The sequence below is a fragment of the Lepeophtheirus salmonis genome, chromosome 9, assembly GCF_016086655.4.
Source record: "Lepeophtheirus salmonis chromosome 9, UVic_Lsal_1.4, whole genome shotgun sequence".
In the NCBI taxonomy this organism is placed as follows: domain Eukaryota; kingdom Metazoa; phylum Arthropoda; class Copepoda; order Siphonostomatoida; family Caligidae; genus Lepeophtheirus; species Lepeophtheirus salmonis.
The window spans coordinates 21,810,365-21,954,543 of record NC_052139.2 but is presented as its reverse complement, the minus strand read 5'-3'; the positions used below and the strand labels follow the sequence as shown (position 1 = coordinate 21,954,543).

The 144,179-nt window shown below is 33.2% G+C and overlaps 11 protein-coding genes and 2 long non-coding RNA genes across 17 annotated transcripts; 8 read left to right on the top strand and 5 right to left on the bottom strand.

Moving 5' to 3' along the window:
- Positions 1–32,692: 32,692 nt before the first annotated feature.
- On the top strand, positions 32,693–35,465 carry LOC121124569 (uncharacterized). The gene is made up of 2 exons (XM_040719726.2): positions 32,693–34,882; positions 34,951–35,465. Exon 1 carries the CDS (start codon positions 32,785–32,787, stop codon positions 34,822–34,824), a length of 2,040 nt encoding a protein of 679 aa, XP_040575660.1. The 5' UTR covers positions 32,693–32,784; the 3' UTR covers positions 34,825–34,882; positions 34,951–35,465.
- A 5,510-nt stretch (positions 35,466–40,975) lies between these two features.
- On the bottom strand, positions 40,976–42,066 carry Jwa (PRA1 family protein Jwa). The gene is made up of 2 exons (XM_040719130.2): positions 41,595–42,066; positions 40,976–41,522 (listed from the first exon to the last, which is right to left on the bottom strand). Exons 1-2 carry the CDS (start codon positions 41,745–41,747, stop codon positions 41,151–41,153), a joined length of 525 nt encoding a protein of 174 aa, XP_040575064.1. The 5' UTR covers positions 41,748–42,066; the 3' UTR covers positions 40,976–41,150.
- A 321-nt stretch (positions 42,067–42,387) lies between these two features.
- APP-BP1 (Nedd8-activating enzyme E1 regulatory subunit APP-BP1) lies at positions 42,388–44,574 on the bottom strand. Its single transcript, XM_040719129.2, has 5 exons — positions 44,139–44,574; positions 43,813–44,072; positions 43,498–43,753; positions 43,059–43,426; positions 42,388–43,002 (listed from the first exon to the last, which is right to left on the bottom strand). The coding sequence occupies exons 1-5, from the start codon at positions 44,404–44,406 to the stop codon at positions 42,502–42,504; spliced, it is 1,653 nt and encodes a 550-aa protein (XP_040575063.1). The 5' UTR covers positions 44,407–44,574; the 3' UTR covers positions 42,388–42,501.
- Positions 44,575–47,092: 2,518 nt separating this feature from the next.
- LOC121123976 (uncharacterized) lies at positions 47,093–49,030 on the top strand. 2 transcript variants are annotated; one of them, XM_040719063.2, is made up of 2 exons: positions 47,093–47,211; positions 47,347–49,030. In XM_040719063.2, the coding sequence occupies exon 2, from the start codon at positions 47,456–47,458 to the stop codon at positions 48,473–48,475; it is 1,020 nt and encodes a 339-aa protein (XP_040574997.1). In that variant the 5' UTR covers positions 47,093–47,211; positions 47,347–47,455; the 3' UTR covers positions 48,476–49,030. The 2 variants fall into 2 exon arrangements, with proteins under 2 accessions (XP_040574997.1, XP_040574998.1); XM_040719064.2 differs by having other exon boundaries at positions 47,106–47,272.
- Positions 49,031–49,880: 850 nt separating this feature from the next.
- On the top strand, positions 49,881–51,263 carry Nagk (N-acetylglucosamine kinase). Its single transcript, XM_040719065.2, has 2 exons — positions 49,881–50,375; positions 50,431–51,263. Exons 1-2 carry the CDS (start codon positions 50,115–50,117, stop codon positions 51,157–51,159), a joined length of 990 nt encoding a protein of 329 aa, XP_040574999.1. The 5' UTR covers positions 49,881–50,114; the 3' UTR covers positions 51,160–51,263.
- A 22,833-nt stretch (positions 51,264–74,096) lies between these two features.
- Positions 74,097–96,287, top strand: LOC121124007 (cadherin-99C). 3 transcript variants are annotated; one of them, XM_040719094.2, is made up of 16 exons: positions 74,097–74,502; positions 86,577–86,688; positions 86,740–87,005; positions 87,061–87,183; positions 87,240–87,449; positions 87,502–88,176; positions 88,235–88,768; positions 88,829–88,900; positions 88,956–89,221; positions 89,302–89,497; positions 89,555–89,807; positions 90,126–90,355; positions 91,478–91,742; positions 92,802–93,292; positions 94,113–94,621; positions 95,778–96,287. In XM_040719094.2, exons 2-16 carry the CDS (start codon positions 86,619–86,621, stop codon positions 96,034–96,036), a joined length of 4,419 nt encoding a protein of 1,472 aa, XP_040575028.1. In that variant the 5' UTR covers positions 74,097–74,502; positions 86,577–86,618; the 3' UTR covers positions 96,037–96,287. The 3 variants fall into 3 exon arrangements, with proteins under 3 accessions (XP_040575028.1, XP_040575029.1, XP_071746982.1); XM_040719095.2 differs by having other exon boundaries at positions 74,108–74,228; XM_071890881.1 differs by having other exon boundaries at positions 74,108–74,502; positions 86,743–87,005.
- An 18,581-nt stretch (positions 96,288–114,868) lies between these two features.
- On the top strand, positions 114,869–117,216 carry LOC121124294 (uncharacterized). Its single transcript, XR_005866271.2, has 3 exons — positions 114,869–116,264; positions 116,349–116,462; positions 116,541–117,216. It is a non-coding gene; the product is annotated as an uncharacterized lncRNA (long non-coding RNA).
- A 1,250-nt stretch (positions 117,217–118,466) lies between these two features.
- On the bottom strand, positions 118,467–120,091 carry LOC121124340 (nucleoredoxin-like protein 2). Of its 2 annotated transcripts, none has more exons than XM_040719492.2 (3): positions 119,720–120,091; positions 119,203–119,380; positions 118,467–118,966 (listed from the first exon to the last, which is right to left on the bottom strand). In XM_040719492.2, the coding sequence occupies exons 2-3, from the start codon at positions 119,359–119,361 to the stop codon at positions 118,694–118,696; spliced, it is 432 nt and encodes a 143-aa protein (XP_040575426.1). In that variant the 5' UTR covers positions 119,362–119,380; positions 119,720–120,091; the 3' UTR covers positions 118,467–118,693. The 2 variants fall into 2 exon arrangements, with proteins under 2 accessions (XP_040575426.1, XP_040575425.1); XM_040719491.2 differs by lacking the exon at positions 119,720–120,091 and adding an exon at positions 119,500–119,644.
- Positions 120,092–122,619: 2,528 nt separating this feature from the next.
- On the top strand, positions 122,620–123,336 carry LOC139906301 (uncharacterized). Its single transcript, XR_011781721.1, has 3 exons — positions 122,620–122,753; positions 122,827–123,122; positions 123,202–123,336. It is a non-coding gene; the product is annotated as an uncharacterized lncRNA (long non-coding RNA).
- Positions 123,337–130,931: 7,595 nt separating this feature from the next.
- Positions 130,932–133,617, top strand: LOC121124010 (uncharacterized). The gene is made up of 6 exons (XM_040719098.2): positions 130,932–131,314; positions 131,591–131,629; positions 131,698–132,265; positions 132,327–132,715; positions 132,905–133,119; positions 133,176–133,617. Exons 1-6 carry the CDS (start codon positions 131,212–131,214, stop codon positions 133,443–133,445), a joined length of 1,584 nt encoding a protein of 527 aa, XP_040575032.1. The 5' UTR covers positions 130,932–131,211; the 3' UTR covers positions 133,446–133,617.
- LOC121124011 (uncharacterized) lies at positions 133,553–134,272 on the bottom strand. The gene is made up of 2 exons (XM_040719099.2): positions 134,134–134,272; positions 133,553–134,077 (listed from the first exon to the last, which is right to left on the bottom strand). The coding sequence occupies exons 1-2, from the start codon at positions 134,175–134,177 to the stop codon at positions 133,663–133,665; spliced, it is 459 nt and encodes a 152-aa protein (XP_040575033.1). The 5' UTR covers positions 134,178–134,272; the 3' UTR covers positions 133,553–133,662.
- LOC121124009 (pentatricopeptide repeat-containing protein 1, mitochondrial) lies at positions 134,185–136,777 on the bottom strand. Its single transcript, XM_071890846.1, has 4 exons — positions 135,996–136,777; positions 135,371–135,929; positions 134,798–135,310; positions 134,185–134,720 (listed from the first exon to the last, which is right to left on the bottom strand). The coding sequence occupies exons 1-4, from the start codon at positions 136,292–136,294 to the stop codon at positions 134,310–134,312; spliced, it is 1,782 nt and encodes a 593-aa protein (XP_071746947.1). The 5' UTR covers positions 136,295–136,777; the 3' UTR covers positions 134,185–134,309.
- Positions 136,778–139,136: 2,359 nt separating this feature from the next.
- LOC121123910 (probable E3 ubiquitin-protein ligase MGRN1) lies at positions 139,137–143,222 on the top strand. Its single transcript, XM_071890898.1, is given in 2 exon segments — positions 139,137–139,735; positions 139,898–143,222. Coding segments are annotated over 2 exon segments (1,758 nt in total). The 5' UTR covers positions 139,137–139,353; the 3' UTR covers positions 141,274–143,222.
- Positions 143,223–144,179: the final 957 nt, after the last annotated feature.

The following is a 144,179-nucleotide window of genomic DNA, read 5'->3' as shown; positions in this document are numbered from 1 at the left end:
TTCGGTTACCATTGGACTAGAAACCGTTCAGTAATTTTCTTCCCTTAAGAGGCCAAAATGGCTTTCATTTTGTCTGTCAGTATATTTCTTTTGTAAAAGTGGTATGACTTCACCCTCAGATCAGTGTTTATGGTCCTAGAGACTTACTTTTTGGTGAGAGAACATTAATCAGAGTCCCAGGCGATGCCTTCATGGACCGTTTTAGGCCTACGAGGAATCTGAGAGTCTGTTTTTTATCACACATAGACAGTTTGCTTTTCTCTTATATTCCCCCTCCTCCTTCCAGTGGTTGTAGACACAGTAGACTGTGCTCTTTGGATACACTTATATCTTCTTAATGTACGCGTGGAAGTATTCTTTGCAACCCACTTCGAAGAGGATGTTCCTCCAGGTCTCCTCCATCGTAAATACTGGTTTCAAATAAAAAGTTGTCCACTTACTCAAATCTAAACCTAAACTTCTCACTTTAAAATTAAGAATAATTAATGATTGCTTTAAGGGGGTGATTGAAGGCCTTTCACCCGTTGTGGCTATAATCCTCTGTTTTTGCGTCCTAGTGCTGGCTAACAGGGAATTTGAAGGCTTTGGTACTTGGATAACAGACATTGCCCGCCATCCCCTCAATATGGACCCAAAAGCTGCAGTTGAGGGGGTTGACATCAGGGTGCCAAAAGTGTGAAAAAAGATTTTGAAAGAACTCAAAGAGTCTTGCAAAACTATCCTTGCAAGAGACTTGTTGCCATCTGCGAGGCCAATTTTAAAAAAGCTTTAAAGACCAGTCTTTAGAAGTTGAAAGATTTAATGATCATTTTTTTATTCTACGCCTTAAATAACATTATTTACTGTGGTTTTCAGCCTGTGGGCATTCCAAGATGTTCATTTTGTTGCATAGTGTAATGGGAGAATGCCAGACTATTTTCTTTTCAAGTGGGTAAGTTTTAAGTTTCCACCGAGTAGATACTAATAAATATAAAAATTTCTATTTTTGGCTGATATGATCTGTCCCATTTGTAAATGGGGCAGATTGGCAGATTAATCACTACATATACAGGATCTTACACGACAATTGAAAAAAATTGACATCATTTACCGGGTAGTATATTAAAATCGGAACACTTACTAATTCAATAATCAATGAAGGTTGAAAGATTGAAATTAATTCATATTTCGATATATTAAAGCATAAATATTTATTAACAAAGCAAAACAAACTTGAGTTTTCTAGTTTACGTACAATTGGAGAAAATGATACTTTAACATGGTATACAAATTTCCATGCGCACACTCCTAGCAGTTGGGAGTCTTCAGGACCAACGTCAATGCCGTCAGTAAGTCCAAAACGTTGGAGAGAAATAAGGGTTCTGTCGTGAAGGCCAATTTGGACCCGTAGGAGTAAAGAAAACAGTCCAGGCCAATCCGCTCAAGTCCATAAGGGCATGTGCATGATATCTCTGGCTTTCACACAAAACTTCCAGAGAGCTATCCAAAAAGTGGTTGGAAAGAGCCTTGTTACGGGGGAGAGGCCACTTTTGAGACCAGCCATACAAAGAAACCTATCTCTTCCGTTGTAAGACTCTTTTGAAAGAGTCTATTGCATTCTATTGAACCTAAGCCATGATGCCAGCCCCCTTGACTACACCTTTTGGGTGCATGTGGAAGGGAAAGTTTGCAGTGTCCTTCATCCAAACACATAGGCCCTCAAAGGCACTCCCAGTCATCACAGGGTCGCCATAACAGATAACTACATCTGCAGCGGGTACCAGGCCTTCTACCTGGAAGCCATCATTGCTGCTAAGGGCGGCTAAATTAATGATTAAGAGAGCTGAGACTCCCGTTTAATTATCGTATTCATTTTGTTGATATTCAACAGTTAATTAATAAATTAATTATTTTGGAAGTTCAAAATCAAGCTGTTCAGATTTTAATAGACTACTCGGTAAATGTAAATCCTTATTAGATTTGGAGTAGAATTGAGAAATGATATTGAAGTAATTTCTACTTATATCTGTGCATAGGCGGAGTTGCATTTGTGGCTTCTTTCATCTGATCTAATACAACTTCCTCTTCTCCCTAATATTTTTCAAATAGTACCATGTTGTTGTTTTTTTCAGTTTCTTTTATATTTACATACCGTCAGAGCATATTTTATACACCTCTACTCATAACTCATCGTAAAGTTTGAGTTAATATACATTGTACATACAATAAAGGAGGACGAAGGAACACTGCAGTAGCCAAGCTATTAAGGGTTCTCTAAAGGGATAGAATAACAACGACCACAACAAGAATGAGGGTAGAATGATGTTATAATATATAAATTGTCATTAAGATGAGTCCTTGTTTTTTATGAGGATTTTTATAACTCTTTTTCCTATTTAGACATCCAATGTACTATTAAAAGTAGATGAATGCCGTTGTAACCCTTCTTCCTTCCTTCCTATCCATATTACATACATGGATAAACTAACCAAGTGCGTCCACGGGGGGAGGGCTGGAAGGGCCTTCCCTCCAAATGACGGAATTCTTGCTTTTTACTTGAAAATTTAATCACTGATTTTTTTATACAAAAAGGATTAGTTTTTCAATTCCCAAAGAATATAACTTCTTTTTTTTTTTACCTTTATTTCGACAGAAAATAATTTATAAAAAATATAAATTATCTAAAATTTTCTGGTGAAGATGCATTTATAAAAATAACATTTAACATATTAGTTGAAAATTTCTACGCCAGATTAAGGCCTTCAAATATAAAATATTCATATAACTAAATTAATTAAAAACATTAGCATCTAAAATCAATAAAATAGAAACATAAAATATTCATAGCAAATTTGCTTTCAAGCCAACAACTATTTCGTTTTTTTTTGTTTTGTTTTTTAAAGTTTGAGTATCTTCTGCAAAGTCCAAAAATGTGTTGATGCATTTGATGAATGATATCATACGCCCAGTCTCAAGTACCATCGATTGCCCTAGATATCTTTAACTAGAACGCTCCATATCTTGCCACCTCCGAAATTAAAATAGCAAGAATATTTCCGGAACCACGAGATCTCCTACAGTTAAATTCTAAGCTAGGAAACTCTTTACAATAATTTTCTGTGAATAACTATGGATTTTTTAAATTTTTTTTCCAAAATATTTAATTTTCTTTGAAAAGCTTTGGATTTTTTAAATTCTTGCCCAACAAATTTAATATTTGAAATTTAATTTTAGAATTCTGTTCCAAAAAAATGTAATATTTGAAATTTATTTTTGATTTTTTTCCCCCAAAATTTAACTTTCTCTTATAATTTTAGATTTTTATATTTTTTCCAAAAATATAATATTATAAATATTATGTGAGTAGCTATGGATTTTTAATTTGTTTTTAACTTTTTTCCAACAAATTTAATTTTAAAATTATTTTCCAAAAAATATAATCTTCAGTGAATAGCCATTTTTACTTCTTTTTTTTCAACATATTTAATTTTCTTTAAATAGCTATGGATTTGTGTAAATTTTTTGCTACCAAATTTAATATTCCTAATTTTATTTTTGAAATTTTTTTCTAAGAAATTTAATTTTCCATGATAGCTTTAGATTGTATATATTTTTTTCAAAAATGTAATATTCTGTGAGTACCTTTTTGTAAAAAAATCCCTAAATTATTTCAAATGTTTCATTAAATTTATTTACAAAAATTTATTATCAACTATAAAATTTTTGAAATTTGGAAATACGGTTCGAATTCATTATAATAAGAAACAACAATTATTTCTTATTAATTACTCAAATAATTACTCAAATAATCCCATAATTAATTACAAAGGACTTCCAGTTGAAGTTAAGGAAGACCTAAAATTATTTGTAGAAGATACTTTTATTCTATGTACAATATATGTATGAGGGCGAAATTTCCCATGGCAAAACTGCACGGGGTGTAACTTACGGTCACGATATAAGTTGATATCCAATTGTCCTTTCATTCTAAGTAAGAGTCGTTGTACAGAAATTTTGTTATTACATATCAAGAGTTCCGTCTACGATGATACTTGGATGCTTCCTCATTTATCTGGTAAGGATAAGTTAGCTCAATAGTTCTTGAGCAGCACACCTCAGACCATTTGCACTATTGTTAGATTTAACTAAGAAAAGAGATTTGTCATTGTCAAAAAAAAAAAGTAAAGGCAATTTTGTTTTTTACTAGAAAATTTAATAAGGGAATTATTTTTACAAAAAAGATTGATTTTCGATTATTTTTTTTTCCAATAAATTTTATTTTTTTATTTTTTTTTCAAATAAATTTAACTTTTCGTGAATATTGGATTTTAAAAAAATGTTATTTTTGGTGAAGGCTTTATATTTTTTTCCAAAAATGTAATATTTGAGAAAAAAAAAATCAAAAAGTGTCATTTTCTATTAATAGCTATGATTTTTTTAATTATTTTTTTAAATAATTTGAAAATTAAATTTTTTTCCAACGAATTTTATATTTAAATTTCTTTTTTAATAGCTATGGATTTTTTAGTTTTTTCCAAAAAAAAGTTACTATTTTAAATTTAATTTTAAATTTTTTAGAAAAAATTTAATTTTCTGTGAAAAGCTATACATTTTTTTCTCCCCCCAATGAAATTAATTTCAAACTTAATTTTTGAAAATTCCCTTAATAGGGAATGGGAATTGACTTTATTTTCCTCTGCTCCTAGTAGCTTGTAGGTCAGATAATATACATAATATCATGAATGCTAAATTACTCTCCTCTAAAACATTTAAGATAAGGCTTAAAATTAAAGATTGATCAATTTCTAATTATTTAATTTCAAAAATTGTGAAGAAATAATATGACAATGATAGTCAGGGAGTAAGTAAGAGATAAAAAGCAGTTGGTATGATTCACTTATTTGGCTAGCAACTAGATTATTTCTGGTCTTTTTCTTGTCTCTTTTTGGATGAAAGGCTGCATGATACAATGCATGATATATGAATGCAACTAATTATATATTAATATAAATAATAACTAAATAATAATGAAATTGATCAATCATATTTGAATGGAGCATATCATTGTTACACTTCGTCATTCATGAGCACACAAACTCATTGTTACACTTTATGCATAGATGTTCTCTCCTCAAGTACAATGATAACAGCCATAGAAAATGAAAGATACTTTACAGGCCATCAACAATAAAAATAACACTAAAATTTTTTTGGGGATTTATATATTAGTTTCTATAAAAATACATCGTCGTACAAAGACAGTTGTACACTTAATACGAAGATGTTCTCTCCTTAAGAATGAATAAATAATTATAACAGCATCAGAAAAAAAAAAAAAAAACATATAATACAATTTTTTAATTCAATCATAAGTTACATATTAAGTTGAAACTCAATCCAGCACCTCCCTTCTTTTTTTCCGTTTGGTCTTAAGTAATTTTTTCTAGACAGATTTGGACCAATTTTTCGGTACAGATCACAGTCATAGACAATAGACCCATTTTTTTGGTCTCATATCAGATATATATATATATCTGATATGAGAGACCAACTTTTTTTTTAGATCAACCGTCAATGATTTTTTCAAACAAATCTCAAAACACGATATGTTTTAAAATAATACTATATACATACATATAGGAGATTACAGGATAAAACTTCATCTAAGTTTTCTCTGTTTAAACTTTGTATGACGTCATTGTACTCTCCGACCAATCTAGAATTTCCAGACCAACCCCCAACATTAATATTAATTAAGGTTTTCATGTGACTTCAGCCATATACAGAGACGAAACAACAAAAATGTATAATTGTGGAAACCTTTTATTCATTAAAATTAAGGAAAATGGTGTGAACTTTAAGCTTTGCTTTTTAGTAAAGTTGACATCTTTGTAGTGAAAAACTACCGTTAATAATTAGAAAAGAAAAAAACGGTAGTCGAGTTTACTTTTTTTTATTATTATTATTTCATAGGCCGTTTGTGTGTTAACTTCACCCTCTAAAGCAGGGCTGTGCGTGGGAGTAGTTGTGTTTTCTTAGTGGTGTGGAGTCGCCGTTAAGTGACGGAAGATTTATACTGACTCCGACTGCAAATAATTTATGTAAATAAAATACTACTTATAATCTAAGGCTTACATACAGTGGGTGTAAAGTTATTTCCTAAATGGTTATAAATTATAGGTATAAAATATTTTTAGTTTATTAAACTTGACAATAATTTATAAGTTTACTTCACAAATTACAAACGTACTCTATAGTCCATACAATCACAACTCCTGGACATCTATAAAGTCTAAATTATTATGTTGGGTTGAGTATAGCCACTAACAAAGCTAGCTCATTACTTAGTTTTGTGAATAGTCAATGTTATCAGTGTAAAGTGTGTCGTTGCAGTAAGGGGATGTGTGTATTGTTATTCTTTGGTTACATACATGTACATAAATTATGTACTTGTGGCTTGTAATTCATTAATTGTCCATCATGTTATATACCTTACATTCCGAATACTTTCTCTATAGATTATAATGACTGTAAAATATATTATTAAAAATGGTGTAATGTAGTCAGAATCGGGCATTTTATTTACCAACTCCAGAGCCCTGCCCTAAAGTAAGCCTTATCAGTTATTTTCGGTGTAAATTAATTTAAAATACATAATAAAATTAATATATATGAAGTTGTATATAACCTATATCATGCAGCTGATATTAACAAGTGTTTTAATTCCGAAGTACCACATGTCTCGCTCCACATTCTCTTCAAGTTTCTTTTTTTTTCCTTACAACAATTTCAACTCTAGGTAACGAATGTTTTGACGTGATGTAAATTTTGGGGGTATAAACAAACAAGTTTTAATATATTCTAACCCTTTTTTTAATTTATATTAAGGAAAATAAAGCCCTATTAAAGATCAAAATAGGACCAATACATGAAAAGGACTAAAACCTTACTGTCTACAGGGTTCTGAAACAAAACGTGGACTGTTAATAAATGTTAATTATATAATTGAAAAAGAGAGGTTTTGTGATTTTCCCCTGCATATTCGAATTTTCTGTCCTTCCTGCATAAGTAAACAATAATAAACATTTCTCAAATCTAACATCATGAGTGAGCAAGAAGCGAGAAGGCAGAGGATCTCAAACCTTCTGTATGTAAAAATTAAAGTGGCAGAGATTGTGAAGTACTTCAAATATGAAAAAGGATGGAAAATACCTCTCAAGGAAAGGAGGAAGTGGGGGACACAGCTTGAAAAAGGATTCTGCGTTTCTGGGGCACCTGAAGAAGAAGATCAAGGAGAACCCTACAAAATTCATGCATCAGTTTCACAAGGACAAGGGGACAATCAGGAAGGCTGTGAAGTTGGAATTGGGATTTTCCTCTTACACAAGGACCCCACGTCAACTGTTGACGGACATTCTGAGGGAAAGGAGACTGCAGAGGTACAAAAAAGTTCGTGCGTGGATCAAAGCAAATGGATCCACGGTAAAAATTTCTCTGACGAGTATGTTCTCACCGTGGACCACGTCTACAACCGTTGGAACGACCCTTGGCTTGGGGGATCACCAGAGGAGGTCATTATTTGGTCTGTACAAAACATCCAGCCTAAACAATGGTCCTGGCGGTCGTGGTGACCGAAAGCAAGAATATGCCTCCCCTCTTTTTTAAGGGTAGGGAGAAAATCGGCCAGAACGCCTACTACGAGGTGCTGAAGTTCCCCATACTACCACGGCTCAAGGCTGCCTACCCAGACGACAACTATGTGTGGACCCAAGATAGTGCTCCCTTACACACATCGGCCAAATGCCATAAGATCTGCGCCGACAACATAGCTGTTTTTGGCACGAAGACGTGTGGTCATCATCTTCGTGCAAATTTGAAGCTTTTGGACTTTGCTGTGTGGGGCATTTTGGAGAGGGAGAATAACCAGACATTTCACCCGCACGTGGAATCCCTGAAGGCCGCCATTGTGAAAGAGTGGAACAATTTGTCCGAGAAGTTAATCATCAACTCCTGCAAGGCTTTACGCCGCCGTGCAGAGACTGCAATTGCTACTGAGGGCGACCATTTTGAGTAAACATGTTCAAAAAGGTCGTGTCTCAAATTTTTGTAAAAAAAAATTTCAAAATTATTTATCAAAAATAAAATTATTGATATTTTTCTAAAATCAGTCATTCAGTCCACCTTTTGCATCCGAACACTGTATAAAAGTTTTATTGCTCAATGTCCCTCTTTTACAAAGTATACTGAACCCTAAAGTGTATTAAAAATATGTTATTACATCGCTATGCAATCTTATTTCCATAGTATCTACATAAAAGTTAATTATTGAAACAATAAGATATTTATTTAATTTTTTCTTTTCTCAACCATAAAAGATCCAAAAATAATAAAAATTATACAATTCTAGACATTTTTAGTACATCCCTGGTGGTCCATTGAATTCTGAGTAATTAGTAATTCAATAATGAGTGAAGGTTGAGTGATTGAAATTAATATATATTTATATTCAAGATATTAAAGCATAAGCAATTGGTTACAAAACAAAACAAACCAGAGCTCTCTAGCTTAGGTACAAGTCGAGAAAATGACACTTGAACGTGATGGACGAATTTCTATTCGCGCACTCCAGGGAGTTGGGCATCTCCAGGACCCCCGTCCACGCTGTCAGCAAGTCCGATATGTTGGACTAAGGCGTATTAGATCAAAAAGGCTAAACTGGACCAGGATGAGTTAAAGAAAACAGCCAAGTCCAATCCATACGAGTACATGAGGAGCCATGCAAGAGATCTCGAGGTTTCACACCAGACTATTCAGAGAGCTAACACAAAGTGGTTGGAAAGAGCCTTGTGTGGGTGGAGAACATCAAGTATTATTCAATCCAGTTGTTATTTCTTTTATTTTTATTTTTTTCATTATTAAAACCATGTCATAGAGTTTTATCAAGATTTTTGTGAAATTTTTTAATTTATTATAGTAAAACATGAACTTTGATCCCCCTAAATGGTATCAATTAGGATGTATTTTATGACGTCCGTGGTAGCTCTCTATTGTTCGTAGTACCTGAACATTATGCACAATCTAATTTATCCAATCAGCAACGTTCAGAGTTCCTTGATTAAGAATAAAGAGGCAGAAACATCCATTGGTGACAACAAAGAATACTGAAATATATTTTTTTGTGTAGACGAAGTAAGTCCGTGCTAATTATACTAAAGAAGGTTGGTTCTATTTGAGTTGGAGTTCATTTTACTTCTACACAAACTTCATTAAAGACAATTTCTTTATTATTATTGAACAAGAGAATGTGATTTCCTTTTTGTATATTTAAGTTTATTTTATTTTTAAAACAAGTCTCTAATTTCATGCTTCAAATGTCATCATACTCTGTTATTATTGCTGAAAGTTTGGACCTCATAAAGAGAGAGAGAGAGAAAGACAGAAAGGGAGGATTGTGTAATTTTTGATCAATTTAATGTACAAAAAGGGTTCCTTACTTCCTTTTTTTTTTCTTGAATCCACCCTCCTTTTCCATGATGGAATTTGTCAATGACACAACAAATAGAAATAAGTCTGCTGATTATATTATTCTAAAGTTGTTGGTTACTCTCCTGTTATAATATGTACCGGGTGAGAACCTAAAAATGTTCTGACTCATACCATTCAAAATCCTGAGGTTATAAGTGACGGATTTTAAAAACTTCCGAGCTACATATATTGTCACATGTATGCACATTGGCAGCATGTAAAAAAAAAATTGAAAACCAACTTGGGAACCCTTAGGAGTTAAAGAATGTTTTGGAGGAGAACAGCTCATGACATTATATTAGACCAGCTAGAAACTGTTGTGACGAGGGGAGATATGGAAATAAAAAAGGACATGGGCCAGAATCACTCCAATGTCGATCCTCAATGATACTCTGACTCCAACAAGGACTTACAATTACAACCAGTGATGAAGATCGTATGTATTTTGATATTGTTTAAAAATAAACATGGCAACCCTTTGAAGAATGCTTTGGATAAGAGTAGTATAGCTGTCATGACGTTCCATTGGATAAGCTACGTGCAGCTGTGCCGAGGGAGGAGAGGTAGAAGTAAATACACTAGGGCATTGGCAAGAATTACTACGATGTCGATCCTCAATTATCCTCTGAATCTGACAGGGACTTAAGAAGAAGCCAAAAATCAACATGGTAAGCCTGATATTTAGAAGATTTTTTTAAAGGAGATCAACTGCAAGAAGATATGACGAGGGAAGAGAGTTAAAAGAAAATAAACAAGGACATTGGCAAGAATTGGTCCAATGATGATCCTCAATTATAATCTTAATCCAACTAAGACTTACAATTATTACTCCGCAACAAATCCTCAGTGTTACTTCACATGATTATGAGGATACCAATTGATGGAAGAGGATTGGAACTTGTATAGATGGATGGCGGTGAGAGGAAATCCATTAACCTTGCAGAAAACCTCAAGAATATAATTGGGAGAAATCAAAGTTCCTGCTACCCTCTAGCAAAGATGAGAATCCTCTTGATTATTCCTCTTCACCGCATGTTGAGATGAATGTATTAGGGGAATGTCATGTAAGAAGTGTGTAGTCAATGAAGCTAGCAGTCCAAGGGCTCAATCCCCCTCCCCTCGTAAAAGCTAGGGAAAGAGCGGTTAAGGGAAAAATAAATAATTCAATCAAAAGATAATAAGACTATGATCCTAACACCAACCTATAATATCGTGTTATTGTTGTGACGTAGTCGCCCTTATTCTTCTCTCTTCACCAGAAGGGAGACGGTCTGTTCAAACTGACTGCATGTCTGGAGGAACATGTAGCAGCTTCTATTTTAAGCTAATCAGAATTGAGAACTACTAAATCCTACCTTCCTTGCTTTGAGTGTCCACTCTTTGCCTAGAATCCTTTAGCTTTATCTAAAGAGACTAAAAAGGAAAGAGCAGACAAGACGGTAGAAATAAAAAGTAAAAAAAAACTAGTATATGAATTATGTTCAGGATTCACATAACCTCGATTAAATAAATATAGAATATAAGTACCCTTCGTAGATGATTAGGGTTATTTATTTTTGTTTTAAGATCACTTTTTAAAAAAATTAGAGTATAATTATGAGTCAGATAGTATGAATCATGGTTTTAATTCATAGTTTATGTTTCTTGTTTATTCGAATGAAAAATACATGACCTCGTCCGAAACGTCGACTTCTATTAAATTACATCAGATGAATCTTTGTCAAAAGACGTGAAAACAATTAACTGAGGAAGAGAAGTTCATAGCGCAAACACCAAAATTTAAGACAGATCAGAATTAGAGATTAGAAAAACATCCTTGATTGACATACATGACTCTTCGTTCCCTTACAGTCTCATAAGATAAATACACCAAGCATCTGTTGACAGTTACTCACCAAAGTTTCTGCCATTTTGGACGTGCAGTTGTTAGAAAACAGTTATTTGAGGGGTTGATGTGAGGGTTTTTTGTGGAAAATGATGAAATCGAGGTTCCAGCTATTATTAAATATTTGTTCATTGAAAGAGTACCCTTTAAATATATTCAAAAAATTGGCGATATACGTATATGGCTTGTTGTGTTAAAATTTGACACGCCTCGGAGGTATCGAGCCAAAAACAAAAAATATCTGTTAAACTATTATTTAGCAGAGATAAACGCCGAGTACTATTTGGACAGTTTATAGAGATGGGAGCAGTCCCTGGTATCGTTTGAGGGTAACAGGATTGAAAATAAAAATGGCCGGGATAGTTTTGTACCCAATAATATCTTTGTAACATATACATATATATTGTGAGAAATATATTAAGTATGGCAGAATAAAATACAAACTGTGCACATAATTTTTTAATTTCCACCCAGTAATACTTTTTGACATAAATACATAAAAATTTAAGAGCAGTAATAAATTAAAGCAAAAGGGGGAAGGACACCATTCAAAGAAGTAAATAGCTTTCATGTTGTATTTACAAATGAGGAAGAATAGGAACAATTGCAACAGTCCCTTTTTCTGAAACAGCTACAGCCATTAAGTTTACATCCAGATCGAATTTTCAATGGGGCATATTATACCACACTTATTTAGCAGATACCCAACACTAATAGATAAATTGAATCGTATTTCTTATCGATAAAACGATTTTATTATCAGGGCGTCAACAGGATTATATTTGAAGTAATAAATTTAAAGAAAAAAAAATTAAAAATCCACAGCTACTCTCGAAAATTAAAATTTTGGGGAAATTTTTTTGAAAATCTATAGTTATTCAGAAAATATTCAAAAGTTAAATATCAATTAACCAAATCTTATTACAAAGAAGTTAAATTTTTAGAAAAAAAATTCCAACATTAATTTTTGCGAAAAAAAATTCAAAAATCCATAGCTATTTACAAAAAAAAATATTTTTAATCAAATTTCAAATATTAAATATTTTGGAATTAAAACATTCAAAAAACAGAATTATTCATAAAAAATTAAATATTTGGAAAATAAAGTTTCAATTTTTAATTTTAGAAAAACAATTTCAAAAGTTACATTTCCAATATTAAATTTTTTGAAAAACAATTTCATAAATCCAGTTATTTTCGAAAAATTTCAAAATACCACTGCTATTCTCAAAAAATTAAATTTTTGATAAAGAATTTTAAATAATAAATTTTCTGGTAAAAAGCAAAAATATATTAATTTGGGCAGAGCTAAGACTCTTCAGCTCACCTCCTGCGGACCCCCCTGATTATAATTTTTGTTGGTAAAAAGCTTGAAATTGCAATTACTGTAGAACCACTATAATAATATACCGTGTGTAGATTGTTGCCTCCAACAGTTTTTTGGTGCCTCTTTTCTGGTTCCCTTAGGGTTATCCACACAAAGTCCATCGAATTTTTCAAGGGCAACGTGCTCCCCTGTGTCCAGGCAAATATTCCTGACGGCAACGTTGCTTTCAAAATCCCACACAGTTAAAATTAATCAGATCTTCTTTGCTAACAATATCGCTGTCTGGGATAAAAGAATATGGCCACCACCCAGTCTGGATGCCAATCCCCTCGACTTTTCTTTCTGGCAACACATGGAGGTGAGGGTATTTAGGATCCGTCATCCGAACGGAAGCCATCAAGGCCTTTGTCGACGGAGAGTGAGCTACAATGGATTTCATTCTCAAAACTTGCAACTCTTTTTGCAAGAAACTTGTCGCCATCTGTGAGGCAAATGGCGGGCATATAGAATAGATCAATTTGACATTGGCTATATTTCAGAAAAAGATGAATACAGATTTTTGTTACATGAATAATTAAAGAATGGCAGACTATTTTCCTTTTTCTTTCCAAGCGTGTAGGCTTCAAGTTTCCACCCAGTACATTAATTCAAATTAGATATTGTTAAAATGTGCTGAACAATTTTTCAATAATCATTATATAGTTGGAGAAATGAGTTGTCCAACTCTAACTAACAAATGATTTTGTACTTTTTCCCCTCGTTAGTTAGTGGAAGAAAAGTTACTTGAATTAATAAAGTTTACGTCATCAAAAAAGTAATAGTAACATATTACAGTGGGGTCCAGATAAATTGGAAAAATCTTTAAAGACGAACAAACTAGATACATTATTTTTTTATTATTTGAAAGCTACAAATGAAATCAATTATTCATAACTACCAGGGTTGCCCCTATGAAATGAAACTTTGGGTTATTGGTCACTAGGGTTTGCCAGTTAAACATTATAAACCGGTCCAAAAATATAAATGCTTCTTTCGACATGTGATTAGTTTCATTCAAACAAGCACTTTCTTCACTCGTAAACATGTCTAACTTTATGCTACAAACTACGATATGCGGAAATCATTGATTTTCGGTTACCAATTGAAGAAAAATACTTCTGAACCCCATTAAATGTTTGTAGAAACTACCATGGACATGTTTTAAGCAGATCAGAGTGCTTCAGGTGGTTTGAAAAATTCTATAGGGGGATTTTGACGTGAGGAATGAAGAGTGCGGCTGGCCAGCGAAAAAGTTTGTAGACGGCAAATTGTAAGCAATGCTTGATAAAGATTATAGCTAAACGCAAGAACAGCTTGCAGAACCATTGGGTGTTACCAAAAGAAGCCAAAAACGCCAAAATTTGAAGTCAGGCAACAAAAAGTAATTTTCCTTGATGAAAACGCACCACCGCATCTCTTCATAGCCACCCACCAGCTTGTTCAATTGTACAACTGGGACTCTTTTGCTCATGCAGCTTACTCGCCAGACCTGGCGCCTTCTGATTATCACTTTTTTGCATCGATGGGCCAGGCATTCAATGATTTACGCTTGGAGTCTTACGTTGAAACCAAAAAAGCGATCGATGGTTTGCAGCCAAAGACAAACAACTTCTTTGGAAAGGCATCAATAACTTGCGTATAAAAGATGGGAGAAATGTCTGGCTAGCGAAAGTGCATACATTGAAAATTAAATTTTAATCAATTTTTCCACAATAAACGTTCATTTAAAATTGAAAGAAAGTCTCATTTCACATGTGCATACCTGGTATATCCGTATTCTTGATAAGCTCGGCCCCATGGTGCAGGAAGGTTCATCAAGGCCGGGATATCTCGTGCAATTCTAGATATACCATTGTACATGTAATGGACATCTTCAAGGGCTCCATAGACGAATGATACTTGGGACGAGATATAGAATCAATAAAAACACTTTTTAATCATAAAAAAACTTTTATATTAGCTTTATTAATCCTATTTTTAATTTGGGACTGTTTTAAGGATAAAAAATGACACTTGAACAATAATAGCCCCAAACTATTATAACCCCAGATATATCATAATTCAGATGACTGAGATCAGTTTTGGATTCTCTGCTCATAGATACATTTAATTATTGTCCTCAATTTATTTGTACTAAATTCCCGCCCCGTAATTGTTCGCCTAACTAATAGGTACACAAAAACTAGCTAAAATCTCTGACCCCAAAATGGAGAGATGACTATGCAACAAGTTGAGAGTTAAACTATCCCTAGACAAAAAAAAATGTTCCCTTTTCCTCAAACTTCTCTAAAAAAAAGGAAGTTATTTTCTGACCATTCCTACAATAAACGGAAAGACGTTTCCTCCTCCAAGGCACAATAGGAGCAATTTCTCTTGCAATGGTTCGTCGGTGAATAATGAAAAAGTGGCTATCCTGAATCATTGTCGATTTATTGGATAAGTTCATTTCAAATTATTTTTTTTTTAAATCAGATTATGCAGAGACTAATTGTTCGCTATTTTACTTCAATTCTTGACTTGAACTCGTATCAAAAGTTTGAGTAGTACTAGTTTTAGGGGTGGGATTGGGGATACTGGCCTTGCCTTTTTTTATTTGATGAAACAAATTTGAGGCACTTTTCGAGAGTTGATTTTTTTTTTTTTTTTAAAGGAAGAAATATTATATTTCCTAAAAATAATATTTATTTGAAATAAAAAGAAAATTAATTCTGCCAAAAATATTAAGTAAATTTAAAACAAACTCGAATATATATTTTATTCCTTGATTAAAAAGAAAGGAGCCTGCATTATTAGAAAATTAATATCTTGCAGAGTTATAATTGTCAATTCTTGTTTGACTCAGAGTAATTCTGAGGCCCCTCTTCTGATAATGAACACTTTTTTCTTACCTTAACAAAAAAATCAAATTTTTAGGGAGAGACAAAGATTGAATGAACATTGTAACTAGAACAAAATATAATGCTAATGTGTGACAATAAATTATATCTTGTTGAAGCTTAAAATTCAAAGTGTTTAGATTTTAATAGACCACTCGGTAAACAAAACTTGTTTATTTTTGTTAAATCTTTGTTTTGTTCAAGTCGATAAGTTTTGTGTTGAGCAGGTCTGTATACTTTTTCCCCATCCTGACCAATTAAAGGAACATTAAGGAAAAAAAAAAGTTCATAAACATTCATAAATCAGAATGATACAGCTTTAATATACCAGATACACAGAACCAAATGTCACCATAGAATTACAAAGATACAAAAACAGATTAATTAATTAATCCTCTAGTTCTAATTAGTATAATAACCCTAGCAAATAAAGGATATAAAAATTAGTCAAGAGAGTTTTCCATATCCTAGGGAAGAATACCAGATGACACCTAATGACATTAAAATAAGAGAAATAAAGATTAACGGCATTTCATCAATCTCCCTGGGTCTGCCCTTTCCTTTTGACTTTTTTTTCTCCACCCTTTTGTCATTTGAGCACTGAGATACGAACCTTACAAATAACAAAAGGTTAGAAAGTCCTTCACTGAAGAGTATTCCTCAATATATGAATCATTACATAATCATACTCCCTTTATCTACCAAATAGATACAATTAAATACAGTGTGTCTATGCAAATCCTGAATAATAAATTGTTCCGACCTTAACTTTATCACGATTCTCAAAAAGAACCAGTAGTTACAAAAAAACAATAAGATTTTACCGAGTGGTCCATCGAAATCTGAATTAAATAATTAATGAAGGTGGTGAGATTGAAATTAATTCATGTTACAATATGTTAAAGAATTTACAATTATTTACATAAGCAATCAAAACTGAGCTCTCTAGCTTGTGTACAGGTCGAGAAAATGACACTTGAATATGATCGACCTATTTCCATTGGTTGAGTCCAAACAGTTGAGCGTCTCCAAGACAAACGTCTTTGCCGTCAGCAAGCTCTAAACATTGAAGAGGAAGAAGGGCTTTATCAATTAGGCCAAACTGGACCCACAGGAGTTTTTTAAAAAACGTCCCCAGCCAATCTACTGACGTCCATTAGGGACAATGCAATAGATCTCGGATTTTCACACAAGACTGTCCAGAAAGCAACCAAAAATGTCTTTGGAAAGAGCTTCGTTAGGATGAAGAGGCCAATTTTGACACCAACAATATATCTTCCGTTGAAAGACTCCTTTGAATGAGTCTATTGAGTTATATCGAACATAAAGCCAACGTTTGCAGCGTCTATCTACAAAGAACTGAGGCCCTCAAAGTCACTGTCTGCCAGCACTGAGACGCCACGACAGATGACTACATCCACAGAAGATGTCAGGTCTTCCGCTTGGAAGCCATCATTGCCATTAAGGACGGCTACATTAATGATTAAAAGAGATCAGACACGTGTACACTTATAGTATTAATTTTGGTGAAATTCTATTGTTTATCAATATATCTTGTTGAAGTTTAAAATTCAAAGTCTCCGATTTTTATGAACCACTCGGTAAGAGTGTTCCTGCGAATCATGAACGAATTTTTCACAACTCTACTTTATCACGAGGCTCAAAAAGTAAAATTTGTAAGACAATGAGACTTTAAATAAAGAACTGAATATCGCAGTAGCACGCCTTGGCTACTACGATGACCATGATCTTAGGACTTGCATGTATTCTCCACGTATTCCTCCGACTTGTAAAATCACTCCTTCTCCACGGCAGCCTTAAGGACATTCACATGAGAAGTGGCACATCCTTCTCTTCGATAGCCCCAAATCCCATAGGTGAGAGAGTTGCGATCTGGTGAGTACGGAGATCACAGTGAGCGAGGCCAGAAATTTGCCAAGTTATCTTCTCACCAATTCTATTTTCTTATTCTTGAAGGGATAAGTATATAGTAATTACTACTGCATGAGAGAAGGAGAGTAATATCAAGATTGGTTTTGGAGTTATATGTGTAAGTCCTTGTTGGACTTAAAGTGTAATTGATGATCCATCTCAGGATCCAGGGTGAGGATTCAAAAAAATACAATTAAAATAAAAGCCGTTTACACTTCTCCATATTTTATTTCTCCCATATTTATGGCAGAAATAATTGAAACAAAAATTGATTATTCTACCATTTTCTATATATTTTTTTCGATATGAAGCACAGCTGGCCTTGTGCAAGTCTGATTAGACAAGTTGTTCCACTCCTCCGTGATCACAGCCCTCTGGGTATCGGCATTCCGGTGAGAAGAATTGTTCGTTTTCCCTTAAAGAAACTCTAAACAGCGATGTCCAGGATTTGTGCGTGGGGTGAGGACAAATACCAGAAGTCTGTCAGTTAGAAAGTGCCCATACTCTCGCTTCAGAAATAATGCACCTTCTTGGACGTGTATGCCGGCAGCCGTCTTTGGTAAACACATAGTTTTCCCTGGGAAACGTGATCTTCAAACATAGCAAGACATGGTACCTGAGAACCTTGTGGTAGACGTCCTCGCTGACTTTTAGGTAGCATTGAAGATGTATGGAGGCATCTTGCTACTTAGGACGCCACGACACCGAGGAGCATGCCATGAGCTGGATTTAGGGTCCTGGAGGTCCCCTCGGCCTGACCTCTTGATTCAGCCAAGAAGCGATCATTCATCTTGTTCAGAACAGCTCCTTGGGATTGACTTATGTGCAGAGGAGAACTCTGTACACTTTTAGAACTGAGACTATACTGTCTCGAATGGGATTTTAATTTTTGATTCCTCACCCTGCAATTCCTTCCTATGTAAGATACAGAGTGGGATTTGTGTGTGCATTTTTTTATCATCTAGCTGCTCACAGCTAATTTAATTAAACGTCATGACAGTTAAGCTTTTCTCTTCTCGAACAATATTCAAATTGTCAGGGTTACCATGTTAATCTTACGTGTTCTTTATTTTGGCATACTCAGTTGACAAGTCATATATTTTTTAAACTATACTTATAGCTTTGATCAATACCACTTAACTTGTGGTACGAATCTTGACCTGCTGTTGTAAATGAACATCAAGCTCCAGAAGGAGAAAAAAAAATGACAGATATGTGGCTTAAGGCTTAACTTGACTCATGAAAATCGACACTCGTAACACTCATGTTTTCTTGAGTAGTTATCTAATATATTAATAAAAAAGGAAAGTTTCTCTGTAACACCAAATTACTCCTAGCAATCTCCGGTACAACGGCGAGTAACTATTAGAAGCATTCTTAAATTTACATTTACCTCAATTTAACCAATATTTTACTATAAACTATAACACTTCCTAGAAATGCTCGTCACTTTGGTTTAGGAAACAATTTATAACATAAATGAAAACCAGAGTAGTATTTAAGGATAGGTTGAGTTAGAGAGTTAACACACACTCATTTCTTTTTTCTAGATTTCATTTCCTCCCAAGATTTAATTTAATTTGATTTCTGTATGAGATGATTAGATTCCGTATTCAAATTTTTTTTAAATATTTTAAATAAGTTTTGTAGATTCGTTTTGTAGATATGTTTGGTTTTTGGTTTTTTTTTTCTGTGAAATAAGAGAAAAATAAGAGATTTGAGTGCAGGGGAGGAAAAGTTAATATTCTTAATTCTAGATACATACATATATACTCGTATACACCGAGTGTTTGAAAAGTCTAGGAACATTATTAAAATGAAAATATAAGATATTTTGTTGGTATTTTGGTTGTAAACTTTTTACTGTGATAATTTTAGAAGTAATGTCAGATTAAACACTCTTAAGAGGAAAATGGGAGCCAAAAGAAAGAGAGTGCCAAGACAGAGGAGATTATTTCTGAAGAAGTCAATAAAACAGTCGATAAATTAAGGCTATCGACCCTGAAACTCTCCAAAAATTATATAAAACCAAAAGAAAGTAACCCAAGTAATCCAAGAAGTCAAAACTGCAAAAAAAAGAATAACGATTTAAAGCAAGAGATACTCACGAAAGACTTTCCACTTGTGGAATTGAGACCATGGTGGACAAGTTACAATCTCTGCTATTCCATAAATAGTATGGGGCAAATGAGGAAAGTGGAGCCACAGGAATTTTTAAAAAGTTGTCAAGATTTAAAATTACAAAGTATATTATCATTTCACAAAAACTCCAGGCAATACAATTATGGGCATCGGGGCATATTTATATGAAATATACAAAAAAATTATTAGGTCATTCCCCTCCAAATGTCATCAAAGTCTCTCCAAATGGACAGTATCTCCGTCGGGGGATACATCTTTCAAAAAAATAAAAAAGGAAATATCTGCCTTGTCAAATGACTAACTTGGGTCCCAACATTGTCCATTGTCTACACTCACCTGTCACCTTCCAACTTTGAGAGGACAGAGAAGAAAAAGGAGAGATAAGAAGGACCTCTCATCCAAAAAATACTATAATCGCACTTCTACAAATCGAAACCCTTTGATTCTTGGAGATCATGTAAGGATCCAAAATACAAAGAAAAAAATGTGTGACACACGTGGAGTAATTATCAACACTAGGGAAGATGGAAGATCCTACTTTGTTGATGTTGAAGGAAAATAGAGTATGCGAAATAGACGCTCTCTAAAAACAGATCAACCGGAATGTCCTTAAAAACGAGATACATAATATAAGAATTGCATAATCATTTGTCTGTGTTGTATATTTATGTTTAGTGAAGTATATTGATATTAGTAATGTCAATATATTATGGTATTTGTCGTCTTGGGGGAGATTGACACTGCGGAATTGGCAATGGCGTTTTTCTTGGTCAGTTCAGTTATTTTCATTCTTGGATTGGTTTCAAAGGCCTAATGGGCAGCTACAAAAGTATGTGTGGTTTGTTGACCACTTTCACGTTTGTTTTCAATGATATCTCCAATTATAAGTCGCTTCCTGCGCCTTCAGTCGGTCAGTTAGCTGACTAATAGGATGTGCATTATTTTGGCATGATCAGTGCGGACTAGAACGGCAACTTCCTTTATTTTGGCTCCCATTTTCCACTTTCAAATATTTAAACTGACCACAGCCGCAGACCTCATATGTAGAACTATCCCACCAAAAAATTCGAACCGGGTGTGTACAAAAATGACTAGGGAAATAGTAGTGTGTATGTCCTTATTTATTCTATATAGTTCAGTCCAGCCTTAGGATTGTTCAGTTTGTGGGCGTTTGCAGGAGTAGGTCCTTGTTTAGGACCAAGAAATGCAGTCCAGTACCATTTGTCGGTTATTACATTCTAAGGTAAAATCAATCACTTGTATAATAAAATAAATTATATAACTAATTAGGAATGTTCGTATTATATAGTATTATAACGAAAAAGTTAATATTTTTTGCATGATATGTGCAATAATCTTAATACATATTTAATATATCTAATTTATTTTAATAAACATTCGATATTTTTATGAAAAGTTCCAAGGACCGACATTAAGGACCGTTCCTAAGACTGCCGAATGAATAAGTACAGACACATCACTACATAAGACTGATATGCAGGGCTTAACTGGACGGGCGGGGCTGGAGTCTTCAGTCTTTAATAAGAACGTACACCACACTATATTAAACTCCTTAAATGCTCATTTTAATAAAATCCCAAGACTTTTCGAACACACGGTATGTATATGTATACATATTTAGATAGCATTTTTTGATACATAAAAATTCAATTTCCTTTCAAAAACTGTATAATATTTTTTTTTGGTTTCTGACAATCTATATCTTTATATAAGTAGAAGTCTATATATATATATATATATATATATTATTAAACTTGAAAGTTAAAACATAATATTATTATTTGGAGGGGGAATGAATTCAAACGGTTAGATTTTATATATATGATCCGTCATCACAAATGCAATCTGGAATCAAGGTTAATAAAAATACAAGGTTATACCATAACCCCTGTACGACTGAGGTTTGACTTCCCCCACGCTTTTAATATTGACGTCATAGTAGATGAGTGGTGGCGTGTTTGGTCAAAATCTGTTTTCTTTCCCAGCAGGCTATAACCCGTCTTAAATGCTAGATGATACCCCCAAAGATTCATTTTATACCTCACCATGTAACTGAGGGCACGAATTGACAATTACACGTATAAAATAGCAGTCCACTTAACCCCCACATTTGCTGCTAGCATGTGGAATACAAATGGCTTCTGGTGTCTGGGTTCCTACTCGGGATTTGGTTTCTACAACCTTCTGTGATCCCAAATTCGTCAGGATCGACAGGAATTTCGTCTAAATAATGAGAATTTTATGCCTCGAAATAGACTCTATACAGAATCTGAATTCTTTGCCGCTTATTTACGCCTCGCACAAAGGAGCGGCAGATCTTTACTTCCATCTCGACTATATTGTCAAATTGACCAATTATGTGCTGGCTATGAGAAACGTGTTTAATACGGGAGAAGAAGTCGTCGTGGAAGGTAATTCCTTCTCTGCATTTCTTCATATGATAGTTGAACCTTGGCTCCAACTACATCAGTACCTCTACCAAAATATATTCCAATACGCTGTTAAAATTAAGGATGGATAACTTTTACAACCCAGCATCATTTTTCTTCAGGACAGAGATAAAATAAAGCCTCGACTGCACTAAAAAAAGTCTATGGATCAGAACAAGTTGTTGTTAAAGATCTGGTTTGGGATGATTCAAAATTTTTAAATGATATATCCCTTTGACTCAAAAGATAATATTTAAATTAGGCTAAAAAGGGATCCATGGTTTTTTGTATATGATTATAATAAGCCTGGAGAAAATGAAATTATTGTAGAGGATATGGAGATCCTTAATTTAGATTGGCATGAATTTGGGGATTTGCAGCAAAAGAATTTGGATTTGAAGGTGGAGGATAAGTACAATTCGGTAGGAATTCATACAATGGACATAACGTCTTTTTTAAATCTTCTAATGGAGCTTTATATCTCAAGCCAGTGTTCTATCAGAAGATGACAAAGGGAAATATTCATAGAGAAGGTCTTGTTTATCCCAAGGTGAATACTTCTCAATAAATAATTTTTTTATTACGAAATCATCTACAACTTAATTTTTTTTAAATATAATGTTAAGTGTGTTAGTATTACCTCATAAATATATTCTGTTTATTTTTCATTAATAAAAATTCGTTTTTTTGTTTTTTTTTACATTAAGAGTGGACAGTATAAGAGTATACATAATCAATGAATGGACTGGTAATGTCAGTATGTTAATATTAAATCATCTAACTAGAGAGTTTTACTATATTTGTTGAGTATTTGCCTATTGATATTACATTTCCAGTGTCTACATGAAAACCAAAAAAAGAAAAAGGGGTTCATTCTGTTTCCTTTCATAATTTTCAATGGCTATTTTTTCTTCTTTTAATTTCAATTTGAGTTTCCCAATTATTGATGAAATTTGACACACTAAATTTTGATCAAATCAGATGAATAAAATAAAAAAATGTAAATTTATCAAATATATTGTTCTGGAAGAGGTTTCAGACATCGATAGCCTTTTTCTTTTTAATCACCTCATTTACAGTTAGTACCAAGACAGCTTTCAAAATTTAATAATAATCTATTCTTTAGTTTCTGAGTTATTGAGCAAAGTGCAACGCTACTTTTGTCATTTCTAAAACAATGGAAATGGAAATTCAAATTGCTTATGCATCAACCTAAATCTCCAGATTTGGCTCCCATAAACTACTGGCTGTTTGCGGATATAAAAAATTGCTTGTCACTAAGAAATTTATCTCCAATAGAGAGGTTATCGCTAAAACTGAGAACTATTTTGAAGAAAAGATAAAACGTTTTCTAAAAGTGGCATCGAAATGTTAGAGCGGCACTACAATGATTCTTGATGGAGATTATATTGATGAATAAAGTAAGTTTTGAATGGAAAAATAATGATTTTCTTTGTTAAGCCCAGGACTTTTCATCCCATACTTCATTTCCATAAAAGTGTTATATATATACATATATGTGTGTATTTATTTTTAAAAAGAGCCCATTTGACACATTTCTATTCAATATACCGGGTAGTCCATCGAAATTCAATAATTAATTAAAATTGAGAGATAGAAATTAATTCATATATCGATTTATTAAAGCATAATCAATTAGTTATAAAACAAAAAAACCTTATCTCTTTAGATTACGTACAACTCGATAAAATGGCACTTGAACGTGATCGATGAATTTACATTTGTGCAGTCTAGGTAGTTGGCCATTTCCAGTAGGTATCACTGTGTACGCTGTAAGCAAGTCTGATATGTTGGAAAGGATGAAAGAATCTATCAAAAAGGCTGAACTAGAGCCGGAGGAGTTATAGAAAAAAACCACGGACAATCTCCTCAAGTCCATGAGTGGCCATGCAAAAGATATTGGGATTTCCCACCAAACTGTCCAGAGATCATTGAAAAAAAGTGGGTGGAAAAAGCCTTTTGAGGATGGATAGTCCACTTTTGACACCAGCAATAACCCATATATCCTTTGCAAGACTGTTTTGTGTTCTTTTAAACTATTTTTTGAAACTTTTAAACCACTTACACTCCTTAATCCAACCTCCTAAACAACAACTTTTGGTTTTATGTCGAGGGAGGACTGTAGTTTCCTTCATCCCAACACTGAGTCTCCCAATGACACTGTCAGCCAGCACTGGGAGGTCATTACAGAGGACTACCTCTGCAGAGGATGGCAGTCGTTCCGCCTCCACCTGGAAGCCATCATTGCCACTAAGGACGGCTACATTAATGATTAAGATAGCTGAGACACACATCTATTTATAGTATTAATTTTGTTGAAATTCTATTGTTAATTGATAAATTATGTCTTGATGAATTTGAAAATTCAATGTTTTTATATTTTAATGGAGCACTTGGTATTGATGAATAAAGCCAATTTTGAACGAAAAAAGCATGTTTTCTTTGTTAAGGCGGAGACAGTTCAGCGCATTTGTTATATTTCATTTCACTAAAAGAGTTGTATATATTTAAAAAAATATCACTTTGGACATATTTCTATTGAATATAAAGGTCAATTTGATTAGCTTAAAAGATATATATTTAGATGATTTATAGCGAGATCCCTTTGTCAGTTTCTCTGCACACAATAAAACACGACAATAAATATATAATTTATATTAAATATATTTTGAAAACAAAATAAAGGCCTTGTAGAAATACAAAATCCCTCTTTACATTTTTGAACCATCTGTCGAGCACACAATATCTGGCGTATATATATACATATATCTAAAATAATCTTTATTAAAATGGTTCAATTTGTTACAGGTAATTAATTGGTTGTTTGAATTAGAAAATTAAATGGATTTCATCATAGGTTGCTAGACCTATGGTCGGAGTGATTCCATTTTTTATTTATTACTCGTATTGAACTATTTATTCATTTTTTAAGTTATAAAAAATAGCTCCCCCCAATTAAGGAACTTTTAGAAAATAGAAAATATAATATTTGAAATTAAAAAAACAAAAATAATTTTTGAAATTTAAAAAAAAAATTAATGTTTGAAATTTAATTTAACTTTTCAAATTTTTTTCCAAATAAATATGTATTTTTGAAATATTTGATTTCTTTTATCCAAAAAAATTTAATTTTTCATATTTTTTTCCAAAGAATGTTCTTTATTTTCAAAAACAAACTCCTCCCTACAAAATGTAATTGAAGCCTGATTTAGCAAAAATGGTATTTTTTATATATTATTCAAGTATTGCAATTGGTATTGGGAATTTTAGCGTTCAGTTAAAATAGTACTTACAAAAATTCAAGAAATCAAAGTTTCTATATATTTCTACTTTTTAAATATGATTTAAATGGCTGATAAAGCAAAGAAGAACGCTTGGAATGCCTATTTTGTTGCAATGACACAGGAGGGGGATGAGGAGGCCCTACTTTCAACTTAAGCCCAGATACCATAGTAGAGAGGATTCATGTCGGGTGGAGGAGGGAGGCCACGAACCATTTTCCCTGAAATAGGAAAAATTCTCCTCGAGTAATTGTTCTATGGTCCTGGCATACTGCCCCGCAGGAGGCCATGATGGAACATATAGTTTCCTTCTGAATAGATGGATTTCACCCATCGAAAAACCACCTCCTTGAGGTAATCCTAGCGTAGGCGAGGAAGCAGTCGTTTCTGGAGTTACCCGACTAGTCCACGTTTCAGTTGTTCTTGTCTTGTTGGTGTCCTGGGCGAAAATCAAATCAGCTATACTTCGCCTTTTTGCCTCAATCTTGACAATAAATGAACTAATTTTGGACAATTATGGCTTATTGAAAACTAATATTCACTGAATTATTGTCTTAAAAAATCTTGAAAAACTTGTTCCCAAATGAAGCCCCTCTCACAAGATCAAAAGTGGAAGTTGCAATACGCTTTCGTACAATGTATATATGTAGATCAAGGATCAAAATATTTCAAAATTCCATAGCTATTTACAAATTTAGATTTTTGTGGCAAAAATATTATCTGATCACGAAAAATTTCAAAAATCCATGGCTGTTCAAAGAAATTTAAATTTTTTGGGAAAAAATTGCAAAATCTAAAGCCATTTACAAGAAATTAAATGTTTTGAAATTAAACAAGATTTTAAATAATATTTTTTTACCAAACGAAATTACAAATATTAAAAAAATTCAAAAATCCATAACTTTACAGAGAAAATGAATTTTTTTTGGAAAAAAAATTTCAAACATGAAATTTCATATATTTAATTTTTTTAACAAAATTTCAAAATTCCAATGCTATTAAGATTAAAAACTTTAAAAATTACATTTTTTTTTTATCAGCATAATTTGCCCCAATGACGAAAAAAATTCTAGTAAATTGAAAAAATTCCTTAATTTGGAGACTACATCCCACCCCATGCAGACGCTGCTGATGGTACAACCTTATGGTTGGAACGTGTAATGGAACGGAAATAATAGCTGAAGGGAACGCTTTCTGGCCTGATAATATTTATTCTGATGTAAAACCAAAAGTTAAGAGATCTTAGAAATACATACATATTATGATTGAAAGAGGTAGAAGTCAGTTGTTGCATTAGCGTAAGTGGCTCTGCATGAATATAATGGGCTCATAAGGTGTAAAGATTATGTATTAAAAACTTATAAGGTATATACTTACGTACATATATAAAACAAACAGATGACAGATGAAAGGAAAGTTAGTTAGTCAGTTGTGATAAGAGAAAATGAAAAAATAAGAGGGAAACAAAGAGATAAAAGATTTTCATAAATTGCAGGGGGAAGGCTGTGAAGAGGTTGTATAGGTTTATAAATAAATGTCCTCACAAAACCTCTTGTTTAAACTTTATTCTTGAAAAATTGAAAATAATATAATGTGTTCCACAACTATTTCTGAAATCAGGGACTTATTGAGTTAAGTGATAGGCTAATTGTCAGTGGTGTACCTATATGGGTCTATCAGTTCTATTGGATATCTTGGATTTGCTTCTTGAACAGCAAGAATCAATAAACTCGAGCCCACATTTGAACCGAGGCTGGGTAATATAGCTCATTGTTCATGATTAACTGTTAATTGTTTTTATTTGATGTCATTGAGGAGGACTGTAAAATTCAATTTAACAAATAGTTTTTAAGGCAGTAAGAGAGGCTATTGGGACTTACTATGCTAAATTTTTAACTGCACAAACCTTCACTTCACTTGAGGGTCAAGGAAAATGCATCTAAGTATTGGACTAAGAAAAGTAGGTGTCCTCGCCAAGGTTTAAAGAGTAGTCCGAATCTGAGGGTGGAGAAGATATGAAAGAGCTTGGGGAAATAGAATAAAAAAATAAGAAGAAAATTTATATTCATCAATCAGAACCGATAGAACCATTCAACCTTAAAAGAGTTTAACCTTGTTAATCATATTATAGCTCTGAAATGACCCTGTAATAAATTGTTGATTTTGGTAGCAAGGATTTTTAGAAGTATATGAAAACAACACATAGTTAAATAAATCCACGATAAGAAGACATTTTTAGGATTTGAGACAGGAATGTTTAATGACTGAAATGTTATATATGAGGTCACTACGGTTGGCAAACGTGACAACGTCATAACTTCAAAAAGTTACATTCTCTTAAAATGCCATGAAATCCTGTGGATTAAGTTTAATGATCCAATGAATTAATCATATCATGAACGTGAAGATGTATTTAATTATATATTTTTATATACTTGGTATCAAATTATTTTTTATTTTACAAAAAGTAGGATATCGTAGGGAGCAACTCAAGGTCCTTATTTCCTTGCACTCATTATCCAAAGTTAATTTCATATATACTGGGTTGTCCATTGAAATCTGAACACTTATTAATTAAATGAAGTTCCAGGGATTGAAGTTAATTCATATTTCGATATATGAAAGCACAAGCAATTAGTTAGAAAACTAAATAAATCTGAGCTCTCTAGTTTCAGTACAACCAAAAAAAATGACACTAGAACGTAATCGACAAATTTCCATGCATTCCAAGCAGCTGAGCGTCCCTAGGACGTCTACGCCGTCAGCAAGTCCGAAATGTATGAGAGGGAGAAGCACTATATCAAAAAGGCCAAACTGGACCCAGGGGAGTTTTTAAAAAAAACACCCCAGGCCAATCCCTGGAAGTCCATGAGGTCCCATGCAAGAGATGTGGGGGGCACACACCAGACTGTCCAGAAATCTATCAAAAAAGTAAGTGGAAAGAGCCTTGTGAGAGTAGAGAGGCCCCTCTTGATACCAGTAATGAAGGAACCCCCATCTCCTTCGTTCCAAGACTCTTTTGAACACTTATTTGACACTTTTGCCCCCCCCCCCACAACCTTGATGAAAAGCCCCTTGACTACACCTTTTGGATGCAGTGTCTGTCATTCAAATAACGAGGCCCTCAAAGACACTGTCAGCCAGCACTGGGACTCCATGACAGAGGACTACATCAGTAGTGTGTGCCAGGCCATCTGTCACTATCTGGAAGCCATTATTGCCACTAAGAGTGGCTACATTAATGATTAGGAGATGAGACACACATCTATTTATAGTATTAATATTGTGCAAATTCTATAGTGAATTAATCAATTATATCTTGTCAAAGTTTCAAATTTAAAATCTTCCGATTTTAATGGACCACTCGGTAGTTAGTAGCTAAGTCTTTCAGCTGGTGTAATGACCGTAAAAGACCGATAAGGGCCGGTCCTAAAACGGGCAAATTTAGACAGAACTTAAGTCTTTTTTTGATCTATCCATTTTCGTATTAAAGGATATGTTCGATAAAACTTCTTTTTTTGTTACTAGGTATTTAATTAAAGTTATGATTTTTATAAATTACATAATTATTCGTAACTCTATTAGTTTTTTACTCTACAGCTTTTTTTTTGTGTTTTTAAATAAAATATAAATACAATTCACTAAAAATTGGGAGTTGATTAATTTAAAAACTTAAAAAACATAATTATCAGGGGCGTTTACAGGGAATGGGCTAAAACAGGGAACAGGGAAAAAAGTTATTTTGTTTTTGAAAGAAACTTTTGGGTCAAAATGAAAAAATATCTCTTTACAAAGATTTCCTTTCTTATAGACAGTTTGTTCGGACAAATTATACAGCAGAGCCTTACATTTAATACTTGAAAAAAATTTTCAACAGTTTTGGCTTTTGGAAAAAAAAAAATATATATAGAAAACTAAATTTTTCAATTTTTTTTTCCAAAAAAATAATTTCTTTCTCTATTTTTGACATTTTTCTTCAAAAAATTCAATTTTTTTTTTGGATAGCTATAGATTTTGAAACTTTGTTCCAATAAATTTATTATTTAAAATCTATTTTGTGAATGGCTATGTATTTTGGGAAAACATTTTAATTTTTGGATTTTTTTCCAAAATTCCAAAAAATAGTTTCCACCCTAAAAAAATATGTATATATAATTTTGGGAACACACTTTATTATATACTTATTATGTTTACAACAGATTAATTAGAAAAATTGTACATAGTTAAAAAATTTAAGAAACTACATAATTTAAAGATTGATGACATTTTGATACTCATCAAATAAAAAATGTTCTATTTTCTATTTGTTTTAAACTCTTTATATTGTATTGTATTTTAACCTAATACCTTGTCTATTTGTAGTTTTTATTGGAGGTGAGAGAGGGTCCCTTGAATGTAAGTCCAAGTAGAGTTATGCCCCTCAACACAAAATGAAGCTAAAAGGATTTTTCTCAAAATTGAGTCTAAAATACATTTGTATTCTTTGACGAATCTATTAACAAATTATTCTTATTTCCCTTTCAATGTGAATTAAATTGCACTTTAAGTAGCCAAATTTAACATTCATAATAAATTAATGAGAAATTGATAGAGTTTTATTTAAAATGCCATATCGGGGCCAATATAAAGGTTAAAACTAAATCTAAATTTCTTTAGCATCTTAACTCATGCCAAAAATTTGAACAAAAAGACTACATTTGACTCAAATATTTCTATGATATGTTAGGATGCATTAAACACCCCTTGATTTTTAATATTTTTTTTTCGATTTTGTTATCAAATTTGAGACAGTTGTTCTCACATCTTTCAAAGCTAATACCTTAAACACAATCATAGCAAATGTATTGTACTAAAGAAATCATTACAAGGAAATGCCTTAACTCTGCAAAATTGTTTCTTCGTTATAATACACCTAAACAGGACTCACTATATAAGGCTGGAGCAATGTACAAAGTCTGGTGGATGTAAAAAAATTCCTTTACTACCTAAAGGAACTCTAACACCCAGCATCAACAAATACAGCTTAAAGAATTTATTATTTAACCTTCTATGATGAGTGACTTCCTTCACAGTCTGCATCAACTGCTCCATGGTCTGATACATATTTTTACAAAACTCTTATTAATTATACACATGTCAATTTCCAAAAATTGCTTTGTATGTTTTTGATAGGCACCTGGGAAATGTCACGTCAGAAGCGGTGGTTATGACTCTGTTCAGTGAGAGAGTTTCGAAAGAAGAGCATCAAAGACTTACAGATGCTTTACTAGGCATAAAGCTAGACCACTATGGCTCAAAATATGGGAGGCCTCATTTGAAAACATGACAGAGAAGATCATTCTAGCAGACCTCGCAAATGAGGATTCCTGGCTCTCGTTCGTAAACCATTCATTTTATAGCTATTTAGCCAGATAAAAAAATACTTTCAACCAAGGTTAATAGAAATACAAGGTTAGACCATCATGTAATCAGGCTTGCTAGAATTTCCAATCCGACTGTACCGACTGCCGGACAAGACAAGCATATTTTGACAAAACACGCAACCACTTATAGTCTATGTCGTCATTATGGCTAGACTTTTCAATTTAATGTATCGTACCAAATGCTAGGCAAGAAAAACAGATTTTGGCAAAACACGCAACCACACATCTACTATGATGTCAATATTAAAAGTGGGTGGAAGTCAAACATCAGTCGTAAGCGCGTTATTGTATAACCTATAAATTTCCATTAACTTTGCTTTGAACAATTTTTTTTATATTCTGTTATAAAAAAAGTATAGTTGACTTTGACAAAAAAAATTGACCTTAAATATGATAAACATAGTCTCCTCGGATTTTAAAAAACATTTTATCAAAATAAGATAAAATCAATGACTCACTTTTAAAAAAAAAAGATTCATTATTGGTCACATAGGATAAAGAGTTGCAAAGTTGTGAATATGTACTAAAAATGTTTTTCGTATACTATTGTGCTTGGGCAGTTCAGTCTTGAATTATCGTGCGTCAAGTATGGAAGTCTCAAAGGAAGGAATGTGAAATATTTTATATTTATATTGCCAGAAAGGGAAAAACGCGTCATTTCTGAAGAAAATTGAGACTGGCGATGAAAAATTGATAACTTACGTCAATGTCAGGCGACAGAGATCGTGGTCAAAAGCCAACAAAGTAGCCAAGACAATAGGCAAACAAGGATTGACAGCCAAGAACGTATTGTGTGCTTAGTTTAGTGCAAGGATGTCCATACCGTTGACTGCAGGCCACATTGTGCCCCGTTTATAGTTTAAGTGCGGCCCACTACTCATTCTATCTTCAAGTGGTATTTTTATTAGTAATTTTGTCACAATATCATACAAACGCTTAGAATTCGATGATAAATATTTCCCAAACTGTAGGTATTTTTGAAAAATTATCGCTTTAGGTAAAGAAATTAGTGATGAAACAGATAAAAAAATTTGAGCAATTTGAGCAAAAATTTTATTTTTTCAAAGTCAGTCATATTGTTACTGCAAAAGTTTTGGTTATATGGTGTTATAATGGACTTGTTGATGTTGTAGGCAGTCCGGATAGAGATGCCAATGGCCACTACAGCCTTTTTTATACTCACACCGGTGCAGAAAAGATTGAACACGGATTGTCTTTTTTGCCGTTTCCCTCACATTTTTACACGTTGAGCATGAGATAAGAACAAAAACTTGTTTATTTTTGTTTCAGCTATCGTTTGGATTTGTGTAATGAAATCTCTTAATAAAAAATAGTCGGGATAAAATCATAATTAAATACTACGTCTAGTTTTAGGTCCCCACTCTATTGATAATAATTATCTGTACAAGAAAATGAGATACATCCAGACTCATTAGGGAGAAAATAATTCTAGCTTGCTAATATATTGACGAACCAAAGATCCTTAGAAGGAACGTCGAAGTGCCGAGTTTTTTTTCACATAAAAACATCTAAAAAAAATTATATCAACACTAACTTGAAGTCAAGCTCATTCAATACATTTTTTATATATGTAGATCTATGACTTTTTTTTACAATATAATAATACATTGAATATAAAGTTAACAACTCTTTGATCCCATTTCCATTCTGTCATGTAATGGTAATTAGTATCACTCTATCACTCTCTAGAGGGCACGAAAAGAAAGATGAAGCGCTAAAGTAAAAAAAAAAAAAAAAAAGAAGAGATTTCTTCACTTTTTTTACATAAAAAAAAACCTTCCTTTAAATCCATAAAATGATTATCATCAGTATGTAATGAATCCTAATGATCATTGTTCCGTTGTGATTTCTTCCACTAATAATAAATAATTCATCATAGCATAATGAAGACATCGTGTTTAAGTCTCTGTTTTTTACTCCTTATTATGTTCCACATATGTTTAACCCTCAATCCTAAGTGCCCACATTGTCGAATGAGACGTAATCGAATGACCATAGCCCGACCTAACGAAGGAACGTCCCGAGAGCACGTGCGTCCTTTTGCAAAATCTTTACATCGAAGAAAGAAAAGACTCAATCCCTATCGACGTCAAAGGATTACACCCAAAGAAGATGAAGAAGATGGATACGTCATCACAGCTGTGATTTTGGATGAAGAGGATAAAGAAGTAAAACACAAGGAGTTTGGCGATAGAAACAATGGTGGCTATGACGTTGAGGAAGATGGAGACTATGAAAAGTCCTCATACTTAACAGCTAAAATTGCAGATAAATTCAAAAATGTAGCAAATCATTTTGAGAATTGGTCAAATAATTTTGAACCCGCAAAGACATCCTCTATACGGGCACAAATGAGTGAGGACGTTGAGTGTCCAATTGTTCAAGGAACTCCCTCATGCCGTCAGTATGATGGACAAGATGAGTGTGCTGCGACAAATACAAGGGATCCCTCCTGTCCCAAAGGGATTTGTTGTTTTAATGGATGTTCCCATGTATGTTTTTCCAAATCCATTTTGAGACCACGAAAAACGTATGATCGAGTACCAGGAGGAGAGTTGAACAGAGTCTCCTCGACCGGTGGCTCATGTCCAAAGCCCAAAAGCTTCCAAGAATGTAATATATATGAGCGATCCGAATGTTGGAGTCCAGGTGTGCCGGACATAGATTGTCCTGGTAGTGCACCCTGTTGCTTCGACGGATGTCGTAATATTTGCATGGGAGGTTCTAAAATGGATGATACTCGACCCCCTTCAAGTAGTTCGGGTAATAATTTCCCAGAATTTCCTAATTTTTACTCATTTACAAGCACTGGAGGATCTCCTGAAAAATCTTCACTTAACTTTAATGGACAGCCCCAAATCCATGCACCAAAATCCACAATTCAGATTTATCCTGTTTCGTTTATGCCACATGACAGTGCATCTCAAGGTTCTTATGACTCGTCTCCACAAGATCTTCCACTGCCTCCTTCCTCGTATCCCATTTACGAAAATGACGAACAAGAAATCGATGAGGATGATAGCTATGATATAGCGTTGAACGAAGAAACTCACGAGGACGAGAGAAATATTCCACCTCGTAGAGTAGTGCATCGGCTCTCAGACTACTATGAAAACTCCGGGCCCTCTTTTACAGATCAGGAGTATATCGATGATAATGATCATCGTGAGCCTGAAGTCTTGGAAGAAGATGATGGTATAGAAGATGATCGAATTAAGCCTGTCAAGAATTTTATTCGCTTCAATAAGGGATCTCAAAAACCCGTCATTTACATAAGCAACACCTTTCATATCCCTTCAGGAGTAAATGTTGGAGAGGATCAAGTCCCTGAGGGCATTCACATAGAGGACTTTGATCCTACCCGCACTACAACGGACGAACGATTGTATTACTTATCGAACCAGGAATCAGATCGAAGAATGCATCGCTACAACGGCGTGCTCACCCCAACAGATCAGAAACCTAATTATCATCGTAGAAGTGGTCTCCGTGGCTACAATCAATGTCCAAAAATAGAGGCACGTCCCTCCTGTTCTATTGAGCAAACCCCTCGCCCAAAAAAATGCTTCCGTCCCAATCAATACGACCTGGAATACTGTGATTCAAATGAACTCTGTTGCTTTGATGGATGTAATTACTCCTGCATTCCAAATCCATCGTATTGTAACAAACAAGCTGGGCTAAGAAGGATATCCATTGAGCAGTGCTCCACCACTAAAGAGATGGGAGGTCGTTGTAGCGTAGATGGAACGTGTAGTGGTGAGCCAGGGAAGGCCTGTTGTTTTGATGGCTGTCGGGATATTTGCGTTGAGAATGAGGCAGGGCATCGAAGTAATAATGAACCAAACAACGAATTCGTTTCCGAATTACTCTCTTCTCCCGATTTGATCAAATCCAGTTTGGAAAACTACTTTTTAGGATAAAGAAGAAATAGATAAATCGATTCCCGCTATTTATTTAAATGATTAAGCGTGTAAATAGGTTATACAAACAAATTCAGCAAAAAAGGATTTTATTATTATTTTTATCTATGTATCTATCTATTTCAGAAACGATAACATTATCCTTGGAAGGCTTGAAAGAATACATAAATAAATAAATACATAGAAAATAATACTGGCTTGACAATAAACAAAGAAAGTTAATTGTCATGACTCTGTTTGTACTTTGGTGCGTCATCATTGTCATTAAACAACAAATTGACAATATTTTGCAAGGGACAAATCACAGAAGCCATGATCTATTCATCAAGTTTTTTTTTTTTTTTTTTTTTGTATTGTAAGTTGTTCCCAAATTATAAAAACATTTAATCCTTATATACATCCCTTTCAACTATTATAAATCCTTGAACCCCTCTCTTGTTTGACATGTTTGTTCATAATGTCAGCATCAATTTTGAACCTTATAGGTTTGTATACATATTATTATAGATTAACGACTGACATTTAGATCAATTTGAAGAGAGAAAAAAAAAACTATTTTGAAATTACTTTCACAATAACTACTTAATTATATGTCATTATTTATCATCAAAGTGTAATAAAATAAAATTAATTCTACGTCATAGTGTAACTTATTTGGTGGTACAGAGTGAGCCGTTAGCACAAATACAAGCAAAAATGATTATTTTTCCAGCATTCAGTACGATACATTAAATTAACGACATAGACTATGAGTGGTTGCGTGTTTTGTCAAAATATGCTTGTTTTGCCCGTCAGTCGGTACAATACATCAGATTGGAAATTTTAGCAAGGCCCATTACATGATAGTCTAACCTTGTATTTCTATTAACCTTGAGTGGGAGTTGCACTGATGAAATATTAATAAAATTTATAGCATTACAATTACTCCGCCTGACCTAGAAATCTCTTCTTTGAAGTCCATATACATAGGGTATATTTCTTTCTCTAAGAACAACCGGTTACGAACCTTCGTACAGAGAGTTCTCCAGGACACGTTGTCCAATTGCCCATAATTTTTTATAGTTATCATAATATAAAAATCCTCTTTTAAAAAAATAAAATATTTAATGTCACAATTTTTGAGAATAAAAATTATTTCCTTCGTTTAAAAAAAATGGTTATTCATTCAAAATTTAGTCACTTTGGAAAAATTTAAAATAAAACATTTTTTGTCAAATAATTTATTAAATTTTGCATTTATACAAAATAAAACGTTTCTGTCAAGAAGAATTGACCGTGAGTGAGGCCATTAGCACAAATAAATGTGCTTGCTTTTCTTCTTTATTTAGAATGTGACCATCAACACAAAAGCGAGCTAGTTTTTTTTTTTTTTTAAATAGGTGTGTATTAAATTTGTATTCTTTGTCGAATGTTCATCAATTTCGATCTACAATATTCTTATTTACCATTTGGAGGCGCTTCCAAATGTACTTAAAATTAACCAGTGCAGTAAAATAATGAAAATATAGATTTATTTTGTATATTTGAAAGGGGTCATATCAGGTTATAAACTCTCGCTTAAATTCTGGAGTCTCGTAACTCATCCCTCAAATTTGAATAATAAGTCTATAATTAACTCAAGTATGTCTATGAAATATTGGACTGGTGGTTGGATATATAAATAGGTATCTACTTCTTTCCTGATTACTGTTCAATATTGTTTTTATGTTGACGCTTCATATATTTAAATTTAATTTCTTGACATCAGAACTAAGATAAGACCAAGACTGTGAAGTATCAGGACTAGTGTCGGGTTTAAGTCTGAAAAACCTAAACCTCTCTCAGACCGTTATGATTTTTAGTTGACCGACCTCATTCGGTCCAAATTTGCTCTTGACCAATTCTTAATATGACACTAACACAAAAATGCCCAATGTGTTTTATTGAGGTTTATCGATTCACTCGTCCAACTTGATATGTCATGCCTATTTTATAATTTATTCTTTCTGAGAAATACACAAAGTCAAAACTTATTCCATACTTATGCTCAGCTCTGTTTCTTAAAGGACAGGAATACAAGTTCTTGTTGACCCCTCGTCAAATATACATATATATTAGCCATTTTAATATTTCATCATAGACAAATGTACAAATGTATAATGCTTTTAATAAAATATTACCAGATAATATTATAATACAGTATCGAATGTAATACTATAAAGGATTTTAATATTATGAATTATAATATATATAATAAATATTATATTATTAATGTAACATAAGGTAGAAATAACAGTTGGTATGATTGACTTATTTGGCTAACTATCATATGATTTCGGTCCTTTTTTCTGTTTCTTTTCGGAGGAAAGGTTGAGTGCTACCATAAAGGTAACTACGTGTAACATGGTGTTAACTCGCTAACACAAAAATACTCTATGTATTTTGTTGTCAGCTGTCGATTCCCTCTTCTCTCTTAATACGTCATGGCTATTTTATAATTTATTATTCTTGAAAAATACACAAATTAATATGTAATTCTATACTTTTAACTTCTTGTTGATCCCTAGTCGTTTATAAAATGTATCAAATGGTTTTCTTTATGATATCACGCAACCTTTCTCCCAAAAGAAACAGAAAACATGCACAAAATCATCCGGTAGTTAGGCAAATAAGTAGATCATACCAACGCTATTTAACTCTTAAATACTCGCCAACTATCACTGTCGTATTATTTCTTCACCATTTTTAAAATAAATTACATTTTGTTAAAATCTACATAGTACTTTATTCGATACTGTATTGTAACATTGCTTAGTAATATTTGACTAAAAGAGTAGTTATTATATTAATTCTATGAAGAAATAGCCAAAATTTCTTCATTTAAATAATAAAATGGCCAATATATGTATTATATAAATAACAAGGGATCAACAAGAAATTGTATTCCTGTTCTTTTGGAAACGGAGCATAACACATGACGTTTCAAGGGAGAAGAGGGAATCGATAGCTGACAACAAAATCCATAGGGTATTATTGGGTTAGCGAGATAACGCCGTGCTTCTCTATTGCCCTTTTGCAAGGGGAGGGCTGGAGGGGCTGCATCGCCCTCCTCCCAATCAAGGAATGTTTGTTTTTTCATTGAAAAATGTTGGTGAGGATGAAAAAATTTAATGCAAAAATAGGGGTAACATTTTTTTGGGGGATATTTATTTTCTTAAAAAAAGGTCATTCGCCCAAATTATACAGCAGAGCAAAAAAATAAATATTTGAACTTTTTTGTGAATAGCTATGGACTTTTGAAATTTATTCCCAAAAAATATTAAATTTTTTGGGAATTTTATTTTTCAAAAAATTAAATTTGTTTGTGACTTTTGAAAGTTTTTTCCAAAAAAAATGAATTGTTTGCGAAAAATTATGGATTTATGAATTTTTTGTGAAAAAATTATATATAATCCTGTAGACGCCCCTCTAATAACCCCATTAAATTGTTCATTACTTAATATAGTCCCATTTATTTTGGAGTAAAATGAATTATTAAAAAATCCTTTTAGAATATCTGCAATTTCTTCATAATACTAAAAAAGGGATGATGAATTACATTCAAATTCAACAAAAAGAATGTCGCAAAGGACTAAAGAGTGGTTATACTTTGAATAAATAGAAAATATTATGATGAAAAGCCCTTTTCTAATCAACATGGCTTTATTTACTCGTAATGTGATGCATTTTATATCCAATGGCGGCCACAGGGCACTACGGCCTGAAGGGGCTGTAGTCCTCTCCAAATTAAAGAATTTTTACTTTTTACAAGAAATTTTAAAATTATTTTTTTTTCCAAAAAATATTTTTGTGTGAATAACTTTCAATTTTTTTGTTTTATAATTTAATTTTTTTTTTTCAAATTTTTTTTTGGGGGGATTTTTTGTTTTTTATCATCTAAAGTAGTAAACAAACCTCTGTTGAGTCTTGGCTTATAAAGGGCTTCTTAAAAATCTTCAAAAACTTGGGCTTGGCTTGTTAAATGAATTATGTTTCTCTCAAAAACAATATTAACATATAGGGATTTTTTATTATTTGATGAGCCAGGTAATACTTTAGCTCGTTTCTCAACCTTGTCAAAGTCGCACTTTTTCTCTTTTAATGAGTTGAACTCAACGCCGGCGAGATTTAATTCATTCTATAGAGTGTTCCCTGTACATTATAGACTTAAAGAAGGGATCCATGTAAAGAACAAACCAGGTATGGGGATTAGAAAACGAAAAACTGTAGATCCGAGGGCATTCTTTTTTTCCTTTTTTTTTGTTCATTAGTGGTGGATGTGTCTGTCTGTCAGTCAAATGGTGGATACCGTTCTGAATTTAATTTAATGAATTAAAAAGAAAAATTATCATTTCTATAAACTTTTAAAGGATATATTAATATAAATGAAAAAACATCCAAAATATTTTTTAATACGAAAAATATATTAACAAGACTGTGAGATCCACTTGGTCACATGGCATATTTATGTACCATGGCCATGAAAGTACATTCGGGCGAAGGACTAGAAATTCATAAAAATATTATAAATATAGAAAAATCTATATACAGTGTGCGGCAGCTAATCATGCAGTAGGATTTAAACTTGTTTAGAGATCGTACCTCTTATTTTAAACTATTCTAAGTTACATGAGCTAATTCTATAATCCAATTAGAACACTTAAAAAAAAACATATTGAGAGCGACGATGGAGGTTCAACGAAAAGGATATCCAACTTTCTCGACGCCCATATCAAGGTGGCAGAATTTGAAAGGATCGTCGTTTGCTCGGAGAGGCTCTTCATCAAGGTGAAGAAGCGACCTGTCCCTCAAACAGAGATTGTATTTGTAGTGGTGTCAACAAAATTCGTTCTCCCGCCTTTCTGGACTCGATGAAAGAGAAGATAGACAGGAGCCGATGAAGAACATGAGAAAGATGGCCAATTTTTGAAATTTACCAAAAGAAATTTTATTTCCAAAAAAAAAAATTCTTTAAATCCTAAAAATTGAATATTTGAAATATTATTTTTGATTTTTTTTTTATCGAAAAACCAAGCCCCTGCAAATTAAAACCCTGCGGACGCCCTTGAAGGGATTCTGGTCAAAGGGCTTTTGAACTCCGTCAAACCCGAGACTTGAACCCTCTTGGACTATAGGGTGTGGGGCGCCATTGAGAGGAAGTCGTGTACGACCTCTCAACCCAATATGGAGTCCCTGAAGGAGTGGGAGGAAACGAACGAGTACTTCGTGAGGAAGACGTGGTTGATCTTCTTCCCCAGGATCGTAGACATGCTGATGGCCAATGGAGGCCATTTTGAGAAATGATATAGCTAATAACATCCCAATAAACTAATAAAAAATTTAAATTATCTGCCCCTTTTATTTCAAAAATCTGGGCGAAATTGTACACAAAATCAATTACTTCACGATTCGCTGCCGCACACTGTAATATTCTCCCTAAACATATTTCTTACATGAATTTGAGACTAATAAAAGAGTCCCAGCATTAATATAACGAAATATGAATTAATTTCAATCACTTAACCTTCATTAATTATTTAGTTACTAAGTGTTCAGATTTCAATGGACCACCCGGTAAGGTGGATTTCTAGAACCAGTTTGTAGAATAACTTTAAGAAATAGCTCAGAATTCACGAGCAAATTACAGTGATTAGAGCTATAATTAATATGTGTAAATATAAATATTCAACCGTAAATAAATTTTAGTATTTATTGTCTAATTATAACTAAAACCAATGTTTCATTAGTATGGCCAGGGGGATGATCTCTTCAACTCATTTAGGCAAACACCCACAAACTTTTAAGAACCTTTCCTCTATAGGAACAATGATTTAGAAGTGTTTTGCTAAATGGATTTTTATCCAACTTATCAAGGATGAAAGCTTGTCGATAAATAATAAGCTTTGAGCATGAAAATTATTTGATTTATAAGGTAATGAACGATCTCCTGACCTCTCTTATTGTATAGGATAGTGATGAATCATTTATACAATATGTGAATTAAATATAAGTAACAATTGACACGTGGTAAACCGGATGCCCAGCCAGCCAACCTCAAAACTGTACCTTACTTTCATCCATATAATCCTTAAAAAAAGAATGTCAATCAAAATATTAATAATAAAATTTGAACTAGATATACTTAATATTTATTTTACTTTTATTATATTTAAGCCTTAAAATTTGAAAAATGAGATTAACTTAAGAACTGACCCTATTTTGATTACCAATACACTGATACTCAATCTGGAAAAATATAATTAAAGACTAAAAAGCTTTTTAACAAGAGAAAGGGAACTTGTTCCATTTCATGAAAAGATAAATTCATGAGTGAATCCTATTTGTTTTAAAATGAAGCTCATTGGATTCTTTTTCTTAACACCCAGGACTTCTTTGAGATTTTCTGCTTTATTCTTGATGTTCCTCTTTCTCATGGAAGAATGTATGATGACAGCTGCAAAGGGGACACCCAAACTGAGTGCAAACCAAAGAACCTCTCGGAAATAGATGACGCCTATAAAGACAAATCCAACAGACATGATAATTTTACTGTTCGTGGGCGTCGCTTTGAGAGCAAGGGCTCCGATAACACCAATGAGAATAACAGTGATGATGATGGCATGTGGATTCGAGAGAAAGAATGAGAGAAATACAACGGCCATGAGACAAAAGTAATTTGTCTGCAAATAAAGACAAAATTAATATAATATATTAGGATATTAATAAATCCATAATAAATTTATAATACATACTTGATAATAAATCAAATTACTCAACACGCGATTTGCAAGTCTCTCTGAGTTGTTCCAATCCGGGGATTGAAATCGATTGGATGAGCTAAAGTCATCAAAGGAACGAAGAGGACTTGGTTCACCCAACTCCTCACGAAATTTCTCCATATTCATAATTAATATCACACTAAACTATGGAACGATCCCTAACAAGTGATGATATCAGTGATTACTGATATCAGCTAGAGGCGTTTAACTTTTATATTATTAAAATATCAATGTGATGAGCTGTAAATATACAAGATATTTTGGACAAAAGAATGAAAAAGTAGCTGTTAATATTCCTCTTTCTCTTAGCTAATAGCTTATTTTATATTTGCGCAATCCCTCTGCAAGGATTACACAGAGACTTATATTATTTGTACCTCCTCTACGGATTCAGAGAGTGGATTTATATATTAATAATTATATGCGTATGGGCCTTACAATAATATGAACAAAATATCTTTTATTTTGTACAGATTATTATTACTTTTGACTTGATAATATAGAACATAACTATTCGTTTCACAGACTTCACAGGCAATCCTAAATATTGCTTTCTTCACACACTTTTGCATAAAAACTTCTGTCATAATTATAAATATATAGCATCACGCCCTGATTACTGATTCCCTTCATGAATATTTATGATATAATATTATATATTCATGATAAGTTTTTTTTCTTTATAATAATAATATATGGATCACATCAAATTATATCACATAACAAGCATATCGGAGAAGAAATAAAAAGAGTCGATAGAAAAACGTACAAATGCCTAAAAAATTTATTCATAGGAAGTTGTAGTTGTACATAGTATATTAATATTCCAAGAACGACTTCATTATAATCCAATAGTAACTAATTTCTGACTTTTCTAACCCTAAATATGAGCCGTTAGTGATTCTGACTTCATGGCATTATACAAGAATAGATTATTAATTGGAACATATTGCCTGGTTAGGAGTTTGATAACTTCTTGCGCCGCACACCCACCAATGAAAGCAGCCATTACATGGGGCTCTGAGGCTCCATAGCGAGTGATTTCATGGATATATTCGTCTTTAACCACCCCTCCCAAAAGCCCACTTAGACCATAGTCGCTTAGAACTTTGGATACACAATTCTTTAACTTTGATATGTCACTCTCTAATAGGTATTCAATGGATCCTGGATAGGAGGAGAACTCTGTATAGAATTTATCCACTCCTCTCAAAATGAAATAGTAAACAAGGTCTGACTCGGAGTTATTTTCCAAAATAGTTTTAAGCTCAGAGGATTCATATTTGTCGTATTCATCCGATATGGAGCAATTACTACGAATAACTCGAAGATCAAAGGAATTCCTACAAAAAAGGCGAACCGTCGTCTCACTAATGCTGTCCTGCGGTTAATAATAAAATAAGAGTAAAGTAAAGAAGACTAAAATAAATCATTTACACTTTGTCTCCCGACAGACTCCAAATGTTCCTGAACAAACTTATAGACAAGGTTTGCATCCGCTTTGGCCTTTTCCTTATAGATATTTTGAAGAGTAACGTAGCGCTCAGTATCTGAGAACATATCAGGAATTATTCCACGCACAGGAAGACGCCCATTATCAGGTAATTGAACAAAGTCCCGGATAGAGCGACAAATAATCCAAAAGTCAGTGGAGTCTGATGTTAGTTTGTCACAGCATTCATTCTTAAACATTCCAATTACATGAGATGATAATTGATTATTGTGAAGAGCTGTATTTGTGGCTTTAAGGGCCTCATCAAAATTTTCTTCGTGCTCAGGGATTCCTTCGTCATTGGTTAGTCGCACTAAAAGAGTAAATTAATAATAGCATTCATTAGCTGCAATGAGCAAGAAATATAGGAGTTAGTCCACTTACATTGGTTCAGTATACCCTTAACAACATTCCTTTCCTTGTAGTTATGTGGAAGTTTGTTCGTATTTTGATTTTGCATCCAAATTTGAAGGGCTTTAAAGAGTATCACAACGTAAGGAGTATGAGCATGCTCCTTTTTATTCATTTTGGACAAATCTTGGGAGTCAAAAAATTCTTTTAGTGCCGGAAAAGGCATATCAAGACATAGATCTTCGATGATATTGTCTGGATGGGCCTCCACTATTGTGTGTTCTTTTATCTATATATTAAAAAAAAACAATTCTTTATGAGCATTAATTATTCTCATGTTCAGTTTACTTGAAGTCGTATATAAGAGATAAAACCATAGGTTCTGACAGTAATGAGAGGGATCCCTTCGATCCAAAGCATTTTCGAGATGGTTTTGAGTGTATCTTCCCTGACTTCACAGGCTATAACAATGTTAAAGCCAAGGAAAAAGTTAGGCTCTGCTCTAAGGATTTGCTCTGGACAGTCATCCACGCAGTCCCCTCTTACTTCAGGATTCAGCTCTAGTAAAAGGCGAGCCGCGACTTCTCCTCGATTCTGGTCTAAATCACCTAATAATTAATTAAGTAAATGTCATGGATTTAAATTAGGTTATTATTATCTGGGTCTGGAATTACTTTCTTCAAGGAAAAAGTTGTTTCCCAGGTCCTCCCCAGAGACCTTTTTGTCATCCACAATTGTGAAAGCTCCAACACCGGGAAGGACAAGGGATTTTAGGATTTCCGTTCCAGTGGCATTAGCATGAAGAAGACAAACGTGAGATTTTTCTAATAGTATTTGACCATGATCTCCCCAGAGTCGAAGTTGACGATCATAACGACGTGCTTTCTCACTTTGAGCTGGAGAACAGGGAGGACAACCTCCAGGAGAAGGAGTGGATGTCATTTTTGGAGGAGAGGCGGGATAAGTTCTTCCAGACACTCTTGTCTGATGATGTCATATACGTGAAATGACGTCAATTATCCGGGCATAATAAGAAATATCGTGACGTAATATATTACTACTATTGCATCAATTAGTTCTTCTAATATCTGGAGTGAACAAATCTCATTCACTCAACCTCATGTAGGGGGAAGTGTTTTTTTTAGAGTTAAAAACATGTTTGAACTGAAATAAAAAAGTTTCAAAATTTCTAGGCATGTCAATTACAACAAAATAGAGAAAAATAAAGCTAGATTGAACAGTTTGTGAAAGTTAGGAATCATCTTTACGTCAAAGGATGTGCAATAGCTATAACATAATTAAATCTTTAATAAAATTTCTCTATTTCAAAAATGTTGACTGAGTGGAAGATATATTAATTGTAGCACGTGACTTTGAATAGATTCTCTGACGTAGATGAAATAACAAGGGAGTAATCTTGTACAAACTCAATTTATCTTTGCCATTTGATTTTTAACCATAAAAAATATACTTGCCCAAAATGAGCTTGAGTGACTGATCCGTGTTTCACTCCAGATATAATTACGAATGATTGGTTTGATGTACAACCCTGTTCAATAGGGTCAATACAATACCTCTATTCAATCATTTTGAAACAGCTCACAGGATCTAAAATTCTTACAAGTTTCAACACTTTTGTAGTCACCAATCTTTCAATAGAGACTAAAGATGTTTAGGAAGCAATAAATTAAATTTATTGAAGTAATATTATTATTTGACATAAAATAGTTTAATTAATTTCAATGCTCATTTTTCTGTCGATGAGAATAATTTACATAACTAAAAATGATTTTGTTAACTTTCTCGATGAATGAGTTCTCCAAAAATAGGTCTATAAATATTTTAAAAAATTTATTTATTGTGCCAAAGATGATATTGATAGCATCCAATGTTAAAAAATGTTTGATGCTGTCTTGTCATTGATATCAAAGCGGAGTCGTATTAGTCTTCCATTTCATCCAAAATACATTTATCTGCTCTTCTATAATAAGGGCAGATTTATATGAGAACTTGTCATTCAATTGCTTGAAAATATATATTTTTTTTTTTAAGTAAGGTAACTCGTTACTAAAAATCTGAATTTCTGCTTTGAAACTAAGCCACATTTAAAACAAAAGTGAAGCTGGATTGAAGACATCATTCTTTATTGGCGATGTTACAGAATCCTTGGTAAGACTGTCTCTATAGCTTTGTCAATTTTTTTTGGCACAGGGATCCTGATTAGGTTAAATTTCATTGTTGTCTACGAATTGTTCTTCAGGAACAAATTGTCTGGGTACTATAGTACTCCCTGCATTAGATATTATGCAATTATATTAATAGCTACCCTCGCGATTTACCTCAAGAAGAGGAACTTGACCTCTCTTGTAAGTACGTTCAAAAAGTTGTAAATCTGCTTCTGTCGTTGTTTTTCTGTGAGAAGTTTTCAACATAGTTGGAACAAAGATACTTATAGATAGAGTATCTTGCTAGGAATATAACCTAGCTGGATGAAACTGATTATTAAGGGATTCTTTTGATATGAGATTTAATTGAAATACAAGAAGAGCCACTAGGAGACTTCTATCCAATAATTTTGCAAAAACTCACATAATCTCAAATTGGCTTGCTAATACCAAGAGGCCAGGAAGTGGAAAATTCAAATACCTCTGTCAATTTGTAATTTACGGGTGATCCCCGCATAACGCGGTTTCAACACCACGGATTTCACATAATGCAGTGTTTGGAATTATTCTGACTCCCTGTATAGTGCGGTATATTCCACTCCAGCACTCATATCGTTTTTTATACTTTGCTTATATATTCATATAATTTTACATATAGGGGAGAGGAGGGGTAGTATCCTGTCAGTATTTGATTTAATCTCTATATTCAAAACTAGCAATTACAAAGGCTGCTGAATATATACTGGTTAAGTTCCGATTGTTTTTCATTCATAATTATATCGTTTCAAATTCTGTAAGGTTTTGCCGCGATAATAGCGCCTCAAATACGCTGAAAGGACGTGCCCCACGTAAAACAGTGCTTGGCCGGCCATAGGTATTAATTATAATAGCTGGATAAGAAAGCTAAAAATGGCTAACCTCAATTGATCGAATCCTATTAGCTATATATATTCAGACATGACCGGAGTCCTAAATTAAAAAAAAAAACGATTTAAGGTTTTGATCCTACTAACTGCAGTATATTCCTAAATAAATATTAGTACTCAATTTCCTGCGAAATAAGCCTCAATCTGGAATCTTATAGAAAGAGTCATTTTTTAAGTTCTTTTAACCTGGTCATAAATTAAAGGACTTCTTTCCTTGTTTAATATACCTACCTTGATCTTGCCCTGAGCATTAGAGAGAAATGGTGACGTCAGAGCCTTTTTCACATATATTTAAATTGTTTATCCAAGGCTTTCTTTCTTTTGAAAGAATCGTTCGTAATGTATCGGCTTTGAGCTTTTCCATGGAGAAGGACCTGGACTTGAGTGAGGATGTCTGTCTATCACAGAAAAGAGGGAGAAAATGGAAGTCTGCCATTGGCAGGCTTGGCTTGCTTTCCTTATTATGGAAGAAGAAGGTAGAAAAGGGGTGAACAAATAAAGCTGCTGCTTCTTGATGCTGAAAAAGGAAAAAAGAGGGGGGTAAAGGAATTTTTTTTTTTTTGTAGCTAGAGCTTGTATGTGTAGTTGTACTAAGGACGAAAAGAAAGAAAGAAGAAGACGTGCGCTTGGATTGGAAAAATATATAATAAAAAAAAGTAAAAAATAAGTTAGATAAAGTTTCAAAAAAAGTAAAAAAAAAAAAAAAAAAAAGCGTCGGTAAAAAAAAGTCTATTTACTTTTTTTTTTAATTTTGTTAAAAAGTACGATAATCCATCCTTGGTGTTTTTTAGAGGAGGCTGTTGTTGAGGGAATGGTTTGGGATCCTATGGCGGATGCGGGGAAGCTGTCGTTGACACCGAGTGTGTATGATTTTGGCTTAAATCTCTTCCAGGATGAATAATGAGCCATGAGGGATCAGTGACAAAAGCCAAAGCAGAGTCATCATCATCGTCCGAAGAAGAGGAAGAGATTCTTGGTTCCGAAGCCCTAAAAAAGAAGGGTAAGAAGAGTCGTAACCCCAAGATCTACTCCTGCCCGACCTGTTGCCGATCCTTCACGACCAAAGGGAATCTCGAGTTCCACGTGAACTCCATTCACTTGCGTATCACCGCCTACGAATGCAACATTTGTTCCAAGGTCTTTGCTCAGGCCGGAAACCTTAAGACACATTTGGAAAACGTTCACGCCAAAGTCCGTCGATTCCCTTGCCTCTTCTGCTCCAAGGCATTCAGTCAAAAAACAGCCCTTCAAAACCATCACTTCAACGTCCACATTCAAATGCATCAACAGCAATCCCAACAGCAACCCCAGCAGCAGCGGCTTGCCCAACAACATTCTCAGCAACAGACCTTTCACCCCCCTGCACAAATAGAAATAGTCCAAAACCCACTCCTCATGGATCCCAACGCCATTCAACACCTTGTGCAAGCATCCAATATAGGAGGCATAATCGGAGGAGGAAAGCCCAAAAGAAAAAACTTTATTCCTCTTCAAACCATCTCCGAAACAGATCTTCTGAGGCAGGGGGTTCAAGTCATTCAAGCGCCACAGCATGTAACTGTTACAGCATTGGATGGCACTCCGGGAGGAACCCCTCTGGACCTCGGCGTCTACCATCAACCCCTACAATCTCAATCAATGGCTTCCAAAGGCTCTAAGAAAAAGAAACATGCTTGTACGCTTTGTGACAAGGCATTTGCCCAAATCATCAATCTGAGAACCCATGTTGCCACGGTTCACGAAGGGAAAAAAAATTATCCTTGTCCCGAGTGCGATAAAAACTTTACACAAAAGGGCAATCTCAAGGCTCATATCACAACCATACATCAAAAAATGAAAAATTTCCAGTGTGTCTACTGTCATAAACTCTTTTCTCAAAAAGGAAATATGAAGACCCATATAAAAAACACGCATTCGTAAAGCCTCTACGAAAAGAGACAATGCTCAAGGAGCATAGACAATTATGACTCAAACAACAAAGAAACAAACTAATGAATATGAAATAATGATTATTTTAATGACTTTTCACCAATTCTATCTCTGAGACTATCTATATCCCTGTAATTCCCTTTTCTTTTTCTCTTAGTCCTCTCTGAGAGAGTCTTGTGTTCTGTATGTATTATACTCTCGCCTCCTCTATCTCACTCTCAGGGATTACAAAATGTGTTTTTTTTCCCCATTTATTATAACAATTATAACAGACTGTTTGATATATAGTGTTTTCTCTGTAAATACGTCGATTTGATTTTTTTTTTCTATCAATATTTTTTTCTTCTACTAATGACTTAATTACTATTAGGAAAAACAAAACAAAAAACATTGTTCAAATGTCATTATAATCAAAACCATGTATTACCCAATTGTAATTTGTGCATTCAAATTTTGCAAACTATGATACTACTTATTGAAAGGAAAGAGTAATGAGATAGACTTTGTATTTTCTCATTGATATGAAATTATACATATTTACTTGTAGTTGCTATATTCGAGTCTACATTATTTAATACGGATTTTTCTCCATGAATGTTGCTGTTAGATGTAAACCCCTTATTAATCATGTTCGTAGTTGTTCTCCTTTGAATCAAGGGATCCCTATCGTGAGAGACATTTTCTATCTATTACACTCCTTTAATGATAACTCTCACCATCTACATTATTTATATGGGACTTTATTCCGTGGATATTGTCGTGAGAGGTGAACTCCTAATTAGTCATATTTGTTAGTTGTCTTACTTTAAATCAAGGGACTTTTCTCCATGCACGTTGTCGTGAGAGTTAAATTCCTTATTCATATTTGTTAATTTTCTTCCTTAAAGGATATTTATTGTGATGGGCATTTTTAATTATATTTTTAAGTTACCTTTCATTGAATCTAGGGATCTATGTCGTGAGGGACATATTCTGTCATGATTTATCTCATTGAAACCAAAGTCCTAATATTTAACCTATTAAAAGATTTAAACAAGCGATGATGAAAAAACTAGTTTCCTCACAATCTCACATGTGGCAAATGATTCCTTGTGTAACATGATAATGATATTGCTACATTCGTTTTTGTTTAAATGAAATACTACTTTCTCTCAACGACCATGAGCTGATCCATAATCAGTGGCTCCATCTTTCTCTGAAAAAAAAGTAATATTAAATAAAAGGTCCATTTTTTTATAATTACAGACGATTTCTTTACAATTTATCTTTTTTCAGGGCTCTTAAAGTAATGCTGAGTGCGGTGAATAGGAGTTGTCATTGAGCGTGATTTTTTGTTACTTAGCTCTACATATTATGAACACCACTTTTGACTTGTAGATGGAACTATGTGTACTTTTGTCCTTTTCTACTTTATCCGTCAGTTGTCAGTTGTACAAATAGTGTTATTTAAAAACTCTACGATTACTGTTAGAAATTAAAGAGTCCACCAGTCGCGGATGAAACTGCGTTAAGAGTGATTGTGTCTTCTAACCAATAATTATATACTATTGATAAATAATAATTAATTAATTATTGTTTATAAGAAAAGGGAGTGTACTTCAATTTTTAAATCATTTTTACTGGGATAAACATGTACTATGGGGGCGTTGAAGGCGGTGGAACCAAGACATCTATCTCTATATACAATTCTGAAGGTAAAGAAATTAAACGTGTACTCGATGGTCCAAGTACAAATTTCTTTCTTCTTGGGAAAGAAGAAGCCGTCAGTCGATTAGTAGCAGTAATTAAAGAATGTTACGCTAAAGCGGGGCTCCCTGAGGATACGACCTTAGAATCCCTTGGCCTTTGTCTCTCTGGAGGAGAAAACGAAAAAACGAATAATGTGATAAAGGTAGATTATACATTTTTGTTGATATCTTTATAAGTGTTCTTTTTTTATCCAATAGGAAATGATAAAAAGCCATGGAGTAGCTAAATCCGTGATTGTTAAAAGTGATACAATCGGCCCCTTGGCAACAATAGGTAATGAAGGTGTTGTTCTCATTGCTGGAACAGGAAGTAATTGTCTTACAGCATCTGGAGCACGCTGTGGGGGTTGGGGAAGCTTTATAGGAGACGAAGGAGGTGCACATTGGATTGCTCAATTAGCAACAAGATGGATTTTTCATTCTGAAGATAATTTTAGACACAAGATAGAGCCCTTCTCTAAAGAAGAGCTTCGCCCTCTCAAAGAAGTCATCATGAATTATTTTAAAATAGACGAACTGTCAGACATTTTGACGTATTGCTATGACACATACTCTAAAAGCCATTATGCCGGTGTTACAAAAAGGATCGCCGAGTTGGCGCAGGACACCTCTGATCCTGTTACTAAAAAATTATTTTCTGAGGCGGGTTCCTCCTTGGCATATCATGTATTAGCAGTTGAAGATCATGTTGAAAAGAATTTGAATATACTTTGTATTGGATCTCTTTGGTTATCCTGGGATCTTTTAAAAGAAGGATTCGTTGGAACTTTTTCAAGGCATTCAAGGAACATTAAAAGTATTAAACTCCTTCGGTTGGTGGAGCCCAGTACTCTTGGAGCAGCGTATCTTGGTGCATTAGAGATTGGAATTAAGCTTCCCATCGATTTCAAAAAGAATTATGATGTATTTTTTGAAACAGAGTTGTGAATTAATTATTCTTTTTAAATGACCTAATTACATATTTTTTTAACACCATTAATGATTATCTATTCGATTTAATATAAATATAGCTCTTGATGATAATAAATGTACTTTAGGGGAGCATAATTGTTGTTGATTTAAATTAAGTTTTTACTTATTTTAAAGTGGCATCGGTTCCATATTTATTCTTCAATTATTATTTATTCATCACTAGATAATATTGCAATAAATGAATGAATAAATTTAGAAATAGCGTCATACGTTATTTGTAAAGGACAGATATATGAAGAAATATCTTGCGTAAGCTAAACGATAAAATTCCATACTCCTAATAAAAACCTTTATCAGGGATTAACTCATTCAATATCTCTCAAAGTCAGCTTGAATAAAATGATTAACTTAAATCATTTTTGTCCCTGGGAGTATGTTATCAATTATTAACTTATGCTCAATCGTCTTATATATACTTATTTATTGAATTATGTCTGCCGAATGTATATGATGTGACTTTGAATAAAAATCATCTTGAGATATGTAATCAAAATGTATTTTGCTAAAAAGTAAACAAAAATTTACATAACAATAATTAAACCAGATACACTGACAAAAATTAAAAAGCCCATTGAAACTATTCTCTTCTCAATATTTAAAATATGTTACGTTTTCACGCAACGTTTCTCATTTATCGTTACCAAACCTAGGATACTTCATAGTCTACTTAACTCTCTGCCTCGAGCGATATTGTCTTCATTGGGACGACTGTAAATACAGTGTTTTATATACACAAAAAAAATTTATAGCTCAAAGCTCGTCATTAACTTGAAAAAAGAAAACTATAGGCCTTAATAAGCAGTGATGTAAATAGTGTGTATCTTTTAGGTGGCCTGTTTTTTTTAGAATTATTAATCTGAATAATAAATTTTCTTTTCCTTAGGAGTCGTCATTTATATTTAATTCTTGAGTAGTGAACTTTATTTTTAAAATTGATTCAATAATATTAAAAACCTTATGGATCATTCGTGTGTACTCATAAAAGATAAAGAGTAACCTTGAGTATATGTTGAGGAGTTATATCTGTAAGTCCTTGTTGGACTCAGAGTAGAATTGAGGATCGACATCTTGCCAATGTCGTTGTTTATTTCCTTATCCCCCTCGTCACACCTGACTGTAGCTGATCTAATGAAAGTTCATGACAGCTAAGCTGCTCTCGTCCAAAACATTCTTTAAAGGTGTTTGGGGTACATGTTCATTTACGGTTTCTTTTTTTAACATGCCCAAAATACACACAAATTTCATCACTATTAATAAGTATTACTTTTTTGGCTATTTGGGCAGGAATTCACGCCAAAGTTCGATAAATAATACTATTTTATAAGGGAGAGTGAAGATACTCGTTACATATTACACTGCCAATAACTTTAAAATGTGAAGTTATCTAACCACACTGTTCTTATACAATTGAACGTCTTCCTATGATTATCAAATCAACATAAACTCCGAGTTGCCGAATGCTTACAGTTATAGAGAATTTCGACGTTAACATTTTTGACACAAAAAGTAAATATTTTAGGTTACTGTTTTTTTGAGATATATTTCTATTATAAAACATTAGATTTAAATTTCATTTTATTAAATGTCATAGTTTAGCATGTTGTTGAATTAATTAAGTTGCTTGCAATATATTATTAGTTTCAATATTCAGTTCACATCATTTATTCTGATTCTGATTGCAAGACTATGGAGGAGACTTGTTACACACCATTTTTATTATATACTCGTACTATATATGATAGGGAGATCAGTAAGAGAGTGGGTAGGGTTGTACACGATACTCCAAAATAGTTTTACCATGCTCGGGTGGCCGATGGAGGGTTGGGGCTGAAAGAGCATATCTTATCCAGCCGGGCCCTAGCAAATGGAAGAGCTCGGGCGCTACGGGATAGCAAGGACAAAACTATCGTAGAGGTCTGCAGATTTAATAGACCTATGTTGGAGTTAAAGAAGGTCCAGATAGGGGGGGGGGTATCATGATCCTACAGTGACCAGGCCCCCGAGTTGTACAGTGAGGTAAAAAGGGCCTAGAGTCAAGTCAGTAAGGACATCAAAACTTCTCTTTCTTGCTGACATGGCATATGAATGTTTCAGACAAAGAATTTATTCTTGCTGTGCAAATAATGGCCGGGGTCCGTCAGCACTAAGAAAAGCAGTCCAGATTCAGGACACTGGAAGAGGGCAATAAATGCAACGTATGCCCCGAAAAAATAAAAAACCTGTCTCATATCCTCCAAACCTATCCAAAATTAAAAAATACGCGGACAGAAAGACACAATCTGATTCAAAGAATGATTGTGAGCTCCCTGGCCCAGAAGGGAATAAAAGCCTGGAAGGTAACGTTCTGACACATGAGGGATTGTGCTTGATCCGACCATTATATTCGATGCGTGTGAACTTGGGGATCGAGAAAAAGAGATAAGTACGGGACGGCGAGTCTATAAAATCAATAATTGTGCATCTTGAACTCGGTGCCAAGTATGAACACAATGATATAATTATAATACCTGTAGAAATTAATTGGAGAGGAGTAAGGTCTAAGCAGTCCTATACTGAGCTAAATAAAGCTCTGGCCATTCCTACAATGTTCATTAAATGGATCCAACTAAAAGTTCTAACAACCTCGCATGCTCTATACAGAATGGATCGTAATATGATGTAGAGGCTAGTGTTTTAGAATAACTGATTTACGTACATCTAGTTCCTCCCCATTTCCCCCCAATTCACAAGCGGGTAAAGAAGGGGATTAGGTGAACAAGTAACTAATATTTCAAATTAGGTTATTAAAGTTACAAAATATTTCCTCCTTTTTTTCTATTTTATTTCTATATGTTAATTCTATAGCTAGGGCAAGAGCCAATTATCTATATATATTTTAACACAAACTTGCTGTACCCAAATGAAGGCTTTTATTTCATTTTAGCCTCCTTATGACCAAATCAGTGTGAATTCGTATTATCGGTCATAGGAGCGCACCAACTCACATGTTTTTATTTTTCTTCAACTAGATAAGTAGTATTTAGCCTAAAAACATTAAGTGTTATATTCTTTTTCAGCCAGTAACCCACTCCCCAATTCATAGCGCGGGTAAAGTGAGTGAATGGTTAAGTTTAATTCATTCATTAAAAAAAATACTTGCTTCAAATTCTATATTTACTAACTCAATATCTTTAACCTCTAATTAAAGTTTGAAATTTTACGTTTTCAAACATTATACAAGGGTTTTAATCGGATGGCCATCTGACGCGGAATAACATGATGGACAAGTCGGAGCCAATGTCGTTTTAAACTATTATTTTCAATATTAAACTACTCTAAAAATTCTTTCTGACTATGCCTTTGATATATTTTACTTTAATGTACATTGTTTTTTTTTGGTTTTTTTTACATATATAAATGTCTCAGCTTTTTAAATTTTCCTACATGAATGTAAATATTTGTACTAGAACAAAATATACAGAGGGAGGCAGAGAGCAAATAACTATGGGGAACATGGTCCATAATGGATCTCTATTTAGGGAACCAAAAAATTATTAAAAGACCAAGATAAGTCCCTATTCCGAAAAGGACAAAAAAATCCAAAACAGAAACCCCCTTAGCAGGCGAGGGGCGGTCCATTCCCAACAGAACAGTGGGTCGTGTTTATGCAAGTTTCCAGTCTCTGCCTTCCTTTCTTAAATATAAATATATTATATTTAGTTATGTTTTTTTTTTGTAATTTCATGATATACTTAAATTATCAATTATAATAATTAGCAAAAAAAAAATATTTATTTCATTTTATTATTAACTATGCTTTATTTCTGTAAATGTTTTATTTGTTTATCTTATATATGTAATTATAAGTATTTACTTTATGCTGACAAACTGTAAAATAAATGCTTGAATACAACAAATGGCAGTTTTTACGTGTTTCTTCCTGTTGTAACATGTCTAATCCCACCCTGTTCTATATCTCAGCCTACCCCTGTATCATGGCTCCTCCTGGTGTATCAAGTATCCTACTTTTGGTTAGTTTCGAAAATACCAATAAATGGCTATTAATTATTACAGTACTTCAAAAATACTATGGAATTATTTGTCTTAGGTAACTACCAACGTCATGTTGCCCAGGCGTTCAATTATCTTTTAAATTGCGAAACTTATGTCAGTTTAAAAAAATAAATGATTTTTTGTTACATGTATCCTCACTCTCCCCTAATATTAAATGTGTCCGTATATAAATCTGGGAAATGATTTTAAAAATTATAACCTATACCAAGGTTCAGGTTCAGTAGTTCTATCGGCCCCGGTTCTTTCATTTCAACCGGTTTCAGTTCAGCTTTATCGCCTCAGTTTGGTAACAGGTACTTAAAGCAAGGGTCGTCTCAAGGAAATTGGGGTCCAGGGAATGATATTAGATGCAAACAGGGCCGCAGCTACATTATACTAAGAGTGTGTAGGGCTCCAAGTTCTAGTAGGGGCCCTGAAAGCTGAGATTGCTTAAGATAATGGTTTTCAAAGTGGGGGCATTGAGGGGAGGCTAGGGAGGAAGACGGAAAAATGAGGATTGCTTTCGGTCAATACATACATAGTACACATGTTTGATATGGGGCCTTGGAACAGTAAAGTTTGGGAAACCATGGCTTAAGAAATATTATATCATAGGGCCTCGACTAACTAAGTAGCGGATATGTATCCTTCCCTCTTTTATTTACATCGTCTAGTGTCTAAAACAACTTTCCCTGGTCCATAAGAAGCCCTTAGCTATTTGGAAATTAGATACAACTGTAAGACCATGGTGAGTTACATAAAAAAACATTGCCAAACCCTGCAAAAAGAACCGAGACCGATAAGCACTATATTGCGGTCTCGGTTCGACTTTGTCGGTTTTGGTTATAGCGGTTCAAGAACCTGCACCGCTAGACTGATAAGGGTACAACCTTGCCTATAACTTTATAAGGTATATGTGGGAATTAAATTTATACAGTTTTATGAAAAAAGCATGTTGGTATAAGCTGGTAGTATATAAAATTTAATCTACGTATAGATATTTTTACATAGAATAAGTATATCATCCACAAATGATTCCATGAGATATACTTGTGTAATCCATATAATATGTATAATTTATAGATAATTTTGTAAACAGATGTACATTTTAATGATAAATTTACATCTGTAAATCTTTAAGTTTTATATTAAGAACCCTATTTTTTAAAATAATTTCTCAGATTTATATTTAGTTAAGTAAAAAGTTCTGGGCGTTTTTCGCTAGATGTCTTTAGTAAGCTATATCTCACGATTAATTTATTCTTTATATAAAATAAAGAATTAAAGTATGCTTAGAGGTTAAGATTCTAATTTAATACAAATTCATTTAAAGTGTTGTGGTTGGGACAAACCAGTTGTGTGTTACAGCTTTACAAAATGGAAGTAAAAAAAGAGAAAGTTCAATACATTCTTCAGTAGCACTAGGATCAAGTTGAAAAGGCTGAGCAGGCGTCCAAAAAAATCGGTTCTATTTATGGACCCAATACAGTATCGAATGCAATAGAAAAACGACGGTTTCAAAGATTCTGTTCTGGTACAATGAACGTCAAAAATGTCGATAAAATATTGGAAATCGCTTTAATTTAATTTGATTGTGAAGTTTCTTATGAAATGACGTCATTATTCATCATTGGCATTGGTCTATTCTCGCCATTATCTGTATAATGTATAATATAAAGTATACAGCGTACATATGAAGGAACATGTCATGTAGAACAACTAACTAATTACTAACACGTAGAAGTTCCTCGAAGAAGGGAAATGCCTCTGCTGTGACCGGTGCTGAGACCCATGACAATGTGTCCGCTCATTAAATTGAGAATTCTAGTAAGCCCAATTACATGATGGTCTAACCTAAAGCATTAAACCATCTAACATAAAATACTCTAGGGAATGAGAATTTAAGGGTAAAATAAACAATTCAATCGAAAGACAAGGAAGACCTTTAATATCGTGTTATTGTTGTGAGATATACGCCTTTATTCTTTTCTTTTCACTACGAAGGAGACAGTCTGTTCAAACTGGCTGTGTGTCTGGAGGAACATGCAGCAGCTTCTAATTTTAAGCTAAATCCTACCTCCCTTACCTAGAGTCCTTTAGTCTAACCTTGTATTTCTATTCACCTAAATATAACAAATGTGCTGAAAAGTCCGGGGCTCAACAAAGAAAACGCGTTTTATCTTGTTCAAAAGTGGTTTTATTCATCAATATCATTTCCATCAAGAGCAATACAATCATTGTAGTGCCGCTTTTGTTTTTCAAACGCTCTAATAACGCTATCTATAATATTCAACATATAATATATTTCCCCTATCAAGGTTGTCTATGAATATTAAGCCATGTATATTAAAAATAATGAGGCCATATATTTTCTAGCTCATTGTGATTTCTTAGGAGGCTTGGATGATGGTCACCAGTAGCTGTCTACTCTGATGAAGATAATTTTGATTGCAGAATGAAGTGATGGCTCTATGTTTCATAAATTATTGAATAAAGACGCAAGAATTTAGGTTTGTTATGTTTCAAGATGGATAAACACTGATTAAAATCAGAATCAAGTTTTGTTGAAAAGTGAGCAAATGGGGTGTAAAATTTGAAATTTTTTTTATTGAACTTATGCAATATAAAAGCAACAAGTTTTTTTATTTCTTTAAGATGTCAGCAAACTCAAGTTAATTATCTTTCACATCATTCAAAAATAAAATTGGGGATTTTTTTTTATATTTTCTGTCGTAACCACCTCATTTGGACACCCTTTGCGTTCTGCATCATTGGTCTCTCTACGACTTCACTCCTAGTTAGGGTCAAAATCTGAGCAACTGGAATTTTAAGCTTCATCAAAATCGGCATCAGGGTTGAACGAGTGCCAGAAGTGTAAAAAAAGAGTTAAAAATAACACAAAAGACTCATTCAAAAGAGTCTTTAACGGAGGAGATGGGTTTCTTTCTGTTGCTCGTGTCAAAAAGCGTCTCTCCACCCCCACAAAGTTATTTCTCACACTTTTTTGATAACTCTCTTTACAGTCTTGAGTGATGTAGGGTCTGAAGTGATGTATGGGCCCGCACTGACTTGAGGAGATTAGCCTGGGCTGTTTGCTTTAACTCCTCCGGGTCCAGTTTGGACTTTTTGAGAGATCCCTTCTTCCTCTCCAACGTTTTAAACTTTTTGATGACTGAGACAGTGAACCTGGAGACTCCCAATTGCTTGGAGTGTGCAATGGAAGTTTCTCGATCCCGTTCAAGTGTCATGTTCTGGACTTGTACGTAAGCATGAGAGCTCAGTTTTTTTAAAACTACAATTGTTAATGCTTTAATAAAACGAAATATGAACTAATTTTAATCACTCAACCTTGATTAATTTTTGAAATAGTGAATGTTCAGATTTGAATCGACAACCCGCTATACCAAAAAGGGTGGCTTACGATTCATAACCATATTCATATAACATTCGTTCTAATGGACTCCTTCTAATGATGGATAGTAATCTGAGAATATTTCAAATTCTAGTAAATAGAAACAAACGATGAGAAAATATCCAATGTCACGATGAACATGCATCCCCTGTAACTAACTATTATAATCATGAAGAATTTACCTTGACTTCTAGGCACATAAATTATATGTAATCATTATCCTTTTCATTTGTAGGTCAAAACTATGAATGAATTTAAATAACAAGGTTTTTTTGGTCCCATTTCTCAAAATTATTATTTATTTATTCACATCATAATATACATGTAAATTGTAATGGATCCATTAATTCTATCAAGGTTAACCTCGCCTTGGTCTGCCTAGAAGGACTATGTCAAGATCTGCCCTTCTCAGGATTTCACCTATCAAAATTTGTATAATAGAAATAAGTAAATAAGAAAAGTTGGTACAGTCTATCTACTTTAGAAATACATATTCAATAAACCCTAATTGCAATACATGGTAGTTTCTATAAATGAACAAAGAATGTATATTTGATAACAACATATAAGACACTTTGTATCATAAAATGAGATTTGAGTAATAATAATGAAGAAAAACATCGAAATACTTGCGCGTAACAGGCGGTACTTAAAGATAATATTTATTTATTGGCGGCAAGTTTGGAGCTCTAATATTATAATACTATGAAGCTAAATAGAGAAACTTTTTGAGAATATTCTTGCAAAATATATGTTTGATCTATGATTTCATAAAATAAAGATACTCATTTTTTCCCGGAATTTTATAGATTTTTACATCAAGACGCGTCCATGAAGGAATATTTTTTTTTAAGACGTTTGATGATTATTTTCTAGTTTAGAGGGGAAAAAATGCAAAATAAAAGATATCCAACAATACCCAATTCCTAATTTTTGTCACGACGGTACACCCTACTGTATATATGTACATTATATATATAGATTATTTTAGTAATTGGGGTCGTTTCCTGATTGATTGTTCTAAAATGAATCGCTATATTTGCAAGGTTGTTAAACACTGTACCAGAGGGACACTTATGTATTAATGATAATATCACTCATAGAAGTATGATTAATAATAGTGATGGGACGATTTAAAAAAAAATCTCGATTCAGGATTATATATATTTTTTTAATATTATTTTAAACGAACATGTTTTTGATTTATGATTATATTCATTTTTAAATTGATTACAAAAGTATTCATTTTCAAACTTTCTAAATCGATTAGTCATTGACTTAACTATGACTTAATGTACCTTTAAAGTAAATTAAGCAGGTTTTTTTTTACTGTTATACATTTTATTAAGTATATAAAAAGTAAGATAGCCGGACCAAATAGTGGCAAGTTTTTTTAATTGATAAAAAAACTTGTTGTCTGTCAAACACCTGATTTAAAAATTAAAATATAAATAAATATGAAGCTAATTGGCAGACTCTTTTGAATGATTCTTTTCAACTCTGTTTGGACAGTTCTGCCTCAGATTTTAATGGACCACTTGTGTAGGCAAGAATTACTACGAATCTTTCAGTTATAACTCCCAACAAATCCTCGGTCTTACTCTCTGTCTTTAACACATTAATGATTACTTTATACATATATTCAGTAGGTAACGTCGAGTTATATATATCAAAATTAATTAAATCTTTGTTTATAATGGGTGCTAAAAACCATGAATGAATATGACGTGCATTTGCTGTGTGTAGCCAATCGAACACTTTGTTAATTAAAATATCTAACACAACGAGATTTGAGTTGTTATTATCTTTATTGAATCTCATACCGGACCTTCAAAATTAAACAAAAAGAAAGCCCAGAATCCGTTGGCCAGTTTATCTACACAACTCAGATCGCTGCCTTTATTGTATGAATATCACACCCTTTCCTCCAAAAAGAAACTTAAAAAAGCTCAAAATTAGTTGGTAATTATCACATCATCCCAAATATAGAATCATTATTAAGCTTTGTTTTAGTATTACAGAAGACTAGTTGTAATAACTGGCATTGCTCGGAGAAATTAGGTATCGGCTAAAAGACAAATTTTACTCCCGAAAAAATCCTTAGTGTTAATCTCCCTTTTTCATGAGCATAAATGAGCAATATCCCACGTTACTCCTCAATATTTATATCCATTCACATGACTTATACTGTCCTTAATAATAAAAGAATGATAATATGAGTTTGAGAAATAAAATGAATATCCTGCGATGACTAAAGAGTACTTTAGAGCACTCACTAATAAAAAAATCCTTTTTACATACCAGTGGTTATATTTAATTCAAATCTTACCATATGCTAAAAACGCACATCAAAGATGATTCCAAAATATATATTAAAGTACTCAGTGACATATCAAACATGTCCTTCCGGAGTGTTAAAAACAGAATATATCTTAGAATGCCCGAGGGAATCTTAGTAATTTGAAAAATGAATTAAGGAGAGTAGCTTTGCTGTCATGGCTTTTTATTAGATCAGCTGCAAGCTGCAGGGAGATGAAATAAATTTACACAAATCCACACATTCCGTATCAAGCAATGATTTAGGGGAAATTACTCCTATATTGATCCTCTATTCTACCCGGAGTCCAACAAGGACTTACACTTATAACTCCATAGGAAATCTTTAATGTCAATCTCTGACTTTCATGACCACACGCGCTGGTTATTACATGCTATGTAGATGTTCTGTTGTCAAGAATTTAATAATAATCGTAACAGCTTTGGAAATTAAAATATCCTGTTCAAATTGAAATTGTACACTATTTCATATATTTATGCTTGTAGTTGTGAAAGATATGACTTACCGGTATGTAAAAATAAATACGTCGAAAATTAAAGGGGTCACCCTAGCCATTTGAAGAATGTCTTGGAAGGAGAGCAGCTTAGCTTCATGGCGTTTCATTATGGAGATATGTATAAGAGCACTCTGATAAGGTGGGAGTGAGACATATGGTATTAGTCAGAGAAGGTATGCTCTTCTCAACTTTTCAACTGTGTCAACCATGTTTGCAGCCGGCAAAGCTTATGACGTCCTCGGAATTTTAAAGGTGAATATTTACTAAGGTAATATCCATAATTTCGTCTAATCTTAATCATAATAATTGAAGTGTACCTCCTTCATTTCCCTGGATGCCTGATCTCCAAAATATTTGGAATCCCACTTTTATTGGAAGGTTCAGCATCAGGCATAAGAATGGAATGGATGGAATCTTATTCTCTCTGGGGATGTCTAACCTAGCTGAGCAATCGTTAGGGTGGAATGTCTAGGAATCATAGCTCTATTCTTCTAATGCGGGTAGACGTCTGTCACTATCGTCCAGAGTGAATTCTTTATGTGGCTGCAACTTGGGGGTATTCTGCCTCTCTAACCTGCTTCTGACTTAAACACTACCTTTTATATCACCGAGTGAAGCCATCCTCTCTTGTAGGAAATCCTTGCTCTCCATCTACGGATATAGTCGCCATTGGGTTATGGAGGACGAATCGAATTCTTCTCTCCCTCTCTCTCTTCGGGAGAAGTTGTCACTGCTTCACGGAGAGTGCATTGAGTCCTTTCTCTTCGGATGGAATTACCTTCGTGTCAATATGAACGGATGGCATTCTCTCTTTCTTCCCTGGGGAATCCGTAATTATGTGTTGGAGGATGGATGGCAATCTCTTAATTAATTATTTTTAAATCATTCACCTCGGTTGACTTAGGGGTGATGCTGTGTGCTCCCAATCCTGATTTATTAAGAACTTTAACATAATAATAGCTTAAAAGTATACGTTAGAAATCATCAATATGGAATCTTTAATTCATATAGGAATACATTTTATGACAGTTTGTTATTATATGCATATTTATTAACTATATTTATGATGATTTTGTTACAAAGATATTCTTAAATACAAGGTTGTGCCCGGTTCAGGTTCAGCGGTTCTATCTGTCCAGGTCTTATTTTTTTCATTTCAACGGTTTCGGTCTCAGTTCAGCTTCATCGGTATCGGTTTAGGTCTTGTGTTTCGGTTTTTTTATATACATGCTCAGTTTGGTAACAGGAACTAAAAACAAAGGGTGTCGCTAGAAAATTCGGGCCCAAGAAATAAGATTAGATACAAACAGAGTGCCCCAAGTTCCAGTAGGGGCCCCGAGAACTAAAGTTGCTTGAGACAATGTTTTTCAAAGTGGGCCGTGAGGGGAGGCTAGGGAGGGAGGGCTCAAGGAGAAGGAGAATTGAGATTTCAGTCAACACATACATAGTACACATGTTTTGTATAAGGGGGCCTCAGCTAAAAAGGTATTATTATAGGGTGGGGGGGGTTGGCAAACTAAAGTTTGGGAAACTCTGGCTTAAGGAATATTATAGATATCATATTTTAGGCTTAGTAGCGGACCTGGATCTATAATTTACCCCACCCCATCCCTCTTTTATTTGCACAGTCTGGTGCCTAAAACCACCTTTTCAGATCTATAAGAACCCCTTAGCATTTTGGAACTCAGATACAACTGTAAGACCATGGTGACATAAAAAAACCTTGGTAAAGGCTGCATTTGCACAAAAAAATCTCAGAAAATAGACTTATAGATTAAAGTTAATTCATTTTTTATAATATATATTGTATATAGGAAAAAAAGCACAAAACCGAGACCGATAAGAAATATATTGCGGTCTGGGTTCGACTTTGTCGGTCCCGGTTCTAGTGGTTCAAAAACCCGGATACACTTGAATGGCTAAAACCGCTAGACCGATGAGGACACAACTTGCTTAAATTTTATGAAACGATTTCTTAAACTTTCTAATAATTTCCTTGTTTTTCAACATCAATATTAATATTTACTGCTTTGATTGTAATAAATATTCTTACACCTGTATATTTTTTATTACCTCTTGGGGGAAATCTGGACCCAAACTTTGTAAACTCATAGTTTCAATAACCTGAGGTTGATGCCATATTTCTGACCCTTGAATACTTCAAAGATTGCCCCGAATTTTTTTATTTGATTAAAAAAGGAATCTGCTGAATTTATAGATCCTTCACTGGATAAGGCTGATATACAAGGAGTTATGTATAAGTCACAGAAAAGATCAAATAGCAAATAGCCAGTGCACAAAACAATTGTTTGGTAGTATTCATTGAAAAAAATACATAAAGACATCGAAAAAGATTAAACTATAGTTCTTATAATAATGGTTAAAGCTATTTTCTTTTAATTACTAATATAATGCCACAATTCCAGTGAGTTCACTTGAAAATATAGATCAGCTGCTCCTTTTAATAACCAATTAAAAATAGTTCCTAAGAGACTCTTCTATATAACTTGGTATTACTGAATTGAGACTTTTGTTAATATCAATAGGATTTTGGAGAGAGAAAATAAATAACTTCTAGAAGGAGGAACCCTGTATACATTAAAAATGACATTATTGCAAGGAAAATATCAGAATTATATTTAAATTAATATATATTTATTTTAATATGCAATTTACACCAAAAATAGGAGAGAATTCTTCCTTTAGAAGGAGATGTTAACACCTCACGATTTTTTTTTCTGCTGTGTCGCTGAAGTTATCAAATGAGATGGATATCATTATACATAATTACATTTCATTAAATGTAGCTTTCAAATAATAATAAAACAATATGGTATTATGTTAACAATATGGTATGGAATGTATTTGCAAGCAAAGGGTGGGAGTATATAATAACTACGTCATTAAGGACGTCCGCTTTATTATCTTTTTGGAGGGAGGAGGAGCAAGACGGCTGAACTTTTGGGCAATTTTGAGAGAATGTTTAAATTTTTTTATAAATAACAAATTTGACAAAGGAAAGAGAACAAATAGACAATTTTTTTTTAGAAAAAACAATAAACTTTTTTTTTTTAATTTATAAATTGGAGAAGAGACTCAATTTGAGCAAAAAACAAGACTTTTTTGCTATAGTTTTAAAATTAGTTTTTTTGAAGGTATATACAACTTGAACAAATTACTTTTTTTAAAAGACAAATAGTATTTTTTTTTTTTTTCCAAAATTATGACATGTATAATTTTTCAGACAAGGCGAATATTTTTTTATTAAGATAACTATAATAACTCTACAAAAGTGTTTGCCAATGACCCCTATGTTCCGGGGCAACTACTTTGATTATATTAAAATATCAATGTTTATCATTGGCATAAAGTAGCAGTATTCAATGCATGTGTTATGTCTTTTTTATTCATAAAGCCATTTAATGGGCTATTATCAAGGTTTATTGTAAATTTGGGATGGGCTGGAGGGGTTGTAGCCCCAATTTTTCTTGTCATTTGGGCAAATTATACAGCAGAGCAAAAAATTTAATTTGTCAATTTTTTGTGAGTAGCTGTTGATTTTTGAAATAAAAAAAATAAAAAATATTATCTGAAATTTAATTTCTAAAATTATTTTCAAAAAAATTAATTTGCTTCAAGTAACTATGTTTTTTGGTATTTTTTTTCCAAAAATTATGTAATTTTTTGTGGGATAGCTGTTGATTTTTAGTTTAGAAAAAAATTGAAATATAATTTTTCAATTATTATTTCAAAAAATTAATCTTTTGTAAGTAGCTATGGATTTTTAAAATTTGTTCCCCAAAAAATATTTAATTTTTCTGAGCACCTGTTGATTTTTGAAAAAATTTAATATTTGAAATCTAATTTTTCAACTATTTTTTCAAAAAATGTAATTTTCTGTCAGTAACGATCGATTTATGAGTTTTTTTTCAAAAAAATTCATAAATATAATGCTGCAGACGCCCCTTGGATGGCGTATCCTTCAATTACGAAGCAATTTATGTTCTCAGTGAAAACGGTCTATACCCTCCTTGAACAAGAAGGAGAAAACTATATTCACTAATCGGATGAATAAACTTTCTTCTAGATATCACATATAATGTTCCTATGTAGACATATTTATTATTAGAAATAATAAAACAATAAAAATACTGGGAGCCAGAGGTGGTGGTCACATTCTATGTATTTTAGAAATTTAAATATCCTATTATTATATCCAATAATACTGAGAAAGGAAAGTAAATCCTCTAATGTCGTCACTATGGATCCAATAATCATTATTATACGAAGTATGTAACCACAACAGAAATGATTGACTATTATGCATAGTTTATATAACATATATTTGTTATTTTACACGTAATGAAATGACATTTCTATCAAATGAAATGATACACAATGATCTCAATTTAAGATTTTAACTTTCAACAACATATAATTGATTAATTACCAATATAATTTCAAAAAAATTAATGATAGAAATAGATGTGTGTCTGAGCTCACTTAATCATTAGGTAATGTACCCAACCTTATTAGCAATGATGGATTTTAGGCTTCGGTGGAAGGCCTTGGAAACGCTGTAGATCTAGTACTCTGTTATGACGTCCCAGTTGGCTATGAGGGCTTCGTTGTTTGGATGACAGACACTGCAGGCCGTCCTCTCTACATGAACACAATATATAACTAAGTTTGTTGTCTTAATTTCATATAACAAGTCTCATAAAGTTCGCGAATAGAAATTCGTCGATCACGTTAAAGTGTCATTTTCTCGACTTCTACGTAAGCTGGAGAGACTTCAAATTTATTTTGTTTTGTAACTAATTGTTTATGATTTAATTTATCGGAATAAGAATTAATTTCTGTCACTCAACCTTCATTAATTATTAAATTAGCAAGTGGTTAGATTTCAATGAACCCTTCGGTATCTATCTATCATACAACCGATTTTCTCCCCTATTTGGATGTATTAGTTGTAAAAAAATGATTTATGCTGATGGTTTAATTCGAATTAGCTCTTATTGACCTGCTGTGAACAAATATTAAAAAAGTATTAAGTAACGGCGATCAGTGTAGACGACTGATTTCTATATTACTATAAGACCCACTAAATGGTTGTTTTTCTCTTGGAGTAATGATAGATTTAGTCATGTTTGTCAATCCATGAGTCCTTGCTATCATGAATAATTCATCACGTCTAATGATGATTAATATTGGAGAAGTTATTCACACTTTTTCTGTTCGAGTGGTTGTCCTTTTTTTTAATAATTACTATACTAATTTTACTAACTATTTTGTCTCTCGTTAGAACTCATTACATAGAAAAGTTTTGATGGTGTTCTATCATTATTTATACATATATTAAGGCAAAATACCCTCGAGGCAAAATAGCTTTAGGGCAAAATGTGGAACTGTTTAAGAAAAAATATTTTATGGCAAAAGTAGGTAATGCTCAACTATTCATCTATAGAATCGGTTTAGAATGAATTTCAAATGTGATTCTTTCAGACTGCACTTTTTTAGAGAGCCCAATTAGTTGTTTCCATTTAAAATCACAATGGTCTCAGACTGATCTAAGATTTTCAAACCGAAACCCAACAAAAGAAATATATATCAAACCAGAAACGGAAACACATGCTCTTTTGGAAACTAACAATCTTTGTCAATTATGACATCTTAAATAATTTACACCGTCTCTAGGAACAACCTCTACGCCATCAACAAGACCAAAACGTTGTAGAGGTTTGTCAAAAAGACCAACCTATACTCGGAGCTAAATAAAATGGACCAGACAAATCCTCTCAAGTCCACGAGGGCCCATGAAATGGATCTCTGGATTTCACGCCAGACTGTCTAGAAATTATCAAAAAAGTAGTTGGAAAGAGCCTTGTGAGGGTGACGAGAAAAAAGTCAATCTCCTCCGTTGCAAACTCCTTTTAAATTACTTTTAAATAAGTCCTTTGAGTTCTTTTAATACATTTTGGGCCAACCTACAAACCTGATACTAACCCTTTTACTACAACTTTTGGATGTATGTCGAGGGAAATGCCTACAATGTTCTTCATCCAAACACCGAGGCCCTCAAAGCTACTGTCTGCCACCACTGGGGCGCCATGACATATTACTACATCTGCAATGGGTGCCAGGCCTTCCTCCCTCACCTGGAAGCCATCATAGTTACTAAGGTTGGCTACATTAATGATTAAGGGAGCTCAGACACATCTATTTATAGCTTTAGTTTAGTGGAAATTATATTATTAAATTATATATCTTATTTAAGTAAAATTCAAAGTTTTAAGATTTTAATGGACCCCCTGGTATGTGTATTGAATTTATACTTTTTGGAAGTATATTTTCCATATCTTCAAGATCATTAAAGCATAACAAAATTCTCATACCATTGCCAAAAAAAAAAAAAAAAAAAAATTCTAATGTATTCTCCTTCGAGTTTGTGAAGCATAAACTCACTTAATACCTAATATTCTGAATACACATTTTTTTTTTTAAATAACCACAGTTATGTAGAAAATAATTCTCCACCAGAAATTTAGAAACCGACCATTCTGTTCAAATTCACTGAATAACCATTGCAGTTTATTTTTTATTTGATGTAGGACAGTTATAATGCGTGACCATTATAATAGCTAATTCATGGAAACAGCTGAAGAGAGAATAGATTTTATTTTTATGTAGTAACCATGTTTAGACATGGAAAGTGACACCCCTGATCGGAAGAACGACCAGAGAATAAAATAACTAAGAAGATAAATAAGTTGGACAATCAAAAAAAGACCCCCCAGAGATATCGTCGCCCAGAATGTCTTTCAACTTAGGAAGATCAAAACCAAAGTTAAAATTTCTCGTACAAGATTTTTTAGTTTACCTATTCCATTTTACTTCCCTCTTGAAGGCTTAACCACTTCACACACTAAGAGAAAAATCCGTGATAGCTCCTTAACTTTATCCGACTCCCCTGTCCTGCTTGTCAGAAATCGTTTTCTTCGCTTGGTTGCTGAACCAGCGAAGGAGGTTCTGATGAACTCCAGATTACTTTTTCAAAATCCCCTCACGCCCTCAAGAGAAAAATGGCTCTGCTATCACATGACAACATCATCTATTTTCACTAATAAATCCGTGGGGGATAAAGAGAAGAGGACTTTTGCAGTTCAGCAAATCTCGAGGCATTTATTTCACGATTGCTTAAGAGCTTCCAATATTGTAGTTGCTACAAGAAGCGTATGGGGCTGCAATCTGATTGGATGAGTGGCTCGTAATGTATTCTCCCAGTCACAAAAACTACTTTGAATGAGAAGTTGTTATAATTAAAGTTTTACTACTATTTTACGCGGTCAGGTTTTGCAATTTCATGGGGCTAGATTAACTCAACCGAGTCAAACTCTATTTTAGATGGTTTTTGGGGAGGATGGCTCTAGCTGAGTTAATATAAACCTTCGTGTCCGACCAGAGAGATTCGAGATAACTCTTCTTTGTTACTACTGAATTAAGTAAATGATAAAGATTCCCGCGGTGTGACGTCAACAGAGAGTTGATTGATACGACGTCATATTAATATTTATTATTTGTAATGAACGATATATTGGAGAAGAAAAAAAGGCTCCAGGAACGAAAAAAACTTTGAATTTTAAAATTCTACAAGATATAATGGAATAATTAAAAATAGAACTTGTGTCTGACTATTTAAACATTAAATTAACCACCCTTAACGGCAATGGAGATTGACAGGCAGCGACTGAAGGCTAAAGTCCTGGCACCTGCTGTGGATGTAGTCTTCAATCATGGCCTCCCAGTCTGGCTAATAGTGGCTTTGAGGGTCTCGGTGTTTGGATGACTGACACTGTAGACCTTACCCTCGATATACACCCAAAATGTGTGGTCGAGAGGGTTGGCATCTGGGCTTAAGGGGCCAAAATGTAAGAAAAAGTTGAAAAGAACTCAAAAGACTATTTGAAAAGAGTTTTGCAACGGAGGAGATGGTTTTTTTATTGCTATTGTCAAAAGTGGCCTCTCTATCCTCACAAGTATCTTTCCACCCACTTTTTTTATTTATCTGTGGACAGTCTGGTATTAAACCCCGATATCTCTTGCATTGACTCTCATTAGCTTAGGCTGTTTTCTTTAACTCCTCCGGGTAGTGTTTGAGTTTGAAACAGAACTCAGAAGTCGAGAATAGTATTTATGAGTCAAGTTCGAGTCATCAGTTCCGGGTCAATTATACCAGACACGAGTCCGTACTCTAGCATTGGTTTAGACATATTTAAGTCCAACAAGGACTAGGATTTATGACTCCATCAAATTCTAGTGTTACTTACTCTCTGTTTTTCATAGGCAGACTCAATAGTTATTACTCTATACATAGATGTTCTGTCTTCGAGAATTAAATAAATTGAAAAAAACCTGTTCATGTCGTTCCCATTTTCCAGGACATATTTTAACACATCGTTTCTAAGAGTCCCGAGGAAGACTAAGTAAAACTCAATGTTTTAGCAAAATTCAACTTTATTCATTAACAAGTCTCCTTCAAGTATGATACATTTTTTTAATAAAATGTTTCATCCATCGTCACATATCGACGCGAGAACTCCGATTTATTGCAGCGAAACAACTTCAAAAAACGCTTCAAGTCCTCCATATGTTGTAGTTTTTGGTCGAATGTGAGCAAACCGCGCACCCACTTTGAGAATACCTTTTTATTCACAATTTTTCATGCAAAACTGTCATTTGATATCTTTAGGATGTCAGCTATCTCGTGCACCTTCATTTTATGATAGTACAAAACCATTTTGTGAACTCTTTCTCTGATTCTCGGAACAACTGCAGAATTTGGAGTACCAAAGAGTTTAGCATCATCTATTGTTCAGAACACTGACTAAGAGAAAATAAATATCGACTATTGACAACAAAATACAACCTATATTTTTGTCTTACATTCCTCCTATCATTTATGTTATTATAATTAATTGGGCAAAAGGGCTGTTTATTTAATAAGCTTGTTTACAAAACGTCTAGCGGCAAAATAATAAAGCTCCCCGAAAGATAATATTATTTAATATTCTTTTTTTATAAATTCAAAACCTTATTTGGGAAACAAGAAAAATATATTAAAAATGTTAGCCCGTTTTTATTTATTTATGTTGCTGTCCAAACTATATACAAGTCGTTAACTTTTTTCGTGTCACGCAGCCTTTTATCTAAAAAGAAACCGATATAAAGGTCTAAAATCAGTCATTAGTTAGCCAATTATTACCAACTATGAAATTATTCTTCATTTTTCACACCCTAATATTTTTTTAAGATGCCAACCCCATTTTCACATCATCACTCTATATATTTTATCTCTGTGTCAAAGTTTTCAATCATGATGTAATTTTGTACGTCATTAAAATGCACTAAACCTAAGACACGACGTGTTGAAATTTTAGCAGAATTTCAAAAAATAATGACTAAACCTTAACATATTAATTAGAAAATTTACATTAATTAACAGTCTACATTTTGTTAGTTGGATCTATGTTTTTTTTTTTCAAATACTGGTTGGTCTATTAACATATGAACACTTACTTATTCAATAATTAATTAAGGTTATGAAGACTACTGGGTAGTTAATTCTGTTTTGCAGCCAAATTTAAAGGATCTACACAGTAAGTTGAATGGTATTTAACAATTTACTTTATTTATGTTGATTATATATTCCAAGGCATGAACTACATTCCCGACGTTAATTATTATGTACATAATTACCTATATCGTCCATGAATTGCATTTGCAACTGTAAAAAATATGTACAGTCTTATTTTCTCTTTTTCGTAATCCTTTAATAATGCCCTAGGACACAAAATGAAATCCTTTACTGCAAAAGAAACGATGAACATATCCTATATTTTTTTTAGAAATTCATTTTTTTCAATACTGCACATAAAAATAATGTGGCACAGACGACATCTATTTGTAATAAACTCATCTATATTGATGAAACAAAGCTTATCTGAATACAGGAACAGGTTGCGACTTTTAATTAACAACCAACAACGACTCCTTTAAATAGGATTTTAATAGGAAACTAACCGTTCAATTTTAATAGAAACTAATGAGAAATGAAAACTGAATCAATTATTATTATTCAATATAATAGCTTTTGGCTCGAATCGACTTTGGAAACGAAAGCAGGTCTTGATGATAGTCTCCTTTGGGATATTCCAGAATTTATCCCGGAGTCAGGACATCAGCTTAGATTTTATGTTGCAACAGGATTTGTTGGTTTGTTGCTCAAATGTGCCCCTCACAAAGAGGTCCATGGGGTTGAGGTCAAGTGAGCTTGGAGGGCAAACACTGGGTCCTACAAACTAAAAAAAAATCTGACAACCAGATTCCTTGCAGTAAACATATCCCAACTCTGACTCCACGACTCTCCTGCCCTGATACTAACAACGGATTTTGTACATATTTTCTGTTTATTATTGTGTAAAAATTACGATATGCAAAAAAAGGAAGGCTGTGAATGACACTCAAATGGTGTTTCTATCTCTCTCAACTTCAACTGTTCAAAGACCTACTCACACTCACCTTACTGCCCTCCAGTTGAAACTATATGTATATTATTTAGATAGTGCACATGCAACCAACGTTAATTTTTTCCAGATGTGGCATCGAGAAGTTGAGCAATCGAGTTCCAAATCAATTTCCTCCATCAAAAGTATTTGAAAACGAATTAATCAGTTCTCCAAAATAAAGTTTTTATTCTAAAGACTAAACAATTTGTAGAGAAGTGGAAAAAAAACAACAATTGTGACAAAGCAAAACAAATACTTTTATGGATGCGAATAATTTGTCAAATCTGGGATAGAAAAATACTTATTTTAATTACATATATGGAATCTGAAAATAGTTTGACATCAGCCCCTGTCTAGTTCGGATCAGGCAATCAAATTTTAGAGTTTTACTGTGTATTGCATAATTGATACAGATCAACTTTCTGCAATTATGCAAACGTAATTGCAGTATAATTTCTCAATGCATTTAACAATAAATAGACTTATATTTTGACATACTCGATTAAATATCTCTCATTATGATTCTGGAGAAGGACAACAAAAAATAAATTCAATTCCATCAAAAAACCTGTCATTGATTCATTTAATATTGTTTTTGCAAATGGCTTAATGATCAAGAATATAATTTGTATCACTTGGCAACAGGCTCAAATTCCATTCTACATTTAGAGACCCCTCCATCTAAAATACCATACTTTTTTTAAATGACATGCCTTTGTCCTATTTGTTATATTTCGATTTCTAGCCCTAATAACTTATTGTAACTAATTATCTAAAGAAACTGTAAGAAAAAAAAAATCATAGTCAACCGAGAAATAAGAGCGGCATAATCAAAAACATCCAGCAACGCAGAGCTGCACCATGTGGGTGGAAAATCACCATCAGAGATGTTTTAGGTGCTTGGCTGTAACTGCTCTACTGTGTACCGAGTGACCGTGAGAGACACACCAGAAGCTTTCATAAGGTCCAGGTCAATACAAAAGAAGTCAAAAGAATGAGGCAGTTAAAGGCACCATTAAATGTAGTGCCAGTTAATAATGGTCGTGAATTTGACAGCAGTTATACCGTTATGCGCAATTTGGTGAAGCAAGACTTAAGCCTTAATGTCTCCAAGAGAACCCCTCGTCAAGGTTTGAAGCCTTTGGATCAAGTAAAATGTGTGATCATTGCGAAGCTTAAAAAGTAACACTCTTGGCCTCCTCACAGCCCCACCTGTTCCCTCCCTGGACTCTAAAACGTAGGAGAGGAAGAAGGGATCTGTTAAAAAGACTAAACTGGACCCTTTGAGCTACAGAAAATAGCCCAGGCCAATCTCCTCAAGTCCATGAAGGTCCATGCGAAAGATCTCTGAATTTCTTACTAATATTTCAAGAGAGCTATGAAAAAGTGAATGGAAAGAACCTTGTAAGGATGTAGAGGCCACTTTTGACACCAGCAATGAAAGAACCCCGTCTCCTCTGTTACCAAACCCATTTGAATGAGTCTTTTGAACTATTTTTTGACACTACGTGCCCCTGTAGCCCTGATACCAACCCCTTCGACTACACCTTTATGGTGCATGTCGAGGGGAAGACTGGCATTGTCCTTCATCCAAACACTGAGGCCCTTAAATCCACTGTCAGATGGCACTTGGACGTCATGGCAGAACACTAGGTCTGCAACGTGTGTCAGGCCTTCCACCACCTTCTGGAAGCCATCATTAAGGATTAAGAGAGTTCAGAGACAAACCTATTTGAATTATTAAGGTTGTTGAAATTCAATTGTTAATTAATAAATTATATCTTGCTGAAGTTTAAAATTCAAAGTGTTCAGATTTTAATGGAGCCCTTGGTGAAAAGGTTGTTCATTGACGTAGGGTTAAGAACAGTGCAAATGACTGTGCAATATCCCCATCCTTAATTCATTATAACTATTCAACACATTTTGTGGTTGCAACTTGTACAAAATCGCAACTTGTACACAACATATATAATATATTGAACTAAGTTACAGGCAAACAAAAAAAAAAAAAACATGCCTGGAATTTTTTCGATAGACCTACACAAATTCATTATATCTTTGTACACATGGATCTCGGGGTAGTGTTTTGAACCACTACATGTAATAATACCTATCATCTGCTCCTGCTAAAAAGGAAGGAAAAGACCGTTCACGCTCACGAACGATGATGGTATTTGGAAGGTGACGAAACTCAAAAGCATATTAAGATCTGGTTCTTTGGAGTAGAGTAGTATTTTCATTATTAGTGGATATATTAAATCATACATAAAGGTGATATCATACCGAGTAAGAACTAAGGAAATGGGCCCGTACGCAGATGGGAACTAGTTCAACATTAGCTAGAATTTTATTTATAACTAATACATCGTTATAACCACATCAGTCCCTTAACAAGTGCCTTTATCAGTGTGTGTGTGTGTGTCATCCATATGGAGTGTATTATTTATTATCTCAGGTAAGACATCAGCATTTTTTTAAAGAAACGAAAACGAAAATCCACATGGCATAATAAAAATTTAATGAGGAAGGAAGATAGAAATAAAATAAACTTTCACCTTGTTGTAGTCAAAGGACCCGTCCTTCCGATTCCGAGGACTCAACCAGGTAGTAGAGAAGGCAGTCAGGGCTGTTGGGACAAGGGGGATATCATTCAGAAAAAAGGGATATTAATCATGAGAAAATATGTACCAATTTCTGAGTAAATACGGGAAAATAATGTCATGTTCTTTGTTTAATAAATGTTCATTTTTAAAGAAACATGTGTTTTATAAAATATATGTGCTGCGTAGGCATTAAAACAATCTTGAACCAAAATCAAGAAAAAGAGAAAATCCCAATGTATTTTTTTACTTCATATAGTCAACATATGTAGAGCAACATAATTTGCTAAAACATATTCAAGTCAATTAGAATCTTATATTTAAACTACAGGGATACCCAAGAATTTTAGATATATTTTAAAACCATTGTTTGATTTAAAAGACTTATATTGAATCCAATATGGCCGCCCATTTTTGATAAAATCTATCAATTTTTTCATTGTGAGGATCCTTTTTGGGTACTTTAAGTGCAATTTGCTGCAGACCTAAAGCGTTAATAGCAATTCTAATTCGTTGAAAAAATTTACAAATATTCGTCGATGAATGCAATTGTAATCCACACTAAATTTTGAAGAAAAAGATCATTCTAACTTGCATTTGTGTTGATGGGACATATATGTATAAGTATATTTTTATTTCATTCAGAACATATAAGACAATTAACGGCTTATTATTCTAATTTGTGGGATGAATTAAGATGCCCAAGAACTTTAGCTATATTTTAAAACCTTTGTTTAATTTAAGAAACTTATATTGGCTCCGAAATGACCCTTTTGAACTATAAAATATGCGAATTTCCAATTCTTTTATTGTTACGATCAACTTTGACCACTTTAAGTGCAATTTGTTGTAACACAATTAAAGGGTTACTAAGAATAATTTGAAGATGTAAATTGACGAATATTTATTGAAGAATGCAAATGTTATTCACACTCAATTTTGAAAATATATATATATATATATTCTCGCTTGTTTTAGTATTGACGGGTCATGTATATATATGTATATAAAATATTATTTGAAAATACGTCATGCCTTTTATAATATAAAAAAATAGTCATTGAGCCAAAATTTTCAAAACACATTTCATAAGTTTCCCAAAGAAAACATCCTTGAGACAAGCCTGGAGGCCGTACAAGGTGGTCCATTGAAATCTGAATATTTACTCATTCAATAATGAATGAAGGTTGAGTAAGTGAAACTAGTTCAAATTCATATCCATTAAAGCACTCGCAATTAGTTACAAAACAAACCTGAGATCACAGCTTACATATAAGTCGAGAAAATGACATTTCAACGTGATCAACAAATTCAAGCACTCCAAGCAGTTGGGTGTCTCCACGACAACTGTCTACACCGTCAGCAAGTCCAAAACATGGGAGAGGAAGAAGGGCTCTGACAAAAAGGCCAAATTGGACCTGCGGGAGTTACAGAAAATAGCCCAGGCCAATATCCTCTAGTCCATGAAGGCCCATGCAAAAGGTCTCTGGATTTCTTACTAGTATGTCAAAAGAGCTATGGAAAAATTGCGTGGAAAGAGCCTTGTGAGGGTGAAGAGGTAACTTTTGACAACAGAAATGAAAGAAACCCATTTTCTCCATTGCAAGTCTTTCTTGAATGAGTCTTTTGAACTATTTTTTGACACTTTTGCCCCCTCTACAGACCTGATGCCCCCCCTTCCCCCGTCTACACCTTCTAGGTGCATGTCGAGGTGAAGAACTGCAGTGTCCGACATCCAAACACTGAGGCCCTTCATGCCACTATCAACGTGTATTGGGACGCCATGACAGAACACTGCATTCACAGTTGAAATTATATGATTAATTATATCTTGATGATGTTTAAAATTCAAAGTGTTCAGATTTTAATGGACCACCCGGTATAACAGATTGGGAAGGGTGGGGTAGGTCATGTTGCTCACAAAATATGGCAAATCACGAGGTAGTTGATCCATATAAGATATGTGTGTTTTGAGTGAGTAAAAATATAATGTCTAATTTATAACAAGCTAAATATTTCATAGCCATGTTATTTCTGTCAATTATATTTTATAAATTTGTGTTCAAACTTCTGGGAAAAGTGTAGATACCCAAGAATGTTAACTATAGTTTAGAATCTTCATTTGGTTTTATGAGATCCCAATATTATGACCTCTTTCAAATAATTTGTTCATCGTGGGACGTTGAATTTGTATCTACTTTTAGTGATATTTTCGACGGCTACAGAATAGTTCATTAATAGAAATTGAATATAATTCGTCAAGGAGTACAACTGACACGAGCAAACTAAAAAATTTGTATTAACCGCAAGGGGTGTGACTCACTGTCGCTTTGGCTAATACAAGTATGGATTGCTTAAGGGCCCTAGTATCAACAAGGAGTTGGCTTCCATGTACCCGAACTTTGTTCGCAGGAGGCTATTCGCCGATGTACTTTTTAGCTATTAATAACTTATAAGATATATAGTTAATAGTTATTCTTATATTAATATTACTTATTAATATAAGAATATTTCATATTTACAAATTGCAGTATTGCTATATTTATAAATTGTAAGTTAGTTATTATTATAATTAATACATCTACCATCGTCTTGTGAATCAAATGAAAGGACTTTTGTCAACAGGTCACTCAACTTCGTCTGAAGACTTTTTCTAGCTGTTAACTAGTATTGTTTGGCCTGATAATCATAATTATTATTCAAGGAGGTATATTATTTATCCGCAATGTGGCGCTACTCACTGGTGATGTGTTTACAAACGAATATAAGTAAACTAAGCACATGCCCTATTGTGATAAAAATCCTTCTAGCTTGCTTTTGTGTTAATGACCTTCATATTATATGTAAAACACATGGGCTGAAAAATAACGGGGCTTCCCAGATAGATGACACTTTTTTAAAAATTTAGCTCATTTTCAGTTAAAACGAACCTTCAAAAGACAGCTGTCAAAATTTCATGACAATTTGTTCTTTAGTATGTGGTAATTCTGCTAATTTTGTTCTTTCTGAAACAATGAAACAAAAATAATTTCTTATTTTAATTTTAAACTGCTTCTTGATGGAAAAAAATACAATTCAACCTAAGCAATGGCTTGAGAAGTATTATGGGACTCCGCTCCCTAAATCAAATAATAAAACGATAATTTAAAAAAATAATTATGAAACGTGTTTTCTTTGTTAAGCCGGGAATATTCAAATCATATTTTGCGTATAGTACCGGATAGAAATTTGAAACTTACACACTTGGAAAGAAAAAAGAAAATAGTCTGTCATTCTTTAATTCTACGTTTAACAAAAATCTTCATTCATCTTTTTCTAATACATAGCCAATGTCAAATTAATTTATTCTATTCGGCCACTATTGTCTCACAGATATTGACAAACCTCTTGCGAACGAAGTTGGGGTCAATGGCAGTCCACTCCTCATTGAAAGAGAATGTAGTGGCTTTAACGTTCGAGAGACATATGCTGCTGCCCCTCCTCTCAATGTGTGGCCAAAACGAAAAGTCGAGGGGATTGACGTCCCGGATCACCACATTATCTTGTCCCAGAAAGAGAAGTTGTTAGCTAATAAGATCTAAATAATTTTCTCAATGTGAGCGGGACCCCATCTTACTGAAAGACAACGTTCCCGCGGGAAATTTCCCTTGGCCCAGGTTGGTCTTGAAAACGTCGATGCCGTGAGCCTATATCCCTCCAGGAACTAGAGCAAGGGCGTTCTTTAGAGCATCCACATTAAAAATGTTGTTTTTTTCTTGACCGGAGCTTCCTCTCTATGGTCTCGTTGTAGTAAATCCTTTTTTTTTAACATTTTACATGGTCTTATGTGGTATACCTGTTAGCCTAGTCACCTCTGTTAGTGTGTGATCCGCACGAAAAAGAGTTGATGCCTTTGAATCTCGCTGCGATGACATTTCTCGTCCGATTTAAAAAATTCAAAAACCAGCAGGTGCTTGAGTTACATGGCTACCTATATAATTACAGACAGCCATAATTTCCTCACACAGAACCTTTCAAATCAGTGTAATACAATTGTGTAAGTTGTATGTTTCTACATGGTATCTAAGGGTGCAAAAGTCTAAACCTTTAAGGTTATCATCGACTTACCGTTTGGCTGAAAAATTTTATTGAGACTAATAGTTTTTTGTTGAGATATTTTTCTCAAATTTGGTTTTGTAGTTACAAAGGTGCACCAATATCAAAGCAATATTGAAAAAAAAAATAAGAAGAAAATCCAAATTTAAGCTTTTCTACTTCATATAACCATACATCCCAAAATTTCATAGACATATTTGAGTCAATTACAAGTTTATTATTCAAATTTGTGAGATGAGTTAAGATACTCAAGAATTGTTGGGATACTTTAGAACCTTTATTTGATTTAAGAGACTTACATTGTCCCCAATAGGGCCCCTATCAGCCATAAAACTATCAATTTATTATTCTTTAATTGTGACAATCAATTTTAGTTACTTTAATTGCAATGAATACGAATAATTTGTTGATAGAAATTGACAGATATTTGTAGAAAAACATGTATGTAACTCCGTTTCAATTTTGAGACAAATCATTATATCTTGTTTTTGTGTTGATGGGACACACACATAAAGTAATACCTAATTCATTAAAAAGCAAAGTAGTCTGTCAAAAATATTATAAAGTCTCAATTTATTTATTTCTAACTTTGCAAATTTGATTTTTGGAAAACTTTTGCAACCGTTTCTGATAAAAGAACAGCTATAACTCTTGACAGATTGCATTCAAATTCAATTTGTACAAATAGTACGAACTGATATCATCTTTAAATACATTAAATGAGTAACCAACAGATTTATATATGAGCTGTTAAATTTTGGGCTATATAAGTCAAACCAACTCTCAGTAATTAAGGTAAAAGTGAATAGTGCTGTAACTATCCATGGTCTTATCTGATTTAAGAGACTTAATTTGTTGTTAGCAGAATAATCCCTCCATAAAATTATATTGAGTTATGTATATCAATTTATTCCAAAGCTATGGTCAATTACGATCTTTCATCTACATCTTTTATTGTGACCAAAGTTAATAGAAATACAAAGTTATACTATAACGCGTGTACGACTGATGTTGTTTGACTTCCACCACGCTTTTATTAGTGACGTCATTATTAGATGAGTTGTTGAGTGTTTTGTCAGAATATGTTTTCCTTGACCAGCAGTTGGTACGATACATACAATTGAAAATTATAGCAAGCCCGATTACATGATGTTCTATCATTATATTTCTATTAATCTTGACTGATACCATAGATAATATTCGTACCAATTTTGATCAAAATCGATTCATAACTTTTCTGTAACCCTGGTGACTAATAATCATCCAGGCGCAAAAAAAACTTTGTTAGAAGAGTTAAAAAGGAACAAAATTTAGTGTTATCCATAAATAGGCCTATATTTCTCGATGGCGTTGATATTGTAATAGTTAACGTCAACTGTTATTTACCTATTTTATGCGGTTCATATATACACTTGAAAATCTAGAACACAAAAACAAAAGAGACTAAAATGGGGACCTGATAGAGCTCAAAACCACCACAGTAAATCTGATTTAGATGCATCTCAATTTGTTTCAAAATTATGGTACTCCATCCAAGTTATGTCAAAATCGAGTTATTACTTTTTCCAAAATCCTGGCGACTAACAAAACAAACTAATTAATAGGAAAATTATTACCTCATTTAACTTCGCTGCAAAGATAAAAATATAAAAAAAAACTTTCAAGTACAAAATATCTATCAATTTTTGTCATTTTTTTTATTGTGGCTATAAATTTTGAATACTTTAATTGCAATTAGCTACAAACTCAAAGGGTGAAAAATAATAGTTTGTTAATCATTATGAATGATAGTAATTATTATATACGGCGTGCACAGGACTATGGGTTTTTGTTTTTTTTAGGGGGAGGGGAGGGGGAAGGCTTGGTTTTTAAAAAAAATCTCAAAAAATCTCAAAAATCCATAGTTATTCAGAAAAAATTTCAAAAATTAATTGTTTTGGATTTTTTTCCAAAATCTACAGCTGTTCACAAAAAAATTATTGAAAAAAAAAAATAGCTTGTTTTCGTGTTGATGGGCCACATATATACTTCATAACTATAGACTCCTGAAGATATGTACATATGTAGGACCTATCTACCTATGTTAAATATATGCATAGTAAATGGAAAAAATACCTACAGCTATTGACGGTACTAGACCAAGGAAGATTTCCCTTTTTTTGTTTTTCACTCTCATTTACTTCCTTAAAAAAAGAATAAGAAGAAGAATAAGGAATAGTTAATGAAAAAATACCTTTTGAGAAGGATTTACATATTCCCTGTATATGCTGTGTACGTACAAGTTTTGACTCGTATAAGGAAGTTGTACAAGTTGCAACAACAAAAAAATGAGATGAATAGCGCCATTTTAAATAAATCATTTAAAATGACGTTGTGATAAGAATAATAGAATAACTGAAATGGGGGAAGAAAACTGGCGTTTTTTAATATTATTTATTCCCCAAGTAGGAAATATATTTTGATGATCTAATAAAAAGTCAAGTGAGCCTATTTGGCTTTCAAAATTTAGTTCAATTTTACATCTAACTCCAAAGTTGTCAAGTAGGGATCCGGCAGTCAAATTCTGGGGTTTTACTGCGTTCTTCATATTTGGCACTTGGGAGTAATCATGATGGTGAAACTTTCTGCAAACCTAATTGCAGAATAATTTCCCAATGCATTTAACAATAAATAAAGTTATATTTTGACATACTCGATTAAATGTCTCACATCATGATACTGGAGAAGGCCAACAAAAAATAAATTGAATTGCATCACAAAGGATATCATTGATTAATGTTAAGTTGTTGCTACAAATGCCTTAATGATTGGGATATTAATATGTATATTGTATCTAATGTGGCCCACTTGACGATAGGCTCAAATTCTATACTACAAATACTAGTATATATATATAGAAACAGATAACCTTGAGAGTCCTGGGCTTAACAAATAAAACACGTTTGCTTTGCCTTTGACGTATACGAAAATGGATTGAACATTTGTGTCTGCCTATTGAAGTAGAGAAGGTTTGTTGCAGAGTAATAATAATGAGTCCTTGTTGAACTCAGAGTAGAGTTGAGGATCGACATCGATGTAATACTTGCCTATGACTTTATTTGTTTCCTTCTCTCCTTTCCCTCGTCACAACAACTGCTTGTAGCTGATCCAATGAAACGGCAAGACAGCTAATCTACTCTCCTCCAAATATTCTTCAAATATAAACATTATAGTTTATCATTAAATCCCTAAACTAAAAGGACATGATTACTATAAACACGGTGAATAGATAATGTACTTTATTAAATGGACTTTCTCTCAAATATGTCCATGGATATTAAACAAACATTAAAATAATCCTAAAAATTCACATTAAAATATTAATAATGAAAAAAGAGAATCAAAACGTATAGTTTCAATGACAATAAAATAAGACAATTATTGATTGAACTTTTGAGGCGCACAACTTTTTAAACTATCAATGGATGCGTACCAGGCATCCCAGAAACTTCTTATTGTTATTCGAACTTGAAGGGTACTAGTGAATAAGACCCCCCACGTATTCCTTCGATAGACCATTCACATTAAGGATTTTGATAGTGAATGCTGAATACCTTGCAGCGATCCCAATAAAAATAGCTCTCAGTTCTTCCTCTCTGACTGGTTCGCCTTCAATTAATATTCCAGCTATTCTACTTTTTTCAGCTCAACAGAGTAAACTCCAAGGGGCGTGTCTTTGTTAGAGCTTTTGGCGACATTTGATGTGCCCCCGAATAATTGCACAGGTGATACGAACATATCCCATAGTCCAGATATATTAAGAAAAATATATTCCTTCATAGTTCAAAGAGCGTGGCAGTCAGTCAAAGCATGTATTACTGGTTGAAATAATTTGCTACAATCTTTGCAAGGAGGTTTAAAACTTTTTAAAGCTTGTTGCATATTTCTTCCGCCTCTTCCTTAAAATTTGATTCGAACAATACTCTCAAGTGCCTTGGAATGGGAATTATATGAAATTCTGGGATTTTATGAGTGGGGAAAAAAAAATTACCACAGTTGAATATTGTGTTGTGGCCTAAATCGGGAATCGAAACAATATTATTTGATCAAGACAACCATTCCAATTTTCTGGCTTCTACAAGGTTTTTAAAATAATACTTCCTATTGCAACTTTGTCTCACCACGTCAATGGTGGAGGAAAATGAAAAAGACTTTTCCAAAAAAATCCTTTGAAAAACTATCCAGATGATTATTTATGAAGTATGTTCCAAGCATACGCCAAGTGTAACACACGGACTTGATGAGATAGTGGATCCCCACCCAACGTTTGGATGTCACATAAGATCAATTAAAACTTTTTGGAATATTTTATGGATCATTATGGTGAGTAGGGATTGTCCTCCGCCGATGAAAGATTTGGATGTTTTGATTGAATTTAAAGAAAATCTATTAAACAATCAGTTGAACCAGCTAGATTCCATTCCGTTTGCTTTTTCGGGCACACAGGGAATAGTTGTTGCTTTGTAAATTGTATTAAGAATTATTAAGAAGTTACTCATATCGATTCTCCTCGGAAGGTTAAATTTTCCCAAAGAGGAGAATGGTGAATTAATACATTTATCCAGAAACGTCTAGTTCGAAAAAAAAGGGCACCGTTTTTGTCCCATCCAATCCCAAAAATTTCAATTGCACCCCTAACAGCAGAATCTGCAATTTGAGAATATTTATCAGGATTCCATTTATCAATAGGAAGAATCCTGATTTTTTTATTGTTGATTTTTAAAGCGGATCTCCTTTCATATTTTTGAAGTAGCCCATTATAATTTCAATCCGTTTAATTAATTTTCTTTCCGAATTAGCCTCTAACATTAATGTGACATCATTGGCGTACATATCAATTATATGCTTTGACTTTCCAAAATCTACTCCAAGCCACGTGAATTTCTTTAAAATAAAACTCGAAAGATTGTTTAGCGCAACAACAAATAGTAAGGGAGATGAAGGACAGCCTTGCCGACAACTCTTTTTCAAGGCTATAGGGGCACTCTTTCTTTATCGCCCATAGATATAACTGATGTTCCTTTGAAGAGAAAAGCTCTGACAAGATTGAAGTACGTTTAGAAAGGAGATTTTTTTTATTGCTTTCATGACATGACCATGTGGAATTGAATCAAAAGCTTCGCTGAAGTCAAAAGCAATTAGAGCTCCAAAAGTTTCCCTTTTCTGTACAATCTCAATGGCAGAATGTACACTCCTTGAAATGTCAGAAATCTTTATTCACTTGAGGAAGCCTTTTTGATCTCTTCCTATTTAGGAATTTAAAATTGATTCAATTTTAGCTGCGAGAACACTAGAAATAATTCCGGAGCTCTCATTAAGAACTGTAATCGGTCTCTAATTATTAATGTGTGTCGCCACATCTTTCTTAGGAATGAGAGCAATCCGGGATTTGGTAAAGTTTTCCATAGATTTCCATGGGTTTTCCCAGTTGGACTTAGTAGGGAACTATTTCATACACATATTGGCTAAAAATCCTTCCACCCATACCATCTTCTCAGCTATCTCTGAGGGACGAAATAGCTTTGAAGTATCTTTTGTAATCCTTCGTAAAAATAGAAAATCATTTTCTAAAAAATCTTCCAACTCCTTTTGGAACATTGTAGTTTTCCTCTTTTTCTAAAAATATATTGTAAGGTGGTTGATCTGACCCTTTAAAAAAATTAATTGGAGGTCTTTTTTGGATTAAAAGAAGGATCATAATGATGAATTAAACGTTTTTGTAGTATTTCAATAAAATGTTGTCCTACACTGCCCATCCGGGTACTCTAAACCTTTTTTTAGTATCGATTATGCTCTATATTTTTGTCCATCATTTTATGATCTAATTTAGGATGAGGGCGTTAGCTTGTCTTTATTATCTTCTTGAATATAGAAGAGGAAACAAGTGCCAAATCGATCCTTGAGGGTTTTTTCCCACTTCTCCAGGACATAATGTTTTCTACACTTTGAATTCTGATAACATTATGAAACTGTAGCTCCATCATAAGTATAGACAGAACTTGAAGATTTGGGTAGTGAGTGAGACTTTGAAGATATGACTAAACGTGAACTTTCTTTAAAGTTACTGAGACCAAACCTTGTTTCTCTCCAAGGTTTTAAATATAGGAGCCTGTAGAATTAAACTCAGGTAAGGTTGTGCCCGGTTCAAGTTCAGCGGTTTCGGTTCTTTCATATAGAAGGTTTCAGCCTCGGTCTCAGTTCCTTTATTTCAAAGGGTTGGTCTCGGTTTATCTATAAAACGTTTCGGTCTCGATCTCAGTTCTTTCATTTCAAAGTTTTGGTCTCGGTTCATCTTTATCTGTCTCGGTTCATCTTTATATGTCTCGGTTCATCTTTATCTGTCTCGGTTCTTTTTTATACAGAGAATAGTTTAGTAACAGGTACTTACAAGAAGGTGCGTAACTAGCAAAATAGGGCCAAAGAAATGATATTAGATACAAACAGGGCTGCAACTACCTTATACGCAGAGTGCGGAGTGCTGGAAATTTCATCAGGGATCCCGAGAATTAAGTTGCTTAAGACAATGGTTTTGGAAAAAGTGGATGGCGTGAGAGAAGGCTAGAGGGGGGGGGCACAAAAAGACGTCAAATTTGTTTTCAGTCTACGCATACATGGTACACATGTTTCCTATAAAGGGGTTATAGTCACGCGTTTAATAGAATATCACTAAGAAATATTATAATAGAACATCATATAAAAAATTTAATATTAACATTATGGAGAGATAATATGACACACTAATAGTCTTGTGCTACTTAAGAGAAAAATAGAACTTGGTATGGTTGACTTATTTGGCTAACTACCAGATGATTTCGGGCCTTTTCTCTGTTTCTTTCCGAAGAAATGTTGTGTTACACAATAAAGGTAACGACGTGTTTCATTTATATAAAATTATGCAAGTGGAATATTAAAAGGTTATAAATATACAAAAAAAAATACAACTTTGAGCTTTGATACAAACAAGAACTGGGAACGATTAGCAATATATTGCTATCTCGGTTCGCCTTTGTTGCTTCCGGTTCTAACTTTTCAATAATCGGAGCAGCTAGACCGGTAATAGCACAAACTTGAACATAAATTATTCTATACTATGATCTTCATGTGAAAAATTTTGGAAAATTTTTTTGTGAAATTTTTTTCGAAAAAGGAGATTATGGTTATTTTCTGTTGGACTAATATTGGAGTTATGCTCTTTCCTCGTATTAAGTTTGTTCCTCAATCCATGAGTCTTATGTAATATGAAGAATCCATCATGTCTAATGATAATTAATAAGGGAGTAGTGATTGGTTCGAACGGAAGAAGAACCAACTTTCAAGCACTTTTGGAGCTAAGTCATGTTCTTACCTAGATCACATGCTGACATAGTGTCTGCATGAAACAACTTGTGTGAGGGACGCTTTAAAATTTCACTCCGTGCATTCTAGAATGGACAAACCATATGGACTTTTGAAATTTTATTCCCCTCATTTTTTTGGTTCGCCATTTTAAATTATACTAATCTTTCTTTTTTTTTTTTTTTTTTCTTAAAACTGTAAATAAATAAGTATGCATACGTATCGGTGGAGTCGGGAGGATTAAGCCGATAACGATTCCGAAGTATCAGTATATCCCTAATATTTTCACAATTAAATGAATGATATTGAGAAAATAAAAGTTATTCACATCAGTACTCAAATTTTCGATATCTTAACATCAGTACTCCAATGTTCGATATTTTAACATCAATACTCAAATGTTCGATATTTTTACATCCCTAACTCAAACTCCTTCTCTTTTTCTTATCTTTATATCCAGGATACTTTGTGATAGTATGTGACCCATTCATATGATCTGACCATGAACAAAAAATACCAAATATTGGGCCGTCTCTTAAGTATTTGTCTAGTGACATTCGGAGCCTCAGCAGGTATCTTAATATTAACCTTTTTGTATATAACGTATTAATCTCATATTTCAGAAGAAGTGGTGACGTCGTTATTAGAGCCTTGTCAGACTCTTGGCGGAGACTCCCATCTCATCATAGCCATCAATGAATCATTAGGGAATGATTTCTCACAAATCCCTGAGCCAAAAGAATTGAGTCTACAAGGTCAAGTTGGATCTGATATAAATTTAGAGATAAGTGAGGATGTTTCTGGTCTCTTTGCCCTGGAAGGTAAAGACATTCGGCTCAAAAGACCTCTGGATAGAGATGAGAATGATTTGTCATCTCTTTCATTAAAGGTTAGTTGGTTGAGTCTAGCATAATGGGTGGTTCCTTGATATTTGATTATTATAGATTACTTGTATTTCATTGGTTGATGGAAAGCGTCGAACTATTCCACTGGTTGTCCGCGTTCTGGATCTCAATGATAATGCTCCCAAGTTAAAAGGCACTCCCTACATGACTGAAATCCCGGAAGTAATATTTATTTTGATGATTTTGCAAACATAAGCTTATAATGAGCATTTTTTTAGAATACTCCAGTGGGATCTGTTATATTTTCCAATCTTTCCTCTATGGATATTGATGCCAATATCAATGGGCAAGTCGAGTATACTCTAGCTAATAACGAAGAGAGCAAAGCTTATTTTTTAATTGAGTCTCCTTATCAAGGTATAATCACTCTTGCTAAACCCTTGGACTATGAAACATATCAAAGACATTTCTTGGAAATCCTTGCTTCAGTGAGTATGATGATAAACCTTATAGCCCTATACCTAAAAATGCCTTTTTTAGGATCGAGCAGAAAATCCAAAGGACCGACTCTCTGCCACAACGACACTTACGATAAAAGTCACAGATAGTGACGATCAACCTCCCATTTTTAGTCAACCAGAGGGATATTTTGCTGAGGTCATAAGTAATTATCCAGTCTCTAATCTTCATATAGCTCCGGAAAAGATCCATGCTCAAGATCAGGACACTCTTCGGACAACGGTTTTTTATTCCTTCGTTGATGGAGAACCAAAAGAATACGACTCCTATTTTTCAATTGATCCAGAGACAGGGGTCATTACTCAAAAGGAAGTTATTGACCGGAAGTTGTATCAAGTCTTTGACATTCGTGTTCGTGCCTCTGAGTCAACAGGTTTATACTATAGTGATGCTCCTTTGACCATTAGAATAGTGGCAGAGGATAAAAGTCCTCCCTCTATTACTTCGTCTTCGTCCATTGGATATGTAGAAGAAGGGGTCGAAATTGGAACTTATGTAACGGACTCTAATGGTGAGAGGATCTATTTCAATGTGACAGATAGTGATATCAATGATCAAGAGGAATCCCTATCTCTAGATCTCTATGACATAGAGATGACGACAGATTTCTTTAAAGTGGACGGTGATGGTTACCTAATAGTAAAGGAGGGGAATATGGATCGGGATCCTCCGTTTCAACCTATGATCAACTTCCAAGTAATGAAGATCAAAAAGGATCTTTAAAAGCATCATTTATAATATATCATATTTGCAGATTTTTGTTCGAGAGAGATTTGAACCCTTTAAATCCTCTGATCCGCTCCAATTAAAAGTTCATCTCCGTGATATCAATGATAATCCTCCTATTTTCTCACCTATTAGTGACGTTTCTCTCATAGCCGGCTCTGATAGACGCTTTGTGGCACAAATAAATGCCACAGATAAAGACTCGGACAAATATATTGTCTATAAACTCATCAGCGTCTCAAATAATGGAAGATCAAAGTTCCGTTTAGATCCATACACAGGGGTTTTGGAAGTCACGTCTCCTTTAAGTGAGGGAGAAGCTTATTCACTTTCCATCGAAGCAAAGGACAATGGCGGACTCTCAAGTCTTGCTGTCCTTCGCATCAATGTTCGTCCCAGACCTAATGTACATAACCCAAGTTTTGAGCGTTATTTATATGATGTAAAAGTAAAAGAGAGTGCACCAAAGTTCACCTCAGTGATTGAGGCCAAGGCCAAGGATCCGGAAAATAGTCCTTTAACCTATGAGATAATTGGAGGGAATGACTTGCAACATTTTACTGTAAGTATTGATAGAATATACTTTTGACATTGAAAACTATTTATGTTTATCATTTACTAGATCCAGGAGTCTACTGGAATTATTCGTGTTATGAAACCCTTGGACCGTGAAAATATCACAAATTATAATATGGTAAGATGTTTTGTTTGGAATCATTTGATGTATTTATTAAAGTTTGTTGTTCTAGACATTGAAGGCTACAGATCTTGGCGGTAAATTCGGGCTGTCTAGCTTACAAATCACCGTGCTTGATGAAAACGATAATGACCCCAAATTTCTGGACCTTCCATATTCCTTCAGAGTCTCAGAAGGGGCTTATAAAAAACTAATTGGTAAAGTCACAGCGACAGACGTAGATAAAGGACAGAATGGGAACGTCAGTTATTACTTAGCTCAAAATATGGATTCATTTTCAATCGGAGAAAAAAGTGGAATGATTTTTACGGCCAAAAGGTGAGTGATTAGTTTGTAAAGATCACTTATTCACAAACATATATCCATACCAAATATATCTACATACATATATTCAATAGTCTGGATTTTGAAAATCAATCTGTTCATTACTTGGTGGTTGGAGCTAAAGATGGGGGTTATCCAGCACGCTCTGTGTCTACAACTGCCACAGTTTTGGTTCAAGATATATCTGATGAAGTTCCATACTTTGACTTACCCTATCAAAACATAACAGTCCCTGAAAATGAACCCGAAATTCATATTGCCCTAATTGAGGTAAGGACTTTATCCTGAAATATTTATATTATTTTTACTGACCTTGAGAATGTATAGGCCATTGATCCCGACACAGAACCGAGTGTAACTTATCGTATTATCAGTGGAGATCGAAATAAATTTAATATTGATCCCAAGACCGGAAATCTTTCTGCTCCAGCAGGCTTTGACTACGAAAAAGGAGATTTTTATAAGCTTACAATTGGCACAGAAGAAGGTCTTGTTGCAGGAAGGTTTGATGGAGATGCAATCACGACAATTGAAGTGTATATTCAGGATAGGAACGACATTCCGCCTCACTTTGATGAAGGTACTTTTCAAGGTTAATAAAAATACAAAGTTATACCAGAACGCTTTTCCTATTGATGTTTGACTTCCCTCACGTTTTTTAATATTGACATCAAAGATACTTTTACTGTTAGTCATATAATTTCGAGTATTATATGCTGTTAATATACGTTAGTTATACCCTATGACGTCTAAATCTATCTGTCTTGCCCAGCAGTCGGTAGAGTATTTAAGATTGGAAAATCATGCAATCCTGATTAAATAATGGTCTAGCCTTGTATTTTTAGTATTTAAACAATGGAAAGGAAACAAATTAGTACTTTTGATATTCGTTTTATAGTTCCATATGGACAGACCCTTTCAATACGCGATGATGTTTTACTTAATGAGAAAATTGGAGGAGTACGTGCATCCGATGTCTCAGGATCCTCTCCCGTTGATACCATTGGATTTAGATTATCGCATAAAGGCAGCTCTACGAATGCAGGACTATACTTCAATGTCGATGAGGAGAACGGAGATATTTTTGTTATTGGGGATCTAAAGCAAGACACAAGTTCGGAATATCAGGTATGAATATATGCAATTACTCTGAAATAGGGTGACCTAACATCTACCCCCTCCGGATATTTCCTCTTTGTATACCCTATGTATGTCAAGTGACTTTTTCTAAATTATTGAATTGTCGAATATATTAGTTTTATCTAGATTCAGAGTGATGCAACATAACATCCTCCTTCCAAAAAGCAACAAAACATATTTTATGAATTTAAAAAAATTATATTTTTGTCTCATAATACTAATAATTATAGCTTCAAGTTACACGGTTTGCACGATTTTTTTGTGTTATTCCTTTAAAATTATCAAGTTGAATCGAGACACAAGATTTTTATACAAATAAGTATTGTAGATTAGAAATATATTTTTCAACAATATATAAATAGCATTGCTCTAATTTGCCTTTCGTTATGATTTTTTCGTTTCTAACATTTCGGTTCCCTCTAAAGGTCTCCTTATTCTATTTTACTAGAAATTGAATTTTGTCCCCCACCCCTAAATAAATAAATTTTTGATTTTCACTAGAAATTGAATATTTAAAAAAAATTAATTTTATTTTAAAAAAAAAAAAAAATTACAAAAAATTTAATTTTTTATTAATTTCGATTTTTGAAATTTTTCTCCAAAAAGTTTTATGTGTAGTTTTGAGTTGTTTTTATTCAAGAATTTATTTTTTTGCGAATAGCTGTGGATTTTTAAAACTTTTTTCCAAATAAATTTAATGTTTTAAATTTAATTTTTTTAGTAACTTTCCAAAAAAATAATTTATGAATAGCTGTGGATTTTTGAATTTTTGTGAACACCTGGTAATTTTTGATTTTTTCAAAAAATTATTTTTGTGTGAATAGCTGTGGATTTTGAAAAAATTTAATATTTTAATTTTTTCTAAATATTAGTGTATTTTTGAATTTTTTGATTTGTTTTTTTTTTGAAAAACTTTAATATTTGAAATTTTTGGATTTTTTTTTTAATACCTTTGGACTTTTGAGTTCTTTTTTTAAAAAAACTTTAATATTTGAATGTTTTTTCCAAAAAAATAATTGTTCAAATTTAAAATATATATATTATTTTGCGGATGTCCCTATATACGATTGTGATATATAACTATTATTACCTATTCATATATATAAACAGTTGGAAATCGAGGCCTACAACACAGAAATCCCTACCCTAAGTTCTTTTATCTTAATTCGCGTAATTATCAAGAGAGTCGATACATTTTCCTCCGAGATGGGCCTAGGCTTTGAGAAGCTTAACTATAAAATTGGAATGTTTGAAAATGTGAAAAAGAACACAATCATTTTCACGCTACCCGTTGTCCGGAAAATGAAAAAGAAAAATGTTCCATTCAAATGCATCGTCAAATTCATCAATTCCAATTCTGAGACTGAGATTCCAAGTGAGTAATTTGTTCATTTTTTTAATAAATTAATTGATAAGACAGGGGAACACTCATTTTGTACAAATGAATTGAAACCAAAAAAGGAATTCATCTTTGAGCACCGAATCCAAAACTGATCTCAGTTTTTCTCTCAGTCATCTGGATTCTGAAATATCTGGGTTTATTGTAATTCGGGACTATTATTAAAAGTCAGAGTCATTTCTTACTTTTAAAACAATCCCCAAATTAGAAAATACGTAGGATGATAAATAAAACTTAAGTAAAAGTAGTTTTTTTTTTTTTATGATTCTGTATATTGTACTGAACTGGATATATTTCCACTTTAAGGCGGAAAAATGATGAAAAATAAGACTTTTCTTCAGACCCTCAGAACTTTTTCATAATAACTATTGATGATGAATATCATAGCAAAATATTCAATGTAAAAAAAGATCGATTTTAAAAATATGGATTTGTGTTCCATTTTGTTAGTAGACCCCCGTTTTTTATGGGGGTCTACTAACAGTCTACATTATCATTTTATTTTTTCCCTACTTACTTCAATGCCAATTTCTTGACATTATGTCTCTTAAAGGAAGATCCTGGCAATCGAAGGAAGATACGTGTAAAGTGATCATACATCTCAAGAGATGTTCGAATTCGGATTCCGAATTCCACTAGGGACGACAGGAGGATTTTTCATTCGAGAGGGGAGTAGAGTGGACTCCTTTCTCGGAAATGAGATACTGGGATCGAAACATTACTCTGATCCATACTCGATGAGTAGATAATTTTAATATTTCAAAATGAATCACTTAAAAAATACAAAATGGAACCAAAATCCTTTAAGATACATATTTTTTAAGTAGATTTTTTTTTTTAATTAAACATTGAATATTTTTTTCGATAATATATGATATTCCTAATCACTAAGTATTATGAATAAGTTAAAAAGGTCAAAAGAAGAGTCTCGTTTTCATCATTTTCAAGCAAAAAAATCTTAAATTCATTTGTACAAAATTTTCCCCTCCCCCTAATTATTCCCCTGTGTAATCATTTGAAACACGAACATTGCAGATGTGTTCTTAACAAGGGTCAATGAAAACAAAACTTGTGATCTAATACTCAACACAGACTCCATTGATAGAGAGGGAAATGATCATTACGATCTACAAATAGAGCTTCAATCTCACCCTGAGTTTATCAACCCTCAGCGTAGTACTGTGAATATTAGTTTAGAAATCCTGGACGTGAATGATAATCGTCCAAAATTTGCGGATAGACAATATTTTGGCATTCTTCATCTTGATTCTCAACCAAGTACTCCGATAATGCAAGTCCAAGCAACGGACCAAGACATAGGACCCAATGGAGATATCCATTACTCTCTTCAAATAAAGAACAATAATATTTTGGATTTCTTCGAAATCCATCCAACAAGTGGAATCATTACGAATTCAATACGTTTGAGTGACTTAAACACCACCGTGGAGTTACCAATACATTTTCAAGTTGTGGCTGAGGATGAAGCAGCCTCGGCTCCTCTAAAATCTTTTGCTTATATTGTTGTAAGGCATTTTATATTTCATTCAAATTTCAAAAAACTTAATTCTTCAATTTTTTTTCCTTGAAAATTACAATTTCTAACGAATAAATTATCATTGAATAGCTATAGATTTTTGACATTTTTTCCATAATCAATTTAATATTTGAAATATCCTTGCAAAAACTTTATTTTTGGAGAACAATTGTGGATTATTGAGAAAGTTTTCTAAAAACATTTTATATTTGAATTCTCAATTTATAGTGAATAGCAGAGTTTTTTGAAGAACAAATTTAATATTTGTAATTTTTCTGAAATTCTTTTTTTCCAAAAAATTATTTTTTTGTTAACAATTCTGGATTTTTCAAATTTTAAATATTATTTTTATTTTTTTTTTTTTTGTCAAAATAATTAATTTTCTATAAATATCAATGGGTTTTTAAAGTTTTTTTACAATGCCATAAATTCTTTGAGAATAACTTTGGATTTTTGAAAAAAATTTCCTAAAAATTAAATTTTTCAAATCTTATTTCAAATAAAAATATAGTTTTCTGTGAATAACTATGGATTTTGATATTTTAATACAACAAACTCCATTTTTTGTGTGTAGCTATAGACTTTGGAAATTATTTATAAAAAATTTAATATTTGAAATTTCATTTTTTAAATTCTTTTCCAAAAACTTGATTTTTCATTTTTTTTTTTTCAATAGATGTAGAATTTTGAAGAAAAAAAATTCAAAAAAAGTCATAGTTTAAATTTTTGGATTTCTTTTTTCAAAAAAAAATACAAAAATTATTCCTTCAGACGTTCTTTTATAGTAATTCTATTCTCATTATTAACAGATCAACGTTCTGGACATTGACAATAATGATTTAATCTTAACCCTCCCGGATGTAAATCTGGAAGAATTTGAGAACTATAGAGATAACATAACGGAGGTTCTCGAGGATTCCACTGGTTACAAAATAGGGATCGATAAAGTGGACACTGTTCTAACAAAGTACATTAATGGAAGCTGTTGTACTTCTATGCACGGAACAGATGTATATTTTCACGTCATCGATCAAATTCAGTATCGGATTCTCAACTCTTCAGAGTCACAGGTGGAAGCAAATGTTCTAAGCAAGGCCTTTGATATCAAGACAGAAGTTTCGGAGAAGTTGAAACTTAGAGTATCTGATCTTCATATTCCATATGATCAAGAGCTTGAAAGATCCGAAGTCATTAATAAAGTGGGTGTATTTGGAGGCATTGAGTTGTTTTCATACTTCTCCATTGTGATTGGACTTGGAGCCGCACTTTTTGTACTCGCTACTTTAGCCATTCTTTATTTATTTTGCGCCAAGCGAAGGTTTGACTCTTATTAATTACACAAGTTAACAAAATAACATATCTTTTAAATTACAAATTCATATTAAGTAGTATTCGGTCCAGTATAGTCTTAGGTTCACTTAATGTTTAAGTAGAGTAGAACCCACTACATACCCGTAAGATCATACATAATATATATATTTTTTATATTTATTTAAAGTCCGGGGGGGACTTTGGTTTTGGAATTTTTTCGAAAATAAACAAAAACAAATTGACAAATTATTTATTTTGTTAAAAATTTAAAATATTACAGTTTTTGAAAAACACTTCAGAGGTTATCATAAAAATAAAAATAAATTGTATAAAAAGTTACAACATTAATTTTTTTTTTTAAAACAACTTAAAAAAATTAACAGGTATTCACAAAAAAATAAATCTTTTGGAAAAAAAATTAAAAAATACATTATCAAAAAAAAAAATTTTAATTTTTTCCAAAAATCTACAGTTAGTCACAAAAAAAATTCAAAAATTCCTAACTATTCTCAAAAAATTCAAATATTAAACTTTCAAGTAAAAATCGAAAAATCTTTAATTTGAAGGGGCCTCCAGCCCCTCCATCCCACCCCCTGTAGGCGCTCCTGCACTACTCATTCTCACTATTAGTAATCATTTTGAGCAAAATTGTCATAATATCACCAAAACGCGTAGAAGGCGCATAATACGTTTTGTTATTTTCGTAAAATTATCACTCTGAGGAGAAAAAAAATCCTGGTACAACTAAATATCGATCAAAGTATGTAGAGAAACCAAAATTTTAATCTTTTTCAAAATATGAAAAAAAAACAAGACTCTCCCACCTTCCCAAATAAATCCAAATCCTGCGGACATCCCTGAACAAGGATGCTAGATTGTCCTTGAATAATTAGATTTGGTCTTTTTATCCCTATATTTGCCTAAGTTTGAAATAAATATGTATTCAATAGTTTTTTATTATCATGCCATTTTTCATGAAATTTAATTAATAGGTTTTTTGGCCCATAAAAATATTCCAAGTGGTAATGCGGTCCTTTATATTAAAAGATTGGACATCCTTACTTCAAATTACCTTTAAAAAAATAAACTTTGTTCCCTTGTGTTATGATTCTAATAATTACACCCTGTGATTCAATTGACTGATTGATTCCTTGATATTTCAGATTGGAGGCGGTCATGGACAGGAAGGAAAAAACGATTGTTGTTCCTCGCTATGAGCCAATTTACGTGGAGAATCCTCAAAAGGAGTACGAGACACAGGTACTACAAATGAATGTTCCTTTTGGAACAGAGGAGTTCAGAGCGGCACAACCAGAGTACACAAAAGAAATTGATTTCCCCCCTGAATTCTCAGGGGATACTCAATTCTTTAATATGGAAAATGTTAGCTATATAACAAAGGATGACTACCAATATGGCTAAAATAAGCTGCTCACAAATAGAACTCTGAATCATTCCTAAGTCCTTTTGATATTGTCAGCTTTTTATTTCTTCGTATTACAGGTGTATGACCTTTACTTTTCTCTGTTTTGTTTATAGAATCAATGTTTTTGTTTTTGTTTATGGAATCAATGTCTATCTCAGTATATATTATATATAAGATGATTAACTTCTATGTACCATGTAACCATCCCAAGTCAATAATATATAGCCATACTATGATTAATTCTTTATTTTAGCTGTGAGGCCTGTTGTCGTTTACCTTTTTTAACCGTTTAATTCACTTTCATTGATCACTTTGCCGAATTCGTTTAGTTTACTAAATCGTTCACTTTATAACCGTTCATCATTCACTTTTTAAACGACTTTTCGTTTAAATTCAACAAATTTCAGTTTAATAAAACGTAATCATAGACAAATTTCTAACATCTTTTAATACAAGGGGTACGCCTCATGGACAACCTCCTACCCGACATGCCCTTTTGATGAGGCCCCAGTGCATCTGCCCTTTTATTGCATAAACCAGTTTTTTCGACATTAGTTCACCTAATATACTGTAGGGAATGTTTTAAAGATTAAAAAGAACTTATTTGAGTTACTCCAATCAACGTTCATAACGCGGATTAGGAAATAAGAAGCAGAAAAATCGACAGGTGAATAAAAAATGTGATATTTTTGTTTGGCAAGGCAACACCGTCAGGTATGTTCAGTGGTTCACTGTAAAATGATTGTGGTAAAAAGGTTGCAGGCAAAAATTTTAGAGTAATATTGTTGTGCAGTAAAATCCTCGTGTGCATTTTCATTGTGAGACAAAATGGTTGAAGGTACTATCATTGCAAAGCTACATCATTGTAAGCAATATAATTGTGAGTGATTTCATTGCAAGACACTATTATCGTGTGCAATTTCGTTTCAATTGATATTATATTATATTTATCGTGTGCAATTTCGTTTCAATTGATATTATATTATATTTATCGTGTGCAATTTCGTTTCAATTGATATTATATTATATTTCAGGCGGAATCAAGAAACATGTCGTGGGCCTGTCAGCCGAACTATATTTTGTTTGCACGAAAATAAAGTATAACATTATACATGACAATTGCACACGATAATATTATCTTACAATGAAATGAATTATATTGCTGCTTACAATAATGTTGTTTCACGATGATATTACCCACAATAATTTAGTATCACAAGGATAATGTACTGAACGATTTAACCACGCAATTTGACAAAAATTTCAAAGATTAAAAATGTTTCCTTTGTCTAAGGATCTAATCAAATAAACTTTTTAAAGAAAAGATATCCTTAAAAACTTTTTACCCTTGCTGAAGAAAAAAAAATCATTCATCTGAGAGGAGGAGCTACATCCAGGGGGGCTTGCAGACGCGTCTGAACCCCCTAAATAGTGGTGTCTTAAGATGTGAATGGTCTCAAAATTGAGTGTGAAGAACATTTGTATTATTAAACAACAATTTATTGTTCCACAAATTATTCTTGGGTGTGTCGTGAATCGTACTTCAATTAGCCAAAATTAATCATCAGAATAAAAAATAAAAAATAAAAAAAAACTGACAGATTTGATTTGAAAGGGACCATTTCAAGGACAAACAAATATAGACTTTTAACTATAGCTAAAATTCCTTGATATTTGAAATCCAATAATAATAATAAGGATTTTTTTTTTATTAGAAATTTTTTGGATCTTGCTGAAATAATTTTATGGGAAAATAAGAGATTTTCAAAATAAATCTAACACTCTCTGCCCCTCAAAAAAATTCTTGCAGACCCTCTTGAATAAGCCTATAATTGACTTAAATATGTCTAGGAAATATTTGCCTATATATTAGGCTGGGTCGTAGCTTTCATTTTTTTCCCTTATATATGAAAAACGGGTAGTATTTTTTTGCTGTTTTTTTCACATAAATTTCAAAAATGTAAGAAAACCCTAAGAAACACCAATTTCACTTTGACAATTAGAGAAAATGTGTTTTATTCTATATTTTTTCAGTCCTAGCTTTCTATGGGTAATTTATAGATATTCATATTAAAGTATACAATATTTTTTCAGTCCCGGCTTTCTATATGTAATATTCATATTAAAGGAATCTATTTGTACTGTATTTGATGTAAAAAATTCAAATATGAAGAAATATTAATCAAACATAACATAAAGTTAAATAAGTTTAAGATTTAATTATTTTGGTGTTGATGTAACAGTCATAATTGAGACAATTTCCTAGTTTAAGCTAACTTTTAAATATTGTATAAATCCTTAGCCAAAACCTTCACTCATATTTTATTTTCTAAAGTTGTTATAATCTAAGTATAAAGTCTAATCACGAGTCTGTGAGCTCATGAATGACAGAGATAATATAATTACTAGTCAGGAAAGGAGGAAGAGTTATATTTTAACTTAACAAGGACTTAAAGTCCTCTTTGGACTCGGAGTAGTATTCAGGAACGAGATTGTTGTACTTCATGCCAATGTCTTTTCGTGATGCGGAGGGGGACATGTATTTATTTCGTTCATCTCACAGCTGCTTGCCTCTAATCTAATAAAATGTCATGACACCAAAGCTACTCTCCTTCCAAGTATTCATCAAATTATCAGGGATACCATGTTAATCTTCTGTTTTTTGTTGTTGTTTTTTACACACCAAAAAGCTTTACGATTTACAATCTTAGATATAAGTGTATGTCCTAGTTGGATACATTAAGAGTATAATTGAGGATGGGCATCGGAGTAATTCCCTTCAATATGTCCTTGCTATAAACGGAGTGAAATTTGTGTTTATTTCTGTTGTATTCTTACCTAAGAGATAATGAGTATATTAATATCTAGACTCGTCACCAACCCAATGGGTAAAAGGATTTTAAGAGAGGGGAATCCGAATGAGGTGTAATTTAAAAAGTAAAAAAATAGAAATAAACTGGGTAAATATACAAGAGCTAAAGCACAAGGGGTAACCCGACCCACGGGTAAAACAGGAGTGACCAGGCAAAATGTATAAACATGGTTGCATAAAATGATACAAGGTACACAATGTTAAAAAAAAACCTAGTGTATAATAATATACAAAATTACATTTCAAATATTATATTTTTCGAAAAAAATCCACATAAATTTAAATATTTAAAAAAAAAAATCAAAATTCAAGAGCTGCTCAGCAGAAATTAATCTTTTTTTGGAAAAAAATATCCAAAATACACAGTTGTTTATATAAAATTAAATTTTATGGAAAGTAAATCAATAACTAGCCTCAAAAATTAGATTTCTAGAGAAGAAAAAAAAAAAAAAAAAAATTTCTGCTGTTTACAAAAAAAAAAAAAAAAATTATATATTTCATTCTTTAGTAAACAACAAAAAGATCTTCATTTGGGGGAGGGGTTACAGACCCTCATGCCTACTTAGCGCGGAAGCCTTTGTATATGTCAAAGTAATTAAAAAGGGAAACCTTACTAGAGACGTCCGTCGGTGGAGGGCCTTAGGGGCTGAAGCCCATCCCCATATTAAGGAACTTTTGTTTTTACTAAATAATTTACTATATAATATTTATTTTTCATTTAATAATTAAAAATGTCAATAAATTTTTCAAATTTTTTTCCAAAAAATATAAGTTTCTGTAAATAACATTTGATTTTTGAAAAAAAAATTCCATAAAATTTAATATTTGAATTTTTTTTTCAAAACACTTTATATTTGAATAACTTTAAACTATAAAAGGTTCTATAAATTTTATATTTGAATAACTTTAAACTATAAAAAGTTCTATAAATTTTATATTTGAATTTTTTTTCCCCCAAAAACTTTATTTTTCAAATTTTTTTCGAAAAAAATTCAGTTTTTTCTGAACAACTCTGAATTTTTGAATTTTTTTTTCAAAGAAATGTAATTTTCTGTGAATAGCTATAGATTTTTTTTTCCAAAAAAAAAATATTTTAATTTTTTATATTTGAAATGAGATTTTAGAAAAAAAAGATCCAAATTTGTTTTTTTTACAGCTCTGCATTTTTGAACTTTTTGTATAAAAATTTATAAAGTTTGGAATTGTTTTTTTTAATTCCAAAAACCAAGCCCCCATAAATTAAAAATATAATCCTGCAGACGCAACTGATAACGAAAATGCTGACAATTTACAGCCCTAGTAATTTTAATGATTCTATACCGTGGAAAATGGTTGTTTGTTTTTTTGTTTTTGTTTTTTGAAGCTACAGCTTATAATGTAATGCCACTCAGCAATATAGCTGAACCCCCAAATCAAATTCTCATTACATACATTTTTTATTACGTGTAATGATATGTATACATATTACGACGTTCTTTGTTCATAACAGGTTTTTTGAGGAGATTAAACTTCATATTTAGGGGGGACAGGGAATACTTTTTTCTCTATTATATATTAATCTACCTCGTGGTCCATTGAAATCAATAATTAATTAGGTTAATAAATTAATTCATATTTCGATATATATTAAAGCATAAACAAATACTTACAAAACAAAACAAAACATGAACTTTCGTACAAGTCGAGAAAATGACACTTGAACGTGATCGACGAATTTCTATTTGTACACTCCATGCAGATGGACCACCGTTTCTGCCGTCAGCTTGTTCCAAACCTTGGAGAAGAAGAAGGGATTTGTCAAAAAGGCCAAACCAGACTTGTAAGAGTTAAATAAAACAGTCCAAGTCAATCATCTCAAGTCCATGAGGGTCCATTCTCTGCATATTTTTTACTCAACAGACTGTCCAAAGACTTATCAAAAAGAGGTTGGAAAGAGCCTTGTGAGAGTAGAGACGCCACTTTTGACACCAGCAATGAAAAGGCCCATCTCCTCCGTTGCAAGTTTCTTTTCTATTAGTCTTTTCAGTTCTTTTGAACTCATTTTTGGCACTTTTGACCCCCCTACAGCCCGGAGGAAAATCCTTTTGATTTTTGAGTGCATGCCTGCTGTGTCTATCATCAAAACATCGAGGCTCTCAAAACCACTGTTAGACAGAACTGGGAAGTTTAAAATTGTAATATAATCATTCAACATCATATTTTGGCTCAATTTTTATATTTTAAATTATTTAATTGACTGGGTAGAATTGCAACATTAGACTAGTCAAATGCTAGTGTAATTTACCAGGTTGTGTCCTATTCAGGGTTAGCGGTTCTATCGGTCCCGGTTCAGGTTTATTGGTCTTGGTTCCGGTCTTTCGGTCTGGGTCTTTTTGAAACAGGCTTAGATTAGTAACAGGCACTAATGCGTCATTAGAAAATTTAGGCCCAGGAAATTATATTAGATACAAACAGAGTCGCAGCTACCTTTTACAAAGAGTGTGTAGGGCTTCAAATTCCAAGAGGAGCCCCGGGAATTAACATTGCTTAAGACAATGGTTTTCAAAGTGGGGCCGTGAGTGGAGGATAGGGGGAGGGGGCACGAAGATGGAGAATTGAGGATTGCTTTCAGTCTACACATGCATAGTACAAATGTTTCGTGTAAATGGGACCTCAGCTAAAAGTGTTTAGTGTTTCGTATAAAAGGGGTCACAGCTAATAGTGTATTAGTGTAGGGGCCTTTGCATACTACAGTTTGGGAAACCCTGGCACTTATAGCTCTCCTTGCTCTTGTGGGTCAGGTCTCAAAGAAAAAATAGGGTCTTTTAAAAAAAACAGGCACATTAATGCTGGCCTTCAATTAGCTCGACATTTTTGGGCATCCTTGCTCTTGGGACACCATCCTGCTGCCACACATAAGGGATAATTGGCATCAATTCTGAACTTCACTATGTTCCTTTTGACGTCCAGATACTCATTAGTCCCAATCCTCAAACCTTTTGGTCACCAATAGGGAGGTACCCTCTTCTCGTCTAATGGAAACACCCTAAGCATCAGGACCCCAGCAGGAAACTTGTTCCTGTGAATGGGAGGCATACCTTCCACATGTACAGATAGGTGCCAATAAGGTCCCTTCTCCAATCTAGACGTTTTGGAGCTTCAGTAAGGAATTATGGATGTCTCTGACGTAAAATTTCACCCTTAAGCCTTTGACAACCAACCTGATGTTAGAGTCTGATTCCCGTATACCCCTTGCTAACTTTTCCATGGATTCTGTCGGATTCCCCTCTATAGTTTTGTTCAGGTTGTCCATTAACTCTTCCGACCTCTTCAGATTATGATGACCACCACTTCCAGGCATCCTCTGGACAGTTGCACTGTCATCCTGCTCACCTCCAAAATCCTATTTTTGTTCATTTGGGAGTAGTGAACATCCACTTTCCTTTGCCTATCGACCTCCTCCATCCTTGTCCTCAGTCCCATTTTCAAAATTCCTATTTTTTTAGGTTTGAAGAGTTTCTGCATGAAATTCCTATCAAAGTTTCTGCATAAAATATCAGGATTGTTATACTACAAATACTTTCTTGAGCATTAACAATTTTTCTCGTGGGCATTTTCATGTCACGTCAGCTTTATTGATGTCCGCCATTTTAGGAGCCTGAACAACCAAGTTTTACAACAATACAAATCCTTTTTTCATAACCAAAGTTGAAAATTCATTATGTAATGGCCATGTTAAAAAAGAAAAGAAAATCATTATGGTAACCCTAATAACTACAAGAACGTTTTAGAGGAGAGAAAGAGTAATGTGCATAACGTTTCATTAGATCAGTTGCAATCAGCTGTTACAAGAGATGAAGGAAAAAAGGATGTAAACAATTACATTTGCTAGATTACACCATTCTCTAATCCCAATTCTACTCTTAGTCAAACAAAGACTTACAATTATATCTCCGCAACAAATCATCAGGGCTACACTCCGTCTTTTATGAGCACACACGAACGTTCAAACAGGTTGTGAATATAATTCAATCTATTCATTAAAGGATGTTCACTATTCAGGAATTAATTAATAATGACAACTGCTAAGGAAAACAATATTCATTCTTCAGACTACTATTAATTAATTACGAAAAATAATTTCGTGTCTTGATTAAACATTACTTTATGAAAGGCAAAACACTCCAGGATACTAGAAAAAAAACTCTTGATAAACGTTATGGGGACTTTGCACCTCCGATTAGAACAATTTATAAGTTGTTTCAAAATTTTCCAAGCGGTCATATGGACACAAGTGACGTTGAACGTTTCGGACGCCTTGTTGAGGTTACTACTTTAGAAATCATTGATCAAACCCATCATATCGCGATGGATGACAGAAGAGTGGAGGTGCGTGAGATTGCTAATGCTGTGGGAAATCGGCATGTAAAGTTGGAACTCTATTTCCATTAATTTCGAGACCCCCATTGCTGAGTTTTGAGCTGCTGCATTGTAGTGATGGAAGAAGACATTTTTATGGGCTAATCGTGGGCGGTTTTCCTGCAGCTTGGTTTTCATACGGACCAATAACGATGAATAATATACACATTATTATAGTTTGGCTCTTTTCCAGATAGTTAATGAGGATAATTCCTTGCAAATCCAAAAGATTATCGCTATAATCTTTCCCGCCGACTTCTGGATTGAAGCGAATGTCATATTGAAAGAAATAGCCCGATCTGGCTGAAAGTTGGTGTGTGTTCTTTCAAGAGATGCTCCAAACTAAACCTAGCCTAGGTACGCGCCAGTAGTAGCATCTCTCGGAATTTGTATGTTCTTTTCAAATAACCCTCATAGAGGATAAAAAAAGGACGCATCCACATTTTCTCAGATTCGGATCGGTTGGGATCTTTATACCTAAACACTATGGTAAATTTTGGGTACACAAACTTTCGGATTCAGATCTGAAAAACAAGACAATTGCTTTCAGAGATGGAGGTACATGTAATCATTTTGACATCAGCCAATGTATAATATCTACAATTGTTGTAGATATTTCGCAACCTATCATTCAAAAACTGAGATAATAATATGCATTGATATTTCATCAATGGCAACTAAAAATAGGAACGGCCCACATTTTTTCGGATCCGGATCGGTTTGGATCTTTGGACCTAAATAATTGGATAAATATCGGGTACCCAAACTTTTGGACCTATATCAAAAAGTAAAATTATATGAATACTTGTCTCGAATTTCATACTCATTTAACCCAAAGTTCAGACTTAAATAAAATAGAATCAGAAAAATGTTACATTTTCAAGAATTACTGAAGCAGAAACAATAACTACAAAAATGTTATTATAATTGCAACATAATTATTAGTTATTATTGTAATAATATCGGAGACGGCATGACCTTTATTGTATCTCACAACCTCTCATCCAAAAAGAACATAAAAAGGCCCAAAGTCAGTTGGCCAACACTTCCAACTATGGAATTATTATCCAATGATAGTTTATACCTGTTTACAACTTAATCATAAATAATTTTGTATTCAACCAATCAATGTTAGGAACATTGATTGGAGGAAAAGATGCATAAGAAAACGCTGTGCGGAATAACAAGACGATGCAACTGTTTATCTATCTACATGTTGCTCCAACCAGTAATCAAGAAAACAAATTTAACGTTCGATATATTTAGTATCTTTTTTTTAAAACTAAGATTAAGTATTAAGAAATCCTATAAGTTTTATAATTCGGGTCCTGGAGCTTTCGGATAGTACAGGATTACTTAAATCGTACCCGGGTACTTTGGATCCATGTCCAAGACCCGTCATATATCTATTCACTGTTAAGTTGGATCCAACGACCCATGTCAGTGTAATAATTATTAAGGTGGTAAGGACCCTCAGCTTCAATCTATGCACATAATTATTGAGTTCTATAGAGCTCAATAATCAGAATAAACGGCTACTCTTCAAGCATAGCCTTCCTTCCTCTGCTTTTGCATGCTTGTTTGAATGTCTCAATCCCATGCTCAAGGATGTCAATTCTGTGTATTCTTTAGATGGGCACTTTTTTTGGAATTGGTAATCTGAAGAATTAATTTTCTTTTTCTTAGCAGTGTTAACATAATATTTTTATAATTGTATATAAACTTTGATTTTTTAACTTTTTGTAAGTACTATTGGAATTTCCTTTTTAGTGTTCAACGTTAAAAAAAAATTATGTTCCGTTCATTTAACTCACATTCATTGGAACATCGTTCAATTTTGCGTTCTGTTCACAAGCCTGTTATGGCGGATAATGGGATATTAAAAAAACCTTGAGAAAAAAATGAGAAAATGAGAAAGGATTTTCATTAATATAAACCTTGGTTGTTTAGTTGGTTCAAAATGCTCGATACCAACCATGCTGAAGTCGAATGAAAACGCCATCTAAATTTCCCTTCTGTTTTTCATCTCCTCCTTATTAATTATTTTTACGTTTCATATCAAGTCATTTACATGAAACAAAAATAAAAATAAAAAATACGAAATGAAAATGTGCAACTTATAAAATTTAATCATGAGAGATTAATTATATGTCTAAAAATAAATAGATTATATGATATTATGTATTTAACAGTACATATTATGTGAAGATTTCTTAAATTTTGTCATGGGGCATGGGATATGGATTAGACTATTCTTTTCTTAAATAATAAATATATAATGTAATTAAGATGTAACTATTATATTAAATGTATATCTCTTTCGTTTTGGATTATTGAATTACTTGAATTTGAAAGGAGTAATTACATTATTGAAAAGGCGATTTAAAACAAAAAAAAAGAAGAAAACTATTGATGTGTCACGAGCAAAACACGTAAATTGTTACTCGAGTTTTATTAAGTAAAAAAAAACACAATACGAAAAACTAGTCTTGTGTGTCTAAAATACAAGTATTTACTCGTAACTCGTCAAAAATTATGTTTCTCTCTCTTTCTTTTTGGAGAATATTAAAGTATTTTAGTCCTCTAGCGTATTTATTTATTCATATTCAAAAAGTATCACGTTCATAGGAGAAAGAAAGCAGATTCTTCCAACCTGGTTAGGAATATGAACCTTATTATTTTTAAATTACTTATATCCATTAAAATCTGAACACTTCGAATTAAAACTTCATCAAGATTTCTTGCATGGGCCATCGTGGAATTCAGCGAATTGGCCTTACCTGTTTTCTTTAGGCCCAGTTTGACCTTTTTAAGAGAGTCCTTCTTTCTTTCCAACGTTTTGGACTTGCTGATGACCTAGACGGTTGTCCTGGAGACTCCCAACTCCTCGGAGTGCACAAATAGAAATTCGTCGACCATGTTCAAGTATCATTTTCTCGACTTGATCGTAAGTTAGAGAGCTCAGGTTTGTTCTGAATTAATTTCAATCACTCAACCTGCATTAATTATTGAATTAGTAAGTGTTCAAATTAGCGTGCAAAAATTACCGTGTTAGGGGCGTCCGCAGGGGGTGGACTGAAGGAGCTGTAATCCCCCTAAATAAATGGTTTTATGTCTCTAGCAGCCCAAAATTATCAGTTGGGCAAAGATTGTCAGATTAACACCCATATAATGAGAAGACTTAGAATTTGTGAGTGACCGCTCAATCCAGCAAAAATTTGCTCACTTTGACCTATTTTTGGAAAAACTACTCATTTTTCAAAATTTCACAAATTTTTCTAAACTGACATGTAAAAGTTGGATTTTAGTTAGACTATACAACAGTTTTTCATGATTCTTTGATGATATTTATTGAGGCAAGATCTATATGGAAAAGCTTTCCCTTATCAAGCTCTCTTTTTGGAGGTACCACTATGTATGTGATGCAATCAGGATTATGATTACATGATCGGATTTGTGAGGGACACACATTCTGGCAACGTCTAATTAGAGGAACGGTGAATTTGGCCCAAAACTGAGTAGTCTTGAATTATCCCTCTTGAATCTTGCAACAAAAGAGAAGTATTTTTTTGCAAAATTGCGAAATCCTGATCTTACGTTCCTGCAAAAGATTGGACGTAACTCCTTCTAACAAGACTCCTAAAGATCTCACCAACTTCAAATTTTCTCCAACTACTAATGTTGACGGTCAACAGTCTTTCAGTATGTTTAAAATTTCAAATACAGATCAAAGGGAAAAATTAAAAGAAGAAAATTTTGATTTGTCGATATATTATAGCAAAAGTTATTAATAAATTATGATGAATATAACACAAAAAATTGCTCAAAAATCCTGAGTCTAGTAAATAGTATTCAAACAAGTGACGAATTTAATTCGTAATCCCTCGAATTGATTTTTAATAATCTCGAAAATACTAGAGCAGCAAAATTCAGCTTGCAGACAATTATTTAAAAAAAGTGAGTAGGATTGTAAATTCTAAGCATTATCTAGCGTGCGGGTTTTTCTTTTTTGTTTTTTTTTAGAACCTCAACAGTATTTTTCTATTTTTTAGAACATATATTATAAAGTGTAACCCCAAGAGAGTGTGTTCATTAAAAAAAATTGACATTGGAAGATCGTGCTCTTTACGTAATTGTAACCTGAGTATGTCCTTAATATCTTAAAACTACGAGCTCTAAAAACTAGCAATGTAGCAACGAGCGTGCAATCAGGGTGTCATATTAAAAAAGGAATAAAGGTTGTTGTTAGCATGGTTTTTTTTTCATTCTTTAATAGTTTGTCGTCGTTTTAACAAATCTCTCTGAATAATAAATCTTTTTTTTTTTTTTAAATGTATGCTGATATAATTATTTAGAATGTCATTTTTGTAATGGGAAAAAGAGTGGAAGGAGAGGGCGGGAGCAAAAAAATTGGTAATACTGAATTAAGACCCTTGTTAATATCAGCTGCATGTTTTTGTTTTTTTTGCCTTATGTCGGCCTTAAAATAGCTTTTTTCTAAAAACTAAGTTTTTGAATAACAAACAACTATTTCATATAAAACGAAAAAAATTAAGAATGATTCTGGTGCATGTTTGAATGAATTTTTATACACTTGTTTAAATGAAGTTATAAGAATCAGTGAAGAAAAAAAGAAGAGAAATTAAGACAAAGGATTTTTTACAATAGTATGGAAAATGAGCAAAAAAAAAAGTTCAGCTTGAAAATTTTTTCATATCCACACAAAAAAAATGTCAAACTGCAAAGATACATACCAAAGTGCAACAGAAATAATTCTTAAAATTTTACGGTCTTTATTTTTTGTTTTATATGAAGCAAAAGAGTTCAGAATTAATTTTAATTTGTTAATGTAATTATATTAAAATTCATTTTATTATGCTCTTTTTTTTAAATTTATACCAAAGATAGGCAATAATGCTTACTTCCGAGGGAGAAGTTAACACCTACTAAATAATTTTAAAAAAGAAGAAAAAGAACAGGCAACAACCATTTTTCCTGTTATAAACTGTGTTTTTTCATTACAAAAAGGACATCCTTTCTAATCAAAGGAGTAGTTCGACAAGCACGTTGTTACTTTGGTAGTACTAAAATATAAAGTGTATTTGTTGTCAGCTGTCGATGTTTCTGCTTCTTTTCTCGCAAATAGTGATCTCAAAGTTGACTGACTGAATTATATGGCACTGGTCAAGTTGTTATGAAAAATTCCAAACAACTATTAAATAATAATCCAATAATCTGTAACTGCTAATTTTAACTGTTTTTTTCGGTTTCTATTGAGGGAAAAGGTTGTGTGATACAATTAAGTATGTATTCTCCTTTCCGTTGGTTGACTTTGCGTATTATGAACTCAAAAAATGATATTAGAAGAGATATAGGATTCAAAACTGATAGTAACATTTAACTTCGATTTTACCTCCGTTATTTTTACTTTCGAGGTTATATTACCCAAGCAAACGACAGCTGAAACACCACAAAACAAGTTTTTTGAGCAACAAGGTAACGCGTGAGTGATCCTTCTCGCCAGTATCAGTGCTGAGAAGAGTGGAGAAACCGTTGGCATCTCCATTTGGACTCCTTACAACATTAAAAAGGCTCCAACACTGACGTTACCCCTATACTTTACCATTTGGGCTGCCTTAGAAATAAATATCTTCCTCACCTTCCAACCAATTTTGGAATCGCTCCGAGCTGTCATCATGACAGTGTGGTACGCAATGGACACGCCCAAGAGCTGTCAATCTGTTGACAGGAGTATCAAGGCTGTTGTTGCATGTGAAGGAAGACTTGTAGAATAAAAAATATAGCTAAATATAGTACCTAAACAATTCACAAATTTGTTTTGAAATATCTTTTCTTGATTTCATAAAATCACATTTTTTTGTAATTTAATTATACATATAGCTACAAGTTTTGGGTTAGTATTCTGGTGAGGGGTATAAAATATGTCCTGAACTATGCTGTAACCAACAAAAATACACACCTAAATGTGGACCCACTGAAGGCCGCCATAGTGGCGGTGTGTGACAAATTTGTCAACTCCTGCAAGGCCTTATGGCAACATGTTAAGTCTGTGATTGATGCTAATGGTGTACCTATTGAGTGACCAAGTTTGCAATGGCCTTGTTTTCAAATTTTGTTACAATTATTATTATTATATTAAAAATATTGAAGCATTTCTAAAGCAAACTCTCGAGTCTTCGTTATGCAATCTGAACGGGTTTTTTAATTGTGAATGAGATAATGAAGTTAAACTCACGTTACATTTTCATTATTTTAAAACATGTCACTCAATCTCTCTCCCTTTTTCTTTCTCTCTCTTTTCCAAAATGTCATTAATTTGATTAATACATAAGTCATAACAGTCATAATACTTAATAGAGCATTAAAAGTCATATTATTTATAGAGAGTTAAAGTGAATCTCTATCAACTTATAAAAGTTGTCAATCATTACACAATTTGATAAACAGTGAATGAAATATCAAATAATAGTATTATTACCTACATAAATACAAACTACATATATTGACCTTGTGAGTCATTCACAATGCAAATTTTGTCCTTATGCATATATTTATTTATAATTTTGTTAGGAAAAATATTCCGTATGTATAGTTGTAAAAGACCTAGAAGTTGCAAGTTGAACAGAATTTCTATTTTTCAAATATGTTAATTCCGCATCAAGAAAAGACATTGGCATGATGTTCAACAATCTCTATCCTGAATACTCTTCCTCCTTCACTCACTAGTAATTACTTTATACTTATTGTTCCTTCTTCAAGAATAGTACAAACAGCTTTGAAAAATAAAAAATCATCATCCGATTACAATTACAGAAAGAGTTCAATCCTCAATTTTAATATTTGTTTAACCCATACTTAGAGGGTTGATCTTATCTAGTTTCATTATGTTCAATCCTGAATTATATTAGTTAAAAATCACGGAAGAGGACAACAAGACATCTTATCTCTCAGCAGAGCAAGATAAGCAAGCTCGAAAGAGCAAAGAAGATTCAAAAATTTTTCAAGGCCAACAAAAGCACCGAAAATTTTCAGTGTTGATGCCACTGTGAATAAGCATAACAGCCGCTACATCACACCAAATATCAAGAAAATGGCTCTGCTTCAGTTAAACATGTCTTCAGAACAAAAAAATCCAGGCGGAACTGTTGCGTCTTGACGAGGGAGAGACGCAAGCTTATTTATAATAGGAGAGATCCAGGATGACCGGGAGAGATGAGAGGAAGAAGGATGTGGAGGAATGATACTACACTAGATCATGTGTGTTCTAATTATACTCTAAATATATTTACAAGAGACGACACTATTTATAATACATAAAACTCAGTACTTAAATACATAAACTAATATACAGGAAGATAAAAACCAGAAAGGACATATTAAATACATAACAGGAACCATGGTCCTGGGGGTAGTGGTGTCTTTCCTCCAATTTTTGTGGAGAGGAAGGAGCGACTGAATGCAGATGCTTACATTGAACTTCTGGATAAGAAAGTGCTACCTTGGCCAAAAAAGTTCAGGGACGACTTTGTTTTTCACTCCAGACAGAGCTCCGTGTCATTGCACCGCTATGACCCAATCCTTCCTGAGAGACACCTTTCTGGACTTTGGTGACCTCAACATGTGGTCGCCCTCCTCTCCAGACGCAAGCCCCATTGGACTACTATATCTAGATGCATCTATAGGAAAGGGTACGTGCTACTCCTCATAGGAGTGTCCACTCACTTGAGGCTTCCATCATGAAAGAGTGGACCAAGCTCGAGTCTGACTGTATAGCCAAGGTCTGCAAGGGCTTTAGGCCTCGCATTGAGGGCACTATTAGAGCTGAGGACTCAGATATTGAATAAAAGTTGTGTCAAATACTATTTTCATATTATTTTGGGTTATGAATATCCTCACAAAACCTCTAGTTTAAATTGTACTCTTCAAAAATATTGAAATTAATAACATTTGTACCACTAGATAAGATTAACCCCATATATCTTCCCAAAAGCTCCTCAGTGTTACTTTCCGTAATTTACATATAATCACAAACACACTTATACTTGGATGATCTCTCCTCAAGAATGAAAAAATAATGATAACAGCTTAAGAAAATAAAATTACTGTAAATTTATGTTTAAAGATCTTGTCTCCTAGGAAGAAGATCTTTGTCACACTCTTTAGCTCTCATCTCCATTAATGGAAAGAATATTCATTGTGAATATACACTTTTACATAAGGTCCATGATACAGCCGTCTAATCTCGTTGATACTCGACTGAAGAAGAGGATCAGCCGCACCAGATCTTCTAAAGAATCGTTGTATACTCCTATGAGAACTAAGGAGTGATGAATTCGATATAGAGTAAGAATAATCAAATAAAAACAATGTTTAGGTGTTCAATTTTCATATTTATTCCACCTATACTTAACCTGGAGGGAAACTTGAAGCTTACCCACTTGTATTATATTCATTTCAGAGGTTCTGTGTGAGGAAATTAGAACTATCTATAACTGTATAAGTAGCCATGTATCTCAAGCACCTGCTTCTTTTTAATTTTTTTAAATCGGACAAAAATGTAATTGCAGTGAGATTCAAGGACTAGGGCATAAACTCTTCCTCGTGCGGATCATACTCAAACAGAGGTGACCAGGCTGACGGCAATTGATCGCAAGACCACCTATTTTCACACTGTTGTACCACTAAGATAAAAATGAATACTGTATTTATTTTTTTGTCAGCTGTGAATGTGTCTGTTTTTTCCTTCTAATTGTAAAAGTCCATTGGTTGAACTCAAATTAGGTCTTATTGTTCAACTAGGTATATATAATTTTTTTAGTACTAAGTAGAAAAATAATCCTCATCACGGCGTAACCTCAGGATCAGAAAAATATTATTTGTATACATTAGTTGTCGAAGTTTCTACTTTTTTTATCCTAATTATTATATAATTAGCTCTTGTTAAGTCCTCATAATTTCTAAATAATAATTCCATAGTTGTCAAGAGTTAGCTAATTAATACAAAATAATTTTGGACGTTCTTTCTTTTTTGTTTTGGAGGAAAGTTTGTGTGATATAATAAATATAAGAGGGTGGTAGATTAAAGGTGTTGAAAAAAATATGCCCTACCGGTATATAAAATATCAGAAAATGAAATTGCCAATCCTGACAATTTGAAGAATGCTTTGGAGTAGAGCAGGTTAGCTGTCATTGTGTTTTATTAGATCAATCACAAGCAACCGTGAGAGGAAGGATTTAAACGAGTCCTCAGATAGCAAGGACATATAGGCTAGAATTTATCCGATGTTTATCCTTAATTCTACTCCAAATCCGTTCAACAACAGGGACTTCCACAGGGGATGGGCTGGAGTGGATGTAGACCTCCCCCTTCCCCTAAAAAAATAATAATAATCGCTTTTTACGCGAAAATAGAATATTGGAAATATAATTTAATTTTTCAATTTTTTTTCCAAAAAATTTAATTTTGTTTGAATAGCAGTTGAAAATGAGGTAATTATAATTCAACCCAACAACTTTAGGAGAAAAGAAGCAATCACATTGACAGCTGACCAAAAAATACAATATATTTGGTTGTTACCTGTCAAAGTGTTTTCTTCTTTTCCACTAATCAGTGTTCTCAACATTGATTGGTTGTATACAAATTAGTTTTTAGTAAGTTGTGAACAGGTATCAACTATCATTGAATAATAATTCCATATTTAGAAGAGTTGGCCAACTACCAACTGATTTTGGGCCTTTTTATGTTTATTTTCGGATGAGAGGTTGCGACTGACGTGTTCAATGTTACTATAAAAATAATTCTATTAATTACATCCAATTGTAATAACATTTGTTTATTTATTGTTTCGGCATCAGTAATTAGGGGAAAATGTAACATTAGTCCTGATACTACCGGGCCGTGCAAAATTATTTACCGATGATGTAAATTTACTTTTTGAGAGGTTTTGTGGCAACCAATCTGATTGTTTCGTATTTTTACTGTTAAAATAAACAAAAATCATTCCTGTGAGAGCGTAACAACTTCCACACGTGAGACCATGTCCAATCAGGAAACAAAGAGGATCGAAATTGCAGCCCTTCTCCGAGCGGGAGTGCCTCATAACAACATTAAGGAATAGGCTGGGGCCTCGTTGAAGACAATTTACAACGTTTAAAAGCCCTTGGAGGCTGTGGGTGATCTCAAGCATTCCCCTGGGACTGGCAGGAAGCCCACTGACTCAACAAGGCAAGTAAAGGCAGTGTTCAAGAGGACTCCCAACAGGTCCATTGCCCATATTGCCAAAAAGATGGGAACGTCGAGATCAACTGTTTCAAGGGCATTGAAAAGGGAGGAAAGTCCCTGAGGCGTATTGAACGCCCTCTGCTTACTGAACGTCAGCGAGAAGTCAGACTTGAGAGTGCCAAGAAAATCTTGAATGATACCAAGAGCTCATCTAGACGCATCATCATTTTGTTCAGATGAGAAAACTTTTACGCTCGATCCTGTTTTCAACAGGCAAAATGACCGTGTTGTGAGCTTTAGAGATGTGCTAGATAAGCACCGCTATGTGGCAACAACAAAGCACCCTGCTTTGGTGATGATGTTGGGTCTCGTGGCCTCCAATGGGAACGCCATGAAGCCAGTATGGTTCCCCACTGGCTACAGATTAACAACGGAGGATTATGTGAAGATTCTGGCGTCCAAGGTCCTTCCGTGGATCAAATCCATAGTCAGCAACTCTCCTTGGGTTTTTCAACAAGATGGAGCACCTGCCTACGCTTCCAAGAAAGCTCAAGAGTGGCTCAAGGACAACATGAACTTTTGACCCAAGGACTACTGCCCCCTCAGAGCCCAGATCTGAACCCACTAGACTTCTCTATCTAGGCGCACGTGGAGACCAAGCCCTGCAAAAAAGACACAAGAACATAAATGCCTTAAAGGCTTCTGTCAACAAGGCCTGGGCCTCCATAGACGCCGATTACATCCAGCAAGTCTGTGGCAGCTTCAGACGTCGCCTGACCAGTGTCATTGAGTCAAATGGTGGCTACATTGATTAAATTTGATCACAAACTATTTCTAAAAATGTATGAATAAATTGTTTCTCAAGTCATTCGAAATGTCATTATTGTCCGTGATATGTTCTGAACAAAAATCGGTAAATAATTCTGCACGGCCCGGTATGTTATTAAAGTCTGAACTGGGAGTTAAATGATTATGAAATATCTGTCTAATTTTACTTTCGGATCTGGATCCAAAAATTTTGAGTACCCAAAATTTATCCAAGTATTTAGGTCTAAAGATCCGAACCGACCCAGATCCGAAAAAATGTGGACCTTTCTTATCTTTAGTTGTCATTGATGAACTACTAATAGATATAGATATTCATTTTATTTCTTTTTTTGAATGATAAGATAAGAGATTAAAAAAATGTGTAGATAATAGACATTAGCTGATGTCAAAATGATTAGATACAAGATTAATAGAAAAACAAGGTTATGCCATAACGCGTGCACGACTGATGTTTGACTTCCATCAACGCTTTTAATATTGACGTCATAGTAAATGAGTGGTTGCGTATTTTGTCAAAATCTGTTTTTTTTCCAGCAGTCGGTATGATACATTAAATTGAAAATTCTAGCAATAGTGATGTCATAGGCTATGAGTGGTTGCAATTTCTATTAACCTTGGATTAGATGTGCCTCCATCCCTAAAATCAATTGTTTTATTTTGTCACAATTGATTTGTTCCCTTTGCCAAAAGATTCATATCCTAATGGTCCAATATTTTTTTTTAACTCATAACTAAATATTTATTAGTATCTTTTCAGTGACAATACTTTTATCAGTGTCTGAAATCTAATTGATCATCATGGTAAAGGAAGTTATAAAAGGAAATTCACTACTCAGGAAATAAATAATAATGACAACTTCGAAGGAAAAGAAAATTTATTATTCAAATTACCAATTCCTAAAAAAAGACCAGCGAAGAAACTCACAATATTTACATGACTGTACATATATGTACTAGCAAAGAAACCGAGACTTCAATATATTGGTTATTGGTACCGGTTCTTGTGATTTTACCTTGTTAACCCCTACCTAGTCTCCTTAAGCTCCAAAAATTAGTGTTGGTGTTTTGGTTATATAATAAAAATTCCGTATATGACCCCCCAAAAAAAAAAAAAAAAAAATCTGCACCCCGTCTTAACATGACCAGGTTCAAAAAGAGGCACCCATGCAAGGTTTCGCCGTCCTAGGTTCAACGCTGTAGGCACCCATAAAGGGCACACACACAAACTCTAACTAAACTAAAGTTGCCTATAGACAATTATATTATAAGCAAAGATATATTCAATTAGATGTAAAATATACCTTTGTATTATAAGTAGTGTTGGATCTGTCTAAAAAGACATCAACCCATAAGTCCGGTCCTAATAAAATTTTCAGTCCTAGGACCGTTCCTTAACCGTCTCTTGTAGAAACTACAACAGCTGAAATAACGTAGATACTACTAATTACTTCATTTGATTCAGATCCCTATAATTAGAGTTATGTCACCAGTCTATCCGCTTTGAGGATAGCTGACTTTCTCAAGTGTTTGGGTAAGTCACCAAGACATTCAAAATGTAATACTATATTATGTGTGATAAACTCTGCAAAGGCGATATATTTTTTTTTAAATACTCAAAGTATACCCTCTTGTTGTGCAGTGGATTACAAAAATCGATCTGAAGCTGAGGGAATCATACTTATTTCATTTGCAAGGGACGGATTCCTTGGAATGCAATGGGTCCTAAAAAGGAAATGAAATCTTTGGAAACCATAATATAAACATTTCGAAGAAAATCAATTCATAAAGGTTTCCAACATTGTTTAAACATCTAAAACTTAAAATTCAAAGGCTCACCAAAAACTCCAACAAAAACATTTTCATTCTGGAGAATAATGTTGATTGTAAGCAAATTTAATAATTAAGGAAATCTCCAGCCAATTTTTAAGGTCAAATTTCAAGTTAAACAATGATCTTCACAATTTCAGGAACATACATACTTTACACCTTATTTGGAATATCCTACTTCCGAAAATGGAGAAATAGACTTAGTGGACGTGAATCTAATTTAATGAACAATAGAAGACGAAACTTCTTATAACGTTAGTTTTATTTTTGCATTAATTTATCCTTTAAAAATAATAATTACATATGTATTTTTCCATATATATATATTGCAGTTATTTCTCCTGAGGTAAAAGCTCATAAGGATACTAATACCAACCTACAAATCCAACTTGGAGTCTATTAAGTAGAAACAAAGAAATTAAAGAAGTTGAAGGAAAAAGATTTCAAAATTAGAAACGCAGAATCAAAATTTATGTCTTTCAAAATGTGCCTCTCTTCGGTATTTAATTCAAACTACATAAAAAATTTTAAGTTGCATGTCTTCACATTCCAAAACGAGAGTCTAATAAAACCATCGAGAATTCACTTCAGTTATGATTCGTTGAGGAAGTATATGTTGCCCAATTAATCTATTACACCAAGAACTGTTTGGATCAATATGCAAAAATAGAGGCTTTATTCAAATCTTATGTCAATGAATTCAAAAAAATGAAAAAAATTGTAAACTCAAAAGCTGAAGTAGCGGTTCCATTAGTTAAGTCATCTATAAATGTCGCCAAATGTTGTAAAATTTTATTTTTTACTGTCTCTAAGGATGTTAGTATAAGAATTCATATACATTTACGAATGCAAACTGTGATAATCAAAGAAAATAGAATAGCTTCTTCTACTTTCGGAAGCCGAAGAGTGTGTATGCGAAATAAAGTAAATTAAAAAATTATTATTAAAGTCATTATTCAATTTTTTTATAATATTTAAGCTCAATAAAATTAATTTTCGATTATTCAATTATTGTAATCAAGTTATTTTTGAGCCATTTGATATCTATAAGGGACTCAGAAATCTCATGACATAATTCTTCTTACACGGCTCTGATTTGAGTTCCTCAAGTTTTATCATAGAAATGTACTCTTTCTTAAAGAAAAGATACCTTAAGTTTAAAAGTAGGTGTATGACTTGATATTGGCGTCCGCAGGGGTGGGCTGGAAAGGCTTTAGCCCCCCTCCCAATATTAAAAAAAAAGGATGCTTTAAATTTTTTTGCAAACATCGTTGAATTTTGTATATTTATTCCCAAAAAATTTTATATATATCATTTAATTATACAAATTTTTTGTAACCAGCTGTGGATTTTCGAAATATTTTTCTACAAAAATTAATATTTTTGTAAATATTTATAAATTTTTTTTTTTTTAATTACAAAAAATTTAATATTTGAATTTTAATTTAGGATTTATTTTCTCCAAAACATTCTAAAATATATAATCCCGCAGACACTCCTGGTAGAACGTACTATTATACGTTCTAGCTATCATTTATTATTTTCTTTGTTCTTATATTCTTCAATCTTTGATAGGAGTGAAGAAAATAAAGAGATAGCAACTAGGACGGTAGGACTGAAAGACCTATGTATAGTTCCTTGAGACCGTTGAACGATAAAAAAAATTGAACCGCTAAAACAATAGAATGGAAATCCTAGGACCGACCCAACCCTAATTTTAAGTAATCACTATTTATTATAGACAACAATAAGGAATAATGAGAAGTAAAAAAACTATCGAAATATTTGCTCTATTCTTATCAATTATCATTTATCTTATCGATTTATATATTGATCAACATAATAAACGTACGTATTTATATATTAATTTTAAAGGATATATATAATTATATATATTAACGAGTACATAATATATTATTTTTCAGTTTTCAACATTCCGGAATATCAAATATAAAAACCGTACAATATATGGGATGTGTTACCATAAAAACAATCTTGAACAAAAATCAAGAAAATCCAAATTAATTTTTTAACTTTATACAGCCCAATATTTCATGGACATATGAGTCATTTATAGGCTTATTATTTCAATTTCTGGGATGACTTCAGATAACCCAAGAAATTTAAGTATAGTTTTGGTTTATGTGCCGCAATTTGCCCCATAGAGATAACAAGAATAATTTGAAGATAAAAATCTTCATGAGAGAATACTTAATTACTTCACACTCAATTGTGAGATAAATCAATCTAGTCGTATGTTGTGTTGAAGGGCCACATATGCAGGGCAATTTATAACTTTATTAAATTCATCAAATTGTGGTGTTAATAAAAATAGAACAAAATTGTGACACAAAATTTTGCATTTAAATAAAATTTAGATGTGTATTTAACAAAACAAAAAAATTTATAATGAATGGTAAACAGATGAGAATTGAAAGATAACTTCATAAAATGCATATTGAGTGAACTGTTTATAAGCTTTAACTTATTGTGATTTCCACATATCAATGCATCCAGGGCCTTTACTTTGAATATCATTCCTTCCTTGTTTTGTAATGATACTACCAGTTTTTTTATTAATCACTATCAAGGCTGGAATCCCAGAGATCTCAAACTTCTTCTTTAAGGCAGGAGCGATATCGTTTCCAAATTTGATGGCAGCCCAATTACCATGGCTACTCTTCATGTAGGAGATTTGATCCTCCAATGAGCGATCGGAGGAAACGAAAATGATTTCTACACCCTGTTCAGCCGCTTCCTATATAATAATTCATGGGAGAAGAAGGAAAATACAGTACACTAATCAAATATATGTAATTACTACAATTAACAAATGAATTATTCAAAGATTGACAAGGACTCATGAGGGACATATCTGAATAAATACTTAATAGAGGGGGGGGGGGGTGAAATAATTGAATAATACAGAACATATTAAATAATATAAATAATTGTTATTATTTAGTCAAAGAGTAAAAAAATTAATTATTTTACCTCGTAGAAATCCTTCAAAACGGGAGTAAATGCTCTACAAGGAGGGCACCAATGAGCGGAAAAGTAGAAGCAGATAATTTCTGCTTTACCAAGGATGGAATCTGCGCTGTGTTCTGAGCCGTCAGCTTTGATCAATTGAACGTTTGCGAGTAAATCCATTATCTTATGAGTTTTAGTACTAAAAGTATATAAATAATGAATATGTTTAGTGGTGGTGGGAATTATTAATAGAGTTTATAACTAAAGCAAAGAAAAGTTTAGAAATTAGCAAGGAAAACTCAGTAATTTTTAGATTACCAAATACTATGAGTGAGTGACTTGGAGGGGAAAGAAGATACATCCGGAATAAGTAGACATTTACTAGGTAAATGCATAAGAAACTAGAACATATGATATGTAATATTGCCTTAAGGACGAGTCTTCCCCTTCACAAATCCTTCTTGAAATCGGATTTGTGAAGGGAAATATATATAATAAAGCGGGATATAATGCAGTTATAAAGTATTCTAATCATTACCTTATTTTATGATGATACCTCACGGGTTTTACCTCTGATAGAGTCCTCTCACTACTGGAAATACCGACAGTCTATTATTTACTCTCTTCTCCTATTTTTTAGTTTTTTTTTGTTTTGTTTTTTGTTTATCTCTCTCTCTCTTTTCTTGCAGCTTAGCTTCTCTAGCCTTGAAAGAGGCGTGGAAGAGTAGGTGAAGGCTAGGGTAGACGTGTGCACTCCCTCCAAATATTTTACCGTACGTCGTGTACTTGAACTCAGGGGAAACTCCTAAGTTACGTTAATAAACGCCATAATAATTAAACTGAATTAATTTTAACAAAAATAATAATACTATCAAGATTTGTTCGTTCCTTTTTGATATATTTGACACTTATCTGACTTAAATATGAATATGATGTGCAAAGATGTCTCATAGAATCATGTATCCAGTTTGAGGGCATTGGCCGGTTCAACTCCCCCACACAAAGTGTTGTGACACATAAATTATAATATTTAAACGAGCTTAGCACTCTATTTAATCAGCAATAATAATTTCCTGTCTTTTTTCTAAAAACAAAAATACATCCACATTAATAAATTGTACTCTCAAAATAATACTATTGTACTTGTAATAATAAATATGAACTGGCCTTGACCAATGAAGGACTTCAAATAGGTAGTGTGATGTGTCATGTCTTTTAATAAGAGTAGGATTAACCCAAGGCCATGTTTTTAAGTAAAATCAAAAATTTTACTTAAAAACATGTGCAGAGGTTATAAATTATAATTAATAATGTACTCAGAAATAAATAGATAATCTATGCAAGAATCTCCCAACCTTCAATGATGAAGCCCAGTGCAATTAATTAAAAATAGTAAAAGAAAATTCATCATTTTTCCATCAGATGTCATTTGTAATGTGTATCTTGTGTTGTAGAAGTGAAATCGGTTTAATGGGGTTAGAAAGGTAAGATTTCGTACTTTAAATTTTTGATACAGTTTTATGATTTTTTGACTAAGTATTATTTGAGCGCGCAGCAAAAATGGACGTCAGGAACGAAAAAATAGTAAGTAAGGAGGGTGAAAATGTGAATAGTGTTTATGGTCCTGATACTGTAAAGGCCGAATCATTGATGGTGCATACCTCTAAAAATACCTACTACGAACATATTTCAGAAGGTAAGTCCTAGTTTTTACTTATGGCCAAAATTCCCTAACCAATCAACTAAGTAAATAAGTAGTAAGGAAGATACTGCGTTCATTTGAAAGAGGTTTTTTTGTTGGTAGACTAGAAAGGCACGTTAATCCTACGGGAGACATGTTGCTAGTCATTACATACAATGTTCAAGTTTGAACCGATTTAAAAAATTTCGTCTCATGTTCATTAATAAATAAAGGATTTTGAATGAAGTATCTGATTAATAACAATCTGTGATAATAGTCGATGGGGTTCAACTACGAGATTGAAGAAAATAATCTCTTGGATTTCGCAGATACGAAGAATTTCTTGTTGGCCTAGTCCTTAATATGTTACCTGCATTAGTGAATATACTTTAATTAATCATTCAATTGAATATTAATTCTCATCTCATTCTCATATGCCTGGAGTAGAATTGATTTGACAATGGAGTCATTCCTAGGAAATTTGGATGGAGATTATGTTCAAGAGGGTCTTCTTCCAAGTTATCTCCCGGAATAAATGCTGAGTTCACCTCAAATTTTGGAACTCGAGTCAATATGAATTGTTTTAATCAGATCCCTCACTTCAAGATCCTTTATTTATTCATTAATATGAGACGAACTTTTTGAAATCGGTTCGAACTTGAACATTGTATGTTCTGACTAGGCACATATTTCCCGTAGCATAAACGTGTCTTTCTGGTATTCCACCTAAAAACCTCTGTCAACTTATTTACTTAGTTAATAAGTTGAGCTATTTCAGCCGTAAGTAAAAACTAGGACTGCCCTTCCGAAATATGTTCACAGTAGGTATTTTTAAAGGTGCGCGCCTATCAATGAATCAGCCTTAACAGAAAATCACGTGCAATATTGGTCTCGTCGATTCGACTTCCGTTTTTTTTATGTCAAACCTGCACCACTATCTGGAAAACCAATTGTCGAGAATTAGGAGGATATGATAGAAATCTTCGAGTCCAAACTTCATGTAGGCACATTTTGATTGACAATGAGATAAATATTAAGGGGGAGAAAAAAAAATTAAAATCCATTAAAAATAATAGATTTTTTTTACTTCCCCTCAAGGTTAATGGAAATACAAGGTCAGACTAAAGTTATAAACCAAGTAGCGAAACGCAACCGTTAGCCTGAGAAAATAGTATGGCTAGTATTTCTCAATTTTTTTTGGTAGATGTCACTTTTCCTATGAATTCATTCATTTATTTGTACAGAAGACAGTAACACGTGCTTTTTGTTCATCAATATCTTATATTATATCATATTCTAGTCTTTATATAGTTATATATTTAGTTAATTATAACTATTTTAAATTATAATTAAATTATGTCATTGGACAAGAATAATCTTTTGAGTCTTCGGATGTTTTAATCTATAAGTTCAGCAACCTGTCTGATGGGAGTGTCTCCGGCCAATTTGTCACCATGTTCTTCCACAGAGAGGACTGACTCCTCATTCAAGAGTTCAAATTCCAGATGCTGCTGTATGTCATTGAACTGTTCAGCCCAACGTGACGTGTTCGCAGTTTGAGTTGGCCTTGATGGTGCTTTAGGAGTTGAGAGCTTTGCCAAGGGTTTGACTTCTTTTAGACTCACAGATGAAATCAGAGTCGTTGAAATGCAAGGAACATAGCTTTGTACTTTTGGATGGTGCCTAATCTCTCTTCTTCTGAGCTGTTTCTCTTGGAATGGCTCTCAGTCAGGCGGTATCAAGTTCGGGGTTTCTCTCTTTGTTTTACCACAGATGGATCGTAACACCAGACTGTTGTGGCTTGTTGTCATATCCCGTTCTACACCCTGGAGCACAACACTTAGTGGGCATGGTTGGAATTACAAAACACAATAAAGATGGCGTCCACAAAGTGAATAATAGTTATTATTTATTACTTATTATCTTACCAAAAATGTTGCATAGTGGTTTTTTTTTCTCAATAGACTCATGTTGCATGCGTATTTGAATTCATGTTTGCACGTGCCCGGTACTACTTACAGGAGTTTTTGATCGTACCGATTTCTGGGAAAGAGAGGGAGATTTTGACGTCTAGATAATATAAAGGGTACCACATACAAATTCCCTAAAGGCCAAAATTAAGAACTGGGACTACATTGTGGGCCAAGAGAGAGGAATCCTTGGAGTATGATATTATATTTTATTTACATTTGACAATAAATTGGATTGAATGATAAAATTAATGATTACAAGGCTGAAGATTTAACTTAATAACTAATAAGTAAATAATTTGCAATTTAGCCTTCAATTTAATTACCTAATGGATTTGATTGAAATCCGACAATCTTCTTTGTTTCTAGCTGTATTCCACCATGGCATCCTCTAGAGAAAATGAGACTTAGCTTCATATGTGTCACTAAAGATGACGTGGAAGATCCTAAATGGGTTTGAATGTATTTTAATCAAATGAAGACCTTGTCAAATTGTATAATCAAGAATGTACATTGTTTATTTTTTAATAAGATGGAAAATATAAAAAAAACACGCAACCACTCATACATTATGACGTCACTATTAAAAGCGTGGTGGAAGTCAAACATCAATCGTAAACACGTTATGGTATAGCCTTGTATGTCTATTAACATTGGATATTGTAGGGTGTATAGATTGCCTACCTACATGTACAAAAACGGAAGTATCCTCGTAAACTATCGACGCACGACCAGGGGATCTAGAGGGGTTCTGGACCATATCCTTATATATTGAGGAGGACCTAGTAATTTGGATATGTTCCCTAGTCATGTCGTCACTAGTTGTTAGAAGCAGGTCCGTTATCTCCCCAGCCGAGAGTTTAGGGTCTTGGGACAGTACCTCTGCCTCCTCCTCAGTGTTGCGTCTTGACGAAGGCGAGGAGGTTCCAATTATTTATAATGAGGAATCCAGGATGACCGAGAGAAATGAGAAGGAAATGGCGTGGAGGAACAAGACAATACTTATTGAAAGGAACATCTGTATTCTCATTAATACAAAAACCTACTCTAATACATACATAAAATACACAACTATTTATACTTAAAATCAGGTAAAATAATATACTTTAGATATATATATATATATGAAAGAAAATAAGAGACGAGAAGAAGGGGGAAGAAAACACTAATATATTGCACCACTCCCCAAGCACCAAATCCATGCCGGTGCTTAAACAGGTTCCGCTCCATGAACAGAAGCTTATTGATCCGCTCCATCCATAACCAGGCGCGGACAAACTATTTGTTCTTGTATAGATAAAATTTATCTCCATAGACATGCCGTGCTCTCAGGACGCGCACTGGAGAAAGGAGAACACTACTCCTCATAAAGGTTTTAGGAACGCGAGCACACTGCCCGTTCCTGGGAGAAATATCGTTCACCCTTAGAGAGGTTTTAGGGAGACGGGCACCCTGCTCGTCCCTGGGATACATATCGTTCACGCTTATAGAGGCTTTAGGAACGCGAGCACACTGCCCGTTCCTGGAAGAAATATCGTTCACCCTTATAGAGGTTTTAGGGACACGAGCACCCAGCTCGTCCTTGGGAGACATATCGATCTCACTCGATGTACCGTCATCCAACTCTGGAGGATCCAGAGAAGAAACCATTGCACATTCATAACCCAATGATGTGAACGGGAGAGTAGGAACAAGGGATAACCAGAACTTCATAGGTTGAAATCCACTTTGAATGATGTGGTCCCGGACACGGACACCCACTTCACTTGTTGTAAGTGACCATGGTTCTTTTCCTTCCTCCACGAGGGCCAAACTGAGGTACAGCCCGTATTGTTCCGCCTTTCGTAGACGAACGAGCGTTCTCCTTGTCGACGAAAAAGGGCTACCCAACTCCAGCAGGGCTAGCTTCGCCGACGATCTCACAGCAGGGAGGTCACGTGATCCTGATCCCATCCTCGTCCCCAATGTTGCGTCTTGACGAAGGCGAGGAGGTTCTAATTATTTATAAGGAGGAGAGATCTAGGACGACCGAGAGACAAATGAGAAGAAGGAATGGCGTGGAGGAATAATACAACGGTTATTTATAAGAACATCTGTATTTTTATTATTACAATATCCTACTCTAATTCTAATACATATATAATATACACAACTATTTATACTTAAAATCAGGTAAAAGAATGTACTTTACAGATTTATATATATACAAGAAAATAAGAGACGAGAAAAAGGGGGAAGAAAACAATAATACATTACACTCAGCATGACCGAGTGAAATATCCCCAGAAAGTCTGCTACCCGATGTGGAGGCTACATTAGCTAACTCAATCGTTCTATTTGAGACTAGGTCTCTAAATGATGTGCCGGCTCTTATTCTTATCAGGTCAGCGTGGGAGACGTCTCCATTTAAAAAGTTTGAAGAATGTTTTAGAGCTATGAGATGAAGGAAATAAACACAAAAAATTGATGTTGATCCTCAATTCTACTCCAAGTCTAACAAGGACTTGCGCTTATAACTCAGCAAAAAATCTTCAGTGTTACTCTTCGTAACCATGGGTAAAAAAAAAAATTCATTTCAAATATGTATTTTTTTTTCAAAATATTTCGAAAATCAAACGCGATTCACAAAAATTTTTAATTTTTTGGGAAAACATTCCAAAGTTAAATTACAAATATTCTTTGGAAAAAATTTCAAAAATCTGCAGATGTTTACATCAAATCAATTTTTGGAAAAAAAATTCAAAATTAAAACTTTTAAATATTAAGTTTTTAGGAATTTTTTAAAAATATATAATTTTTAGAAAAAAATTTCAAATATTAATTTTTTAGAAAAATCTTTATAAAATGAAATTTCCTATATTAAATCTTTTTCAATAAACTTCAAAAATCCACAACGGTTTGACAAAAAAAATTAAAGTTCTTGGAAAAAAAATTTAAACAATTCAACTGATACATTTTTAGAAAAAAAAATCAAATATTAAATTTTTTCAAAAAATTCCAAAAATTCACAGCTATTCACAAAAAATAAATTTTTTTTTAAATAAAATTCAAAGTTAAATTTCAAATATGAATACCTCAAATAACATTTAAACTGGTATTAGTCCAAGGAAATTCATACTGATCTATTTTATTAAAGTATTTTATCAAATATAGGCGAGAATGCTTATTTCAGAGGGAGATTCTAACAACAACATTATCTATTGGCTATTAAATAATTAACAAAAAAAAGAATATGCAACAACTGTTTCGTCAGTCATATATGTAGGTCTGATATTTTAAGGATAGAAAAAAATGTCATTGAATGAAATATAGACACAATTTAAAAGGCTTGACATTTTACAACAAAAAGGACATTCAATAAATATTATTAAACAAATTTATGAAGAAACCCCCCCGATTGGAATTGTCTTTTCACATTTAGAGAAAGATTCAACATCCTTATTGTAACCCTGACATTTTGATGAGTGTTTTGGAGGAGAGTCGCTTAGCTGTCACGACGTATCATTACTATAGTTGATAATATTGTAAAGAAAAACGCGTGCGAGGAGAAGGGGGGAGAAAGACATATGGTGTCATTGTTGAAAATACTGATCTGATTCTCACTGATAATCACATCAGTATTTATCAGTTGCCTGCTTTATTATGATTTTTGAGGGTATAACGAAAATATGTATTAGCAAAATGTTTAATGAAGATATACTACGTATAATTGACTTGGACGGTTTTTATCCGTTACAGTAGATTTGAAAACGTCACTCTCCATGAAATAGTAATTCATTATCAACCATTTTCTCAGAATAATAACTAATAAAACGACAAAGTAAGAGTATTTCGAAATACATTTGAAGTTCCAAGTTTAAAAAGAAAGCTTAAATTAAATATAATCTACATACTAAAAACTAAACCATCATACATTTAAGTTAAATATACAAAATTAAACAATTAGAATAATATAACTAATAATAACAATAAATTATAAATACAGAATATTGAAATAATAGATTGATCCAATAATATTTTCTTGTTCTAACATCGGAATTCAGTTCAATATGTCATAACTTTAGGTTGCAAAACACAAGCCAGACGTGGAGTTTAATCAAAAAGATCATCCCCCTTTTTTCGTCATGTGCAAGTTGCATATACAATTGTGCACAGGATAGATATATCTCTACGGATGGGATCTTAATAATTATTAATAATAAAGTAAATGTCAAAATCATAAAATAATGTTAGATTTAAATCCATATCTTCTTCCAATCTTAGTAGGAACAGCTTTTAGAATTCCACTTTCATTTATTTCATGTTTATCTAAAAAAAGAAAAGTTAATCCATGCAGTCAAATTTTAAACCTTAATTACTTATCTTAGATATAAAAATAAGACTCCTTAATAACTGATAAGACAATTCAGGCAACCATTCTTGACTTAATGTAGTTTTCTAACATGGCATCGTAAAGATTTAGAGCAAAAGCTAATTATGTAGTAATGTCCGGCGATATTACTCCTTAGTAAGAGCATCAAAAAAAGATTTTTCCCCGGTTATTTATGCTTGTATAACAACATACTATTATCATGAAGGATACAGACAATTTTCTAATTATAATACTACAGCCAATGCAACTACCCCCGTTGTTGTGACCATTTAAGCCGATGTTTTTGCCTTTTTATGAGTTTTCTGACATTCGTATAAGATTTAAAAAAAAATTATGAATCTTTATTTTTATTTTCAATATAGTCATCTTGTAACTCAACACGCATCTCCCGGCGATCCTCCCATCTCTGTAACCTTTCCAAATAGTAAATGGCATTTTTTCCTGCAAAATATTTGTTCAAGTAGAGCTTATGAACTATAGCTAATCCTTAAGTGACAAAAAAGTAATATTTATTGACTATGTAATATTGGAAAACCTAATTGTAATGTTCTACGAACACCACCTACAGACGGAAGCAACGGACCGGAGTTAAGTCAATAAGAACACCTTTGGATTGGGGGTACAATCATACACTAAAACATATATTCTGTAAGGGATTACATTTAATACTATGACTATTAAAATATACAAACTCGTAAAAACACAAGGTACCTACCTATCTATTTAAACAAATCCCTACGTCATGATTTAAAAGTAAATAAAAGACAATACATAACACTAATGACCCAAGCCTTTAAGTGAAGAAAACTAGTGTCAGACAAACTAGTTGCGAACCATCCAAAGCTACTACCCCCGTTGTTGTGACCATTTAAGCAGTTGTTTTTGCCTTTTATAAGTTGTGTATCACAATTCTGTATATTTTTAACTAAAATAGAATCATATTTTATGATTAGATTTAAAAAAAAATGAATACTTACTGTTAGATGGTACAAAATTCAGAGTTCCATTTCCAAATCAGTAAATATTTTATACTTTTTACTGATAACTTTGATCGTAATTTGGTGTGGATGGCTCTAAGCATGCTGAAAAGCTGAAAATTCTCTCAACTTCACAATTTACAGTGGGGGTACTTCTATAAATTGAATCTTCAACACAGGCTAGGTCTCGCAATTCATTGCATGCTGGATTTTCTGATAGGAAATTGGTCAATTTAGATCGGAATTGCTCTAGCTTAGTATCATTTCTTAGCAGTTCAACGATGGTAATGCTGACAAGTAAGGGGTAATCTTCCTTCTAAAGCTGTGATGGCCCCAGAAATTTGATTGAGATTATTATGAATAGTGGTCAACTCTTCAAATATATATTCGTCAGTAATAATCTCCTTTGCTTTAATTATAGAAGGCATTTTTTCACGGAGGCTACTTAAATATTCTCTAATTACTATGAAGGGTTTGAAATAGTAAGGTGCTGCTTTTAATCAAGTTCCCTAACGTGTAATGACTGGGGGTAAGGGAATTTGGTAAGAAGCAGCGAATCTACTGTTTTCTTAGTCAAGCGTTCAAAAACATTTTTTTGATTTCGGATATTAATTCATTTGTTCTAGGGAAGTCTTTACGAGCAAGTTCAGCAACGTTATGGATCCCATGAGCCACGCAAATAATATGTTTCAACTGAGGGTAGTATCTTTTTAGGTCTTCGCCAGCTTTTTTTGCAATAAGAAGCTCCACATCAGTTGTAAACACCTTCAGGCGAGTAGCATTAAAGTCGGTTCCAAGAGTAACTTGAATACTCTCGACAACAAAATGTATTATGTTATTGGCATTAGCACGTTTAATGTCTATCACGTTGATGAGATTTGGACGACCCAAGAAATAGCTGTCCAAAGGACCAATCAATGAAGCAGTGATTGATCGCTCCTGATTATCTTTTGTATAATCGACAGCAACAAAAAAATCATTTATCTTCGACTTTTTCTTTGATTTTGGAGATGACATCGTTACCAATATCCTCCATTAATTTAATGATGGTTCCTCGGGAAGGGATATGTTTACCCTTGTATTTCTCCATAAATTTTTTGAACGTAGATGATTACCAAGGGATAAGGTTATATTACATGCAATAAGCATATTTGTGAGATCAAAGTGAAAGTCTGACTTGATGTATTCGTTATTAACTTGATTTTTTAGATGAATATCCATACTCTTGATATGAGATGAGGATAATGAGTGGCGTGTTATTCTAAACAGGGGACTAAAGGGACATTTATATCGACAAATCCGACAAGCCATCTGTTTCTCATCCGGTAAGTATTTTCCACATTCCTGGGCCTCCATTTTCATAAATCCAGACAGAAGGGGACGTTATTTTATACATTTTATTCAGTACTCTATCGACTATCAGCATCTAATATTATATTAATATTGAATAACAAAGGCGGGAATGATAACGTTCTTGATAGAACAAGATGTATATTATTTAATCAATGATGCCATAAGTATTTCTTCCCTTTTCTTCGCACGCTTTTGTATTCTTACCAAAATTATCAACCTTATTTATCGCCTATCTTTGGTATAAATAGTTTTAAACATATTGTATAAAATAGGTATATATCAATTTAACTGCTGGTACTATTTTAAATGTAGAAGGTTATCTTCCCTATATCATTAATTCATTTTCTCCCCCCAAAAATCATGTAACAGGTAGTTGATATTAACTAGCGTATTAACTCCGTTTTATCATTTGCCTTGCTCTTGCCTTCTCCTCGCACTTTTTTTTTTAATCCTTTCACAAATCTCAACTCTTGCTAAAAATTCCTTTTCAAGAATTTAATAATAATGATAACAGTTTTAGAAAATTAAGAATAATATTCAGGTTGCAAATACAAAAATTATCTCCTGCTTTCTAGTTAATATTTTATACAACACTAGTAACCCCCTCCTCCCCCATGCCTAGTGATGAAGACTGCAGTCCCCTCTAGTTCTGTCTTGTTATGGTTCAGTATTAGGCCTGTGTATCAGTCCTAAAATTTATAAAGTTTGGTCCTTGATGACCTCAATCAACTTCATTTATTCTTTTTTTTAATGAGTTCCAGTACTGACTGAACTTTTAGACCGACAGTTTTAAGGACCAGTCCTAAGCCCGAATAAATAAGCACTAACACAACACTTCCTATCCATGCCATCTTTGATGACGTCCCTGGATTACAGAACCCTTGCAACATTATGATAATGGTATTAGGGCTATTGTGATAATTGATAGAAATATCTACATATTATATCGTTTCCTTTACATTTCAAAGGGATATTCATACAATTATTCATTTTGGAAACATAGGTACACATGTTTATACATACTATATATAATATAATTTATCTTTATACACTTATATTAATTTTGAAGTCTACAATATTGTAAAACAATATTGTATTCCATGCTAATAGCTTTAAGGAAGAAAAATGCAATATACTATAAACATTTGATAAATGTCATTTGGATCATTAGGAAATGATTGTGTGTTATTTAACATATTGATTATTTAACATATTGATTTAATACTTAGACTTTATTTGATTTCGAACATAAATTTTGTCATTATTCATTTATGTATAATGTAATAGATCATCTCTTCTACAATAAAAAATGTTTGGGCAAACTTTGAATGTGAATAATCTCTCTATAATCCTACACCGTACATAATATTAATATATTATATATTTGTATATATGTAAATATTTAGATAGAAAAGAAATCGAAATTAACGCTTTATAAGCAATTGACAATACAATTATTATTTTTTCCTTATTAATATTGTTTAAAAAATTACCTTGTTCATTAAATTTGATTTAATATATTATGTACAAAACTATAAATGGTACATTCATAAGAGATGATGCAAAGCTCAGGTGGATGAGCTCGATAAATGAGAAATCTCTCAAGTGAATATTTAGATGTTTAAATACTTTGAAATTTTGAATTATTTTTGTCAGTTGGGACTCAAGATCCACTGAATGAATATGTTGTTTTTTATTGTTTTGATCATTGGACATCAACTACTAATATGCAATGCCCTTACATTTAATGAAAGTGTATATTTTGAAACTTCAAGATCAGGTAAGAACTTCTAACTTCCCATTGCATCGTTTTATAACTACTTATCTTTATTCCATTTAATATAAGTGTAATAATTTTCCACTCCTTGCTACTCCATTAACCAAATTTATATCCCACTTTAAACTTTTTTAATAATTTTAAAATAATTATTATGACTTTTGTTACGTTCAAAAATATCGTTGTTGAATGATGGACTTTCTTATTTAAAAAACAAATCAATGAAATCGAAAATGTCTCATTACAAATTAAACTTTCATAGTTATCTTATCATTCTAGGTGGGGGCTATAATTCTGGTTCGAGGATATGGAATCATGGTATGTCAGTCCAATGAGGATATTACAAACATTCAAGTTTAAAATATAATTAATTCATTTTTCCCCAGTTGATTGCGTTTATAACTACATGATTTGCATTCATGATTATCGTCCAACAGAGTATTGCTTATTGAGTTTAGAGGGTTGTAGTCATACAAAAATCCATTTTGGAAAGGGTGGGAGTGGTATTGAAACTTCTGTTGTGGAATCGGGCGAGAATTCTACTCTACCTGAAAGCTCTTTCGTTTCTAATGGTACTGCTTCATCATCAGGAAGTTCTTCAAGTTCTGAATTCACACAAAATCAAACTACAATTGTATCATCAAGTAGTGCATACACTTTTAATGAAAGACCTCTAAATATAACTTCATGTGAAAGTATTTCTATCGAAAATTCTCAAGATGGAGTATATGAAATAGACTTTGAAGGAAATAAAAAACTGGTATATTGCTTTTGGAGAGGAAATCAAACATATACCATTGTTCAAAGGCGAGGTCAATTCTCTAGTCCTTATAATTATTTTGACAAGAATTGGAAAGATTACAGAAATGGTTTCGGTGAGCCTGACAAAGAACATTGGCTGGGTCTGGACTACATGACTTCCTTAATGCGACGACCGCAGGATTTGACCATATTGTAAGTTTATTGCAATCCATATACAAAAATGACTTATTCATATTGGGTATACCTTTCTTAGGTTATTCGATGAAAATATCAAGAAAGTAAGAATTAAATTATTGAACGCTGTTATCAGTGGAAGAAATTCAAGTTTTTCTCTCAAATATGATGCTGTTATAGCTTTTGATGAACTTAAAAATCGATCCATCACTCTCCCAAAAAGTACACCAATAAGTGGATTGAAATTTAGTACAAGAGACAAAAATTCTTATCCTGATCAAAAGAACTGTGCAAACCTATTTACTGGAGGCTGGTGGTTTGATCCTTTTAAAGACTGTGGATTATCGAACCTTAATGGACTTAATTACAAAGGAAAGTACGGAAATGTTACAAGTAATGGAATATTTTGGGATTCATTCAGAGGAAAATACTACTCACTCCTAATATCTCGAATGTTTGTCTCAAAGCGTAAGATAATTTCATAGTAGACAACTATAATTATGATTTTGAAGGATATAATTATAATTTATGATAATCATTACTTATTCAGTGGTAGAGACTATTGGTTAGGAAGATATGGGTTTACTTTCATAATACATAATTATAGTTACAATCGTAATAATCAAAGCTGAAACCGATCATATATTTTTTTTCCAGCAAGACGAGTAGCTAAACTGGCAATTAATCTCTATAGTGAATCGACTCTACGCCGTTTCATGGGACAGGTAGTTTTTGAGCAAACACATGGACTTCTTATTATGAATGGAAAAGTAGTGAGTCTAACCAGTGGGAAACACGGAGCGGCAATTGTGGAAACCAGTAGTTTGGGAGATGCATGTCAAGGCTTAGGAAAGCACTTTAACCCCTCTGGAGTAAGTCAGTTAACTAATTTATTTGTGAACAACTAAACAGTATGTTATTTCTCTAGAAAAACCACGGTTCCCCCTCAGCAGAGGACCGCCATGAAGGAGACCTTGGTAATATTATAGTATATGACGAAAAAGAGGTTATAGAGTTTACATTCGTATCAGACAAATTAAGTATAAAAAGTATTTCTCCCCATCACCTTATATTGGGTCGAACATTTGTAATATATGAGGGTGAGGATGATTTGGGAATTGGCTTGAGCTCAAATAGTAAAGTAGATGGAAATGTTGGTAAACCCGTGGCATGTGGCTTAGTTCAGTATAATAGATGAGATTGCTCATTTAAAAAAAATATATATTATTGCTAATGTTTTTGTCCTTAATTATGTTAGCAAGTTCCTAGAGTTTATCGTTAAAAGAATTGTTGTTAGTTCATTCATATCATTAAAAAAAGTTGTTAACTAATTTTATTTCTCATTCAACTAAATAAAATATTTGAAACTATTCAATGACATATCAACATATCTACTACAGAAGTGGAGCGGAATTTCAATTAGTTTTAGTATGTGCTTCCTCATCTTCAATTTGCTTGAGTCTTTTACGAATGGTTCTAGTGTCCCTTCCAGCGGCAGCAGCATTATTTAAAGCCGCAAGAAGATCCTCCTTTTCAAGTCCATCAACTTTAGAATACAAACTATTCGCAAAAATAAGATCATCCAAATCGTTTTCCTTCCGCAAAACGCAAAAGTATAGCAGTAAAGCAATAAAGCTAATATAAATAGATGTAGCTTGATATTTAGGAGGTTGTCCTGCGGGAAGGAGACTTGGATTTGACATCCATGGAGGACGTTCTGGTTGAGAGGCTTTGCTTGTTGAAAACTTGATGGGCTCATCAAAGTCAATTTCTTCTCGTCTCCTGTAGAGTGAATGAGTTGCACTAAAATGTCGAACACATCTTTTCAAACTATATGAAATTGAATGAAGATTATAAAAAATAAAGTGTAAATAATATCATCTTACAGAAAGGAACGAAGTATTCGATGTCTTCCAATTATTATTGACATTTCATCACTAGTAAATAGATAAAAATAATGATTAATTTGCCAAAATGCGCATATCAATATGGATTAAACAGAATGAATAACAATTATATTTCAGAATTTTGTGAGTCAAGTCATTTAACAAAAAAAAACATATCATTTTTGGATTTTTTGAATCTTATCCAACACGGATGGATCCTTTTCTTCAGCAGATGTCAAATACTGCTTCCACTCATGATCTGTATTTTCCATATAAATACTTTTCAACCATGTCTTATATTCCTCTTGAAAATATTTCCAACCCTGGAAATTGTTCTTGATTTCAAAATCGATCTTGGTATTGTAGGTTGAGTCTCCACGCTCATACTTTAGGATTTCCTTTCTAAAGGTAAGATTAAATCCTTCCACCTTTGCAAGGAGTTGTGGCGATATCTTCAATTGTATTTTTCGAGATAGCCATAGAAGATAAGTCATGTCTTTCATATGGAAACCTGAAGCTGGACGAGTCATTAATGCTCCAATTATTTCACTATTCAACCTGATAAAATAATAAGCTATATTATGCAGTTCTTAATTGAATAACAGACTCCAACATGAATTTTAAAAAAAATCATTCAAAACAAAATATATTTTTTTACGGATCAAGTATTGCATAATATAGCTCTCCGTAATGGGTAATCATTCCTAACACCGTTGTTTTTTAAGTCATTTAGTAGACTATGCATAAGGTGAGAATTAGAGCAAGTTAATGCTAAAATTCCATACGTTCTAACTTCTGGCTCTAGTCCCCGTTTATATATTTCATTCAATACATCTTCTCGAGCACTTTTAAAATCCCGTCTATAGGATCTCCGCTTAATGAGAACATTAAAAAACCCAATGTCAGGCTGAATTGACTCAGCATCCATCCTTTCCAACAATTTGTTTTCCTTCTCCGAATTTCCGGGAAGAAGCCTAAGAATTTGAGTACAAATTTTTACATCAGGACGAATTCCGCTGGAGTTCAATACATCTAAAAAGCCATCCATACCACCAATGGCCAGAAATCTATCCTGAGGCGTATTGAATTGATTCGACAAACCAACGACTCCTTTTAGATCCATATGAGGTTGAAGGAAATGGAGCTGTAAGTTCTTGTCTTGAGTATTGGAGATTGACTATAGAAAATAAAAGCATTATAAGGATCAAAGTCTTGATTTATAATGGAATTAAGTTACAAGTGGGAAAGAGTTTTTTCTTTCATCAGCCAGAGCTTGAACTTGTTCGACCGACATTGCTTCTAACAAGAGATCTGTTTTATGTTCCGATTTCCCTATAGAGCACTCTTGCGCGATGCGTAGAAGTAAAGAAAAGGATTGAGCATTGGGAATAACGTTTCTTTTCTTTTCATTTACAACGAAGCGTCTCCACAAGACGAGTGCATGACGAAATCCAGAGTCTTTATCAGACAGACACGCACTCAAAAGATGATTAATCGTATTTACATTACATAGGGATGCATCTGCAATGTCAAAGGCTGTTTCTATATCCCCACATTTCCCAAAGGTTTTGATCATATTATTTGCCAATATCTGATTTGGATTAATGTTTTGAATCGAGCGTCTAAGGATGTGAGCTCTTTGTAAGGCGTATTGAGGGTAAGGACAATTGTAGAGAGAATTGAAGAGATCTGAATAAATCCCTTGGGATTTAGAAAATCCACGACTATTATAGGATTTGAATAGCTCCAGGGATTTTTTTGCATATCCTCTTCGACCACAGGAATGGATAAGTAATCTATGAATGAGATAGGAAGCAATTAGCAAAGATTAAGAAAATCAATGGAGCAGGAGAAATAAGTACCTGAAATGCTCTGGCTCTGGCTTGACACACTCTTCCTTCATTTGAACCTCCAGGATATCAAGCGCAGTCTTCAAATCCTGATCATCTAAACACTTTTGGATTTTAATAAGAAAATCCTTTGGACGGGGTCGGTAGATGTCAGCTATTTTAGCGGCATGTTTCTCCGTAGGGTCCAGATCCTCTTCTTTCTCTGACAATGACACCGGGTCTTTGAGTACATTCTCACTCAAACTCCCAAACTGAACGTCTTTAAACAGTAAAGACCTCGAATGAAGACCTCTGTATAACGATCGTAACATGTTTTAGTTAAAGTTATGTTATAAATAATAATATATATTATATAAATAAAATATTTTTGTCAATAAAGCCAATGACGTCATCTAGCAAATAGGGGAAAATAATGTCGTTGCCTGATGGCAAAACAAGACTGTCCTAATAAGATATAAATACAACGAAAATGGATAAAACCCACTTTTTATATAGTACAATGTGCTTTAGATATTAAATAGATATTCATTTTAGTTTAATTTTATTTCTACCATCCGTTTTGTCTACCCTAACTATTGTAATTAGTTAATAGCATAAAGGATCAATGACGTAGTTAGACAAACTAAACAAAGCATATGAATAATAACATGAGCTTTTGCTTAATGCTGGGATCTTCATTATATTTATATCCCAGGCTTATGTAATTGTAAATAAACCTCCCGTTGAATTTTGAATTGTAAATAAATGACTTTCACTAACCTGCCAATGGGCAGATCATGACAGATATTAATAGCAGTCTATTAATAACATACTTCTTTTTTTTTTCTTATTCAAGTTGTATATGGTTTTAATTTGTTCTTGAAATACAACCAAATTGTATAAATGTTATATTTAAAAAATCAATTCAAAATGGTTTCTCATTTTAACTGTTTTTTGATGTTGATGAGGTTTAGCTAGAGATGAGACAGAATGAAAGGGAATTTCTAAACACATTCCATCATGTGTTAAGAAATCCATGAGAAGGGTAATGGAGAATAAGATCTCTAAGAAAATGAATAATCAAATTACTAATTAGTGTATTATCTATTTTAGATTTATTTATCAACTATCTCAAAAATTTTATCTAAGAGCGTACGAATGTGGGAATTAATTAATTTCTTCATTTATTGAATTAATCATTTAAAAGCCTGTTGACGGAAGAGCTTGGGAATTCTTTCTGGGGGTCCTCTACCATGCTCCGATCCGATGAGGTAATTTGGAAATCATTTCTCTAGTCAAGGTTACAGAGTTTTTCAAAAAAGTTGTGTTAGCAAGTATTGAAGCAGAAGATTGGACCTTGAATGCATGTTATATATTATTAATAAAAGACGACAAATACTAATGAGATTACACCAAAATTTAAACCATCTAAGAGGCAAAGAGAAAAATATACAATGGAATGATTGAATGGAGGGACCATCAAGGGGTTGTCATGGAAGAACACGGTGAACAATAAGCCTGATACTTGTCTATGGTGTCCAGAAGCGAAACCAACAAGGCTGGAAAAACTGTTGCCAATTTATTGCAAAAAGAAAGACGTCCCATCCCCTAACGGAATCATTAGCACAAGATTTAACGAAAAAGGGACTGACTGTGGTTACGGATAAAACAATAGGACAGGACTTTGGTCTCATTCTGAGGTCATAACATTATTGTGGCTATAGGGGCACTATGATATTGATTGATGAAGAAGAAAAAGTACAATCTTGTTCTCATAAGGGACTCATTTAAAAATTGTTCAAGGATGGAGTCAAAATAGTAACTATCATTATTATACACGTGAGACATTTGCAATGAGAACGGCTAAGGACTGGAAGATGTTTCTAGGATTTACTGCAAGAACTATAGCTAGAATGCAGATAAAACTGCTGAATTTGCAGTCAAGAAAGATTATGGAAAAACTAAGTTTTGTTTCAAGTCTGGAATTAAGTTGCATTTAGGATGTTTCAAATTCTAATGTCTGAGGAAATGTGTGTTTCGCTTATTGCGTTATTAATATTAAATTTATGTTTTATTTTAATATTTTAATTACTAATAGTCTCTTTAATAATGAAGAATAAAGCATTAGCAATAAATATTTTATTTTTATCTCTGTTCCTCTTTGTTTTATTAGGGCAAAACGCCACTAGAAATTAAGAGGTCCAAGTACATAGAAGGAAAAGGGTCAAGTACATTGGTACTTGTACTTAAGTGTATTATAATTTAATACTTAAACTTAAGTATTTATAAAACACGAGTACTCATATTTAATATTTCGTATAAAAATGTTTTAAAAATTGTAAATATATTCATCAATTCTTGTAATAACAGGGCTGCAGAGTAAAAATAATATGCCTGACTGACGGTTGGGTGCTTCATTAGACACAATTTATGTAAAAAGAAAATAAGATAGCATTTGATAGACTAGAGGGTGATACTCTTTAAGCTTAAATCAGTCAATATTGGCGTTTAAAACAAAACTGAATTGTTAATATTCCTTAAATTGGAAATTAGTTTATATTAAAAGCTAAGAAACTTCCTCATATAATTAAAATAGCAAATAATTAAAGGGAATCCTTAATTTTGTATAATAGCTCAGGGAGCATGGAAAGGGTTTAGGGAAGGGAAGTTCACTACTCAGGAATTAAGTAATAATGATAATTGCCAAGGAAAATAAAATTATTTCTACAGATTACCAAGTCATAAAAAACGGACCAGCGAAAAAATTCACAGGATTTCCTACTGATCACTGATAATACTACATTGTTATTTCTTAATAAAAAATGTATGTACGAGTTACAGAAATACATACATACAAATCTTGCTTTATTATTAAAGATTGTTTTTAATATATGGTTCTTTGTAAAACTTGAGTTACATTAAAAATATATCATGTATATTCCCGGTCATTGATATGATAATTGTTTATGGTTAAAAAAATGTAATAATTTTTTGAAGTGGGTAGGATATAAGCTGTTCAATTTTCAATTTAAGCCATTTGCTTCATGAATATGAAAGCATTATTTTGCACTACCGTCAAGCACAAAAATGAGCGCGTTCCACATTCATTTTATCAGTATTCCCTGGCAAGCTGCTCTAGTAAGAGAGAAAAAGAGTAGGCCCTTCTTTCCCCCCTCATTTGACAGCTATTGCAATTGCCCAATGACAGAGAATATATTTCCTAGACATGGGAAAGTAAGCCAATGAGAGTCCAGATTGATTTGTAAAAGGTTGGGACCAGGAAATCTCAAAAGACTTGGCTCTAATTAATAATTATCATATAATAAGTAATATATTTGTCTGGTTCTAATCTCTCTCTCTCTCTCTCTCTCTCAACTGATCAATAGACGAAATGGGTTCGATACTGAGTCGTTCATCTGTTGGAAGAGGAAGTGGAGGATCAGGAGGAGGAGGGAACGGCGGCGATGATTCTGACTCTGGGAGCGGAGAAAGGGCCTATCGATACCCTCCCAAATCGGGATCTCATTACTTTTCCAATCACTTTATTATGGGAGAAGAGAAGTTTGAGTCTCCACAGCCAGAGTCATTTCTCTTTGGTGAAAACACGGACCTTAATTTCTTGTCTTCGAAGCCTCTTCCTTTTCCATATCCCCCTCCTCAATCCTCAGAGCCAACGAAAACACTGAAATCTCTTGTGAACATACGAAGAGATTCCCTTCGATTCGTCAAGATTGAAGGAAAGTGAGCCGTGGCCATAAGAACACCTCATCCGAGTCTTGAGTCTTACATTCACATTTCCTCTTTTCATGTGGGATACAAATAAATCATTCCACATTTTCCCATAAAAATAATTGCATTTGAAATATTTAAAAAGTAAAGACAAGGCTGAGGTGTTCTTATATTGAGTATGAAGGAAATTGAATTGATTTTTACAGATGGGAAATATGGGATCGAATTTTTATTTGACTCGGATGTGAAATGCTCAGTCACAATCTACCATTTTGCGTCAGAAGAACTCCCCGTGGCTACACAGGGTGTATCTTACTCCTATAGATTCAAATCAGAGACTTATCACTATAAGCGCGGAGCGGCTCAACGCTTCTCACAACCTTCCTACTCTTTTGAGCCGGATAATTACACGGAAGAAGAGTTGACGATGGTGAATCCGGATTTTAGTATAAATTTTGATTTATTACCCATTGTGATCCATTGTGTTAGTGAGGAGGGTGAGGATCCCAAGCAGTCCCATTCCACGATAGGTATTGTTGAAAAATATAGCGATGGATCCTACATCCTCAAGGCTGTCAAACAAAAGATATTTGTGGATGGACTCTCATATTTACTCCAAGAGATCTATGGACTTGAGAACAAGACTTCCTCTAGTGCGGATAAATCCAATAGCGACGAAGAAGCTGATGATTGTGGCTCTGAGTGTGTTGTGTGTATGTGTGATCTCAGGGATACGATTATCCTTCCGTGTAGACATTTATGCTTGTGCAATGCATGTGCTGATAGTCTTCGTTACCAAGCAAATAACTGTCCAATTTGCAGAGCACCTTTCAGGGCTCTCCTTCAGATACGGGCTCTACATAAAGTCAGCGCATCACATCCGGCCATGGCTGCTGGTGCTCATGAAGACGGCGTTCCTCCAGGTTATGTTAGTATAAGCCTCGTAGAGGCTTTGAACGGACCCATTTTATCCTCTCCTCCTGCCCCTGTCCTCTTGCAAGGAGTGAATAAAAAGAAAAGCGGTAAAAAGAAAAACAAAAGAGCCGTAACCCATAATGATGAGAGCGCTACTACTCCCACCATACCAATTGAAGTTCCTACATCCAGAGAAGTTTTGAATCAGAATGCTGATGATGAAGATGAAGACGATTTGGGTGAAGAGCATCATGAAATGATTCCTTTACAAACGCCAGGATCCAAATCTGTGTCCATGCATATTGTGAACGAGACTTCTTCAATTCAAGCGAGCGAGGATGTGAGAAGCATTCTATCGCAAGACGATTTAGTTGAAGAAGAATTGGCCAAAATGGACGAAAAGGAGGATGATCATGAGGATGAAGAGGACGATGAAAACGAGGATATTCGTCCCATTTCTCCCACAACAAGCATTCATTCATCTCAAGAGTCATCATCTTCCACAAATAGACTATTAGCAGATTCATCAACTGTTGTAACGCCTGAAAGCCGGGTTAAAATAGTCAATGTTCGTCCTCAAGAGGATGATAGGGATGAAGACGATGAGGAGGAAAATGATAATCTCAAGGATGATAAATCATCAGAAGAATCAAAATTGTATTTGTAAAGAAATTTTGTCAGATGACCACTACTTGGATCCTGGCTTTTTTCTTTCAAATGTTTTTTATAATATCATTGTACATATATAAGTCAAGATCTTTAAACTTTGAATTGTGACTCTGATTATATTAAAGTCTATTCGAAATTTCTTTTTTTTCTTTAATTTTTACTCTTTTTAAACGCTCATTTCAAATTCTATTGTTAATGTTTATTAGAACTAGTAATTACTACCACAATTGTCTTCAATTCTTGTATAACTTTTAACTCCCTTAATTATTTCTACTCCTTTGATATTTAATTCAATTTATTTTACAGCAATCTTCTCACAATCTATTCACATTAGAAAGTATACTTACATTTATTGTATCAAAACAAAGAAAAACAAAAAAAATACTCAAATGGATCCATTCAGCATTTACAATTTGCTTATGGTTGATTCACATTTACAAATCTCTTCAATCACAAACCCACCGACCCACCCCTCCCAGCATTTATGATAATTGCATTTCAATTGACGAATAAATGTCTCTCGTTTTTTTTTTTCTTAATATATTATATTTATTTGCAAAAACTAGATGAATATAATTTACATTTTTAAAATATATAATATAGCATAAAATAACTGGATGACGCAGTTCGAAAGTGTTTTTTTTTTGCTAAATACATAGTATATTTCACTCATTTTACAACACTACTGAAATAGGTAATTGTTGGACTCATTTATTGTTAGTGAAATAATAAAGACATACTTTATTGCTATAGGTAATTAATTCTGTTCTTTATATTAATAAATTATTAAATATACAAATATATTTATCCAATGTTATTTTAGTATAACTAGACGTCGTGTTTATTATGAGACAGTGTTCATATAGAATCAATGTATAAATAAAAAGAAATATCATCTCTAAAGTGTTGATAATATTAAATAATAGATGAAATATTATATAAGACTAATTATTGTCCTTTTACCGACGAAGAGTTAATGTAATAATAATATTAAATACGTCACGATGATGTCATAATAATATGTAGAATAAAATAATTGTTTATGGGCTATGGCATAACCCATAGCCTATGGGTTATGCAAAGGACTACTATACTAGAAGTAGTCCTTGGTTACAAACTCCAATTTCCATTGTCTCTTCAAGGACTCGATGTTTTGAATATATGGGATCAAAAACGCAGCACTATCGTTCCAGCTTTTCGTGGAATCAGGGTGTTCTCTTTCATATCCGAGTACCACTACAAGATCATCCACAAAACATGAAAATTTAACATCATGTCTGACACATTATAAAGACTCCCGTACGCCCTCAAGCATTCCCATTTCTTGACGAAGTCGTCAAAGATCCCCAATCAAGATACTCTCGTAGTTTGGAATATAAATTAAAGGATTTTAGAAATGTCCTTCTAATAGTGTTTGGAAACCAAAGTAGTTTTAAAGCATATAGATGGACTGAGGCGCTCCTTATGATTGATACTAGGGCTAAGTCAATTCCTAACACCTTTGCTAGATGGGTTTTGAGATTTGGGGTGCCACATTCAGTCCACTCTGATAGAGAAGCTCAATTTACAGGAACGTTGTAGATACGCTTGAGACAACCACTTGGGTCAAACAATTTATTTATAACTTCGTTTCATCCGGAATTGAATGGAATCCTCAAACGCTTAAGACACCTATCGCCGCCACGGTGAATATGGAGGGATAGTCTTGGATTGAGGCTTTGTACTTCTTAGAACTTCAGTGCCTGCAATACCGAGAGTATGTTTCTCCCCATGCATCAAGTGCTAGGATCGGATCCAAGGCTTCACTTGTCACCAACAGAATCTCAAGCTAGTCCTAACGACAGACACCTTTTTGAAAAACTTATAAAAATTTAACATGTACCCCCTAGAATTCTGTCTGAGACTCCGAGAAGAGTGCTATCTGCAATAAAGTATTTGAGACAAGTATACTACGTATTTATTATATAACTCTTATTAAATTCATTCCATATTCAAACCTTTTCGGGTTAAATTCCTCCATAGAAGTATAATTACTTAATTATCCCAGTATTTTGTTAAGATAGTTGTTTAATCTAGTGTGATTGTTATGAGTGCAAGAACTGATGACTTTAATCACAAAAAAGTCTTCTTAACTCTCGAAAGCCCTTGGTAGAATAATATACAACATTTGTGTAGCAATACATTTAGTCCTCATTCAGTTATAAATATAAATATTTAATTAATATGAAAAAAAATTATTTGTCTTACCTAAGTATCATAGTTATATTTTTACTGAATTGGAAACACAATGAGAATGTCTTTGGGACAGACCACACCATCATTGAATTGAAAAAGGAAATATATATATACATTTTTTATTTTAATTAATAAATAGATATAAATTAGATATTGTCCTTCTCAGTCGTATGTATAAATATATTTTAGGATCTTGGAAAAGATGCACTTGTGTATATCTACTTATGATGAGTCTTATAATGACTCTTCAAGCTTTCTAATCGTGTAAAAGAAATAAAGCAGGAGCCACAATGGAATTTTTTAATCTTCTCATGAACACATTCAATATGCCTCTGAAAGTCTCTCGAGCAAGTAAAAGAACTAGAGCAGTCACTACATTTGATTTTTTTTAAACTTCTTATGGACACTTTCAATATGCATCTTTAAGACTCCAGAGCGTGCAAAAAAAACTAAAGCAGTAACTACATTGTCATTTTTTTATCTTCCCATGTTCAAGTCTTCAAAGCTTGTTGAAGAAATTGAGCAAATTTGAATTTTTTTATAACACTGTTCTAATACGTTATAAGTAGGGACATCGGACGAGGAACACAAAACTATAATAGAATCAGAGGAAGGTGCACTTATTGACTGAGAGTAGTGATGGAAATCGTTAGTATCTTGAGTATGTTA

Bases quoted from the DNA above. Each gene is read 5' to 3' on its own strand.
- LOC121124007 (XM_040719094.2), top strand. From the start codon at position 86,619: ATGAACAAAAAATACCAAATATTGGGCCGTCTCTTAAGTATTTGTCTA. The intron at 90,356-91,477 runs GTATGAATATAT...ATATATAAACAG, and splicing joins ACACAAGTTCGGAATATCAG to TTGGAAATCGAGGCCTACAA. The intron at 94,622-95,777 runs GTTTGACTCTTA...TTGATATTTCAG, and splicing joins TTATTTTGCGCCAAGCGAAG to ATTGGAGGCGGTCATGGACA.
- LOC121123976 (XM_040719063.2), top strand. From the start codon at position 47,456: ATGAGCCATGAGGGATCAGTGACAAAAGCCAAAGCAGAGTCATCATCA.
- LOC121124011 (XM_040719099.2), bottom strand. From the start codon at position 134,177: ATGTCAATAATAATTGGAAGACATCGAATACTTCGTTCCTTTCT. The intron at 134,078-134,133 runs GTAAGATGATAT...AATTTCATATAG, and splicing joins CGAATACTTCGTTCCTTTCT to TTTGAAAAGATGTGTTCGAC.
- APP-BP1 (XM_040719129.2), bottom strand. From the start codon at position 44,406: ATGACATCCACTCCTTCTCCTGGAGGTTGTCCTCCCTGTTCTCCAGCT. The intron at 43,754-43,812 runs GTAAACTGAACA...TTTAATATATAG, and splicing joins TCTCTTATATACGACTTCAA to ATAAAAGAACACACAATAGT. The intron at 43,427-43,497 runs GTAAGTGGACTA...TTACTCTTTTAG, and splicing joins TAAGGGTATACTGAACCAAT to TGCGACTAACCAATGACGAA.
- Nagk (XM_040719065.2), top strand. From the start codon at position 50,115: ATGTACTATGGGGGCGTTGAAGGCGGTGGAACCAAGACATCTATCTCT. The intron at 50,376-50,430 runs GTAGATTATACA...TTTATCCAATAG, and splicing joins AAACGAATAATGTGATAAAG to GAAATGATAAAAAGCCATGG.
- Jwa (XM_040719130.2), bottom strand. From the start codon at position 41,747: ATGAATATGGAGAAATTTCGTGAGGAGTTGGGTGAACCAAGTCCTCTT. The intron at 41,523-41,594 runs GTATGTATTATA...CTTTATTTGCAG, and splicing joins GTAATTTGATTTATTATCAA to ACAAATTACTTTTGTCTCAT.
- LOC121124340 (XM_040719491.2), bottom strand. From the start codon at position 119,576: ATGCATTTACCTAGTAAATGTCTACTTATTCCGGATGTATCTTCTTTC. The intron at 119,381-119,499 runs GTAATCTAAAAA...ATATACTTTTAG, and splicing joins TCACTCACTCATAGTATTTG to TACTAAAACTCATAAGATAA. The intron at 118,967-119,202 runs GTAAAATAATTA...ATTATTATATAG, and splicing joins TTTTGAAGGATTTCTACGAG to GAAGCGGCTGAACAGGGTGT.
- LOC121124010 (XM_040719098.2), top strand. From the start codon at position 131,212: ATGAATATGTTGTTTTTTATTGTTTTGATCATTGGACATCAACTACTA. The intron at 131,315-131,590 runs GTAAGAACTTCT...TTATCATTCTAG, and splicing joins TTTTGAAACTTCAAGATCAG to GTGGGGGCTATAATTCTGGT. The intron at 132,716-132,904 runs GTAAGATAATTT...TTTTTTTTCCAG, and splicing joins TCGAATGTTTGTCTCAAAGC to CAAGACGAGTAGCTAAACTG.
- LOC121124009 (XM_071890846.1), bottom strand. From the start codon at position 136,294: ATGTTACGATCGTTATACAGAGGTCTTCATTCGAGGTCTTTACTGTTT. The intron at 135,311-135,370 runs GTAACTTAATTC...TATTTTCTATAG, and splicing joins GAAAAAACTCTTTCCCACTT to TCAATCTCCAATACTCAAGA. The intron at 134,721-134,797 runs TGATCCGTAAAA...TTCAATTAAGAA, and splicing joins GAGCTATATTATGCAATACT to CTGCATAATATAGCTTATTA.
- LOC121124569 (XM_040719726.2), top strand. From the start codon at position 32,785: ATGAAGACATCGTGTTTAAGTCTCTGTTTTTTACTCCTTATTATGTTC.